The sequence below is a fragment of the Myodes glareolus genome, chromosome 23 (genome assembly GCF_982192425.1).
Source record: "Myodes glareolus chromosome 23, mMyoGla1.1, whole genome shotgun sequence".
Classification (NCBI taxonomy): domain Eukaryota; kingdom Metazoa; phylum Chordata; class Mammalia; order Rodentia; family Cricetidae; genus Myodes; species Myodes glareolus.
This window is the reverse complement of record NC_142048.1, coordinates 62,982,845-63,110,105: the sequence shown is the minus strand read 5'-3', so window position 1 is coordinate 63,110,105 and position 127,261 is coordinate 62,982,845. Positions and strand designations below refer to the sequence as shown.

General features: G+C 40.3%; 3 protein-coding genes across 6 annotated transcripts; 1 reads left to right on the top strand and 2 right to left on the bottom strand.

Moving 5' to 3' along the window:
* Positions 1–12,663: 12,663 nt before the first annotated feature.
* On the bottom strand, positions 12,664–22,237 carry Arsl (arylsulfatase L). Its single transcript, XM_087900754.1, has 11 exons — positions 22,107–22,237; positions 19,614–19,658; positions 19,275–19,424; positions 18,743–18,864; positions 17,750–17,872; positions 17,026–17,449; positions 15,735–15,871; positions 15,363–15,497; positions 14,774–14,936; positions 13,982–14,103; positions 12,664–13,789 (listed from the first exon to the last, which is right to left on the bottom strand). Exons 2-11 carry the CDS (start codon positions 19,634–19,636, stop codon positions 13,443–13,445), a joined length of 1,746 nt encoding a protein of 581 aa, XP_087756880.1. The 5' UTR covers positions 19,637–19,658; positions 22,107–22,237; the 3' UTR covers positions 12,664–13,442.
* A 31-nt stretch (positions 22,238–22,268) lies between these two features.
* Arsh (arylsulfatase family member H) lies at positions 22,269–33,952 on the top strand. Of its 3 annotated transcripts, none has more exons than XM_085680607.2 (11): positions 22,269–22,650; positions 27,647–27,672; positions 27,819–27,968; positions 28,244–28,365; positions 29,351–29,476; positions 30,073–30,496; positions 30,646–30,782; positions 31,304–31,438; positions 31,649–31,811; positions 31,929–32,050; positions 32,580–33,952. In XM_085680607.2, the coding sequence occupies exons 2-11, from the start codon at positions 27,653–27,655 to the stop codon at positions 32,930–32,932; spliced, it is 1,752 nt and encodes a 583-aa protein (XP_085536733.1). In that variant the 5' UTR covers positions 22,269–22,650; positions 27,647–27,652; the 3' UTR covers positions 32,933–33,952. The 3 variants fall into 3 exon arrangements, with proteins under 3 accessions (XP_085536733.1, XP_085536732.1, XP_085536738.1); XM_085680606.2 differs by having other exon boundaries at positions 27,642–27,672; XM_085680612.2 differs by lacking the exons at positions 22,269–22,650; positions 27,647–27,672; positions 28,244–28,365 and having other exon boundaries at positions 27,821–27,968.
* A 2,987-nt stretch (positions 33,953–36,939) lies between these two features.
* Positions 36,940–65,431, bottom strand: Shcbp1 (SHC binding and spindle associated 1). 2 transcript variants are annotated; one of them, XM_048456154.2, is made up of 13 exons: positions 65,279–65,431; positions 60,351–60,518; positions 60,105–60,220; positions 56,821–57,029; positions 53,131–53,223; positions 48,598–48,831; positions 48,324–48,492; positions 47,914–48,034; positions 44,331–44,462; positions 41,295–41,413; positions 39,923–40,009; positions 39,271–39,412; positions 36,940–38,067 (listed from the first exon to the last, which is right to left on the bottom strand). In XM_048456154.2, exons 1-13 carry the CDS (start codon positions 65,382–65,384, stop codon positions 37,754–37,756), a joined length of 2,010 nt encoding a protein of 669 aa, XP_048312111.2. In that variant the 5' UTR covers positions 65,385–65,431; the 3' UTR covers positions 36,940–37,753. The 2 variants fall into 2 exon arrangements, with proteins under 2 accessions (XP_048312111.2, XP_087756931.1); XM_087900805.1 differs by lacking the exon at positions 65,279–65,431 and adding an exon at positions 64,233–64,374.
* Positions 65,432–127,261: the final 61,830 nt, after the last annotated feature.

Below are 127,261 nucleotides of genomic sequence, written 5' to 3'. Positions count from 1 at the left end.
GAATAACTCCCTTAAAGAATTGGATGAGAAATATAACAAAAAGTTTGAAGAAATGAGTATAGAAATAGATGAGAAATATAACAAAAAGTTTGAAGAAATAAGTAAATCCATGAATGAGACCCTGAGAAACCGAGAAAAAACAATCAAAGAGGTAAAGGAAACAGTTCAAGAATTGAAAACTGAAATGGAGGCAATGAAGAAAACACAAACCGAGAACTGGCTAGATATGGAAAACCTAAGTAAACGAACGAAGACTACAGAATCAAGCATAACCAATAGAATACAAGAGATAGAAGAACGAATCTCAGATTCTGAAGATACCATAGAGAAAATAAATGCTCTGGTCAAAGAAAACGGCAAATCCAACAAATTCTCTTCACAAAACATTCAGGAAATCTGGGACACAATAAAAAAACCAAATCTAAGAATAATAGGGATTGAAGAAGGAGAAGAACTGCAGATCAAAGGCCCAGAAAATATATTCAACAAAATTATAGAAGAAAACTTTCCCAACCTAAAGAATGATATTCCTATGAAGGTTCAAGAAGCATACAGAACACCGAATAGACTGGATCAGAAAAAAAAATCCCCTCGCCATATAATAATCAAAACACAAAACATACAGATTAAAGAAAGAATTTTAAGAGCTGCAAAGGAAAAAGGTCAAGTAACTTATAAAGGTAAACCTATCAGGCTTACACCAGACTTCTCTATGGAAACCATGAAAGCCAGAAGATCCTGGATAGAGGTACTGCAGAAACTAAGAGACCATGGATGCAAACCCAGACTACTATACCCAGCCAAGCTATCGTTCACTATCAATGGAGAAAACAAAATATTCCAGGATAAAAACAAATTTAAACAATACGTAGCTACTAATCCAGCCTTACAGAGAATATTAGAAGGAAAATCACAACCGAAGGAATCCAACATTCCCAACACTGCCTACAATAACTCAAACATCTAGCGACCATTCACAAAGCACAAATCAAAGAAGGAAAACACATACACTCTACTACCTAAAAAAAATGACTGGAGTCAACAACCACAGGTCATTAATATCACTTAATATCAACGGACTCAATTCACCTATAAAGAGGCACAGACTTAGAGATTGGATATGAAAACAGGATCCAACATTCTGCTGTTTACAAGAAAAACACCTCAACCACCAAGACAGACACCTACTCAGAGTAAAGGGTTGGGAAAAGGTTTTCCAAGCAAATGGACTGAAGAAACAAGCGGGTGTGGCCATTCTAATATCTAACAAAATCGACTTCAAACTAAAATCAATCAGATGAAATGGAGATGGACATTTCATACTCATAAATGGAACAATTCATCAGGAGGAAGTCTCAATCCTGAATATCTATGCTCCTAATATAAAGGCACCCACATATGTAAAAGAAACTCTTCTAGAACTCAAGGCATTCATCAAACCACACACACTAATAGTAGGAGACTTCAACACTCCTCTCTCACCAATGGACAGGTCAATCAGACAGAAACCTAGCAGAGAATTAAGAGATTTATTGGAGGTATTGAATCAAATGGACTTAACAGACATCTATAGAACACTCAACCCAAATAGGAAAGAATATACCTTCTTCTCTGCAGCTCATGGAACCTTCTCAAAAATTGACCATGTACTCGGTAACAAAGCAAACTTCCACAGATACAAAAAAATATTAGTAACCACCTGTGTCTTGTCAGATCACCATGGATTAAAATTAGAATTCAACAACAATGCTTCCCCCAGGAAGCCAACAAACTCATGGAAGTTGAACAGTCAACTACTAAATCACCCCTGGGTCAAGGAAGAAATAAAGAAAGAAATTAAAGTCTTCCTTGAATTTAATGAAAATAAAGACACAACATACTCAAACCTATGGGACACTTTGAAAGCAGTGCTAAGAGGAAAGTTCATAGCACTAAGTGCCCAATTAAAGAAAGCAGAGAAAGCACACATTGGAGACTTAACAGCACACTTGAAAGATCTAGAAAAAAAAGAAGCTGATTCACCCAGGAGGTCTAGAAGACTGGAAATAATCAAACTGAGGGCTGAAATCAACAAAATAGAAACAGAGAAAACAATCCAAAGAATCAATGAATCAAAAAGCTGGTTCTTGGAGAAAATCAACAAGATTGACAAACCCCTATCCTAGTTAATCAAATGGCAGAGAGAGAACATGCAAATTAATAAGATCAGAAATGAAAAGGGGGACATAACCACAGACACAGAGGAAATTCAGAGAATCATTAGATCTTACTATGAAAGTTTATATGCCACAAAGTTGGAAAATGTAAAAGAAATGGACATTTTTTTAGATAAATACCATATACCAAAGTTGAACCAAGAACAGGTGAACAATCTAAATAGACCTGTTAGTCGCGAAGAGTTAGAAGCTGTTATCAAAAATCTCCCTACCAAAAAAAGCCCAGGACCAGATGGTTTCAATGCAGAATTCTACCAGAACTTCCAGGAAGAGCTAATACCTATACTCCTTAACGTATTCCACAATATAGAAACAGAAGAGTCACTGCCTAACTCCTTTTATGAAGCTACAGTTACCCTAATACCAAAACCACACAAAGACACAACCAAGAAAGAGAATTACAGTCCAATCTCACTCATGAACATCGACACGAAAATTCTCAATAAAATACTGGCAAACCGAATCCAAGAGCACATTAGAAAAATTATCCATTATGATCAAGTCGGCTTCATTCCAGAGATGTAGGGCTGGTTCAACATACACAAATCTATCAATGTAATCCATCATATAAATAAACTGAAAGAAAAAAACCATATGATCATCTCACTAGATGCTGAAAAAGCATTTGACAAAATTCAACACCCATTTATGATAAAGGTGTTGGAGAGACTGGGGATACAAGGATCATACCTAAATATAATAAAAGCAATATACAGCAAGCCGACAGCTAACATCAAACTGAATGGAGAGAAACTCAAAGCCTTTCCACTAAAATCAGGAATGTGACAAGGCTGTCCACTCTCTCCATACCTCTTCAATATAGTGCTTGAAGTTCTAGCAATAGCAATAAGACAACATAAGGGGATCACGGGGATTCGAATTGGAAAGGATGAAGTTAAACTTTCGTTATTTGCTGACGATATGATAGTGTACATAAGCGACCCCAAAAACTCTACCAAAGAACTCCTACATCTGATAAACACCTTTAGTAACGTGGCAGGATACAAGATCAACTCCAAAAAATCAGTGGCCCTCCTATACATAAAGGATAAAGAAGCAGAGAGGGAAATCAGAGAAGCATCACCTTTCATGATAGCCACAAATAGCATAAAATATCTTGGGGTTACTCTAACCAAGGAAGTGAAAGACCTATTTGACAAAAACTTTAAGTCTTTGAAGAAAGAAATTGAAGAGGATACCAGAAAATGGAAAGACCTCCCCTGCTCTTGGATTGGGAGAATCAACATAGTAAAAATGGCAATTCTACCAAAAGCAATCTATAGATTCAATGCAATCCCCATCAAAATCCCATCAAACTTCTTCACAGACCTTGAGAGAACAATAATCAAGTTTATATGGCAAAACAAAAAACCCAGGATAGCCAAAACAATCTTATACAATAAAAGAACTTCTGGAGGCATTACCATCCCTAACTTCAAATTCTATTACAGAGCTACAGTATTGAAAACAGCTTGATATTGGCATAAGAACAGAGAAGTCGACCTATGGAATCGAATAGAAGACCCAGATATTAACCCACAAACCTATGAACACCTAATTTTCGACAAGGGAGCTAAAGGTATACAATGGAAGAAGGAAAGCATCTTTAACAAATGGTGCTGGCATAACTGGATGTCAACCTGTAAAAGAATGAAAGTAGATCCATATCTATCACCATGCACAAAACTCAAGTCCAAATGAATTAAAGGCATCAACATTAATCTGTCCACTTTGAACTTGATAGAAGAGAAAGTGGGAAGTAGTCTACAAGATATAGGCACAGGAGGCCTCTTCCTAAGTAGGACCCCAGTAGCACAGACAATAAGAGAAACAATGAAAAAATGGGACCTGCTGAAACTGAGAAGCTTCTGTAAAGCAAAGGACACTGTCAGTAAGACAAAAAGGCTGCCTTCTGACTGGGAGAAGATCTTCACCAACCCCTCATCAGACAAAGGTCTGATCTCCAAAATATACAAAGAACTCAAGAAACTAGGCACTAAAACTCTAATTAACCCAATTAAAAAATGGGGTACTGAACTGAACGGAGAATTCACAACAGATGAACTTCGAATGGCCAGAAGACACTTAAGGTCATGCTCAACCTCCTTAGTGATCAGGGAAATGCAAATCAAAACCACTTTGAGATACTATCTTACACCTGTCAGAATAGCTAAAGTCAAAAACACCAACGATAGCCTATGCTGGAGAGGATGTGGAATGAGGGGAACACTCATCCATTGGTGGGAATGTAAACTTGTGCAGCCACTGTGGAAATCAGTGTGGCGGTTTCTCAGGAAACTGGGAGTCAACCTCCCTCAGGACCCAGCAATTCCACTCTTGGGAATATACCCTAAAGATTCCATAACATACTACAAAAGCATTTGTTCTACTATGTTCATAGCAGCACTATTTGTAATAGCCAGAACCTGGAAGCAGTGTAGGTGCCCCTCAATAGAAGAATGGTTAAAAAAGGTGTGGAACATATACACATTAGAGTTTTACTCAGCCGTAAAAAACAATGACATCTTGAATTTTGCATGCAAATGGATGGAAATAGAAAACGCTTTACTGAGTGAGGTAAGCCAGACCCAAAAAGAGGAACACGGTATGTATTCACTCATAAGTGGATTCTAACCATAATTAAAGGTCTTTGAGCCTATTATTCGTGATCTTAGAGAAGCTAAATAAGAAGATGAACCTGATGAAGATTATTTAGCTATCTACCAGGAGGTAGGAAATAGACAAGAGTCCCAGGTAACCTCGGGTGCATGGGGGTGTATGGGATGGTTGTTGGAAGGGGAGAGGGTTAGAGAGAAGGGAGTAGGGGAGGAATGGGGAAAGTTCGTTGGACTGGGATGGGGGGAGGGAGGAAGGATGAATATGGGATCAGGGAAGAATATATTTCAGCTAAGGGAGTCATTTTAGGGTTTACAGGAGACTTGATTATATATGGGATCCCAGGTCCAAGGAGAGATCCCCAGATTGTTCTCTGGACAGAGGAGAGGGTGCCTGAACCAGCCTTGGCCAATAATCATACTGATGAATATTTTCCTTGTCACCATAGATCCTTCATCTGGTGAAGGATGGCGATACAGACAGAGACCCACATTGGAGCACCGGACTGAGCCCCCCATGGTCCAAATGAGGAGCAGAAGGAGGAAGAAAATGAAAAAGGAAATAAGGACTGCGACGGATGCTATCACCCACTGATACAAGGGGACGGATCTAATGAGAGTTTACCAAGGCCAGTTGGACTGGGACTGAATGAGGACGTGATCTAACCAGATTCTCGGAATTTGGCCAGATTCTCTGAATGTGGCTGGCCCGAAGTCTTTCTGAAAAGCCATTGACTATGACACTGAGACTTGTTTCCTCTGCATATACTGGATTTTGGGGATCCAGTCTGTTTGAATACTCACCTTCCTGGACCTGGAGGGACGGGGGAGGAACTTGAACTTCCCACAGGGCAGGAAACCCTGACTGCCCTAAGGGACGAAGAGGGAGGAGGAGGGGGGGTGGGGGGAGTGGGAGGGTGTTGGGAAGAGGGGCAGAAATGGAAACTTTTATAATTTAATAAAATTACTTTCAAAAAAAACCACATACATTCTATCATTTAAAAATTAACTCAGCTCATATCAGTTGCTGGTCATGAGTGGCCAGGGGCTTATCTAAAAGCTCACCCTCAGTTTGCAGAGGAACCCAGTTTGCAGAGGGCCACTTCAACCTTTCAGACAGAATTATGGGTTACAAAGCAAAGTAACCCACATAAGGATTAATATTTAATCCTTAGCTTACTGAAAAATCTGCTGACAGTCTGCTCTCATTCTCCTAGGCTTATGACTTTATTTTTTTAATTTAAATACTTGGTGTAGGAGGGTCTTCTTTCTATGTGTGGCTTTCATTGGTTCAATAAAGAAAACTGCCTTGGTCTTTTGATAGGGCAGCCCTTAGGTGAGCAGAGTAGACAGAACAGAATGTGGGAAAGAAGGGAAGTGTGTCAGATGCCATGATTTTCCTGCCTGAGACAGACACTGGTTAGAATCTTTCCCAGTAAGCCACGACCTCGTGGTAATATACAGATTATTAGAAATGGGTTAAACTAATATAGGAGAGTTAGCCAATAAGAGGCTAGAACTATTGGCCAGGCAGTGATTTAATTAATACAATTTCTGTGTGGTTATTTTAGGGACTAAACTAGCAGGCAGAGGGACAACAAGAAGCCTGCTCCTCTGGCAGTGGGATGCAGCCCACTGCTCCTCTTACTACAGATTGGTGCCTCAACATGATGGACTAAATCCACTTAAAAACCTGAGGGGGCTTAAAAATGAGAGAGAGAGAGAGAGAGAGAGAGAGAGAGAGAGAGAGAGAGAGAGAGAATATGTTTAACACAGCTTTTTGCTGTTTGGGGCATGCCACAGAAAAATTTCCTAACTTGGCAATAGTAGCAGGAAAAAGGCCACACCATTTTAAAACAAGGCTTCCTGGGCCCTGCCATGGGTGCAAACTTTGACTATGGAGCATTGTGGACCTGGATGTTTATGTGCCTACTCAGGATCAAGAAGAAAGTACCTGAGACCATGCCTGTGACTCAGTGCTCCCTGCCTGGGCAGATGGCGGGATCAGGTCTATTAGGCGCACACAATCAGGAGAGCATGGAGGATTCCTGCCACCATACAGAGAGATGTTTTCAGGCTCTGCTCTGCGTAACAGATTTGGCTGTAACTAGGATAAAAAGAGTTAATGTGCCACTCATTAACTCAGTCTCAGAGTTAAAGTGCTGAGTGTGGCTCCTACAAGGCAACCTCAGAGCTAGCAGAAATGGTACATTCACCATTTTGAAATTGGAGAGAGGTGGAGCCAACATCCAGAGCAGCTCTGCCATGCTAGCTGTGCAGTGTGCATGCCTCAGAACCACAAGTGGCTCCACCATGTTGGACTGAGCAGGTCAAGCAAGCAATACCTGTATTTGACCTGGGATTGTCGCAGCTTAGATTCTTAAAAGCTTAGCATTTTAAAAGCTCTTCAAGGCATTAACAAATTAAAGACAATGTAATAGGACAGATTTAGACATAAAAGAACTCTAAATGAGTCATAGTGCTAGATAGACATAAGTAGACTTGAGAGAGAGAAGAAAAAGAGTATTAAAATAAAGTTAATGCATTAAAAAGGGTAAAGTCTTTAAAGAGACAGAGTACAAATAATTAAAGGAAATAAAAATATAATAAGCCACGTAAAGATGGAGAATACACAGAGAGTCTGGATGATGCTTATTATTGTATTTTCTTTAAATTTTTTGACTGTAAATGAGCTAAGTACAGAGGTACATCTCATTGTGTGGGCTGCTAAGATAAACCAGGATGTATATTATAAAAATATAATGACTTCAGAATTTGGGTCTAAGGATATGATGCTATGGAAAAGAGGTTCTTTTGTTTTCACTGAGGATGAGATCCTGTGGATTGTTTTTAGACCAATATGGTATGATAGACCATGCCTTGCTGAAAGGTTGCTGTAAACACCCTCAAAAATTTCTTCACCCAACTGCTGACTGAGATAAACCTAGCATGCAGGATATACCATGAAAGATCTGATTAACAGTGCCCCCATATAGCATGAAGCAGTTTGGAGAAAGAAAACTACGTCCATATTCCCAAATATTGTTTATAATTGTTCTTTTACATTTAAAGGGGATATGATATAGCTATGAATAATTTACATTGATATAAATTTTGTTTTTTGTTATAAATTTAAGGTAAATTTTGTTATATGTTTATGTATTTCTGATCTTGATTAAGGTTTTGTGATTGTGTAGTTCATTTAAAAATGTAATGTATACTGGACCTAGCTCCCTAGGTCCAAATGAGAGGCAGAAAGAAAGAGAACATGAGCAAAGAAGGCAAGGGCAGAGGAAACCTTCATCTGACGTTGGATGGCGATACAAACGGAGACCCATATTGGAGCACCGGACTGAGCACTCCACGGTCCATTCTTCTGAGGAGCAGAAGGATGAAGAAAATAAAAAAAGTAATCAGGACTGCGAGGGATGCGAGCACCCACTGATACAAGGGAACTGATATAATGAGAGTTCACCAAGGCCTGTTGGACTGGGACTGAACGAGGACGTGATCCAACCAGATTCTCTGAATGTGGCTGGCCCAGAGCCTTTCTGAAAAGCCATTGACAATGACACTGGGACTTGCTTCCTCTGCATATACTGGATTTTGGCGATCCAGTCTGTTTGGACTCTCACCTTCCCTGGACCTGGAGAGAGGGGGGAGGAACTTGAACTTCCCACAGGGCAGGAAACCCTGACTGCTCTAGGGGATGGAGAGGGAGGAGGAGAGGGAGTGGGGGGAGTGGGAGGGTGTTGGGAGGAGGGGTTGAAATGGAAACTTTTATAATTTAACAAAAAAAATGTAATGTATAATTGGGAAATATAGGTTGTTAATGATAATCATTGATAATAGTCAAGTTTGTAGTCATGTTAAATTTTCTAGATAGGCTTAGATATATTTCATATAGGTTTTCTTCATATCTTTCAAAGACTAGAGAATATGGCATTAAATGTTTTAATAACTTAGGACTTTTCATGACAATGAGACATGTCTGCTCCTGGCAGCACCAATCTACTTTAAGAGGAAGATGGACATCGAAGAGTCTCCTTATGGAGTTTGCTAGCCATTTGGGCAAGAAACTGCTCTTGCCTGGACTGTTGCATAAACTGGACACAAAGAACCTACAGAGAGAGGACTGCTGAACTTGCCTAAAGGTGAGATGATCCCTCAGGGTTCCTGATTCATGAAAGAGTCTGTGAGACATTCTGCAGGACACAAAAGAAAGTGACTGAACTGTCTTTGAAATTTTCTGCTTCATGGAAAAGTCTGCTGGATACTATGGGCCTGAAGGCTGAAGATGGATGCCTCAACGGTGTAGAAGAACTTGGGTGACTGCACAGGCAGTGAGATGTATCTGTCTTTTCTAGAGTTTTGAAAGTTGCTTACAATGCACTTCCTGTTTACTTAGGTAATATTATATCCTTCTGGAGTCTTTGATGGATTTGAAGAATGGTTAGTTATAGTTATTGTTTTCCTTTGTTATGATAAAAGATAAAATAGATATAAATATTGTAACTGTAATTCTTGCTTGATAACTTTTGTTATATGTAATTTTACTATGTTAAAGTTAAAGCCTTCCTTTTTGTTTAAACAGAAAAATGGGAAATGGTGTAAGAGGGTCTCCTTTCTATGTGTTGCTTTAATTGGTTCAATAAAGAAAACTGCCTTGGCCTTTTGATAGGACAGCCCTTAGGTGAGCAGAGTAGACAGAACAGAATGTGGGAAAGAAGGGAAGTGTGGCAGATGCCATGATTTTCCTGCCTGAGACAGACATTGGTTAGAATTTTTCCCAGTAAGCCATGACCTCGTGGTGATATACAGATTATTAGAAATGGGTAAAACTAATATAGGAGAGTTAGCCAATAAGAGGCTAGAACTAAGAGGCCAGGCAGTGATTTAATTAATTCAATTTCTATATGGTTATTTCGGGGGCTAAACTAGCCTGGTGGCAGGACAACAAGCAGCCCATTTCTCTGGCAGTGGGACATAGCCAGCCGCTCCTCTTACTACAAATACTCCTTGTTATCATTTATAGACCTGAGTGACCTGAGGTTGGTCCCATGAGGGGTGGTGGTGGCAGGGTAGTGGTGGGTGATGCAAGGCCTCAGAGTCCACTGGTAGGTGGCCTGAGGCCAGACAGATATGCTGTGCAGAGAGAGTTTGGATATAGAGTTTATTTAGTTGATTATGGAGAAGAAAGGGAAGGGGTAAGAGGGAAGGGGTGAAGTGGGGAAAAAGAGAGAGAGGCAGTGGTTACCTTTTCATAAGAGGGATGGGCAGAGAGAGATGGAGGGAGGGAAAGAAAGAGAGGCAGTAGTTACCTCTTTAGAAGAGGGACTTTAAAAAGTAGAGCAGATTGTAGAGGAGGCAGGAGATCCACTTGCCTCAGTAGGAGGAGGAGTTGGGAGTGGGCGGGCATTGCCTCTAAAAGAGACAGGGTACCCAGGTGACATACCTGGCCAGCAAATTATAACAGTCTCATTTTTTTTCTAATAATAAAAAGGTGGGGAGTTAGGCACAGCAGGTTAAAGGGTTTGGGAGAGTGGATTCTCAAGACTACTTACTGCTTATTTGTGGACATCAAAGTCTTTCTTGAGGGGGCCTGAGAAAGCTGGGTTCTGGTCACATCCTAGGTAGCTGGTTACTTTACCCTTATTCATGATTTGGGATATGAAACTGTCCAGTGTTTCATGGACATGGAAAAGTGTTGGCAGAGAAGAGGGCAAAGTTAAGTTTAGGAAGAAATTATTTTTTTTCATGACCAGGAAATTGAGAGGATTGTATCTGACTTCTTTAAGGTGGATCCTTCAATTCAGCTCCTTGGAACTCACAAGAATTCTTTGAGTTTGTAAAAACATAAGTTTTAGATACATATATGGAATAAACAGCAGCATATTTATGTTAGAATGACTATGACAGATGTTTTTGCACAATGAAAAGTATCTTTAAGACTATGAAAGGCAGCGTGAGAGAAATTTGATGACTTGTATTTGTCCTCACACCTTTATAACTTGCAGGCCCATATATTAACAACTGGCATAAGTATATCTTAAAATACCCTTTATTTAGAACATGTTAAGATGTTGTACTAAAATTTGTTTGGTGAGTTTGTCTTTTTAGACAGAAATACCTCTCAGCTGTCAAGCTGCATCAGAGATCTTTGAGAAAGATAAAATTTTACTTGAGGAATTATTGATTAAAAATGACAGAGAACTTACTTGGTTGTCTACCTAGAGCCTCTCCTCAAGGTCCTCCATGGTTGTTGAGGGTTGTTATTGCTTTTTGCTATTTAGCTCATGGTCTCCCAGGTTTTAGATCCAGTGGGTTAGGAAATCTGTAGAAAGCCAAGCCTCCCTTAATCTGAGCTGCTAGGCAAATTGGTGCCAAAATGGTGGACTAAATCCACTTAAAAAACTGAGAGACACAAAAATACAGAGTTTAACACAGCTTCTTGATGCTTGCTGTCAGTGTGCCACAGCTCCTTTAAGAGAGGTTTTCCTGACTCAGCCATTGCAAAAAAAGTTTTAAAAAAGTCGCACCATTTTAAAATGCTAGCATTCTGGGCCCTACCAGCACAAACTCTGACTCTTTCAGGCAAGAAGTTTGGCTACAGAGCATTTGGATGGGGTTAGTGAGCAGTGTGCTGCAGCATGCTTAATGGCAATGTAGACTGGCTGTGTGTGTGGAAGTGAGGCAGTGTGCATGGCTCAGAAGCACAAGCAGCTCTGCCATGCTGGACTGGGTGGGACAATCATGCAGTACTGTATTTAACCTAGTAATGGCACAGCTTAAGTTTTAAGAAGTGCTTAGCATTTTAAAAAGCACTTCTGGACAGTAAAGAATTATAGATATGCAGTAAAGACAAATCCAGATGGAAAACATCTCTAAATGAGACACAGTATGTTTTTTTTTTAAAAAAAATAATGTATATAGGCTTGGGAGAGAAAAGAAAAGGAGTATAGTTATAAAAAGAAGTAAATGGTTTTAAAAAGGGGGGAGTCTTCAAAGAGATAGAATGCATATAGTCATAGATTAAATGGAGTAAAGAAAAATAAGCCAGGTAAAAATGGAAAATTCACAGAGTCTGAATTATGTATTGAAAGTTGCTTGCAATAAAGTTATTGTTTACTTAGGCAATATTATATCCTTCTGGAGTCTTTGATGGAATTGAAGAATATGTAGCTATAGTTATAATTTTTCTTAGTTGCCATAAAAGAAAAAGTAGATAAAAGTTTTATAACTGTAACTTTTGCTTGATAACTGTTTTGTGGTATATAATTTTACTATATTAAAGACAAAACATTCCTTCTTATTTAAACAGAAAAGGGGATGTGATGTGGGATTTCCATCTGTATGCAATGATTACAATCAATGAATAAGAAACTGGTTTGGACCTATATCAGGGCAGAACTTAGGTAGGCAGGGAAGATGAAACTGAATCTGGGAGAAAGGAGGCAGAGTCTGGAGAAGCCATGTAGCCCCACTGAAGCAGGACAGAACTTTACCCGGTTAGCCTCAGACATGTGGTGATACACATATTAATAGAAATGGGTTAAATTTATATGTAAAAGTTAGCCAATTAGAAGCTAGAGCTAAGGGGCCAAGCAGTGATTTAAATAATACAGTTTCTATGTGATTATTTTGGGGCTAAGTGGCTGGTAACTAACTAGTGGCCTCCTCACTGCAAGGAATCTTCTGTTTTTATTCAAGCTCCGTGTTGGGTACTAAATATTGAAGATTGGGTATGGGTTCATGGAAAAAAGACACAGAGGCACCTTAAGAATGATTTTAACCTTTCCAACTGCAAGGGGAATCAGGCATGGACTGAGACCTTTCCCATAGCCAAGGGCATTTTTATTATTATCCAATTTACACCTTTAAAAAGTTGATTTCCATATCCCAAAACATCTTATCTAAGCTTCTCAAAAGGACAATGACAAATGCAAATGCTCCATCAAGGAATTTCATGGTTTGCTAGATTTTTTTCTCAATCCAAATTTTGCATAGATTTTGCACCCTTAGGAAACTTTCAGATAAGACTTCAGAAGGTACTAGAGACAAGGCAGATCAAAACTAACTGTTAACACTCCTGAGTCAAACCACCTACATAAATCTGCAGAAACACCCAACAACAATGCATTACTATGGACATAATGTTTGGTTCTGACACTGATGAACAGGTGAAGTCCCATCCCTCAACCTCTCATGTCATCATGTGAACACCACTCCTAGCAGTCATAACCTCAACCTCGCCCCTATGTCTCCAGTGGGTGTCACATGGGTGTCATTCTTCATGGTCACACCTACACAAGTGGATAAGCCTACACCAGCACTCACAATGTATTGTGATGGCCTTAACATCCAATCATAAAGGTGATGGACATGTGAACCCTACCCCATAGACTCAGAAGGATGTTTTGTGTGGAGTGTCAATCCTCAAGGTCATATCCACACTAGTGGAACACCCTGTACTAGCACCCACATTGCACCTCACCAAAAGAACTCCTTGCACCCACACCTATAATGCATTAGGATGAACATAACTTCTGTTTCTGGAGATGATAGATATGCGGGGCCCTGCGTCTCAGTCCCAGCCAGGGTAATGTGGGTGTCACTCCTCGAGGTCACACCCATAGTTTGGGAACTCCCCACAGTATGACTGCAGCCATGGACGCCAGATGTTGTAGATGGAGCCCAGCTGCTGGTGGATCTGGCTTAGCGAGTGCCACTGCTGAGCTGCCTCCTGCTTCAGTTTCCCTACCACAGTGTGGAACTCGGGTTCTGTGTCAGGCTTCAGTGGGCGGGTCTCACCCGGGTCCGTGGAGAGGTCAAAGAGCAGAGGCGGGTCATGCTCTGTCACATCCCCAATGCATGGGCACACTGCGCTGCCATAGCAGGCACCGGCCCCTTCTGGGTGGAAGTTCGGGGTCATGAAGTGAACCTTCCACACTCTTCCTCCTGCCAGTCAAATGGATGATTGACAGCTGTCAATACCAGTGATGAAGAGACACAACTCTACTTGGGGGAGGGGAATAGTATACATCCCTAAGAGTGATTTTATTGACCCACGGATGCCAAAAGGAAAGCCTAACCCATGGCCACTCTGATCTGAAAGTAGTCCCCAGAGGGAGGGGTTATTTGTGAACTCACGGTCGCGCTGCACCCAGCGCGCAGCATGCAGGAACACTTCACAGTAGTGCAGCAGGAACTCGTGGTCAGAGTGTGGGGTCTCCCCGCGCAGCAGGGGCAGCAGGTTCCGCCCATCAATCACCCTGAGGGGTCAGCGACACATCGGCTGTCAATCAAACAGGTGTTCCACAATGCCAATATGGTGGCCCTACAGCCTCTCCTGTCACTTAAACTCTCTGCTATCCCATCCCTGTATTGTATGACACTGCACCTGTCACTCAAGTCCTCTACAGCCTTGTCCCCCACTATACCATGTAACAGCCCCACCTGTAACTCAAGTATATTTCTGGAGTGGCATCATTGTTCATGCACCCTTCTGCCCCACACCCACCCTGCATCCACTGTCACTGACTTCCGTTGTGATATCATTGTTCATTTGTTTCATGGCTTTCGTCTCCCATTGCCCATGCATAGTCACTGTCACTCAGAATCACTTCCTGTGTGATGTCTGTGCTAATCTGTCCCTTGATCCTCCTCTCTATAATATCTGCTCATATATAACAGCAGCTGTTACCCAGGCCCACTTCTGGTGTGAAATCATTGCTCACCAGTCCTGGTGCTTGGCCTGCTAGACACCTCCCAGGCCCTGAATTCATGTGACAACATCTGTCACTCAAACACCTGTCACCCACGCTCACTTCCGGTATGATGTTAATGCTAACCTGTCCACCCACCTCAGCCCAGCCCCTGCCCCACAGACTTATGACAGCAACTGTCACTGAGGCTCATTTCTGGTGTGATGGCATTGCTCACCTGTCCCTTGGCTCAGTCCCGCCCCCCAGGAGGACCACGGTGGGGAACACATCCATCATGCTCGTGGGCTCATCCACAACCCGCCCTGCAGGCAGCACCCCAGGCCAGCGGAAGATACCAGGAACGCGGATGCCACCCTCCCAGCCGCCCATGCCTTTGCCACCTGTGAGGGAAGGACTGGAGTAAGGCTAGGAACCAGAAGTCAGGTTAGAGGCTGAAGTTGGTGGGAATAGGAAGTGGCAAAGAATGGAAAGGGAGAGAATGAGGGTGTGTGAGACAAGTACACAATTCCAGGACACCCAGGAACAGGAAGTGGAGGAAGAAAGTGAAGGCCCCTGGGAGGGAGGGATCAGGCCAGCAGCCCAGGACACCTGTCACCCCAGGGAACCAGAAGTGGGGAGAAGAGTGAAGGACCATGGGAGGTAGTAAGTAAGGGATGGGGATACCATACAAGGATAAATTTCACCTGAGTAATCAGAAGTGCGGGGGTGGGGGGGTTGGGTGAAAGATCATGGGAGAGAGAGACAGGGCCACCAGCCAAGGGATGTATGGGAACACAGCTCAAGACTGGGGAGAGTACTGAGCTCACCTCTATATATCCCATTCCAGCCCCCAAGCTGCATGTGACCCACACGAGACTCCAGTGAGCCTCCATGGTCAGAGGCAAAGTATACGAGCGTATTGTCTGTCAGCCCTTCCCGGTCCAAGGCGTCCAGGATCTGTCCTGCAACGATGAACATGTGTGACTGGGGACATGTGGGACCATGGGAGAGGGGGCATGTCGAGAGGTCCACGGGGTCACCCCATCAGCCCCTTGCGACCCAGAGACAATGGTGATGCACAGCATTCCTATCAGGCCCTGGGATCCACACATGGGGTGGTGGTGGGGGGGGGATCAGGGAAACATGTGAAACGGGACATTCCCATCAGACCCAGCGACCATGCTATGCCCGATACTCACCTACCATCCAGTCCATCTCCTCCACATTGTCCCCATACAGCCCATGCTTACTCCGTCCCCGGAAACCTGCAGTGGTCACGAGGGGGACGTGCACGTGCAGGAAGGATATGAACAGCATGAAGGGGTGGTGCTTGTTCCTGGGGGGGGGGGTGACATCAGAAGCCATGGGGGGAGTGAAGGGCTGATGTCACAGGCCATGGGAAAATGATAACTATGACAGTTCCTCCTCTTTTCAGTGACATCACACATCACTGCCTCTGACCAACTTCCCTGCCGATTTCCTGTAGTCCTGCCTCTAGGTCTCAGTCATTTCCACCTGGAGCCTGCTGACATCAGCAGTGGTTTTTCTGTCCTATCTTTCTGTCTGTCCATCAATCATCTGTCATCTACTAGTCATCTGTCATACACGTTTCTTTCAATCAATCTTTACCTATTATCTATCAATCAATCATTTATCTGTCAATCTTTGCCTATCATGTGTCACTCAATCATGTGTCTGTCAGTCTATATCTATTATTTGTCAATCATATATCTCTCAATCAATCTATACCTATATCCATTTGCCAATCATATACCTGTAAATCAATCCTGTATCTGTCAGTCAATCTGTATCATCTATCAATCATCCTTTACAGACCTGTCAATCACATATCTGTCTTATGTGTGTATTGATCTATCATCTATCTATTAGTAACTGTATTTCTGTATCAGCTGTCAGCTAGTCCCTCAATATCCATCATTGGTTACCCATCCATGACTCTCCTGTCAGTCACCCACTTGCTTATCTCTGCTCCCTCTAGTTTCCACCAAACAATAAACCAAGAAACCAATACCGATCACCTACTTCTTTATCTATAAATCACGTGTCCCTGGCTCTACATCAAAGCTGTTGTCACACCCACCATCCCCCTACCTCTGCTTACGTTTCAGAAGCCAACGGTTGGAGACACCCCACCAAGCAGGTTATTGATTTTTTTCCTCACCCAGTTCCCGTAACCCTAACTTGAGTGTATAGGGCAGCTTGCCCATTCCATGTGAATAATGTCACCTTTGGGCACCCACTCTCCTGCCACATGATGTCAACAGCTGACTCCTCACAGGGCACCACAGGGGAGAGAGAGGGAGGAGGGAGGAAGGAAGGGGTAGGGAAAAAGGTGGAGGGAGAGGTCAGGGATTTCCCACCATGCACTGCCTTTTGATGGATACCTTTTGATGTCTCTCATGGGAGGGCAAGTGTAGGGGCCTGGCCGGGATTTGGCCACTCACCAAATGCATGCCCTGGGCCACTCACCTCTGCAGGAATGTCTTTGCCTCCCGGAGCATGAGGCCAGTGACCTGCTCGAGGTGCAGGGGCTGCTGGGTCACAGTGTGGTTCCTCATGAGGAAACAATCAGCATATATGATGAGGTCACCAACATGACGCGACGCAGTGAACATGGTGGCTGCAGCAGCCAAGATGAGGACTAGCAGCCACCGTGGTGCATGGAGGAGCCCCATGAGCCTCCCTGCAACCAGGGTGAGTGCTGCTAATGCAGATGCCTGGCTGCACAGGTACAGGCGGCGTTGTAGTGTCACACGCTTCTCTGAAGGCTCTGTCCCGGAGCAGTCCCCCATCATGCCCAGTGGCATCCCCAGGAAGTGCTGAAACCCATGACTCAGTGGGTGGTGGCAGTGGTCAGAGGAAGAGTGACAGTTCAGACCCAGGTGCCATTTCCCTGGTGGTGGGGTGGAGGAGAGGAAACCACAAGCATGATGAATGGGACAGATGCTGTTGGTCCAGTGCCGTCACCACTCACTTCACATCACATGACGTTGCCGCTCAGTCTACGCCAGATAACCTCACCCCCACTCAGAGTCTGGTAGCATCACCACTCACTCATGTCAGATAATGTCACCATCATCAGCTCCAGGTATGATGACATCACCACCTGCCCAGGACAGATGTCACCACCACCTACATCCCAATCCAGGCCACATCAAATTACATCACTAGCCTACAATGTCAGAGAACACACCAATGAGGCCTGTGACGTAGCCTTGCTCCGTCAGGATTTTCGCGAATGTGATCTCCTCAGCAGGAAGGCCACCAGCACCCGCTGCCCACTGGAGGACACGGTGGCCATTACCAGAAGTCATGCCTGCACCAGAAGGAAGATGAGTTAGGAGGGCGTGCACACAGTAGGACTTGGGCACACAGTAGGATTTGGCCCTGCTCCCACAGTTCCCAGCAAGCCCCTGGCCCTGCCTCCTATAGCTCCCAGGATGTACCTGGCTCTGCTTCTCATAGAGAAACTTAAGAGTCCTGTCTAGAACGAACCAATGTCATTAGTGGGGCAGAGTGAGAGGAAGTGAAATCAGCAGTGGGTTCATACATAGATGGAGACAGAGTGGGAGGAACTCAGGAATGGGGCCTAATGAGAAGTGATATCATTGGACATTGGACAAAGACATCATCAATGGGGCATGACAGAGGAAGTGATGTCAACAATGGGGTTTAGTGGGAGGAAGTGACCTCACCAACAGGATCATTCATGGAAGAAGTCAGAGGTCAATAGGAGGATTTAGGATTCAGGCCTAGGAGTCACCAGTGGGGGCAGAACAAGGGAAGTGACATCAATAGCCTAATGGGAGCAGCGGGACCAGGTGGGGGAAGTGATGCCAGCAGTGGGGCCTAATGGGAGGAAGTGACAGCAACAGTGTGGCCAGTGGGAGGAAGTGACATCAGTAGTGGGATCATCCATGGCTGGAGTCACAGGTCAGTGGAAGGGACTTAGGTATGGAGCCTAGTGGAAGGAGGTGGTATCATCCCATGTGCCTAATTAGAGGAAGTTACATTATCAGTGAGGTCTGGAATGAGGATGTGATATCATCAATGGGATGGTACATGGAATCATTGCTCAATGGACTATTGAGGGTACTTAAGGGTGTGGCCTAGTGGAGGAAGTGACATCACCAGTGAATCCCTAGGGGGCAGTGACTTCAGGGGTCAGACATGAAGGTTTGCCCACCTGTGCGGATGGGGTACCTTCCAGTGAGGAAGGCGGCCCTGCTTGGCGTGCACACAGCCTCGGCTGCCAGATGCTGTGTGAGCCTCACGCCACCTTCTGCAAGTCGGTCGATGTTCGGGGTCCTGTGGGGGAGGGGCGTGTGTCATGGCATGAGGGTGGGCCCCACACACCCATGCAATCCTGATGTCAGTCTTGCTGGGCATAGTCAGCCTGCTGTCGCTGTCACTACCTGGTGCTAGGCATCATGGGAAATTCAGAGCTACTGCCCCCCCAGAGTGAATCAGTGCCTGGAGTTAGGTATCATGGGAAGGGCATATATCCTGATGTATTATGGGTAACAGAAGGTTAAGATTATTATGGGTACCATGCTGTGAGAAGTATTATGGGTACCAAAATAAAGAGCACTATAAGTATCCTGGTGAGAAATATTATGGATATCATGGTAAGGAGTATTATGGGTATCCTGGTGAGGAGCATTATGGGTACCATCATATGGAGTATTATGGGTAACACAGCCCTTCCCTCTCCTTACCTGATGGTGCTGTTGCCATAGCAGCCGAGGTCCCCGATGCCCAGGTCATCTGCCAGGAGCAGGAGGAAGTTGGGTCGAGACTGTGACACGTCCAGGCCTGTGACTGGCTTCAGGCCCAAGAAGACACCCAGTAGAGTGGCAAGGTAATTCCTGAAACACAAGTGTCATATCACCGAGGCAGGGAGCATTGACGCCATCGCATGCTGAGTAGCTACATGGTCCGGGAATCATGGTGCCAACTTCTGGCCATGATGGGTTATACAGGATTAATTTACGAATAATTATAAATTGTCAATCAATTACGTTTCCACAACAAGGACTGCTGGGAGATTCTCTTACCAGGTATGTAGGAAATGTGGCATGACACTTTCAGTCTAAGGATTCCTGCAAGAAGTAAATACATGACAAGTGAGCATGTGACAGGAAGGACACCTACACAGTCCCTGCCCTTCTACCTGCCTGAGTGATGGTACTCCCCACAATAGGCCCTCCCCTGTCAATCATCCCTCAGGACATGCCCACAGTCGTCCTGTGCCAATCATACTTCAGGACATGTCCACAGTCGTCCTGTCAGTCATCCTTCAGGACATGTCCACAGTCCTCCTGTCAGTCATCCCTCAGGACATGCCCACAGTCGTCCTGTGCCAATCATATTTCAGGACATGCCCACAGCCCTCCTGTCAGTCATCCCTCAGGACATGCCCACAGCCCTCCTGTCAGTCATCATTCAGGACATACCCACAACCCTCCTGTCAATCATCCCTCAGGACATACCCACAATCCTCCTGTCAGTCATTCTTCAGGACATGCCCACAGTCCTCCTGTCAATCATCCCTCAGGACATGCCCACAGCCCTCCTGTCAATCATCTCTCAGGACATGCCTTCAGTTCTCCTGTCAATCATCCCTCAGGACAGGCCCACAACCCTCCTGTGTCAACCAACCTTGAGGACATGTGGCCCCTGTGAGGTGGCAAGTCCCTCACTGAGACACTTTCCAGGGAATTATGGGTAGTGACAATCGACAGAACTGTCAATCACCCTATGTGCTGTTCCCTTGCCCATGCCTAAGAAAGCAACTGTGACATCATTACTGTGACCCTTTCTAGAGTGGGTATTTCAGCCACACTGGTCAGGAAACTGTTGGGAGAGAGGACACTGATGGAGACCTGATAGCACAGGAAACTGGAAATAGAGGGAAGGGCCTGGAGCATGCTGGGAAGGGTCCTGGTGCCTGCTGGGGGAGACCTGTGTATTATGGATGGGGCCTGCTTCATGCTGGGAAGGGCCTGTGTATTTTACAAGGGACCTGATGCATGCTGGGAGGGGCCTGTGTATTATAGGAGGGGCACGGCACATGCTGGGAGGGGCCTGTTATTATGGAATAGGACTGTTGCATGCTGGGTATAGTGTGTGGTCCCAGGGTCCTGATGAATTCTGGCAGGGGCCTAGTGCATGCTGGGAGGAGACTTTCTTATGGGAGGGGTCTGGTGAATGCAGGAAGAGGTCTGCATATTATTGGAGGGGCATGGTACATTCTGGGAAAGGGCCTGATGCATTCTAGGAGAAGCCTGTGCATTATGGGAATGGGCTGTGCATTGTGGGAGAGGCCTGTGCATTATGGGAATGGCCTGTGTGTTATGGGAGGGACCTATGCATTATGGGAATAGCCTGGTGCATTCTAGGAGAACTGTGCATTATGGGAGGGGCCTGCACATTATGGGAATGACCCGTGTATTATGGGAATGGCCTGTGTATTATGGGAGGGACCTGTTTGTTGTGGGAGGAGCCAGTGTATTATGGGAGAGATTCACCATTCATCCATTTTTAGCTTCGGTTGAAACTGAATTTAAAGATAAATTTCATCATTCAGTTACTGCCCTCTAAATCGCCCTGTGCAAATATTTTGATTCCCGAGGATTTTCCTGTCCTTCTGCGAGGTTGGGATTGTGCCAGGGCCCACAGGTTTGGACGGCAGTTTGATGGAGTCATGAAAAATATTCACTTTTAAAAACCATTTTTAAAATCTTTAACATTCTAAAACTTTAAAAAAATCTTTTCAGTTTTGAGTATCTTGTGTTTGGTTGAAAGTATCACCTCACATTTTGCTCTGTCAAAAATTCATAGAAATCATGATTCTGACGCATGTTCCCTCCTCATCTGTTTATGTACCTATTTTTTTTTTCATACATGCCATGCTGGGATGGGTGCCACACACCGGCCCAACAAGCAGTGTTCTTTTTTTTTTTTTAATTTTAACTTTGCATTTAATTTTATTTCTAGTTTAAGTTTCACTTCGGTGTGCTTTCAAATTTTACTTCTGTCGGTATTTCTTCTTTAATTTAATTTTTAATTTAAAAATTTTATTTTCCATTTTCATTCTTAATAAGCTTCATTTCCTAATTCAGTTTTTGATTCTCATCCGTCTTAATTCAGTTTATTTTGCTAACTCGTCATCTCTCCTGTCTCCCTCCAAACTTTTTTTGCAAAACTCTTTTTTTTCTTTTTCTTTTCTTTTTTTTGTTTTGTTTTGTTTTGTTTTGTCAACCATCATTTTCACCCGAAGGTTTCCCATACAGACCTGCAGGAACTGGCTGTGATGGCCCTCCCATATGACCAAAAAGGACCCTTTGATTTATTTTTGTTTTTTCTCCCGAGGGTGGGGGAGGGACGAACTTTCTCCTCTGTCCTCCCTCTCCCCACCCTGCTTTTTGCGCCGAATCCTCACGATCCTGGATATCCCCCCCCCCCCCCCCCCCACGACGATGCCATCTGTCCTCGCGGGGTAAAGTCCCCTCCCTCTCCCCCCTCCTCCGCCTCCCACCCAGACTCACCGTAAATGCGGAGCACCAGGAGCCAGCCGGTTTCAGCCGGTTCTAACCTCTCTTCGGTATCCGTCAGTTTTCCCGCCCCCCCCCCCCCCAACACCCACCCGGGAGGAACCCGTCTGTCTGGTTGTGCAGGGTCGACACGAATCCGGCTGGAACCGGTCTTCCTCCCAGACAGGCCTGGGCAGTAGAGATTCTTGCGTAATTTAACTTTATTTTTGGAAATTCCCGCCCCACTCAGCCGCTCCAACCTTGGATGCTCCAACTTTCTGTAGAAATTGCTACCCGGGAGGAGGTTAGAACAGCAGGAGCTGTAGGGCCACATGAGTTCCTTAAGGTGATCTGTTAGCTTGGTGGTGAAGGAGCAGAACAAACTGCTTTTGACAAAGAACTCTATTTTAGACAGGAACTAACTAGACGGCGGGGGAAGGTGAATGCAGCCCAGCAAAGTAATAAACATTCCAAAAACTGCCAGCTCTGGTCAAAGTGACCCCACCAGGGTATCCAAACAACATCTGTTTACGTCTGCTTGATTCAAACGTCCTTGTCGGTACGTACTTGATTAACTGCTATTTTGTCTGTTTTGAAATTCCCTTATACCCGAAACAACTAATTCAAAAGTTGTATACTTCTACCCAATCACCAAACGCTAAGACTTGTGTCCCCCTGCCTTGTGGCTTTTCCCTTTAAAACCCCGTTACCCTGAAGCCTCTGGGGAGTGTCGGATTTAGCTAACTTGTAATCAGTAAACCCCAGTGTGTTTGCATCGGAGACCGACTCTGTGGTGGTCTTGTCTGTGTCCCATGACACAGGCGTAACAGTGACACTGGAACAGTAGCTGAACAGGTAGGAACCCAAGTGTGCACAGCAACTGTGGGGACGGCCCAGCATGCCCCAGGCCCCTCCCAAAATACACAGGCCCTTAAGACATTTTGCCAGGTGCTCTTCAAAATCAGATTTGCCCCTAGAGAAGAGGGAAATAGGGCATTTAGGAATGTCAGACTTTCTGGTAGATAGATGTTTACAAATGCAACTAAATATGAAAGAAACATGAAATCAGTAGTTTGGGTGTGATTTACAACTGTATTTGAACAGTGAAGGTATCTATATTTTGAAATAATAGTGATGCACAGATGCTGGTGATGCTGAAATGGGAATTGTGGGAGGAAGATGTTCTGTTCACTGCCAAAGGTGTAAATTCGCCTATGCTTTTACATTGAAAAATTCAATGTTAAAACTTGTAAGCTTGGAATTTATGTATGAAAGTCACCAGGCCGACTTTCTCAGCAAAACCTACTTAAAGGGGAATTCCTTTTACATAAACTTTCAATAAAATGTGTAAAGGGGCAGGTCAGACTCTAACTGACACCTTCATGTTCTTTACAGAAAGTTCTCCTGGACCGAGGACTCTCTCTACCCCCTGTCTTCTTTCCTTGTTGTCTTTCAACTCTCCCAGACATTGTTACTCTATTCCTTATTGCCTACTGCTTTTTGTATTGGTGTCAGTTCTAATAAATCTTTTCATGTTCAAGTTAGAAAGTACCAAAATGATAACTATAATACACAAGCCTAGTGGCATTTTAACAAGAGACTGAAGCATAAAAATAACCCTGAAAATAGCAGTGGTTTCTCATATTTCAGTCTGCTGTAGCCAGTAGGTTAGCCTTGTGCACACCCACCATTTCCTACAAGTGTGCCCCACCTCTTACAAGTTGATTATGTGAGAAAATGAAGGTCTTTTAGGAATTGTAAATATGACATTTTAATGCATCACACTTTGATGATCTCAAGAAAAACCATATGCAGGCCCATTCCATCATGCATAGACCACTCCTAGCATGCACCAGGCCTCTTCCATAATACACAGGGCCCTTCCAGTAATGCTCCAGCCCTGCCCAAAAAAACATAGACCTTCCCATAATGTACAGGCCTCTCCCATAATACCCAGGCCCATCCCACTTTGCACCAGGCCCCTACTGTAAAGCAAGGCCCCTCCCATAATACATAGGCACATCCCAAAATACCTAAGTCCCTCCCATCATGCTTCAGGCCCCTCCCAACCTGTATCAGGCCCCTCCTATAATACACAAATTACTCCCAGCATGCATCAGGCCCCTCCTATCATACTCATCTCATCATGTTCCAGGCCCCTTCTAGCATGTATCAGGCCCTCCCCATTTATTCTTTATTATTTCAGCTGAAAGTCCTCTGTGATGTTGATTGACATGTGGGTAGCTGAGTTCCTGTGAGGCCAGTGGTTTGAACTCTGTGTAACCCCAGCTTCATTCTTCCCAAGTTATCATTAAAACTCTCTATTAAAGAGTCTGGAAGGGGGGGGGGTTGCTGAGGCCAGACACCCTAATTAGTATGTAATTATGGTAATGAGATCAGAGGAATACTTAATTATGCTAATGTGATGGTAGGATACTTAATTATTCTAATGAGGGCAGGCATATCCAGATAGGCTAATGAGGCTCAGTCAGTGTCCCTGTCTGATGGGAGAGGACTGTGTCCTCATGTAGGAGCTGCAGCAGGAGCTCAGGGTGAGTGCAGTCTGTTGGTTATTCAGTTTATTATCACACTGCTGGAGTGCGGGGAGAGTATCAATGATTCTCTGTGGCTCCTGAGCAAGGGGGACCCCAGGATTGGGGGGAGCATGTGATAGCTGTTGAGGGTGTTTCAGGAGTGTTGTATGCTCAGGAGCAGGAGCTATCTGTCCCTCCATCTGTCTATCATGATAAGAAATGGTGTGTTTGATTGACAACTGTGACTGGGTCTAGTCATGATGGGAAATGACTTACCTTTAATTGACAACTGTGACAGCTTTTGGGTCATGATGGGAAATGAGGTACATTTGATTAACAGCTGTAACTGGGGTCCAGGTCATGGTGGGGAAAGATGTGTGTTTGTTTCACAGCTGTGACTGGGCTAGGGTCATGATGGGAAATGTGGTTTGACTGACAGGAGTGACTTGAGTCTGGGTCATGATGGAAGGTGAGTGTTTGATTGAAAGGGGTGAACGTGGTCTGGGTCATGATGGGAAATCACCTGTGTTTGATTGACAGGGATGACTGGGGTCTGGGTCATGATGGGATTTTGATTGACAGGAGTGACTGGTGTCCAGGTTATGATGAGAAATTATGTATATTTTATTGACAGCAGTATGTAAATTTCTGTTTCTCTGTCTGTACATTCTCCTACGATAATGTGAGGGAATCACAGAAGGTCAAGTAGTTTTCATGTGATGTCAGGCAGGCCCAACAAACCCCATGTTTTCTTATTGACCCTGCCCAACCCTGCCTGGTTGGCTATGTAATTAAGGCTGCAGGGAGCGATGAAAAATTTAACAACTGCCCAAGTTCCCTTTGAACTTCATCCTTGATCACTAGCAACTCAGACTCCCGACACATCACACAATCACTACAAAACAGCCATGTCTAAGTAATTGGGGTGACTGAGGTAACCCTGTGATATCAAAGTACAAATACTGCTCACGATTCTGCCCCTACCACCCCCGGAATTGTTTTTAATGAAGCCATGGGCCTCTTTATGAAATTTTAGGAACTGATAAGAGGGTATATGTATTCACCTGGGCCTCTGGGCCCCTAGTATTCTAGAAGTTAATAAGGAATCAGCAGTTATAATGGTTTTAGCCCAGGATATCCCACATCCTTTATTGTGTGTGCACAGGGTCTTCTTCCTTTGTCTCTATGGGCTCATGCTTAAGTGAGGGTCTGTGACCTGGGCTGGGGTAAGGGATGTTGGACTCTAGAGTTCAATCACCGAGGAGGAGTCACCACCCCAGAGACCATCTCTCACACCACAGCTGATATAAAAGCATGAGGATTTTATTAATTCTGTCATGACAGGGTCTTTCAGCATTCGGAAGGTTAGAAAGACTCAAAATGATTGGTGTAGACAAATTCTAAAGGGAAAAACCCCAGAAGGAAGGGGTGTCTAGGAGTTGTTCTTTAACTATTATGATTAGCTTATTTAAAAGGGCTATTACCAATAATTGGCTGGAGAGCAATTGCCAGATCAGATGAGGTAAGGGGAAACATCTGAGGGTCATTTTGCCCCTTTCCCAGGGACTGAGTCAAAACATCAAGTAGAACGTGCATGTGTAGTTGTTAACTGAGTCAACACCTAAGGGTTATCTTGCCCCTATTTAATAACTGAGTTTTATTTGGAGAACATTCACAAAGACTCAGGGAGATGATGGAACGTTCCCAACATTTCAGTATGTGTGTGGGCAATTGTTAGGTCCTTGGTTCCCAGGGGAGGGGGGAGCATTACTGCTGAGACTGAGGGCTGTCAGAAATGGCTTCAGAGTTCCACAAGTATATGGCATAGGAGTCTGTGAAAGCGTCGCAGTGGACAACCTTAGGGACGTGTTCTCCTTTTTTTCTCCACTGTGTAATTCCCTGCTATCCCAGCGTGTCTTGCAATGGGTGGGGCAGTGCCACTTCCCTTCTGCTTGAATTTTTGTTATAAATGTGAACTATTTCTTTCTAAATGACAGGAGGGAGGTATACATTAAGATTGCCTTCTAGAGCTCTGTGGTAGACTGTGAGACAGCAGGACATCATTGGAGCACAGGATGGAGAAGAGCAACATGGGAGGATGGAGTGGAGCAGGGTTTCATGGGAGCAGGGTGTGGATGGAGTGGGACATTATGGGAGCACATGGCTGACACCCAGCTGCTGACATCACAGTGCACAGGAAGTAAAGAGACCACTTCCTGTGTCCCTTTGAAGGAAATGCACATAATTACTGTTAGGAATTTTTTCTAACCTGAGCTCTCTGCTGATGCAAAAATCCCAATCAAGCCAAATCACAACAAGCCAAATTAGAAATATCCAGGTTTAATGGGATTCCTGCGCTCTCAGGTGGACCCGTGGTGGGAAAGAGACCACCAGGAAACTTTCCAGGAAAGCAGTTTAAATAGACTGAGGGCGTTGTCAAGATTTTGGCAGGCTTGTCTTGACTATCCTACAGGGAGGGACAAGACTCGGTGGGCACAAGGATGGGGCCTCCAAAGATGGAGACCAGAGACTGGGTCTTACAATTACCATCTAGGCTCCACCCTTTCTAAGTGGCTCTGTCTCCAACTATTGCCACTTGCTGGGAAACAGGTCAAATAATGAGCTGCAATAAAAAGTCATGTCTGGAAAGATGGCTCAGTGGTTAAGAGCATTGCCTGCTCTTCCAAAGGTCCTGAGTTCAATTCCTGGCAACCACATGGTGGCTCACACTCATCTGTAATGAGGTCTGGTGCCCTCTTCTGGCCTGCAGGCATACACACAGACAGGATATTGTATACATAATAAATAAATAAACATTTTTTTTAAAAAGTCATGTCTTTTCCTGTAAACCTGAGAAATATCTCCCACTTGGTGTGAAATAAGCCCCACCCTGGCGGTCATGTTGATCTAAAAGTCTGTCAGAATGATGTCAGCATGATGACATAGCCAGGTCACATGCAGGTGACAAGTGATCACACTTATATTTTTAAATTTATTTTTGTGCTTTTCTTCCTAGTACAGAAGAAGATGCAACCGCAAAGCACACGGTGAGAGGATACACAATTTCCTGTGTGTGGGCATATATGAGGGATGATTGAATGGGTGAGCTATGGGTGTCACTGAAACTTGGAGGATATGGAATAATATGAATGTTCCATGAAGTGACACTGAAGCTGCTCCCACCTTTCTCCAGGACCCTCTGGCTGTGCCTGTTCCTCTGCTTTGCTTTTGCAGACACACGTGGTGAGTTTGTGACTCGGAACTCCCGTCCCAACATTGTGCTGCTCATGGCCGATGACCTTGGCGTGGGGGACCTAGGCTGCTATGGGAACACCTCTGTCAGGTAAACTGAGTCACAATCTCAGCCCCGCCTCTTTCCAGTGACATATCCCCCACAGTGGCGGCAGCCATCTTGCAGAAGCCCAAGTTTGCCCACAGAAGAGCGTGGTCACAGAAGTCACGTGCAGCCCATGTGACTCTGATGTGGGCAGTGATACAGGAATACCACCACTCTCCCCAGCTGTCAGTCTTGATTCATAGCTTTGGGAGTAACACGTTGATACATGACCTCTCCTGACCCCACCCCCACCACATGACCTCCCTCTGAACCCCCCTCAGCACCCCAAACATTGACCGTCTGGCGAGCGAGGGCGTGATGCTCACGCAGCACCTGGCAGCTGCATCTGTTTGTTCACCGAGCCGTGCAGCTTTCCTCACAGGGCGTTACCCTGTGCGCTCAGGTGAGTGTCATGTGACCTGACGTCATCAAGGACAATCCACTAACCAGCATGCACTGCTTTGTGCACTCAGGTGGACAGTCCGCTACCCAGTATGCACTGCCACATGTGCCTGATGTCATTGCAGGCAGCCCCATACCCAACATGCATCACCTCATGCATTCTGGTGGGTGTGTGCAAGACATCACGGCAGGCAGCCTGCTACCCATCATGTACCACCCCATGGGCTCAGGTGGATGCCACATATGCCTGACGTCATCACGGCTGCCCGCTACCCAGCATGCACCACCTGGAGTGCTCAGATGTTATCACTGGCAGCTTCTTACCTAATATGCACTGCGTCTACAAAGACAGTGTTCCTTGGCTGATTTCTCAGTAATATATGCTAAAATTGGCACTCAAATAAATTTACATATAAGTAAATATACTTCCATGTCATAATGGTGACCCCTCTGTTTCCTGTAGTGGGAAATCAAAGGGGTGTCGACGTCATGATGTTGCCCATTGTCTATGGGATGCTGACATCATGACAGCATAAGAGTACTGGCATCGAGATACTATGATGATGTCATTGTTAGGAATTTTCCTAAAACGAGCTTTCTGCCGAAGCAAAAATCCCAATCAAGCCAAATCACAACAAGTTGAAGTAAAGGATATCCAGGTTTTAATGCGATTCGGGTTGTGGGGGGCGGAGGCGGGACACGACAGCACACCAGGACTTTCTAGGGAGCAGTTTAAAGAGACGGGGGTGTGGGAGAAGGGGTCAAGGTTTGGTAGGCACAGGGACGGGGTCTCCAAAGATGGAGGCCAGATACCGAGGACTTACAGTCCTGATGGGATGTGGGTGTGCTGATGTCATGATATCCTCCTGAGAGTGCTGATATCATTGTCCTCTGGTGCTGATGTCATGATAATGTCCTGAGGGTACTGATTTCAGGCGAACAGTTTCAGATGACAGTTCGGTGACGCCCTGACCTCTGCTCCCCAGGCATGGCGTCCCCCAACAACATGTACCGTGATGTCATGTGGCTGGGCGGGTCCGGCGGACTCCCGAGCAATGAGACGACTTTTGCCAAGATGCTGCAACACAGGGGATATCGCACAGGACTCATAGGTCAGGGCTCTGAGAGGAGAGGGGAGGGTTTTAAGTGGAAGGGGTCATGGGTGAGAGGTAAGCGGTCAGTGGTGGGAGGGGAAGGGGGTCACTGATCAGAGGGGGAAAGGAGGGATCAAGAGTCACATGTCACAGATGGAAGAGGGGTGAGGAAAGGGAGGGTCATAGGTGAGAGGTCACAGGTCATGGGGAAGGAGTCATTGGTCAGAAAGGAGAGAGGTGAAGGAGGGGAGTGGGTCATAATTGAGGAGCAAGGGGTCACAGGTCGGAGAGGGAAGGAGTGAGGGAGAAGGGGAAGAAGAGATCAGAGGTGAGGAGGTCATAGCTGAGAAGGAGTGAGGGGTCATAGGTGAAGGGGGATCAGCTGGTCACCTGATATGTGCAGTCTTCTGCAGAGTGATGGATTCATGCTGGAGTCCTGGCATGGAGGGAGGTGCCGCCCAGAGTAGAGGGGACTTCCAGCGTTCATCAGGCTGTATTTTTTACTGAAAATGGTTCAGGCCTAGAATATGTGAAAAGTGGACAGACACAAGGGTGTGATGTCAACATAATGACATGCCAATGACATCACCCTGTCACCTGTCTCGCCCACGCAGGGAAGTGGCACCTGGGTATGAGCTGTGCATCCCGTGGCGACCACTGTGCACACCCGCTCAACCATGGCTTTGACTTCTTTTATGGGATGCCACTGGGACTGCTGGGAGACTGCAGTGCTGGTGCCTGGCCGGAAGTGCACCACAGGCTGCGTATCCAGTTGTGGGTGACGTCAGCAGTGCTGGCCACCCTCCCCTTCCTGTTGTTGGTGCCCCGCCTGGCAGGCTGGTTTCCTGTCCCTTGGATGCTCATGGCCACTTCTGGATTCCTGGCTGCACTCTTCTTCCTGTCCTGGTTCAGCAGCTATGGCTTCGTGCGCAGGTGGAACTGTATAATCATGCGTGATCATGATGTCATCCAGCAGCCAGCTGATGAGGCGCGGGCGGCAGGGTTAATGCTGAGCGAGGCGTTGGCCTTCATCGACAGGTGACTTCATGTCTGGCAGAAGGGCTGGGGGCAGTTCTTGAGGGGTGATTGACGTGGGCTAGTTGAGAGCATATTCTCGGAAATGACTGGCAGAAGGGCTGTGGGTTGTCTGGAGTGGCCATGTGACCCCCCCTGAATTCCTGTCACAGGCACAAGCGCAGCCCATTCCTGCTGTTCCTGTCCTTCTTACACGTGCACACGCCGCTGCCTACACGTGGAAATTTCGTGGGTCGCAGCAAGTTCGGGGCATACGGGGACAATGTGGAGGAGCTAGACTGGATGGTGGGTGAGTGTCACATGACTGAGCGCAGAAATCACATATGTAAAGAGTTCATGAAGTAAATATGATTGTCCAGATGTCTGCAACGTCAGCTGATGATGTCACGGCATGATTTAATGATGAAGCATCCTGTTATCTGAGTGACAGTGCCATATTGTCATTTGACATCATTGGAAATAACTTATTCAATAATCAAATATGATGTCATACCACGTGATCCAAGGACCCGCAGCGCCCACATCCTGGATGACACTGAGGGTGCTCACTGTAGGCCCCACTCCCGCCCCATGTGCTCATTGTAAGTCCCCACTACTGCCTACCTTCTCATTGTAGGGAGGCCCCTTACCTACATGCACAAGCTAGGCCACGCCCCCACCTCATGTGACCACTCCACCACATGTGCTCACCTGAAGCCCTGCCTATGCCCTCATGCTCACCCTTGGTTCTGCCCCCTTGGCTCCACCCCATGCACTCACATTAGGCTCACACACTGTCTGCGTACCCCTGTCCCCCATCTCCTCCCTCAGGGAAAGTCCTTGCTGCCCTGGACCGGGAGCGCCTGACCAATCAGACCCTGGTTTACTTCACATCAGACAATGGCGGCCGCCTGGAGGCCGAGGACGGCGGGGTCCGAGCTGGTGGTTGGAATGGGGTCTACAGGGGTGAGTGAGAGCTCCCAAAATGCACTACTGTCCCCCCAGGCTCTATGTGGAGGTCAAAGGCCACCTGTGCTACTGTATTCCCCTCCTCCGTACCCCCCACAAGGTGGGATAGGATGAAGGATTTGAACCCTGGACCCAGGAATGGGCAGTAGTCACCTCGCTCTCACTCAACCCTCTCACCTACCCATTTTCACGCTGGTCACTTGACAGGAGGCAGTGGCATGGGTGGCTGGGAGGGCGGAGTGCGTGTGCCTGGCATCTTCAGGTGGCCTACAGTGCTGGAGGCAGGACGAGTCATCGAGGAGCCCACAAGCCTTATGGACCTGCTCCCCACACTAAGTCATGTGGGCGGCGGGATACTCCCCCAGGACAGGTGATGAGGGACTGGGCCGTGTGTGGGCAGGGCCTGAGGGATGATTGGCAGGGGAGGATTTGTACTGAAATCCCGCCTCTTTCCCTCCCACTGACTTCCTTTTTTTCCTGCACAAAGAGTGATTGATGGCCAGAACCTGATGCCGTTGCTAGAGGGCCATGTACAGCACTCGGACCATGAGTTCCTGTTCCACTATTGTGGCATTTTCCTGCACAGCATACGGTGGCACCAGAGGGACTGTAAGTGGAGACAGGGCCAGGTGACAGCAAAGAGGAACCGAAGTAGGAAGAGAAGCGGAAATGGAAGAGGAAGAGTTAGGAGAAGAGGACGTGGGGGCAAAGGTGATAAGGAAACAGAAGAGGAAGTAGGAAGTGGAACTGGAAGAGGAAGCAGGTGTGGAAGAGGAAGAGGGAGGGGTACCAGAAGTGATGAGAAGGGGAAAAGGAAGTTGGGAGGAAGTGAAAGGTAAATGGAAGAGGAAGGGGTAAGGAAGCTGAATTGTGGAGAAGGGAGGGGAAATGCAGAGGATGAGGAAATGAGGGAGAGGAAGTGGACCAGGAAGAAGCCTCTGAAAATATTTTGAGATGACTATCCCATGACTTTAGCACAATCCGTTCTGGTCAAAGGTCTCCACACAATGACGTTACCTAGTCTTGCCTCCCCCCACTGTGGAGCATGTTCCCCGGGGTCCTCCTCCATGACAGTCACAGAGTCACATGAAAGGAAGCCCACGGAGTTGCTTTGTCATGTGGTTCTTCCCCTGTGCAGGCAACACTGTATGGAAGGCCCATTATGTCACTCCCAATGTCTCCCCGGAGGGCTCGGACAGCTGCCACGGTGATAGTGTGTGCGCATGCTCTGGTGATGTCACCCACCACGACCCACCCCTGCTCTTTGACATCTCACGCGACCCTGCAGAGTCACGGCCACTGAACCCCGACAACGAAGCGCTGTTCGAGGCTGTGCTTGGCAAGATGTCAGTGGCTATGAGGAAGCACCGAGCCACCATTACCCCTGCACCCCGCCAGCTCTCTGTCTTCAACGCCCTCTGGAAGCCCTGGCTGCAGCCTTGCTGCGGTGCCGCTTTCCCGCTCTGCGGCTGCACGGGGGAGGATGCGTGAGCACCATTCTCACCAAGGGTCCGGTGCTTCCCATGAAGTGCTTCGTGATGGCAATGTGCTTGCCACACAGAGCTCACTGAGGGTGGTATACGTCCCACGTGGTGCTCCCTGATGGAGGAGTGCTTCCCCATGCAGTGCTCCATGATGGCAGGATGATCCCCATGAGGTGTTCATTGATGGCAGGGTACTCCCAGCATGGTGCTCTCCCATTACGGATGTTTCTCACACTGCTCACTGACCTTGAGGTACTCCCTATGTGTGATTATGATGGTGGGGTGCTCACCACATGGTGCTCCTGTGAATCTGTGCTCCCCAACAATGTTCACTGACAACTGGATGTTCCCTACAGTGCTTGCCAAGAGGGATTGTCCTCACACAGTGCTCATGGAGAACACCATGCTCCCCACGTGGTGCTCCCTGATGCAGAGATGCTCACCAGGCAGTTTTCTCTAGATGTTGAGCTGATGATAGCTGTGCTCTTTACACAGTTCTTCCTGATAGCGGTAGTGCTCCTTACAGAGTGATCACTGACTCTTGCACTTACCACATGGGTGCTCCTCCCATTGTGCTCAATGACAGCAGGCTGTTCTTCACACAATCCTTCCTGAAAGTGGGATGCTCATCACATAGTACTCCCTGACTGCTGGGGGGCTCCTTACCTGATGCACCATGACAGCAGGGTACACCTTACTTGGTACTCCCTAAGAGCAGGGTGTTTCTCACTTGGTATTCCCTTAAAGCAGGGTGATCTTCATGCAATGCTCCCTGATAGTGGGTGCTCACACGGTACTTCTTGTCTATCATTTATCCCTCAAAATGTGTGAGTTACCACCCTTTGCATGATGACACAGGAGGCCGATACCTCAGTTTCCTCAGCAGATCCTCCCTGTTTTCCTGAAAACAGAGAAGATTCTGCAGATTGAGAGATCTGTGTGTTGTAATAAATTAGCATAAAATATCGCATAGTATGTTAATACACTGTCATAAATTAGAATAAATGGTCATATGTTATAAATGCCACCTGTGCTTTTCTGACCCATGTAGGGGGACTTATGGGTAGAGATGCAGATGATGATGGTGGACACTCCCACAAACACATCGTGATACCATCAAGTCTCTAATACTGAGCCAAAGAACGGCGTTATAAACTCATCTGCCCTCAGAGACAAACAAAATACTGTTGTGATGTCATCATGTCTCTGTCAGGAAGGCAACAGAAATGTCATGACATCAAATGGTAAATAATAACCAAGCAGCATCATGATGTTATCATATCTGAAATGCTACAAATGTACCTTCAAGTGACCCTAAGAAAGCAACCTGGAAGTGAAAAGAGTGACCCAGGGTCCTGCAGCAAAGCATGATGGGAGGTGCCTGCGTGCCCTCCCAGGAGACTCTAAGCCAGTTTGCTGTCAGCCAGATCCTACTGGACTCTAGAGATCGGTTTTGTCATAGATGATATCACATCCAACTTCCCATGCCCCACTGTGGCCCCAGCTTGTTTGGGAGCAGCCTGAGGAAATTTCCCAATGATTTAGAATTTCTTTTTAGGGTGGGGAGAAGCGTGGATGGAGTAAATGCCTAAACAATCCCCATGCAGTGAAAACCCCATGCAGGGAGCCGTTGTCATGCTGACTGTCCTCCCCATCAGAAAGCTCTAAGCAGATTGTGCATGCTTACATGTGTGGGGGCATCTGGAGTTGAAGCCCAGCATATTGCTGGCCATGTAGGGGTAGAACCTGGAGTTGAGGGGTGTGCCACACAGGAGGGTAAGCAACCCATGCAGGCAATATTTCTCTGTGTAGCTTTGGAGCCTATCCAGGAACTTGCTCTGTAAACTGGGCTGGCCTTGAACTCAGAGATCTGCCTGCCTCTGCCTCCCAAGTCCTGGGGCTAAAGGTGTGCACCAACACCACCCAGCTTAGATATTAGATATCATGTCTTATGAAAGTGAAAAAAGGATGAAAAACACTGTTGAGTACACAATATTGGTAAAAACATTTAAATCTCTAAGTGTGTTAGTAGTCACAAGTTTTGAGAAACCGAGAAAAACATGCCTTTTTCTATGATATTGTTTCTCAGTTCAAGAAATGTCATCTTCACATTTGTTCCAGTTAGAGCATTGTTTCATTTTTTTTTTTTGTGTGTGTGTATGTGTGTAGTATTTTTTACGAATCAAAAACAAAAGTGAAGTTACTAGGCATGTAGTAATGAGGAAACTGTCTGGAAACTACATCTGAAGGATAGAAAAGCTGAGACATTGAACTTGGGGAAGAGAAGACCTGAGTGCACATGAGTCTATGGGACAGGTAGTTAGTACAAAAAGGAAGTCAGAAAGGAAAGGCCTAATACAAATCCTGAGGGACATTCCTAACTCTAAGAACTAAGTGACTGGCAAGAAAAGAGGAAACTAAAAATAGTATAAGCATGCCTGGAAGACCTCTCTGATGTCAGTAGAAAAAGGGCCACTGAAATTCCCATACAAGAAATCAGTTCTCAGAAGAGATAGGATGTTCCCTGTAGGCTGTTGTATTTTAATACAGTTGGTGAGCTCCTTGGGGAGGGTTAGGAGGTGCTGCCTTGCTGAGTTTAATATTTAACTGAAGGTGAGCTTTGAGAGCTTAAAACCTCATCCTATTTTTAGTTTTTTCTCTAATTTGTGCTTGTGGTTGAGTTCTCAGCATCATGTTCCTACCACCATACCTGCAGATTCCTGACATTCCTACCAGTCTTATCTGTCTAGAACAGTAAATCTAAATAAACCTTTCTATAAATTGCATTGGCTGTGTTTCATCATAGCAACCCTAATCCTAAACCCCTGACCCCTACCCTAACAAATAGCTAAAACTACAGAGATAATCTTACCCTAGTCAGGAAGGCTGTAATTAGAAAAAAAAAAATCAAATAACAAAAAATGCTGGATTGAAGGCCCATCTTATAGGGACTAACATATTTGGTAGTAGGTAAAGACTATGGTGAAAAGTAACAGCTATTAATACATGTTATGTATCTATATAATTGTCCTTTAAGTATTTATGATTAAGCATACTTATTACTGCTATTATCAATTTCGATTATGTAGGAAAACTACGTCAACACTCAAGTTAGATGCCAACATGTGATTGTTAAAATGACAAGAGGGCCAAAAGGCATATGTATATTATATTTTCCATAGATCAGCGAAAAACACTGAAAGGAGAAACAGGAAAAATATTGGGTCCAAAAGAAAGGACTGATATGATGATCAGCAGTTAGAGAGCAGAATGCAGAAATGACTTTAGTTCCACAGGTAATGGCAACAATGGTGCTATTAACACTTAATACAAAAGGTAGAGTCAATCGACCCTTATAGGATTTTTTTTTTATATCTTTTCCTCCTATCTCACAGTTCTAAGAGATTGTTGGAAAGGGGGTATTGCTAGAATATACAGGCAGTAGATTAACTGAAGGTGGATCTCCATGAAATAGCTTCCACTTATGATTGGGTGGGATTGTGCAGTGATGTAGCTCTTTTGGGTCGCCTACACAACTATAACTTCTTAACCAGATTTGTGTGGAATCATTACTTCAGTTAATCTGGGGGTAGTAGAGATTTGTTTACATTTCCCCATGAAAAATAAGTAAAGTCTTTTAACTTATATGAAATACAAAAACACATATCTACTGATATTTTGATTAATCACATAAAACAGGGAACAATGCTCCAGGTCAGTGATCTTAGAGCATTGGGAGGGAGAAGTGAGAGATCAGAAGCTCATGGACATTAATGACCACAGTTTTAAACCAGCAGAGGTATAAAAGATACTGACTTAAATAGAAAAGGGGAGGGGGCAGAAAGCATCAAGAGGGGAAATAGATTAGTATACTGTAGTAAAAAGATGCTTTCTTATTAATCATTTATATTCAATATTGACTCTGAAGACATTTGTTTCATATCTATAACCTGTTATTTAGTTGTTTTGATGATAATACATTTCAATATAAAAATTTATTCCATCCAAGCTAGGTATGATGGCATGTGTTTTTAATCCCAGCAGCAGAAGCAGGCAGATCAATGAGTTCGAGGCCAGCATGGCCTATACACAGAGTTTCTGGATCACAATGACTATGTAGGGGCCCTATCTCAAACAAAAGAACACTGCACATGACATCTACTGCATGCTTGTTCTCACATCTTGCATCACTTTTTCCTCCACTTTCAATGCTGAAGTGACTTTACAAGAAAAAAAGTACCACTAGGCTTAATATGGGAGAACTGTGTATTTAAGAAAGCACACTTTTCTAGATAAGAAACCTACAGTTTCGTTTTGTGAGGGAGGTGAAGAGAAATGCTGGGTATTGAACCTGGGCATGGGCATTGGGCACGTTAGACACATGCACTACTACTGAGCTACACCTACAGCCATATTTTATGGTATTTTTTGTGGCTTTCTTACAAAGAAATGCTTTGTATCTAATACATGTAGATAGAAATACATATTTTACACAAGCCCAATGAAGTAATATAATATACAGCCATGAGGAAAACATGCAGATAGAATACACATTTTACACAAGCTCAAACAAGTGCACATTACATAATATACAGCCATGAAGAAAACATGTAGATAGAAGTAAATACACATTTTACACAAGCTCAATCAAGTACATATTATATAATATACAGCCATGAAGAAAACATGTAGAAGTAAATACACATTTTACACAAGCTCAATCAAGTACATATTATATAATATACAGTCATGAAGCAAATGAAATAAACTGCATAAGCGCATGATTCTCAGGATATGTTCAAAATACACTATTTGTTAGCTATTGATATTAGTAAAGAAATGTGCCAAAACTCCCTTTGCCATTCCACTTAAACTGGTTTCCAATAATTTCAATAAACATCTCCTGTGACATTATGTTGTCATCAGCTTGAACAATTCCAAGTTCACTCAATCGTTTCTTCATTCGGCCTTTTTGCATGGAAGCAGCAAGTAGTTCATTTATAATTTCACAGTTTCCCTTAGCTTGTTCAGAAAAGTTAGCTGTGGCAGGAAGCTCCATTTTGCTAGTCACACACTGAAGCATTTCTTCCAGATTTAATTCTTCAGTGGCACCAATCTCTCTATTTCTCTCTGTTGTATTGTCTGAGGAAACAAATTATAATGAAGTTAAATATATAGTCCAAAGCAACAAGGGGATATTTCTAACACAAGCTGTTAGACTCAAATATTTTCTGCCAAGAGTTTATAACAGGATTTTACTAATTCTTTACTATAAGAATCTCAATGAATTTTCTTGCAAAGTTTCATGACACTAATAGGGTCACCAATTTTAAACTTCATTTACCTTCTTCATCCTAGAATCTTAGTCACTGGACAGACATTTTTCTGGACATTTATTATCAGCTAAGCTCTGCACTTGGAGCTATGATGCAAAGAATAATATGATAGTGCTACTTTTCTTAAATGAACTCTCAATACCATCTAATTAACTGACCTCATGATTCCCATCCTCAAGAGGGTACTCTCATGATTATTAAATGACAAAGATTTTGCATTATCACCAAGCAATACAATTAAGGCTTTTAAAGTTTTTTTGTTTTTGGTTTTTCTTATTTGCTTTTTGTGTGTGTGTGTGTTTTCCCCCATGCTAGTTGCTGAAGAGAAACTCAGAAATAGGATTCTTCCACCAGAGCTTTCAAGGTAAGATTCTATTCAACATACATCTCAATTTTACCCTGAGTGGAAAGGATCCTGAACAATGACAAGGCCTATTCTTTAAACTGTTTCAAAATTTCCATTGCCACACCAATACTTTATATTTCTTTATGTCTGATATTTAAAAGTGATTTATATCAATGGCTTGAAATTCACAGATTTCCATTGCATTCACCATCACTACCAGGAACAATGGTGACCAGGAGTTACTTTTACCCATGAAAAGTAAATGTAAACTCCAATACACTCCAGGCAAAAGCAAGCTTCAACCTGGAAAATTCCTTTCCGGCTTTTATCCTTCACAAATACCTACAGAAGCCACCTTGTTTTTACAAGAAGATAAAGATAAGGGACTTCCATTGAACCACACCAAAGCTCTGAATAAACAGATCATCAAGTCAAATTTGAAAATTTCTTTCACGCTTAGATTCTATAATGGCTTCACCAAGCTCCTACATCTCTACGAACAAGCATAGTCAATGGTTTTATGTTTGTTTGTTTTCAAAAGTGATCTCTGACTCTCTGTAGCTAAGTATGACCATGGGCTTTGATCTTCTCTCCCAAGTGTTGGGACCGAACCTACACTAAGTACATTTACATATTTTAATCAAATTACTAAACATAGCATACCATCAATTTCATCTTGGGCATTTTCCTGTAGATCACAGAAAATTGTAGGCTTCACCAAAACAACACCATAGCCTTCATTGTTATGTATAATGTTATTTATCATTGAAATTTTGGGAATATCATAATGCTCATCAAGGAAGTCCTGTGACATTGAAAACAAATAGGTTAAGGAATTGTCATATTAAACATGTTTCATAAATTCTCTACCTTTCCCCCACACTGTTTCTAAAAATAAAAGTACAAAAGCTATGCTTATTAGTAAGTTGTAGCAGTGAGTTCAAAGTAAGTGTTGCTGTCATTTCTGCAGATCTAAAGATAACATAAGATTATTGGAAGACCCTTTTCTTTTTTCCCAGTTTTTCATAGAGTTTCTCTATGTAGTCTTGGCTATCTTGGAACTCACTCTGTAGAACAGGCTGGCAGCAAACTTAGAGATTTATCTGCCTCTGCCTCCCGGGTGCTGGGATTAAGGTGTGCACCACCACCACCCAGGTATCTGAAGACTTTTAATTACTATTAGTTTTCTTAAAATTTATGTACTGTTTATACTTTACAAAACAAAATAACAGAACACAACATGAGAATTAAATACACATAACATTTTAGGTAAAATCATTCTGACTTAGAAAAAAATGCTTCAGTCAATACCCACCTTAATGAGGATCCCTTCCTTGCAGTGATGGATCCCATTGTCAGTCAGGGTACACTTACTCCCAGGATATATTTCTATAGCAGCACCCTATAAAATATGAGGCACCCACTTTAAAAAGTCATGAGTAGGGGCTGGAGAGATGGCTCATCAGTTAGGAGCACTGGCCGATCATCCAAAGGACCCAGAGTTTAATTCCTAGCACCTATATGGTGGCTCACAACCATCTTTAAGTCCAGTTCCAGAGATCTGACACCCTCTTCGGGACTCCCTCCATTAGCACCATGAATACATGTGGCACACAGACATACAAGCAGGCAGAACAGTCACATACATAAAAATAAATATTTAAAAAGACACAACCATAAAGGTTTATTACTATCACTTCTCTTAGCCTTCCAAATGTCATACACGCAACATAAAAAAGCTTTAAAGATAACTTTTATTAGGTCTTTTACATTTATTTATTTTGTGGATGTGTGTGTACACATGCTATGGTGTACCTGTGGAAATCAGAAGATAACTTATAGGAGTTGGTTCTCCCTTCTTCCATTTTGGTTCTTAGGGACCAAACTCAGTTTTTCAAGTTTTTTGCTGGCCTTTACTAAGCAGTTTTATTCCATAATGCTATCAAGCAATATTGGGGCACCAAGTAATACTCCAATGATAAGCAATTATTGATAACTAATCACTTTCAAAAATTACATTTATGGAACTGAAAAAAATATGGTTTGTTTACTGCAACACAAGCATGAAATGTTTGGATCCCAAATAGACACATAAAAAACCAGGCACAACAGTGTGAACCTGCAATCCTATATCTGAGAGGACAGACAGGAGAATCACTGGATTTCACTGTCTGTTCAGACTAACTGAGCTCCAGATTTAGTGAGAGACTCTACCTCAAAAATAATATAAAAGTGATTAAGGAAGACTAGCAATATCAACTTCTGTCATATATATGTAGGCCTGTGCACACGTGAGTACAGATGCCCAGAGTCCACAGAAAGGGTGTCAGATCCTCTCGAGTAGAAGTTATAAATGGGTGTTAGTCTGCTGACATGGGTGTTGAAAACTGAACCTGGGTCCTCTTAGTCACCGAGCCACCTCTCCAGTCCCACCAGAATATAGCCTTAATGGTCTATCCTTCTTAAGGTTATCATAGGGGAACTTAGATAATCATTTTCCCTCCCAGTGCCTTGTTTATAAAATGCTATAGAGGCCTTATGTTTAATAACTATCCAAATTTTAGATGACTAGATTATTAATATCTGAATTTCCTTGAAGAAATAGATTTACATCTTGGCATCTTATTTGTCTGATTTATTTTGAACTTAAACACCATAACTAATTCTTCCCAAAGACAAAGCAATACCTTGGCACCATATACATCTGAGTTCTTCATGAAAAGTTCTGCTGATGTGCGTACTGTGACTCCTGTGGTTTCACATTGCAGTACGCAGTTTTCCAGTGTGGTCTTGCCATGATGAATGACTATAACAAAAACATCAATTCAACTACTTTAAGTGATATACCAATAATACAAACAGTTTACAGCTAACATTAGATGCTGTGATTTATAAAGATATCTCTTGACTTCCCAAACACTTTTGATGCACTTTGCAGTCAAGTTAATAATATGTGTTGTTATCATTTAAGTCTATGTACTTAACCTATCCTGTTGTGTAGTCAGTCTATTTAAAATTAATCTGCTGCCTTGGTTACTGTTCCAGTGCTTTATCATGAGCAAGGTAACTCTTATAAGAGAAAGCATTTAATCAGGGGTTTGCTTAACAGCTTTGGAGGTTTAGTATATTATTACAATGGGAAGCATGGTGGCAGATAGGGAGGCACGGTGCTAGAGAAGTAGATGAGATTTTTACATCCTGATCAGCAGGCAGAAAGCAGGCCTGATGTGGGCTTTTGAAACTTTAAGGCCCACTGCCAATAACACATCTTCAAGACCATACCTTCTAGCCCTTCCCAATAGTCCACCAACTGGGAAGCACGCATTCAAATAGCCAATGGGGACCATTCTCATTCAAACTATCGTACTGACCTTTAAGAGAACAGTGTAACAAACTTTACTTGCCATGAACTTCCCATGTAATCAGCTTTTACAATTTAAGCTAATGTATAGCTTTAAGTTATGTATTATTTCAGGTCTCTGACCATATAACGTATGTGTATATGCCATGGTAATACTGGCTGAAAGCAGCCAACAGGTTGACATCAACCTTAAAGCAAAATTCACCATAATTTCTCAAGCAAAATGTGAATAAAAATATGTTAAACTATAGGCAATAAAAAAATAAAAAAATAAAGTTTAAATTCTAACAACACTATGGTCTCTTAGGAGTTCTAAATGTACACAATTAGTCCACACCCTTTCGTCAACCTGACAGGCTTCCTGCTAGGAATAAACTCAAAATCATCATGTTATTGCTATGGATAGATTACTTTTTCCTTTTCCTTTTTTTTTTAGTTTTGCTTTTCAGTGCCTACGCTCAATAATCAAGCAATGTGCCATGAGACTAAGGAAAAAAAAAACAGTAAGTAAAAGAGGTAAACAGCTATAAAGATGGAATAATTTTTATTCAATAAGGATTTCTATATAACTAGATGCTCCCTGAAGGAAAAACTAGAAAGTTTATCAGAGTTATGATGAAGGTTAAGATGGCTGATGCTTCCAAAATGGAATGCAAAAGCAGGAAGATTGTACGAACTGTGAGGGTTTAGACCATAATCATACAATAAGTTATTTTTCAGAGTAACATTTAAATTTTGTTACACATGTTACAAACTCATAAAATATGAAGCAGTACCTGTTTTGAGTTATTTTCTAAAAACTAAAGGCAATATTTTTAAGAATAAATGACTGGCTCAGTGACTAAAGTACTCGCTAAGTATGAGGACCTAAGTTTATATGCCCAGAATTCAGGTAAAGTCAGGCGCAGTAATGCACACAGGTAATGTCAGTGATCCTATAGTGGGACGAGAGGTAGACACAAGAGAATCCCCAAAAGATCCCAGGCCAGCTATCCTAGTATAAACATCAGTTAACAATAAAGAGATTCTGCCTCTAACAAGGTGGAAGATGATGACTTGGTGTGGGAAGTCCTGCATATGTGTTGCTTTTACTGGTTAATGAATAAAGCTGTTTCGGCCAGTGGATTATTAGAATAGAGAGGGATGAAAATTCCAAGCAGATAAGAGGAGAAAAGAAGGCAAAGTTAGTGAGAAGCCAATGTAGCTGCCAAACACCCAGAAACTTTACTGGTAAATAATGAGCCTTGTGGTAAAATATAAAATAGAAATGGGTTAATTTAAGATGTAAGAACTAGCTAGAAATATGCACAAGCTAATGGGCTAAGCAATTTTAATTCATACAGTTTATGTGTGGTTATGTGTCTGGGTGGCTGGAAAACGAATGAGCAGCCTCCGTTTACAATGACTGACACATAAGGTTGGTTTCTGACTGCCCTGCCCCAGTCACAGAATGGTAGGTAGGTACCCACATTCACACACACACACACACACACACACACACACACACACACACACACACACACAAACACGCACACACACGAACAACTTGATCTAAGAAAAGCAAAAGCGCATATTCATTATAGAAATGTATATAATATTCTTTTATTATTACTGATACATATATATCAATGAACAGCTTTGTTGGGTTCCTTTGAAAGAGAAAAGGACCTTGAAAACAGGTGAATGCATACCCCATAAAACAAATACTAGAGCAATGTCTTGGTCTTTTTGGTGTGTCTATAACAAAATTCCTCACACACAAGTCTAGTTATCTGTAAACTCAGAACACAACGGTATCTGATAAGAGCTCCCCAGATATGTTACAATGTAGAGAGGCACAAAGGAAAAGGAACTGCATGTAGAAGGGGCACATGTACCAGCAACAAAGAGTACAGAGGTAGCATGTTCATTCTTATAAGAACATACTCCAGGGAAACTAATCTGATCCTATAAGGATCGAATCTAAAAATCTAATTATCTACTACTAGGAAACATGTAAAGGGTTCTATCACTTTAACACTGTTATCCTAGTATTAGATGTAGTGAGACATATTTAAAAAACTCAGGGTTCAGGAGGCTGAGGCAGGATTGCCATTTGCCATGATGGCTAGGTTCAGAGTGATAGCCTGTCTCAAAAACCAAACCAAACCACCACAACAAAACTTTTTTTCATAGAAAAGAAATGAATAAGTTTTCAAGAATAAACTGAATTATTTTTCACCATGAGGATCCCTAAATTGTCATGACTATGAACATGAAGTATTAACCAGCCAATATGCAAGTGGTATTAAATTTTATTTTCCATGAAAACTGTTCTCTCAAAGCTCTAAACAAATAATGCACCAAACATCCAGATACTTACTTAAGATTCCTTCTACAGAATCATGCTGAATAAATTTTATGCTTGAAATTTTAACATTCATACCCGTGCAATCCACAAAAGTATCTCCTTTGCCCCTCTTTTCTATGACAATGTCATCTGGTAGACCATATCCTAAGGAAGGAGAGTAAAACACTTAAGGAAAGTTAAGAGAACTGTCTACATACAAAAAAATTAAGATGATCTGAATGTCTAACAACCAAATGGACAATGAAAATAAAGTACATATACACAATGAAATTCCACATGGCCATAAAAAATATGAAATTTGCAGGAAAATGAATGGAACTGGAAAGTATTACACTGAGTAACCTAGGCCCAGAAATGGAAACCCTTTTCTTTCTTGTATACATAGTTTCTAAGTTTAGATTTTATTTTTAAAAATTAAAACTCCCTATAGCAAGATGCCATGGACAGGGGAAGCACTAAGGGAGGAGGTACTAAAAGCAGGGACATGAAAGTGGGGGGTTAGGTTTGGGTAGGGATATGGGGATACTGGTAAGATAGGAAAAATGGAAACAAAACTAAGGAAGCAATAAAAGCTATACAGAAACAGTACTTTATAAAGTAAAAAAAAATACCTTGAAGAATTTAAATTAAAAGCAAATTTGAAAAAGAATTTAAATTAAAAGTAAGTTTGAAAGGAAAGTACCCTCATGTATGTATAATGTTGCTCACAGAAGTTATAAGCTTTTAAACAGAGCCTAGTACCAGAAGTTGACCTGAAACGTCTCAGAAGTCCCCAAAAGAACATAGGCCATTGTCACTACTCTTAGTCACTTAACCAGAACTTGAGTGTAACACACTTTTGTTAAAGGACACAGAAAATAATATGGACTGTGCAGAGAACATCCTCTCTGCTGGCTAGGGCTCACAGTATCAGGGGGCGTTATCCAGATTGTTAAGGGAAAAATCTTATCAACAGCCTCTCCATCTGTAGAAAATGCATGCAATAACACACACCTGCCAGACAGAATATGCTCAATAATACAACGGCAGCATGACTAACTTGATAATAGCTAACTGCTTTGTGAACAGATGCAGGGTCTGCTCCTCAAGATAGATTACATACCTGGTACTATAAACCTAGCTAAATTCCTATGGTTGAGAAGCTCATGGGCCCAAAGGAAGAGCGTACTACCCCTGTCTCCATATATGAACATGCTGTCAAACTGCTTTCTAAACGTGATGTTATTCTTTGCAAAGAGGAAGACACATATCTGGTCAGAGTGTTAAGAATACACAACTGCTAAGTGACATTTATATCAACCTCTGCTGCAACAACTGCCATCCAAGGATCAGCAAACAGGGCACTAAATAATTTAAGAATCAGAAGATTGGAAAAAGTATCATGAACTGCTGCCATTCACATAGGGCATGGCCACTGTAACCATGAACAAACAGCATTTTTGTATATTTATACAAGACTGAACGGTTCAGTTTTCTATCATGGATAGATGAAACCTCATTCCTTCCTGAGGAGCTAATGACTGGCAATGATTGCTGGAGAGGAAGGGCTTATCATTGTCTGTAATGTTGTAGCCATTAGGGTACTACATAGGAAGCAGAAGTAGCTCAGATGGAAGAGATAATAAAAGGCATGAGAGGGTGAATAAAATAATAACAGAATATATGTATATGAAACTATCAAACAAGGAAAATAAATAAGTACTTTTTTATATATAAAAAAGTTTTTAAGAGTCCTAATAAAGCCAAGGGACTAATGAGCTTTAAAAAAAAAAAAATCACCATTTACCGAAAACAACATGGTACTCGTGAGTGAGATCCAGATACAAACTCATGGAGCTACGGTCACTTGATTTTTTGGCAAAGGTGCCAAAACTATTCATTGTAAAAAAGACAGTTTCTTTAACTAGTGTGCCTGGAAAAAGTACACACATGTAGAAGAATGAAAGTGGATGTTTATTGCTCACCCTGGACAGAAAAGTTATAAATGGATTAAAGGTCTAAACATAACACCTAACACTCTGAAAGTGTTAGAGGAATAAACAGGGAAAACTCCAAGAACTATGCATAGGTAAGGATTCCATGTATTTAAGGAAATAAGATCAATAAACAATAACTTTGCCTTCATGAAATTAAAAAGCTTCCATACAGCAAAGAGTCCCATTAATTGAGGGAAAATGTACCCTTCAAAATGGGAGAAAATATTTTTCAGCTATACATTAAAAAGATAATATATATACACTCAAAAGCTATTTTTATATAATATATACATACATACACTCAAAATACTAAAACAAAACAAGCAACTCAATAAAAAAGCAGACCATGAAACTAAAAAGAGAATGTTCAAAGAAGAGTCGCAAATGTACAATAAATACCTTTAAAAGTATTTAATATTCTTAGCCATTAGGGAAATGCAAATTAAAAACAACCCTGAGATTTCATCTCACCATAGTTAGAAAGACCATTATTAAGAAAATGAATGACAACAAATGTGGGTGAAGATGTGGAAGGAGAAATTCTTATTCACTATTAATGGGAATGTAATATGGATTATGGAAATTAGTATGAAAGTTTCTCAAGATGCTAAAAACACCCAACATATGATCCTGTTATATCCACCCCCAGACACACACTCAAAGAACTCTTCAAACCTTCTAAAGAGATACTTCTTCATTCATATTTATTGCTGTTCCATTTATAATGGAAAAAAGTAGAGACTAGATATCTATCAACTGATAATGGATAATGAAATTGTGATACATATATACAATACACATATTGTGGCACATATATATAATTCAGTCCTAAAAAGATGAAATTATAAAGTTCACAGGTAAATGGAAGCAGAAAATATTAAGTGAGGTAATTCAGACTCAGAAAGACAAACACCTCATTTTGTCTCTTAAATGTGTACCTTAGCTTTTAATTTTTACATATTTGTATTTAGATGGAAGGTATGTATGTATATGTCACAAAAGGAGGGGTGCGAGAAATAATAGAATGCATGTGATATTAAAACAGAAGGAGGAGTACTAGGGATTCCAAGGATTAAAACACGGACAGGGAAGCAGGAGATAGTGACAGGCAGAGATTGTGGCAAGAGTAAGTGAAAACCAAATGTGTATGAACCTCATAAGGAAACTCACTACATTGTAAGATATTTAATAAATTTACACACATACACACACACTTTTTTGTTCTAGAAATATATTTCCATTCTATAAACTATCAATCTTCTGGAACCTAGACTTTATAAACACCCATGATTCAAACTGTTTAAACATTGGGTTAATTTCTTACACGATTTATTTATTTTCCCGATTATTAATCAATAGCGATTCCTTATTGATCGCTGATCAATTGCTAGCAGCGCCAAAGGGACTTGAACCCGGGTGCTCTGGCACTAGAGCAAAACGTTAGGCGCTCCTAGCCGCCGAGCCACAGCTCAAGCTACTTCTTACACGATTTAAGTATCCTCAATGTGTCAAAGCACCTCACTTGAAATCAGATGGGTTGAATCATGGATTTAATCAAGATCATCAATTTACAGTTACTTACTATGAGTGAAAGTTTGGTTATGATCTTCCATACTCACCTTCCAACTCAATGGAGTCAGCTATGGAGCAAGTGCCATGAACCACATAATGACCAGGACAAATAATGACGGTGTCACCCTCGTGGCAGGCATTTATAGCAGATAACAGATCACTATGAAACTAAAAAACAACACATTATAAATATACATTCCCCAAAGTCACTTGGGTCACTTCAAGCACCTTCATGTCTCATTTGAAAATGAATCCGAACTTTGTTTTTATTTATCTTTTCAATAGTGCATTTAGCTCAGTGTGCACCTCTGCATCACCATCAATGAAAGAGAACAGTGCTTTACTATTTGGATCTCACAGAAAGCCAACTCCAGAAACTTCCTGCAAACACTTTGTAGAATTGATGAACACTTGGAATTAATCAAAAGCAGTTACTTAGAGCAATCATTTCTTTTACCTGAATTTCTGTTTCTTCTCTGCAAGACTCCTCACAAAACCTGTCCCTGAATAGAGACCGCAGCAGACCTGTCTTCATGGTGGAGGAAACCACATGGGTGACTTTCTGGCCATTTTGACGAGCACCCTTGGCTTGGATATTAGAATTCTTCTGATAACCAAAAACATATCTTAAAAAACAAACAAACAAAAACAAAAACACAAGAGCCATCAGTTTTCACTAAGATAGCTAGTAAGATGATATGCTAAATAATTAAAAACAATAAGACACATACCTCAATAAAGGGTTCTCAATGAGTTTTAGCTTCTGTTTCAACTGTTCAATCTCTGAATACAAATTTAACCCTTCCACCATGGAGATATTTTCCTGCTCAGAATCAGAATTGCAATTTGACAAACTGCTTCTCAGATTTAAAAATTTCCTGTAACTCTCTTCACATTGAGACAACAGATTATGGTAGTCAACAATCAGTCCTGAGGGAACTCGATCTTCAAGTATATCATAATACCTGAAAGATTAAAAGCAAATTGAAATCCATTCCCTTTTCTAATACATTTTCCTAGCATTAGGATTTGATTTACTCCTCTAAAACTCAGCTTATTTTTTTTTAGATTCAGCTTATTTTACCATTATTTTTAGCATTCTCTTTGTCTGCAAGTCACCATTCTTAGGTCACTTCTTACTTTTTTATTCTTCCTCCTACCCGTCAGTCTTCTGCAACTTACAAGCTTTGTTCTTGATCTGTTGGCCTGAGAGTGAGCAACCTTTCCTTAGTAAGTCTCTTATTTCCTTTCCCTGGCCTTAAATTAGCCTTAACCCCACCCCACCTGCCATCTGCAAATCCATAGTCATAATTATAGACATATGCCACCTGCAAATCCATAGTCATAATTATAGACATATGCTCATGATCTTCAACATTTGTAAATCTCCTTTCTTGGACTAGCTATAGACCTTAGTTTAGGAGCTATCTTTCCCTGATCTAATTAAACAGATCACCTACCCGTTACACCTGGCTTTGCTCTAGGGACACATGTCCTACAGTGGCGTAATCTAAAGAAGGCCAGATTTGCACATGAGTCACACAACCAAAGAAAGAAGTCCACGTGCCCAGGTTAAATTGTAAAAACAAAAACAACATGAAAGGCCAAAACAGCATGCCTCCCATCAAACCACTAGTCCTATAGAAGCGATCTCTAATGAGAATGCCATAGATGAACCTCAGGTCGGACTTTAAAAAGAACCATCATAAATTTTATCAAAAAATTGAAATATACAAACACTTCATTGATCTCTGAGAGGATAATAATAAATCCTTGAGTGATGTACAAGAAAATTCAAATGCATAGCTGAGTGAAGATAATTTGCAATTTGAAAATAATTTAATAAAGAGATAGAAATACTTAAAAGAAGTCAAAATGAATCGAAAAACCTCAGCATTCCAATTAAAGAACTGAGAGGAAAGCCTTACAAGTAAAACAAAAGTAGAAGGTAGAATAGCAAGTCTCTAGATACAGCAGAGCGTCTAGAAAAAAACAAGCTAAGAAGTTATGATTTTATTCAAAAGCTAGAACCCCCCCAGCAATGTGTGATACCATTAAATATTGAAATTACAGGCACTGAAGAGGGAAAAGAATTTGAAGGCAATATCATGGACTAGACCTTTTAAAATCACAGAAGAAAACTTCCTCAAGCTAAGGAAAGACACACTACTCAACACTGAAAAATTAAATACTCCACATCATATATAGTAAAAACACTATACAGGACAAAGAAAAAATATTAAAAGCTAGAAGAAGACAAAAGTTACATATAAAGGAAAGTCGACCAGAATAACACCTGATTTCTCAATGGAATCTCTGAAAGCCAGAAGAGCCTAGAACAAAACACTCTAAGTTATAAAAGACTACAACTGCAAACTCAGACTACTGTATCCAGAAATAAAATACCTGACATAATAAATAACTAAAAAAGCAAAAATAAGCCATGATTTAAAATGGCCTAAAAGAATTCGTATAAAACAAAAACAAACATTAACAAATACAGAAAAATTAAAATAATCCTCTGTAGCCTATCTGAATATTTAAATATATATAAAATTAACACAAATAAAACTCTAGTAAATATATAAACTTATAGAAGTCAAACAACTCATTACTGAATAGCAAATGGGTCAAATAAATTAAAATATTCCTGAAACTAAATAAGAAGAGAAACAACAAAACCAGAGATACATTAAGAGCAGTTCTACAAGTAAAGTTTATAGCCCCAAGGATCTATATTAAAAAAACCAGAAAGAGCACAAATAAATGATCTAACAATGCAGTTCAAGAATTAAAAAAAAAGAAACAAAAAAATTAAAGTAACAATTAATGAAATAGAAAAAAAACACCACAAAGAATAAATGAATCAGGAATTGGTCCTTTGAGAAGATAAGATAGACAGATTTCTTGCTCAACTAACCAAAGAAAAGTGTGAGATGAAAAAGGCATGCAGGGACTGGAGAGATGGCTCAGAGAAGTTGTTCTTCCAGAGTTCCTGAGTTCAATTTCCAGCAACCACATGGCATCTCACAATCATCTATAATGAGATCTGATGTCCTCTTATGGAGGGCAGGCATACATGCAGACAGAACACTGTATATATAATAATCTTAAAAAAATGCACGCAGTAAAACGACATAGTCAAGCTAACAGGTAAAAATTAATGAAAAAAAAAGAGAATAGATATGAAACTAAATACAATATTACTCTCAAATATAATTTTTAAACAACCATTTTATTTCTCAGTAAGTGTATTAACTAGTTATGCTTCAGACCAGAGGTTTTTCTTTTTTTTAACATTATATTCACCTGGGGAGCATCTAAAAATGTAAACGTCCAGACTCCCAATCAGACCAATTGAATAGGTCTCTTAAACACAGATGTATTTTTTAAAGTTCTCTACAGAAATGAATACATAGTGAATGTTGAGAACTAATGCCCCTCCTTTTTTTTTGGCAAAAAAGTTTTGCTGTTTTAATTAGTAATGTTCTGAATAAGATAGAAAAAAAACATACCCTAAACAGACATATCAAACTATAGTGAATATTCAATATTTTAAAGAAAATAAATTTTCAGGCTTTTCAAATATTAGGAGACACTAGAAAGTGTGGATTTGGTGTTCTTTAGTTAACCTATATGCACTAAAAACTAACCAAGTTCAAGTTTTAAAGAAAGTCTCTTAGCATTTCCGCAATCATGTTAATTAGCACACTTCTTATATGGATACTTCGAAGTCTGGAAATAATACACCAACAGCTGTATATCAGCTCCCTACATTTTTGCACAGACAAATTTTTGATATTTCAATTAGAAAGGTAAAACACACATAATATAAAATCAAAACAATATGGTTTGATAACTTTTAAAAGTTGTCTATTGGACAGCTCTTCTATCAGCACAGGGAACTTTCCCATGCATCTGCCAACATTTCTATCATACCATTTTCTCCATCAAGTGTCATAGTTTCTTCTCCATAACAACAACAACAAATTATCCCTTAGGTTTTCAATACCATATTAAATAATCATTGCTAGCACATGCAAGAGTGTCAAATCAGAACATTTTTTTTCTTCAGGCAAAGATCAAATATGTCAGATATATATGATATTTACCTATAATTAAATTTCACATCTATTAAAATTAACCATTGCTGCTTAAGAATAACCAGAACAAACTTATAAAATATTCAGTCTCTTAACAATATCTAGGATTCATAATGTACTAGCTCAGTTCAATCTTATTCAGTGAAATGAACACACAGCATTAAGGGTCCCAAACGGCTAGGTGTCGAGATGCAGGGGAAGAAATGAGAAATACAGGAGACAGATTGTTGGAACCAGGAGATCTTTCATAAGCTGATAACTTATTGCAAGCAAGTTTATTAAAAAGTAGAGCATCTTATACACTGTTTGCAAGGGGCCAAATGGCCAAGGACAACAGAGAACTAAATTAGATAATGTTGACAAAGAAAACAAAGAATTCCTCAGATACAGCAACCTTTACAGATACTGATAACCATAGCCCTTCAGAGGGGAAAGCCAGGTTTCCAGGAGCCAAAATCGTGACTCCTTCAAGGCCCTGGCATCAGTCCTATCCTGGAATCTTGCCAAGTTTACCCCTGGGTAAGGACACAGAACTAGAGTTCCCTGTTCCCTTTTTCTTTTCATTGGGGCCTCTGAGGAAGTCTTGGAGCGGCCTACATCCCAACAATTCAGATTTACAAGCTTTTAATATGGAATTCTTAAAACTATTTTTAAGTTAAATTTAGTTCATAAACAGCCAGGCATGGTGGCATAGGCTATTATCACAATACTAGTGGGACTGAGGTAGGACAATCACAAGTTCAAAGCCAAGTTGGGTTATAGAGTTTCTATCTTAAAACGAACGAACAAATAAATCCAAAGAAAATCAGACTACAAGTGTTCCTGTAAGCCTGGAGGTGGTGGTGCACGCCTTTAATCCCAGCACTCCAGGAGGCAGAGACAGGCGGATCTCTGTGAGTTCGAGGCCAGCCTGGTCTACAAGAGCAAGTTCCAGGACAGGCTCCAAAGCTACAGAGAAACCCTGTCTCGAAAGACCAAAAACCAAACAAAACAAAAAAGTGTGCATGTATTCACATACACACACACACACACACACACAAAATGCAGGTGTCTGTTTTCCCACAATGTTTTTTTAATAACTTGTCATTTGATTACACTATTGGTGCAACAGAAGCTCCTGCGTGTGTGTATGTGTCTATCACATCAGTAATAAATACTTACAATCTCAATCGAGGTTCAACACATCTGATAAAATAATCATACTCATCCTCCTCTTCTTCATCCCAACTCCTCCAAATGTTTTTGTAGAAAAACCTGAAAAGAAGCTTAATATCAATCAAATTCTACTGCTGGTTCAAAAGGTAGGTGCTGTGATTTGAATATGAGATGTCTACTATAGGCTCAAGTGGGTTAACACTTGGTTCTTAGCAGGTGGCAATGTTTTGGAAGTTTCGAACATGTTTACGAGATGGAGTCCTGTTGAAAGAAATATGGGGCACAAGGCTTTAAGGTTTAAGCATGGTTATACTTTCAGTTATTTTTCTGCTTCCATCATGCCTATACAAGGTTTGGGGATAGCATCATACTGCTGCTACCTTCCTTACTATGATGGGCTATGTCTATGAGCAGCAAGCTAAAAGAAACCCTTTTCCAACTAAGTTGCTTTTGTTGGGGTACTGTGTCATAACAAAAAGGTATAAAACCTTAGTTTTATATGTCTTAAAGATTTTTATGTCTTAACAGCTGGGATTATGAAAAGGTGAGAGATAAACAGGAAATCAAAGCAATACTACCTGCCAACAAATCAAGTAAACATTATTTTCTAAGATATGTCAATTTTGGGTATTTGCTACAGTTGACATTCATGAGTCACATAAAATAAAGACCCTCAAATGAGTTTCTCTACAAGACTGTAATATTGTTGTTAAGGTGATTTGTTTCTGTGTCTTTTTTTTTTTTAAAGTGGGGCTAGGTTTTGTCTGTTTAGCTTTTTGAGACACAATTGTGTACTATACTCCAAGCTGGCTTTGAACCCTTAATCCTCCTGTCTCATGAGTGCTGATACTATAGGTGTGTGTCATCAGATGCTCTGGCAAGACTTACATTGTAACACAACTATCTACTGACCATCAGTAATGTGATAGATGGCAATGTCATTTGTTTAGGTAGTAAAGAAAGAAATTGGGGTTTAAGTAAAAGTTGTTTTAAATGTATTTCAGGTGAAATGTTGATTTGGCCTCTAAATGAGTGACGTCCCGTGGGTAAATCAATATATTTCCTTCTTTCAGAGACAAGGGATAAAATATAACAATAGATATAAATCTAGGACTTACTGGTAAGATCTATTGCTTTTATTAAAGCAGTGAATGTGATGATCTAGGGATATAATATAAAGCATTAGATCCCAACCACGACTACACATTAGAGTCCCCTGGTATACTTTCAAGACTTTTATTTCCTAGTTGGGTGGTGGTGTATATCTTTAGTCTCAGTACCTGGGAGGCAGAAGCAAGTAGATCTCTGTGAATTTGAGGCCAACCTGGTCTACATACTAAGTTCCAAGTTAGCAAGGCTTACATAGTGAGCCTATCTCAAAAACAAAACAAAACAACAACAAAAACTTAATCTAAATCAATAAATCAGAATCTCAGAGGGGAAAGAAACATCTATATTTTCTTTAAAACTCCCCAGATGTGTTAACATATTATAGAAAAATTTCAAACATATATGATAAAAGAAAACACAAACAATATGAACAGCAAGTTCAAAAATGATCAATTCAGGTAATCCCCCCTCCCTTCTACCCAACTCACTTATCCCTCTTCTCTCCTATATCATGTTCACACTGGATTTCTAAATTTTAGACATACTATTCATTCATTCTGAGCACGTATCTTTAAAGCACTTCTGCTTTTAAAGCATGTAAGCTTTAAATCCCTTACATGCAAACTTCCAATTTCACATATTCTTTCATATTCCCTTGTAGTATGTTGGTCAAATGCCTTCCATTTTCTCTACTTGGTAAATATATTTAAATTTTTTATCTAGCTCAAATACTATCCATACTAACACAGTACTAGATACATATGCATCAGTCACTGCATCTCTTTCAGAGTTTACTCTTTCAAAGCAGAAAACTAGAATGGGCCTCACACAGGACTCACACATCAGCCTCCTTAGATGCTCGAGTCCCAGTTGCTCTTTCTCAGTTTCTGTCCTGTCCTATGAATGCCCTGCTCTAGTGCAAGCACTTAAGTTTGCTTCTCCTGACCATGCCTCTTAACTGACCTCCCTATTCTATATCCCTGCTTTTGTTTTACAGAAACAACGAATACTCTTCAGTGTTCTCCCACTAATCTCTTATAGAAATAACTGACTGACAAACTCTGTACTTTCTGATCTACAAAAACATGCACTCTGGTATCTCCTAGGACTGTGTTCTGAACATCTTAATCTCACTGACATCCTGCACCTGTCCTGCTTTCCTAGCTAACCTTTCAGACTCAAGTTCATATGTCTTTCTCTAAGAAACAACCATGAACAGTCATCTCAACACAGTAATTCTTTTAGTACTCACTGTCATTCCAGTCATGTATATAAAAGTCTAGGTGCTAATCACTTTTTGGGGGTCTTGCTTTGATAAGGTAAATCTGAGCATTACCCTATGCTCAGTCTGGGTGTTAGGGAGGACTCAGTAAAATCAGTTTAAACCACTAAAGGAATCAAAAGTACAAAGTACCTTTTTAGACTACGAAACATAAAACAATATGACTGATATCACATTACCTAATCTTTCAGTTACTAGCTAATTTTATCATTCTTAATATCCTTTCAAATGTATGTTTCTTTGGAATTTTATTTGTGAAAGATAATTTGTTTAGACAACTAAGACTTACAACTAAAGAATAAGCATATATACCAATGCCTATTATATTGACACGAGAGTGGTATTTTAATTCCTCACCTTAAAGAGGTAAATACAAAAGAACCAACGCACTAGCAAGTTTGACTGCATAGATTATATATAACTTGAAAACAAATGTTTCTATCACTAATACATTTTTTTCTTTTACTCGGCAATTCAGATTTTAGTGTTCAATTCAAGATATTCATGATATATATCCACTTTAAGCAGCTAAAAGCAAAATTTCTTTAGCAAATATATACATACCAAAATATACCATATCTATTTTCTCACCTTTCATTTTTTTTTCTGTCCGATTACATTCAAAATTTACCAACCACAAGCCTTAGCATTCATGACTTAAAAGCCTGTTGTGGAATATTCCTTTACACTGTGTAAAAATATGGTACTGTGATTGGTTTATGGAAAGTTAAAGGGCCAACAGCTACGCAGAATTTTCGGGGCAGAGAGAAGACTGGAAATAAAAACAAGTGGGGACGCCAGCCAGACTCAGAAAAAGCAGACATGTAGGGTATAAAGTAACAGCTACGAGCCATGTGGCAGCACATAAATGATAGAAATGAGTAAATTTAAGTTATAAGAGCAGGTTACAAACAAGCTTAAGCAATTAGTGGAGCTTTCATAATTAATTGTTTATTTAGGAGCTGGCTGGCAGGACAGAGAAATACTCCCTACAAAAGGGAGTTTCTAAATCCATAAAATTAAGAATCTTTTATATTGTCAATATTTGAAGAATTTGAATGATAACCAAGAATTCCATGCACATTTTTCAACTTTTCAATGAGTTAGAAGTGATAAGGTATATTAAAATTTCTGTTTTTAATTTTTAAAAGACTTTCCTAGGGCATGGATGTGTGGCTCAGGGGTGAAAACATTTCCTAGGAGTCATAAGGACTCGGGTTTAAGTATCATGACAGAAAAGGGCCAGAATTATTTCACTTAATTAATAGTTCTGACCACAGGGTCACTTCAACATCCTTTTCTACCTGACATGCTCAATCGCAAGTGCCATCTGGTGCAATTCACGTGAGTCATCCGACACCACCCACAACTCCTGCAGAGGCAGCTGAAACTCCTTCAGGTCCAAAAGCTCCTTCACATTCGCCAAGGTAAAAGTGCTCAGTTTAGATTCATAGACGCATGGCTCTGCGAGTCTCACTACTGCCTTCAAAGCTGAAAAGTCCACATTTGTAACCTGAAATTCAAAATAATGTTATTCATTTTAATACCCAGAAGTCAAAATTGAAACACTTATTTGAAACTGAGCTAAAATCAGGGACCTCAGTATGAGGAACAATAAAGGAAGCTTGAATTTAACATGCCACAAGCCCAGATGGTAGACAATTCTGGGTGCTATATAAAATACTATTTATAACCTAGTTTTTTTGATTTTTGGTTTTTGAGACAAGGTTTTCTCTGTAGCTTTGGAGCCTGTCTTGGAACTAACTCTTGTAGACCAGGCTGGTCTCGAACTCAGAGATTCACCTGCTTCTGCCTCCTGAGTGCTGGGATTACAGGCGTGCACCACCACTGCCCAGCTTAATCTAGTTTTTTATAGTATGAAATGGGTTAGAATGCCTTTTAAGAATAAAGAAAACAGAATTGGTTCTTAGCCTCAGCCTAAAATCAAGGTGAAAAATAAACAAGAAGACTTCTGGGTAAGATGGCAGAAAAGAAACTGCTTCTGTGAGACACAGTGAAAAAAAGTCTCAGAATATTAAAAACCAGACTATCCCACAGAGAAAGACGAAGAGCACTACAGACTAAAACAGTGATAGAAAAGCAGAAAAGTACTGAGAAAAAGGTGAACTGAGTTCTTGGCAGCTGGAGGGGAAACAGAAGCCTCCTCCTCCAAAAGGTAAGTAAGGTGGTAAAAGTAGAAGAGAATGAGAATTATACCTCAGAACAAGCCAACAGTTTTCACAAGCCTTAAAGCCAGCTGTGAGTTTTGGCGAAGCAGTGATTCCTCTGGAATTCTACTCTTACTCTGTATGACTTGGAGAGCAGAGGCCAGGCACCATGTTACTTATTTGAAACTGAGCTAAAATCAGGGACCTCAGCATGAGGAACAATAAAGGAAGCTTGAATTTAACATGCCACAAGCCCAGATGGTAGACAATTCTGGGTGCTAGCTGCAGAGTGACAGGTCAGATGCTAAAAAGTAGAAAAGTGCTGAGTAAAGGGCAGAGAAAAGTAGCCCTAGTCTCAGCTGTCAAAAGCAGAAGTTATCAGCTGAGAATAACCCACTACCCTAAGTCTGAACTCAACAGGGCAATCAACTTCCAGAGTCACACATCTGTTATTCACTGCTATAAACTGCAGCTTCATCCCTTCATCAGTGTGATTCACAATGTCTGTCTGTCTGTCTGTCTGTCTGTCTGTCTATCTATGGTTTTTAAGACAGGGTTTCTCTGTGCAACTGCCCTGGCTGTCCTGGAATTCTCTCTGTAGACCAGGCTGGTGCTGATCTCAAAGATCCACCTACCTTTGCCTCCCAAGTGATGGGATTAAAGTGTGTACCACTTAAAGTGTAGCCTGGCTATGATTAATATTTAAAACTTCTAATGTACAGACAGGCTAAACCTATTCAAGATTTCAGTGCAGCAGCTGTTTCTTACATTCTTAATGCATTGGAGAGATAACTACCAAGTATCCACCTCATGGGTATAAACTGGGAAACACCAGGAGGCTGACAGACTCTGCACAGCCCACTGGTGACACAAAGACAAACTTCTAAATTAAAGATCACTGTGGTGAACATCAGAACCTTGTCAAATACAGGCCCAACACCAGCATAAGCCACAGGAAAGATAAAAGTCCACAAGACCAGCGACTTTCTACCTCTCTCACCCTGTGCATATTACAGTTTCCAGTTTTACTATTATTATTTGTCCCTTATATTTTGCTGTGCCTCAGCCTTTTGTCTTTAGTACAATATCAGCTGTATTTTTAAAAATGGTTTTATTACTCCCCTTCAGACATTCAGCTGTTTGTGAACCTTTTTCATTAGTGGGTAATCTATTCCTCCCCTTTCTGGGGTCTTATACCCCCTTCCTTCCCTTTTCCTTGGCAATACAGTTTTAGTAGTATTTGCTTTAAAAATAAATTTTAATTTTTATTCCTCTTTATGTATTTAGATAATTTTGAACAGTCTCATCCCTGGAAGTAAACAAACAAACAAACAAACTTTCTTTTTTCCTCCTTTTCATGTTTTCTAATTTCTTGCTCGTTCTTCTCCTCTCTTAACACTTCTCACCTCCCTTCTTCTTTTCATTTACTTAACCTTGCTTCTCTTCTATTTTTTTCCTTTTCCTAGTCTCTCTCTTTTACCTTATTAACTTACTATATACACATTTATCATAAATAATTTTTAACTTCAAAGCACATTCTACATGAGTTTTCCCATTTTTCTCCTTATGGTCAGCAGTGATGTATTAGTGGGCTTTTATCAATTTTAAATGTATTTCTATATCTTCTACAGCTCAGTGTTGAGACATCATAATTGTGTTCTCCTCACTGAGTGGCACTGGAAACTAAAACTTCAAGAGGAAGCTGTCCATGTAATATCTCCAAATAAAATAAGGATATTTACTAAACCAACAGATGTGAAAGTTCATCATAAAATACACAAATAATTGGTAAAGAGTAACAGGATACTTCCAATAACACAACTTTTCAACTGTTAAGTTCAAACACTGAAATATTTAAAATGTCAGATGAAGAAGTCAAAAATTCACTGGTATAGGTATGTATTTTATACAACTGTGGTCAAGAATCTATAGAGAGATTGGCAAGGCTCAGCAGATAATGGTGTTTGCTGCCAAGCCTGACTACCTGATTTTGATGCCCTGAATCTACAAGGTGTAAGAAGTGATTTTCAAAGCTATGCTCTGACTTCCATACACACAACACACAATGAATGAATTTAAAAATATATGAATAAGAAAAGAGATCATGAAAAATCTTAACAGTATAAAACAAAGAGGGTAAAGGAATACATGTGATAAGAAAGCAGAAGCTGGAACTAACTTGGGGGAAGGAGGGAACCATGTGGAAGGGGTGGATGGGGAGGACTACAAATGAGAACAAAGTATGCCACACATGTATGAGGATGCCATGTATTATGAAAACACATATAACCTTAAAAATGATCAATGATTCCAAGGAAGATTAAAAACAAACAGATTAATTCAATTCAGGACCTGGAGAAAAAAAACAGACACACAGAGGAAAGCGTAGCAAAATGTCTTCATAAGAGAATTCAACTTACCTCAACAAGCACTTCAAACACATTAGTGTGCCAGACCGCCCACCATCCAGAGGGTTCAAGGACTTTTTCCAAAAAGCTGACTGTGAATTCCTTTACCTCAGAGGCCTTACAGTCAGCTACAAATTAAGAATTAGAAATGTATAAACAAGAAGTTAATAAATTTACTTGAATCCATTTTCTTAGGACAACTGACAATCTGAGGACAATCTACTTATAAAATAAAGCTATAAAAAGACAAATACTAACCTAAAATGTAATCTTGATAGGCTCTGAATCTCTCATAAAACAAAAGTTCATTTGTTGGGATAACCTGTGGAAAAATGATTTGTCCTTCTGGCATAAGAGTTTTTACAACAGCACCTGGCTTCACATGACAGCTCTGATTACTGCATGGATCTGCGTCCTGGAGTAAACCTAAAACAACATAACAAACAAACTCAACTATTTAGTTATTAGATAGTGTTCCTAATTGCAAATCTATTTAGATAATCCAAACAAAATAAAAATAAGGATTTTTGAGGATGAATATTCTACTCAACCTTTCATGATCAGTAATATCACTAGTTATTGAAGCTAAAACATCTTGAAATGTAAATTATACTTCAAACAACCAGAAAATTTCAGATATTTTTGTGACTATCTATCTGTGATGATTTTGGAAACCACACAAGTTCTTTTTCAAAGGTAATGGTTTTGATTTTCAAGATATATTTTTTTCTTTGTATGTGTGTAAGCCTGTCTGTTGGGGTGAGTGTATAAGGCCAGAGGTATTAGAACTCCCTGTATCTGGAGTTACAAGCAATTGTAAGTCACTTAATGTGGGTGCTGGGAATCAAACTTATGTTACCCACTGCAAAAATAGTACTCTAAGATCAGCAGTTAAAAACATGTACTCTTGCAGAGGACCAGAGTTCTATTCCCAGCACCCATGTGGCAGCACACAGGAAATTCAATGCCCTCTTCTGGTCTATGCAAGCTGTTGTATATATGTGGTACACATAAACCCACACAAGCACACATACATTCACAAGAAAATCTTATATTAATTTCTAAAAAACTAGTAATAAAAAAGGAACTACATTCCTATACTCCTTCTCAAAAGGTATGCTGAGACCTCTATTTTCTATGAGTCTGTCAGTGGTCCCTCAAAATCAGAATGAGATTCTTAAGGTTGCATAAGGTTTACTTGATTTACAACTAGATAAATTTCTAATTCCAGTGACTCTGTGTATGGCAAGAAGCAGAAAATGCAAACTACCTTAGACATGAGCTGGTGTGACTATTCTATGTAATAAAGATTTTTTTGTAGGCAAAGTGATTACTAAATAAATAATGCCAATGGTAGCTCTTAAGGCTAGCAGAGAGCTTTCCTGAGGTATCAGAGAAGGTATGTGAAACTTTTACTAGGCGTTCTTTCCTTGCCTTCCTTTAGTTCCTACATCTGTTTTCTCCTTTCCATTTCCTTGTCTGTGAGGCCATCAGAATTATTGATTAAAGTATACCCAAAGGTCATTTCTTAATGTGGTTTGAATGAGAAAGGTCCCCCTAGACTCATATATCTGAACATTTGGTTCACAGTCGGAGGTCCATTTAGGAAGGATTAGGAGGTACGGCACTGTTGGATGAAGTGTGTCACTGGAGGCAGGTTTTGAGGTCTGTTCTCGTTCTCTCTCTCTCTCTCTCTCTCTCTCTCTCTCTCTCTCATTCTCTCTCTCTCTCTCTCGTGCATGCGCACACACACACTATATTTAAAAGATGTGGAGAGAGAGTAGGCAGCCATGTCTTGTTCCTGATTTTCCACTTTAGATGGTTCTCCATTCACAGCTTTTATGTTCTATAAAGAACATAATTCCATAGCTGAACAAGACAAATTTCTAAATCATGTGATTATTGAGACTGTAAAGTCAACATTGTTGGTTGTAGATTTACAAAGAAACATTTTATACTGAATAAAAGAAAACCCTACTCATCACAAACTTTTGTAATCTGTTAAGAATCAATGCCATAGCTCCATTTGATGAACAAGATAACTATTTTGTGTTATGTGCTGTTTTCACACATGAAATTGTTAGAGAAAAGTTTTAGAAACAGATACTGAAATATTTGCATATTTTAAGCAGTGAAGAACTGTCCAGAAACATTTTTATCTTTTGAAACAGGGCCATGCTTTCCACATTTGATTTCCAGAAATTGTAAACAACAGTGAATTACTACATATATTACAGAAAAAAACTTGGTAATTTATAGTGCTGTACTGTCAGAAGACAAAAAAGACACTTAAAAACCACCTGAGATAAAAACACAGCATCACTAAATCAACCCAAACACAGAGAATTTGACTAATTCTGTGTGATTAACTATTCAGAATTTGGAAAGTCATGGGGATAAGTTAAAGTTCAAAGACTATCAAGGCCTGCTAGACCATCACTATGATGACTGACCTTAATAGGAAGAACATCTTATCTCTGCTATGCACTTTATGAAAAACAAATGGAATACATGAATTATTGGGAAAGCTTATGTGCACATGATGTATGTGTACACACATGATCTAGCACTCCTCAAAATAAAGTCAGAACTTTAGATTTCTATTAGCAAGTGAAATTGGTCAATTTCATTCAAAGACAAGTTTTCCAATGAAGATATTATGGCTGTCATGTTGAGTTCAACTTCAAAAACAGATTTAAAAGCTTACACAGAAGAAGCTAAATACTGTTTCCTAAAAGAAAGAGATGAGATCAAACAAAGTATCATTTTCCTATGAAAATAAACAATATTATATTCCTATGAAAATGACAATCCTGTGTACAGGATAAAACAGTCAGGATGACCCGACAGCTGAAGGGGGAAAAAAAATGAAAACCGTCCTATCAACACAGAAACACAATTACCACTTGGGAAGGGATAAGAGAGTTTATTCTGGAGTGAGATATAAGTACTGTCTCAGTTAAGGTTATTATTGTTGTCATGAAATAGCATGACCAAAAGCAACTTGGAGAAGAAAGAGTTTATTTCATTCACAGTTCCTTATAGCAACTCATCATCAAAAGCAGTGAGGGTAGGATCTCAAGCAAGGTAGAAACTTGGAGGTAGAAGTTGATGCAGAGGCCATAGAGGGATACTGCTTACTGGTTTGATCATCATGGCTTGCTCAGTCTGCTTTCTTAGAAATCCAGGACCACCAGCGCAGGGATGGCACCATCCACAAATGACTGGGCTCTCATTGTCAATCACTAATTAAGAAAATGACCTACAGATGGATCTTATGGAGGCATTTTCTCAATTGAGGTTTAGTCCTTTCGGATAACTCTAGTTTGTATAAAGTTAACATAAAATTAGCCAGCATACCCAGGAACACAGTTTCTATATTCCGTGTGGAAGCAGTTTCATTAAGTTTTTTATAGTAACAGAACAACAACAACAACAAGTCATAAATCAAGACATTTTCAAATACATTGATGGAAACAAGAGGCAAGTTATAGGCAGGCATATAACTCTCAAGTGTAAATGATAAATTCTGATAGCATTCTTAGTCCTTTGATTGGTAGAAACTAGGGTTTGTTAAGTTAATGCATTCAAAATGCTGTAAAGCTGCACCTGCTAGTCAAAGGATAGGTCTGACTTATCTGTTAATGATGGGATATTAGATCTGACATAGAGGTGGGCAAGGAGTGACTATTATTTAAAGTAGCCCAAGATAAACTACAATTAGGGTCCACAACTTCTCCATATCACTAAAATCAATCAGCCTTTGTACACATGCTTTAAATAAATTTTTACACATACAAGTTAAAATGCCTTTGCACACATAGCTTCTTTCCAGGAGTTGTCATTCACATCACTGTACGCACATCTAAATTGCACACTTTAAGAGCAAAGCAGTGATATGGACTGAGTGCTACTACAGGAGTGCCTGAGTAACTACTAAAGAAACTGTTTCAGAAACTATTTCTATGTTTTTCTCATATGGGATAGACACACAAAAAAAACAACTTAAATGTAAATAACAGCCAAGTACTGGTCCTTGATGCAATAATTTCAAATATTTTCAAGAAATGTCTGTTGAAGGCATTTGTGTTTATATTTATATTTTAAGAAACAATTAAAACAAGTAGACTTGTTTATTACCTCACATAGCTTCATTACATGGTGAGAATACTATGATCTACTTTAGTCTTTATGCTGTTCTTTAAGTCTCCTTTGGCAAACATCTCTCAATGATGATCTTTTCCTGTCACTCCTGTTCCTAACATCAATGTGCTGGAATCACAGGTAGGCACCATCACCCTTGGCTTGTATTGTATATTCCATATACAATATAAAAATTTAGTTCTTTACTGTGCTTTAAAGATGACTCTTCATATTATTGCATTTTCACATCAGAACTACTGGTTGTTATCTAAGGGGGCAAACTGCATGTAAACAACTTTAGCTGTTCATAAAGCAGGTTAGTAGCAGAATTAAGTCACACCTATGATTTCTCCCTTTAACAGAATGATTCTAGTACACATTATAACTGAACACGTTAATATAAACTAGCTTTAAGAAATTAACGGGGGGAGGCGAAAAAAAAAGAAATTAACAGGGTCAGATGTAGTGTTGTAGGCCTTTAACCCTAAACAGTACTTGGGAAGCAGAGGCTGGTGGAACTCCGAGTTCGAGGCTGGCCTGTAGGTCACCCAGGGCTATGTAGAGACCCTGCCTCGAAACAAAACAAAACAGGAACTGGGGATGTAGCTCAGTGGTAGAGTGCTTTTCTAGCATATGCAAGGACCTAAATTGGAAAAATAAAAATTAAGTTGGAAATAGGATCTCCAAGGCCAGGAACAAAGAACTTAGGGGCTAGAAAAACTGGGTTATTTCTATTACTGGATTCTACTTCAATTTAGCTCTGAGGACTGCAGGCAAGCCATCTGTCTTCAGTGTTAAGAACAGATACTTCCGTCAGAGTTCAAGCTTGTTTTTCAAAAAGGAGAATGTAGACGTAGATATATTAAATAAAAAAAAAAAGATAGATCTTGGCTCAACAGATAAAGTGAGTCCAAAGTTTCATGTGTCCTTTCCGTTTGTGGATTCCAACTCCCTGTAACTCTCCGGCCACAGTACCTCCCGACTCGGAGGTCGCAAGTGGGCGCTGGCTAGCACAGCCCTCCGACGCGGGCTGAAGTGCTCACCTTCCTGCCGGGACGCCGGATCCTCCTCGGCCGCCAGGTCGGGGCTCGCTGGAACCATGGCTTCAGGATCCAGTAGTGCACCACCCTCCCGCAGTTCTCCAGCCATTTCAAATGTACGCGGGCGGCGGCCGCGCACCGGAACGCGATGACGCAATCGCCGACGCTAGTTCGTCCGACAGAGGAGGCTCTCGGCTTCCAGCAACTTCCCTGAGAGTGCTTCAGCGCCACCTCGGGGATTGGCGGACTGTTCTGGGCCAAGTTCTTTGGTTTATCCAAACCAAAAAGTAAAAAGAAGTTGAATGTTGATATAAATAATGATTTCTCAAAAACAAACGAACAACAACAACAAAAACAACAAGTCGAGCTTGGATATTGAGCATAGTAGAAGAGGATAATGAAAATGAAATGATTAAGATAAAGCCATCTTGTTTTGGTTACTTTTTATGTTTGCTTAGAGAGGTCTCAACTCTGTCAGCCTAGAAAATACACTTAAGATTTCCACGGCATTGTCCAAATGGATTAACGGAAATAACTGGCAAGTTAGGTCTAAAGTAACTACTATTCTTTGTCAAGAATGAATGTTCCAAGGTTACTCTAACCCTTACGTAACTTTGGTGCATCTTAGTGGGTTTTGTCTTGAAAATCTATGTACCCCTGAGCTTGGGCACCAAGGGACTTTTCAGAGATTTCAGTCTGCAGTTGATCTGGTCTTCAATAAAAAGGACTTAAAAGTAGTTTTAACGGACTTAATAAGTGTGGTTGTTAATTACTATCTTCAGTGGATCATTACAAAAATTAAAAACAATAAAAATAGCATACACACATGCTTCAACTATTAGTGCTATTACCATGGGAGAATCCCTTCAGGACTCAGAAGCTGGCTACAGGATGAAACTGTATTAGGATGTTGGCCTAAATTGTTCTGTCACCAGCAAGAACCACTAGACACTGGGAAGTTTCAAGCAGTATGTTAAATTATATTTAGATGAGCTGTGGTAATGTATGTGGTAGAAGCTTGTTTTAATTCATTGAAGAAATATGAAAAATTAATAGTATGTTGTAAAATTTAAAAAAGATTGCTAACAATACAGACAGCTATGATTAACTGTCAAGAAATTATTGAGAGTATTAGGAATATGTGAAGCATGATCAATAAAATCTCAGAGAGGGGTTCAACCTGAAAGTCAGAAAAGCAAAACAGTCAGCCAATGATTCTTACCTCTACCTCAGTCCGAAATAGTGATCCTGCCTCCAACATCTCAGAATGAGACTGTGACTGAGAGCTATCTCCTCCTGTTTTATACTTCTCTCTAGTTCTGGGATTAAAAGTGTGCACTTCCCAGTTTCTATGGCAACTAGTGTGACTACTGGGATTAAATGTGTGTGTTACCACTGCCCTGTATATAAGGCTGACTTGTGGTGCTGTTTTACTCTCTGATGTTCAGGCAAACTTTGTTTATTAAAATATAAACGAAGTGCCACTACATATATGAGCCTGACTTGTTTTGTCCAGGATGCAACACGGATAAGGCAAGCTCTATGGGCAGGTATGCCTGGAATGATGGAATTGTTTCCTGTTGGTGAAGGCTGGGAGAGGCTACTGTCTCTTGGGGACTGTGGATGAAAGGGTGTCTTCTGCTGGGAAAGTCTAGAAGGAGTTGATCTCTCCTGGAGAAAGATGTGAAAGGGGTACTCTCTCCTACTGGAGAAGGCATTCTGCTGTATACTTAGTGTTATGTGCCTCTTTTCTGTTTTATTCAAAGTCTCCATTGACAAGAAGATTCTTCAAAAAAAAAATCATTTCTTGATTATAAAGGGAAAATGCAAATGGGATTTGAATTGCTGCTTCCCAACATCTATAGTATATTTCTTGTAGTAAATTTTAATTAATTATTTTTTTTGAGACAAGGTCTTTTGTTGTTCAAGTTAGTCTTGGACTAATGGCAATGTTCTAGCTTCAGCCTCTTACATGCAGAAATTATTGGCATCAGTCACCATTCCTAGCTCCTCGAATAAAGTTAAAAGGATTTTTTTTTTTTTAAAAAAAACCGAGTTTGCGGCGGGGCAGGGAAGTACATTTTGAAGTATACTGGACTGCCCTGAGAGCTATTACCAAGCAATACAAGAAGGACAGGTATGGTGATACATACCTTCAGTTCTAGCACTTGTGTGCCAGAGCAGGCATAGCAGGCATATCTCTGTGAGTTCCAGGACAACTTGGTCTATATAATGAGTTTCAGTATACCCAGAGCTATGTAGAGAGACCCTGTCTCAAGAGGAAAAGAAACCCACCATGACAGGTAAATAAAAAATACAAGAGGAAAGATTAAACTATTCTCTACAGGTAGGTTACATGGGAAATAATGAATAATTCAATTTATTTAGATTAGGGATTCATGTCAGTAAAGGTAAAGTGAAGGTTCTCTTTGTAAATGAGAATCCTCAGAGACACATGCATTTCTCACTAAGCTCTAGATGTGGAAAACATGTGAGTGTGGGGCTTTCACACCACAGAGTAGATGAGTTAAATATGCGTGAGGACTTTACTCAAATGTTTTCTGACCTTCTTGTATTTACATTCATAATATAAACATTGCTAATACACATTTAATTCTTCTGGGTTAGTGAAAGGAAAGAGAGAGTAAGAATGTAGAATAAAGCCTTTGCTAGAATCAATTAAGAAGTAGTAAAAATTTTGCTGTCTAATTTTAAAACAGTTTCAAACCCAGTTTATTGTGAAAAGTCACATTTGAGCTGCTTATAACTCTTAAAAACTACTTTTTACAAAGAAATGCTTAACATCCTTAGTCATCCAAGAAATGCAAATCAAAACAACTCTGAGATTCCTTCTTACACCTGTAAGAATGGCCAAGATCAAAAACACTGATGACAACTTATGCTGGAGAGGTTGTGGGGAAAATGGAATACTTCTGCTTTGCTGGTGGGAATGTAAGCTGGTACAGCCCCTTTGGATGTCAGTATGGTGATTTCTTAGAAAATTAGGAAACAACCTTCCTCAAGACTGAGCAACACCACCTTTGGGTATATATCCAAAGGATGCTCAACCGTGCCACAAGGGCATGTGCTCAGCTATGTTCATAGCAGCATTGTTTGTCATATAGAACCTAGAAACAACCTAAATGCCTCTCAACTGAAGAATGGATAAGGAAAATGTGATACATTTACAAAATGGAGTACTACACAGTAGAAAAAAATGGCATCTTGAAATTTGCAGGCAAATTGATGGAGCTAGAAAACTTCATTTTGAATGAGGTAACCCAGACTCAGAAAGATAATTATCAAATGTACTCACTCATAAGTGGTTTTAAACCTAAAACAAAGAAAACCAGCCTACAAATCACCATATCAGAGAACCTGAAGACTCAAAGAGAGATTTACATGGATCAAATCTAAATTGGAAGTAGAAAAAGACAAGATCTCCTGAGTAAATTGGGAGCATGGGGACCTTGGGCGAGGGTTGAAGGGGAGGAGAGAGGAAGGAAAGGGAGCAGAGAAAAATGTAAAGCTCAATAAAAATCAATAAAAAATTCCAAAGCTAAACCTTGAAAAAAGCCTACTTTTTACTTTGGAGATTAAATAGAATTCTTGCATAGTACAGTACTTGCTAACTTCAGTACAAAATTGGGAGACAAGAAACTTTAAAACTAAACCTAAAATAAAACAAAACAAAAACAGATTTAAAAAAAACTCTACTTGGTTTTAAGTGTTTAAAGTGCCCAAGGGTAGACCTGGGAAAATTTCAGATTTCAGGTACATTTTGTTAAAGGAAAGTGACTACTAACATAGTAATGTCCATCTGTCTGGCCATGTGTTTAAACCCGTGGGTTCTGGATGCCAATGCAAAATAAATAATGCACAGATATGGATCACAAAGCCTAAGGCACTGAAGTTGAAAGCTGCAAAACTAAGACTGGGGCAGGGAGCAGGTGTCACCTCAACATCACGGAAAGTGGGGTTCACTTTATTGTTGCTGCTCTACAGTTGGATTCCTGTGCAATTGCGTATGGTTTTGAGCTCAAGCTTTCTAAGAGAGCTGCAAGCTTACTCTGCTTAGGTGAGATAAAACTGACTGCACTTAAAATCAGAACACTAAGAGCGGATGAAGCAATGCTTTATTGAAATGCATTTTCAACCACAATACTATTGTTGCCTTTGCTTTCTTACACAGATACAGAAAATGAACAAAGAACACAAGCAGCACCTTTGCAAAATTAAAATATTGTACGCTAATACTTTCTCTGAGCTCGCAGAACCTCCTCTAGATTAAGGTATTTCTTGTTATATTCTGACACAGGAAATGTACCTCTTGCACAGATCTTTAGGCATGAATTCTATCAGTGTTGTGGTGAGAAACTCGAGGCCGTCTTAAGTGTCAAGTGTCTTTTTTATGGTGCGAAATCAGAGAGTATAGATTATAGCCCCTGAATATAATATTTTTTTGTTTGGGGGAAGACAGACTTTAATGTAGCCTAGCTTGCCTTGAACTTTTTGTGTATCCAAGTGACCTGAATGTGTCATTCTCTGTCTTCTTCTCCTGAGGGCTGGAAGTACATACATGTACCACCATGCCCAAATTTATATGGTGTTGTTGACCCAGGACTTTTTAATGCTACGTAAGCACTCTACCAACTGAGTCATACCCCAGCCCCAGCAATAAACCCTTTGAACTTGTCCCTCTTATCTAACCAAAGTTTTGTTTTCCATTGTTTGCATTTCTTCAAACCATAGCATCTCTCTGTAGTGTGCATTTGAAGCTTCCCGAAGGGCCTGTGAAGAAGGAATAGGGAACAAGAAGTGTGTTTTAACACCAGAATGGGTAAATAGTTTTCCCATACAATCTGACCAAGTGACCCTTCTATCTAATTCTCTTTGTGGCAGTTATCTGCTGGTTTGGGTCCAACCTGGTGTTCTAGGTGGAACAGGGGTCATGGTATAACCACCCTATTCAGGTTTTCTCAGCCTCCTTTACTTTTCTCTTCCTGTCCTTCTACTTTTCCTTCCTTCTTTTTTTCCTACTAAACATTGCCTTTCCATTGTTCACCCACTGCCACTCATCATCTCCCTCTTTCTCAGTCTCCCTGACTCCTCCACTCAGTCCACTTTTCATCTTCTGCATCTTCTTTGAACCTAGGGTACCCTTCTCCTTGCCTCTATGATTCCCCAATCATGCTACAAAGACCAAACTTAGATGTACCACCCCCACACGTCCTGTAGTCCTATGATATAGCAAGGACAGCACTTTCACATAACATCCTGCTTTTATTTGCTCTGGTTTCTTCCATTCCAGCTTTTCTCAGTTTTTACTGAGGCAGCTAATGTCTTTTAACCTTGTCCCAGGACAGGGCCTGGGGTCCAACTAGAGTCAATGAATGTGTGTCAGCAGAGTAAATGAAAGTGTGTTGTTTCTCCAGTCAATAGTATACATTTTCTATTTCACTTCAGGTATTTTGTTTTTGGACTTCAGGGAAGAGCATTCATTCCTTTGGCTGAATGGAGTACACTCAATTCTATAAAACTGCATTTCTATTGATTTTGAAGGGACCTTTCATTTACCTGCTCCCTCCCTCCTATGTGTGTTCATGTGTGCAAGTCTAGCCTTGCACTTTGTGTTTTTGAGGCAAGGTCTCTTACAGGCCTGGAATTTGCTAGTTAGGTGAGGTTAGCTTGTTGGACAGTCTCAAAGATCCACCTATTCTAGCCTCCCCTGCACTGGGATTACAAGTGAAGCATTGCCGTGCCCAGTGTTTTATAGGGTTATTGAACAGAGATTCCAGTTTCTTATGCTTGTGAGGCAAACCCTAACTGACTCAACTATCTCCTTAGATCTCTATTCCTTTGTGATAAGGCATGGCTGAGTATTTCCTACTGTTATGTGTTGTACTAGTCGATGAGAATACAAAAGGTGCAACATGACAGTTCATCAACTTGCTATGGACTCTCCTGGGATGTGAAGGGGAAAATAAAGAAAACAGATTCCTTCCTTAGACTGCCAACTGCAATATTCCTTCTTTTGGAAGTTTTGTTTTGGGCAAACATTCCGATTTCAATAAAAACTTGAGTGAGGTGAGGGCAGGACCAGGTGACATATTGATCTAGTTATAAATGGTCCTAAAAGGCCTCTCTTGGTTTTGGCTAAGATCTGAGCTCAGTCAGCTCACAAGGCTAAATTATTTCTAGGTCAACCATTTCTAGCTTCTCTTCTCCCAAAGGAAGGCTTAAAACCTCAGATAAAAGATATTTTCTAAGTTGTGTAAGCCAGAACATAGATGGCTTTTGTTTAGTTTCAAGCTTACTGCTCTTCACAGGCACATACAAGGCACTGTCTGATGCTGTGAAGTCATCACTTACTTTTGTATCTCAGCCTCCAGAAAAGTTTTGGCATCTGACTTGAGTGAAAAGGAAGAGTTTTATAAGAATGTAGAACGTTAGCATTTTGCTTTCTGCTCTTTTCTAAGTGATGCCAAGTTATCTGCTGTCTACTTGTAGCAGAGAAAAGGACTATTAACTATTCCCTGACAATTTCTGTGAGTTTTCCCCCCCAACATCAACTTAAAGCAGACATGACAAAGATATTAGAATTACAAACACAGGTACATAGCAGAATTAATATTATGCATAGATAATAGTTCACACCAGTCTTTTAAAAACATATTTTCATGATACTCTCTCATCTCTTGTGAAGTAGGTGGGATGGATTTTTACAGAGATAGCAAAGACAAATCGCACCCCTTTGTAGCCGCTGGGTGACTGGGTTGCAAATCATTTGAGTATAAACAGTGTGTACTCTGAGGCAAAGGAGATAAAAATGCTGACAGTACACTTGATTTGATTGAATTTATGATATTGTAAGGGATAGCCAAATGTGGGAAAGGGAGATAGGAGGGAGTGAGGTGATGTAGGGGTGAAGAAGAGAGGCCAGCAGTAGCTATAGCTTTCATAATCACTCTGCTTTGCCCATGTGACTAACTGACCTTCCTCAGTGGTCATGTTTGACAGTCTCAAAGAATATTATCACCTTAATCTATCTCCCTTGTCCAGTCCAAGTAGCAGTAACATAGCAGCTCTACACAGAACCAATGAATCCATTTCCAGAGACAAAAGGGTAATTCATTTCGCCTGTTCCCTCCATCACATGGTTCAACAGGTACCCAGGGTATCAATTAGGTCTAATTGCTGCTGTTGGTGGTGAAAGATTCTGAGACAACTCTCAGCAAAGAAGGGGGTTGTGACCCCTCACTCACCTCATGTAGAGTAGGCCCATGAGACTGGACACTTTACGCTAGTACAAAACATGGCAGGGCTAGTGAGATAAAGTCCTTATGAGGCATAGGGACCTGTCTCATTAGGACCCACTACAATACCGAAAACCACATTGCAATTCATTTTCCCAGAAAGAGGAATTTCACCTTTGCATCTCCAGACCTTAGTTTGCTATGGGAGGATACAAAAGTATTCCCAAAGTTAGGGCCACCTTAATTACATCCGGGAGAAAAAATCCCTGCTTATTCCCTGCCTAACAGAAACAGTGGGAGAGAGTTATGCCCAGTGAAATAAGAATTTTAACACCCTTCTCTAAAGTGTCAAAGTTTTCTGAATAAAGTTGGGTGAGCAAGAATTTCCTTTAAGATCTTTTGATCTGATGGACAAGAAGCAATAGATGAAGAGTAGTTCCTTTATAACTTTGCAATTAGCTACTATACTGCGATTGGAAAACCTCAGAAGGATTGGTGCCCTTGGCATCATATATTTAAATAAAAAGAGCTGCTTTGCAGTAGTCATTATATTCAACCAGAATCTTGAAACAGGCATTTCATGACAGGTAGCCAAAGCAAGCGTCGATAATTGCCAACTGAAGTTATAAATAGTGTTCCCTTTGAAGCAAAGTCCCTTCCTTCATATTACTAAAAAAAAGTCTCCCCCAAAGCAGAATTCTTTCAGCATTTACCAACTGTTCCAGATGTTATGATTTCACATGGCAACCAGATTCTGAGCTAAAAATATAATAAACAGAAGCATGGCTTCCAACCTATTCAGTAAAGTGCATCATAAATGATCTTATTCACCCGTCATTTACTTCCTAGAAGAGTTTGTAAGTGGTTTTAAATGACTTGCTCCTCATTTTCCCATAAATCTATTAGCACTGAGAAAGAATTTCAACCTAGCTCACCCAGCCTGCTCCAGACTTTAAATTTTAAGAAAGAACAATCTTATTGTTTTATCATTTATAAAACAAATGACTAAATATAGTTTTAAAAACTGGGTTTGAAATCATTTGATTAGGATTGAGATTGCGGGTTGGGTGGGGGCACAAGTCTTTGCAGAGTATCTGAATCAAGCAGTTCTTATTAAGGCCACCAGATGGCACCATGAGACCAGGCCTTCATGTGTAGATGAGGCAGTTGTACAGTTGGCAGTGGTAGTGGGGATGGGGGAACTGTAACAGCAGTAGTTTATAGGATTGCTCAGCTTTCATTTTCTTTTTGCTGTATTTCTCAAATATTTACTAGTTAGTGCGATATTCCCCTCCCCTTAAGTCGTGTGTGTGTGTGTGTGTGTGTGTGTGTGTGTGTGTGTGTAGTGTGCTTGCATGTGTGGAGGCCAGAGATTGACTCTGGGAGTTTTCTTGAATGCCTTCCAGATTATATTTTGGAAATGTTTCTCACTAAACCTAGACGTACGCATTGCCTCTACTTTCCCACCACTGGTATAACAGGTATGTATCACCATTCCCGGATTTTCTTGGGTGCTGGAAAACCAAACTCAGGTCCTCATACTTTTCCATCAGGGACTTTATACAATGAGCCATTACCCTGCCCCCATAATGAATTTTAAAATTTAAATTAATATCTTAAACTGTTACGTCAAATCACAAACATTATATATCATGCTAGTTTTGATATGTGTGTGCAGTGAACCATGCTCAAAACAGGCTAGACATATTTATACCTTCAAACATCTTTGACTGTTCTGTGGTGAACATATTCCAAACCCTTTACTCAATGACTTTCTGAAATGTTCAGTGAATTCATTATTGCCATTTATAGTCATTACTGTGGCAGAGTACTGTGATTTTTTACCTTTATCTAACTTAATAGTACCTGATTGTCAACCACCTCTGTCCTTTCTACCTCCTTGCTACTCTCCCCAGCCTGTGGCAATCTCCATCCTACTGGATTAAAGTGACAGAGTTCAATATGTGAGAGAGATCATGGAACATATGTATTTCTGGATTTAGTTTATTCCTCTTAACATATTGGTCTTTATTTTCGTTCGTGTTGTTGTAAACAACAGGATCCTGTTCATTGTAATAGCTAAATAGTATTTCATGCCTTTGTAGAGACACTATAATGTCTTTAGGATTTCTTTAGCTGATGGCTACTCCAGTCATTTTCATCTCTGGGATATTATGATTTGTTCTTCAGTTAGCATAGGAATGTAAATGATATCTCTGACAGGTTGATCTCATTCCTGTTGGATGTATACTGAACAGTGACAGATCATATTGCAGCTACCTTAATTTATTTTTTTGAGGAGCCTCAGGACCTTTACATTTAGATATATTGAATCATATTCCTTCTGCTGGTATATGAGAGGTTTTTATTCAGTGTGATATTAAAAAAAATTTACCTGCATTTCTCTCTCTCTCTCTCTCTCTCTCTCTCTCTCTCTCTCTCTCTCTCTCTCTGTGTGTGTGTGTTTGTGTGTGTGTGTGTGTGTTTGTGTATGTATTGAATCCAGATCCTCATGCATGCTAGACCACTGTTATATCACTGAGCTATAACCCCAGCCAAAGTGTGGTATTTTAAAAATAGAACTTACATGATAGACTTATTTTTTTACATTAGTTTTAAACTTATTGGCCTAGTAACTCAGACTTATTAACTCTAATAACTTATATTAGCCCATTATTCTTGTCCATGTTAGCCACATGGCTCGGTACCTCATTTGGTGAGGCAGTCACATCTTACTTCTTCTGCAGCTGGGTTACAACTGCAAACCACTCTTCCCTCAGACCAGCAGTCTCGTTGTCCTGCCTCTATTTCCTATCTGGTTGCCTCCCTGCCTATACTTCCTGCCTGGCTACTCTCCAATCAGCATTTTATTAAAAATAATACAAGTGACAGGATAAAAGACCATTGTCCCATGGCACTACCCTCCCCACTTTTCAAAACAGGAACTCTGAATCGAATCTCCCTTGTTTAGCTTTTCTACTGACCATTATCCATAACAACTTGTAACCAATATTCTAAACAAAGGCAATCATCCATAATCCATATTTTTGGGAATGTGGGCATAGATGGATTTATTTTTAAACTAAAATCTCTGAAGACACATAGAATGAACTTCAGACACCTTACTCTATTGTGTGAAGTCTTACAAGGTCTGGTATAATCCACTTTTCTTTCTTTCTTTAATTGGTGTGTGAGTGTGTGTGTGAGTGTGTGTGTGTGTGTGCTGCCATCTCCTCCTCTTCCCCCTCTTCCTCCACTTTCTCTTCCTTTTCTTTCTGGTGATAGGGATGACCCTCAACCTGATAAATGTGTTCTAACATCGAGCTATAATCAGAGCTATTGCCCTATATTTTTGTAATCAAATATGGGTATAGCTTGTCAAAAGCTGAAAAACATTAATCCATACAAGGATAGAAATAGGATTTATGTCTTCCAAGTATGTCAAATAAAACAGTAAATAAAGCTATATGGGACCATCAGGAAGCAGGAAGGTCAAATAAAGACATGCAGAAAAAAAAGAGATTATGGCAAAAAAAAAAGATTGGAGAAGTATTCAAAGTAAGTTTGTGATTTCTTAGCCAATAATTCTTAGAAAAGTTTAAAAATTCTTTATAATTGAAAGGAGAAACAAAGAGCAAGACAGCTAAATGAAATTTATGAGTACAGGCCAAAGCCAGAGACTGCTGAAGGTTCGGACATGAATTTGGGACCTTCAAGGGCGTAGACCTAAGCCAGGACCCCTTGTGGGTCTGGGCATAGTCTAGAACTTCCAAGGAACTAGTCCTGAACCAGGACATCTGCCAGCCTGGGCGTGAATCTGTGACTTCCTAGGGAATAGGCAGGAACCAGAGATCTCTGTGGGGCCAGGCATGAGTCTGGGACCTGAGAGGGAAAAGGCCTGATTCAGGACCTCTGTGCATCTGGGCGTTGGTCTTGGACATCAAAGGGAATAGGCAGGAACCTGAAACCTCTGTGGGTCTGAGCATGAGTCTGGGACCCCTGAGGAAGTAAGCCTGAGCCAGGTCCTCTGCAGTTCTGGGTGCACACAAGCCTGGGAACTCTAAGGGAGTAGACTGGAGCCAGAGACATTTGCAAGACCAACTTCAAGCCAGGGACTTCTGTAGGAGGGAATCCAGACCAGGATTTGCAGAAACAGGTCAAAGCCTGTAACCTAGGCCAAAGTAGGCCCGAGACAGCAAACTCCAAGGGAGTGGAGCAAAGCCCAGGAGCACTGAGCTATCTCCAGGAACATGGAGTAACCAACAGGGTAACTAGAACTGTGACACTGACTGTACTATGAGGAACAATCATCTGAGCTTTGGATTCACTGGTACCTAGAATATTAATCAACAGAATCGGAGACAGGTCCAACCATATCTATTAGAGGAAAAATAGAGTAGAAAAGGTAAGAACACATGCAACACTAGAAAGAGTACAACAACACCAGTAAAACCTAAAGATCCTAGTACAGCAAGACTTGAACAACCAAATATAGGTGAAGTGGAAGAAAATGACCTAAAATATAACTTCAGGTGAATGTTCAAAACTCTTACAGAGGAAATGAGAAATTCTCTCAAAGGAATGAAGGAAAAGACAAACAAAAAATTGGAAGACATCAACAAATCCCTTAAAGAAAACCAAGAAAAACCAATCAAATACATGAAAGAAACTATTCAAGACTTGAAAACTGAAATAGAGACAATTAAGAAAACACAAGCCATGGGAATTATAGAAACAGAAATCTTGAGAAAACAATCAGGAACCACAAACACAAGCATGAACAGCCGAATACAAAAGATGGAAGAGAGAATCTCAAGCACTGAAGATATAGCAAAGGAAATAGACTCACAAATTAAAGAGAACATTAAGTCTAACAAAAGCTTAAACCAAAATATCCAGGAAATATGGGACACCATGAAAAGGCAAAATCTAAGAATAATAGGTATAGAAGCAGGAGAAATTCAACTCAAAAATCACAGAAAATATATTTAACAAAATTATAGAAGAAAACTTTCCCAACTTAAAGAAAGATATGCCTATGAAGATACAAGAAGCTTAAAGAACACCAAATAAACTGGATCTAAAAAAGTCCCCTTATCACATAATAATCAAAACACTAAGTATCCAGAGTAAAGACAGAATATTAAGAGCCACAAAGGAAAAAGGCCAAGTAACATATAAATGTAAACCTATCAGAATTACACCTGACTTCTCATTGGAGACAATGAAAGTCAGAAGGTTATGGTCCAGTGTTATGCAGACATTAAGAGACCACATATGTCAGCCCAGACTACTATACCCAGCAAAACTTTCAATTACCATAGAAGGACAAAATAAGATATTCCATGACAAAGCCAGATTTCACCAATAACTAGCCGCAAACCCAGCCCTACACAAAGTACTAGAAGGAAAACTCCAACCCAAGGAAGTTGGCTACACCAACAATTGATGGTCTCAAAGGAGTAAATCACAAAGAAGGGAAAAACACACAAATTAACACTAAAATTAACAGGAGATAACAATCACCGGTCATTAATATCCCTTAATATAAAAAGACTCAACTCACCTATAAAAAGGCATAGGCTAACAAATTGGATATGAAGAAAGAATTCATCCTTTTTCTTCATACAAGAAACACATCTCAACCACAAAGACAGACATTGTCTCCAAGCAAAAGGTTGGGAAAACATATTCCAATCAAATGGACATAAGAAACAAGCAGGTGTAGCTATCCTAATATCTAACAAAATATACCTCAAGCTAAAATAAATCAAAAGAGACAAGGACGGTCATTTCATATTAGTCACAGGAAAAATCCATCAAGAGGAAATCTCAATACTGAATATCTATACCCAAAATACAAGGGCACCCTCATATGTAAAAGGAACACTTCTAAAGCTTAAACCATTCATTAAACCCTACACACTAATAGTGAAAAACTTCAACACTTCCCTCCCACCACTGGACAGGTCAGTTAGACAAAAAATAAACAGAGAAATAAGAGAAGTAACAGATGTCATGACTAAAATGGACTTAACAGACATCTATAGAATATTCTGTCCAAACAGAAAAGAATCTGTCTTCTTCTCAGCACCTCATGGAACCTTCTCAATAATTGATCACATACTTGGTAACAAAACAAACCTCAACAAATACAAAAAAATTGGAATAACCCAATGTATCTTATCAGATCACCATGGTTTAAAAGTAGAAGTCAACAGCAATACTAATTCCAGAAAGCCCACAAACAAAGGAAATTAAACAGTGCTCACTTGAATCATCAATGGGTCAAGGAAGAAGTAAAGGGAACAATTAAAGACTTCCTAAAATTCAATGGAAATGACCATACAACATACCCAAATTTATGGGACACAATGAAAGCAGTGTTAAGAGGAAAGCTCATAGCAATGAATACCTACATAAAGAAGCTGGAAAAATCCCACACTAGTGAATTAACAAAACATTTGAAAACTTTAGAACAAAAAGAAGCAAATTCACCAAAAAGAAATAGACAGTAGGAAATAATCAAATTGAGAGCTGAAATCAGCAAAATGGAAACAAAGAAAACAATACAAAGAATCAAGGAGACAAAGAGTTGGTTCTTCAAGAAAATCAACAAAATAGACAAACCTTTATCCAAACTAAGGCAGAGAGAGAATATCTAAATTAATAGAATTAGAAATGAAAATGGGGACATAACAACAGACACAGAGGAAATCCAGAGAATAATTAGGTTATATTTTGAAAACTTTACTTCACAAAATTGGAAAACTTAAAGGAAATGGACAACTTTCTGGATAAATATCACTTACCAAAATTAAATCAAGACCAGAAAAACAAATTAAACAGACCTATAACTGTTGAAGAAACAGAAAGTCATCAAAAGTCTCCCAACCAAAAAAGCCCAGGACCAGGTGGTTTTGGCTCAGAGTTCTACAAGACTTTCAAAGAAGAACTAATACCAGTTCTCATCAAATTATTCCACAGAACAGAAACAGAAGGAACATTGCCAAACTCTTTTTATGAGGCTACAATTACCCTGATACCCAAATCACACAGAAAGACATTACTAAGAAAGTGAATTATCTGTAGAAGGAGGACCACTTGTTGGTCCCTGCCACCTGGCTAGCTTAGTCCTGAAATAACAACACAGAAATTGTATTAATTAAATCACTGCTTGGCCCATTAGCTCTAATTTCTTATTGAATAACTCTTACATATTAATTTAACCTTTTTCTAATAATCTGTATATCACCATGAGGTCATAGTCTACCAGCAAGGTCTCAGAATGTCTGTCTCTGGCGACGGGTCCATGGCGTCTCCTGACTCTGTTTTCTTACTCCCAGAATTCAATACTATCTTCTCTGCCCACCAAAGTTCTTCCCTATTAGGCCAAGGCATTTTTTTTTATTTATTAACCAATGAAAGCAACACAAAGACAGAAGGAGCTCCTATACCAATTACAGACCAATCTCACTCATGAACGTTGATGGAAAAATATTGAATAAAATATTAGCAAATCGAATCCAAGAACACATCAGAATCATCACGCACCATGATCAAGTTGGTTTCATCCCAGAGATGCAGGGATGGTTCAACATATGAAAATCTGTCAAAGTAATCCACCATATATACAAACTGAAAAATAGAAACCACATGATCATCTTATTAGATCCCTAAATAGCTTTTGACAAAGTATAACATCCCTTCATGATAAAGGTCTTGGAGAAAGCAGGGATACAAGAAACATACCTAAACATAATAAAAGCAATACAGCAAGCAAACATCAAACATCAAGCTAAATGGAGAAAAACTCCCAGCAATCCCATAGAAATCAGGAACAAGACAAGGTTGTCCACTCTCTCCATATCTATTCAATAAAGTTCTTGAGGCCTAGATAGAGTCATAAGACACAAAAAGGAGATTAAGGGATACAAATCAGAGAAGAGGAAGTCAAACTCTCACTGTTTGCTGATGATATGATAGTTTACATAAGCAATCCCAAAAATTCTACCAAGGAACTTCTACAACTCACAAACACTTTTAGTAATGTAGCACAATACAACATTAACTCAAGAAAATCAGTAGTCCTCCTGTACACAGATGATAAAAGGGCTGGGGAAGAAATAAGAGAATCAACACCCTTCGCAATAGCCACAAATGGCATAAAATATCTCAGAGTAACTTTTACCAAACAAGTGAATGACTTGTATGTCAAGAACTTTAAATCTTTGAAGAAATAAATTGAAAAAGATACCAGAAAGTGGGAAGATCCTTCATGCTCTTTGGTAGGTAGAATTAACACAGTAAAAATGGCAATCTTACCAAAAGCAATCTACAGATTCACTGCAATGCCCATCTAAATTCCAGCAAAACTCTTCACAGACCTTGAAAGAACAGTATGCAACTCCATATTGAAAAGCAAAAATCCCAGGATATCCCAAACAATCTAGTACAATAAAAGAACTTCTGGGGGCACCACAACCCCTGACTTGAAACTCTACTACAGAGCTACAGTACTGAAAACAGCCTGGTATTGGCATAAGAAAAGACAGGAGGACCAAAGGAATCAAATCAAAGACCTGGATATTATCCACACACCTTCAAACACCTGATTTTTGACAAAGAAGCAAAAAATATCAAATGGAAAAATAAAGCATATTTAACAAGTGGTGTTGCCAGAACTGGATATCAACATGTAGAAGAATGAAAATAGATCCATAGTTACCACCATGCACAAAACTCAAGTCCAAATGGATCAAAGACCTCAACATAAAGCCAGCCACACTGAACCTTATAGAAGAGAAAGTGGGAAGTACACTTGAATGCATTGGCACAGGAGACCTTTTCCTAAATATAACCCCAGCAGCACAGACATGAGAGAAACAATTAATAAATGGAACCTCCTGAAACTGAAAAGCTTATGTAAAGCAAAGGACACAGTAAACAAGAAAAAACAACAGCCTACAGAATGGGAAAAGATCTTTACTAATGCTACATTGGACAGAGGTCTGATCTACAAAATATTCAAAGCACTCAAGAAATTGGTCATCAAAAGAACAAATAATCCAATAAAAATTGGAGTACAGATATAAACAGAGAACTCTCAACAGAGGACTCTAAAATGGCTAAAAGACACTTAAAGAAATCTTCAACATCCTTAGTCATCCAAGAAATGCAAATCAAAACAACTCTGAGATTCCATCTTACACCTGTAAGAATAGCCAAGATCAAAAACACTGATGACAACTTATGCTGGAGAGGATTAGGGTAAAGGGGACACTCCTGCATTGCTGGTGGAAATATAAACTTGTACAGCCTCTTTGGATGTTAGTGTGGCAATTTCTCAGAATATTAGGAAACAACCTTCATAAAGACCTAGTAATGCCACTTTTGGGTATATATCAAAAGGATGCTCAGTCGTGCCGCATGTGCTCAACTGTGTTCATAGCAGCATTGTTTGTCATAGCCAGAACCTGGAAATAACCTAAATGCCCCTTGACCAAAGAATGGATAAGCAAATGTGGTACATTTACACAATGAAGTACTACACAGCAGAAAAAATATTGACAGCTTGAATTTTGCAGGAAAATGGATGGAGCTAGAAAACATCATTTTGAGTGAGGTAACCCAGACACAGAAAGACAATTATCACATGTACTCACTCAAAAGTGGTATCTAAACATAAAGCAAATAAAATCACCCTACAAATCACAATCTCAGAGAACTTAGACAACAAGCAGCACTTTAATAGAGACATACATAGATCTAATCTACATGGGAAGTAGAAAAAGGCAAGATACCTTGAGTAAATTGGGAGCATAGGGACCTTGGGGGAGGGTTGAAGGGGAGGGGACAGTCAGGGAGGGGAGCAGAGAAAAGTGTAGAACTTAATAAAAATCAATTAAAAAGAAATTTATGTACATAGAAAAGATATGATTGAAATCTGAAGACTAAAGAAAATCATTAGATACATACTAATCATAAGAAATACATCTACCTTTCTACGTAGCAGCAGTGAGGGTCTTATACAACACACACACACACACACACACACACACACACAGAGCTCTGTTAAAATTGAGGTGGATTTCTACATTTTGATGAAAAGAATAATCTGAAGAAAATAAGAATATAACAATTGTGACCTTATAATTATCGAACAGTAACAATTAAGTCTGACTTAGGACATAGTGAAGATAACACATTCATTATCCTAGTGGGAGTTTTTTTTTAAACAACAGACTTCTGTTTGAATTGTCTGATTGTACAAAATTAAAACTAGCAGGACAACAGTGGGCTGAGGAGCACAACTAAGTCTTGATCTAATTCACTCACAGAGACTGCTCCTGTTTAAACAACACACAGGCTGAGAAGGAGTCTACCTCCCTTTCTTCAAAGAGCCTAGACAGAACCAGTCTCAATGGTTTCAAAAGGAGAGATGGAAAAAATGTAAGGTTTCCTAAATATTGTTTGTATATATTGTGGAGGACAAACAGCATGGTGGACTAGAAGTAAAACTGGCTGTGTGTATAATGATATCACAAATTGAAGGAACAGAAAGGATCAAGAATGGCTTTGGGTGGGATGGTGAGGAACATAACTCAAGTGGGAAATTTTGAGTTTCAAAGTCATTCCAGAGAGGAGGATAACCTTCACCTCCCTGGTCTTGGCTCATGTTAGTAGATTTGCTGTACATCTGATCTTCCACACACAGCCCTTAAAGAGTAATCATGCTGATGAATCATGATTAATAGATAGCTATTACTGGAAATGCTATCTGGAAATCTTAGGGGTGAATGTCAAAGCAGTTACTTTTACTGTTTTCTACTTACTATTGGTTAGAGCTCTTCATCAGGGAAGAGTTTTTCTATTACAGTGGCTCCTAGAAGTAACTACCTATTGCTTAAAGGTGATTTCTATGATGAATCAGGGAGTAATAATAGCCACCATTTGTGAGGACTTAAGAACTTACTCTTGTGATTTTCACAGGAATTCCAGGAGGAAGACATGATCAGATTTATATTACACCCATTTTTCAGATAATGAGAATGAGCATGTGAGCTGGAAAAGACATGTGACCCTTAAGATGTGGCTGTGTAGAAACTGAGTGGGGCATCCCAGAATGATCTTTCAGTGAGCATCTTGAGAAATAGCTCTAACTAGCTATCTTGAGGTTCCTCCTTTGACTTTAATTTTTTCTCTCTGGATACAACTGAATACAGGAAACTCTTTTTCACTCTAACAAAATCTGCTTACTATGCAATTACAATCATTCAATAAACATTTATTGAAAGCTTATTCAGTACCAGGCATGTGAACCAAAAAGCAAAACAGAGCAGAATCATAGCTCTGTTCACTGAGCTTGTGTTTTCAGGGTATAATTAGTAGGTAGTCAGCAGCTTTTGAAGGCTCTGGGCAAGAGTGTTGTGTTTCAATTTTAAATAGAGTGGACAGGTGATGTACTGCTAAGAAAGTGTTGGTGGAGGGAGAATATAAGATGAATCAGTGCTAAAGATCCTTGGTGAAGGAAATCTCAGCAGATATCACAGTCATGACCGAGTCACTCATGGCAGCCAGTGACACTGTGGCCCAATGAGGGCAGTGACAGAGGGAGGAGAGAGGATTAGGATATGGCTGTGTCTATGGGAGGAAATAGGTTTATTGTACTCACAGGTTCATATAACTGTTCAACATCAAAAGCAGTGAGGGGAAGAACTCAGGGCAGGAACCTGGAGGCAGGAGTTAACGCAGAGTCCATGGAGGGGAGTTTACCAGCCTCCTTTTTTATATAACCCAGGACAACCAGCCCCAAAATGGGTTTGGCCCTCCCCCATCAATTACTATAAAAATTTTCTATGGGTTCACCTAGAGTCCATTGCAGAGGTATTTTCTCTGTTGATGTTACCTCCTTCCAGATGACTCTAGGCTGTGTCAAGTTGACATAAAAATCATCCAAAGCAGGGTTTATCTTGGATGTCTTGCAAGCCATTTTGCAAACATTGGCTTGATTTCTAAATGGGAGAGAAAGCCATTGGAGAATACTCAGGAAATGAAGGAAATAAATTGGTATGGTGATATCACAGGATTCTCTGTTGTGGGATATTCTAAAGTTGCATTTGCATTAATTAAACCTTGAGGCAGAGTGCTGTGGGAAAGGGTCTTTCATATTGTCACTTGTATTATTTTTAATAAAATGCTTATTGGACAGTAGCCAGGCAGTAAGTATAGGCAGGACAATGAGAACAGGAAAATTCTGGTAAGAGGACATAGTCCAGAATCGTGACCCAACTACAAAAGAAACAAGATGTGACTGCCTTGCCAAATAAGGTACCAAGCCATGTGGCTAACATGGACAAAAATAATGGACTAATATAAGTTATAAGAGTTGATAAGTAGAGGAGTTCTATCAAGAGAGGTGAGTGGGTGCTGGCCGGGGTGGTCTGTCCCGGAAGAGAGCACAGCTCCCCCCCTCAGCTTCTGCTGCAGGGTCTTCGGTGTTCCATAGGACGCTTCCCTGCCTCCACTGTTGTCCTTTGGTCTCCTGTGTCCTTGGAGTACAAGCTGTTTCTGTTTCAGTGCTGAGAAGTTTCATCCAGAGAGGAGGAGATAGGCAGGCGCCAATGCAAGAGTTCATCCAACAACCTGAAAGGCAACATGATATCACCAGAATCCAGGGATCATGAAACTAGAAGAATTGAACACCCTACTCCAGAAGAAATAGAAGAAATCAACTCTAAGTGGAACTTTATGAAAATAATAGAGGAACTTAAACAGGAGGTGAAAATCTGCCATAAAGAAATGGAAGAGAACTATAACAAAAAGATTGAAGAAATGAGTAAAGAAATGGAAGAGAATTATAACAAAAAGTTTGAAGAAATGAGTAAATACGTAAATGAAATTCTGGGAAATCAAGAAAAAACAATCAAACAGGTAATGGAAACAGTTCAAGATTTGAAAACTGAAATGGAGGCAATGAAGAAAACACAAACCGAGTGCCTGCTGGCTATAGAAAACCTAGGTAAATGAACAGAGACTTCAGAAACAAGCATAACCAACAGAATATAAGAGAAAGAATGACTCTCAGACTCTTAAGACACCAGAGAGAAAATAAACACTTTGACTAAAGTAAACAGCAAATCCAACAAATTCTCATCACAAAACATTAAGGAAATGTGGGACACAATAAAAAAAACCAAATCTAAGAATAATAGGAGTAGAAAAAGGAGAAGAATTGCAGATCAAAGGCCCAGAAAATATATTCAAGATTATATTAAAGAAGAATAATATTATAGACGAAAACTTCCCCAACCTAAAGAAAGAATGGTAACCCTATGAAGGTTCAAGAAGCATACAGAACGCCGAATAGACTGGATCAAAAAAAAATTCCCTCGCCATATAATAATCAAAACACAAAACATTCAGATTAAAGAAAGAATATTAGAGCAGGGGCCCTGACTTCTAGCAGAGGACCATCAGTGGGGTGAGTTTGCTTCGGGCCATGGCAGGGTCCCGGTGAGGAGGAGCTTGGGTGTTCCCCAACCCCATAGAACCCCAGGTCGCCCTGCAGTGCTGGCTACCCCCTCCCGCCTGCCATCCTAGCTCCCATCCAGGTACAATTTCCTATATTTCTCCCTCCCCCCTGGGGCCATAAAAGTTCCCCAGCTCAGCTGCCTTGCAAGCTGGGCCTTGGCTGTAGGCACAGCTCAGCTCGAGGCAGTTCCTGGGTCTTAAAGGCCTCCCTGAGGACAGGTGGACCAGGTGCCAGCTCAGCCACATTCCTGACCAGCAGGGGCCCTGACTTCTAGCAGAGGGCCTTCTGTGGGGTGAGCTTGCTTCGGGCTGTGGCAGGGTCCCAGCGAGGAGGAGCTTGGGTGTTCCCCGACCCCATAGACGCCCAGGTCGCCCTGCAGTGCTGGCTACCCCCTCCCGCCTGCCATCCCGACTCCCATCCAGCAGGGGCCCTGACTTCTAGCAGAGGACCATCGGTGGGGTGAGTTTGCTTTGGGCCGTGGCAGGGTCCCAGTGAGGAGGAGCTTGGGTGTTCCCCGACCCCATAGACGCCCAGGTCGCCCTGCAGTGCTGGCTACCCCCTCCCACCTGCCATCCTAGCTCCCATCCAGGTACGAATTCCTATATTTCTCCCTCCCCCCTGGGGCCATAAAAGTTCCCCAGCTCAGCTGCCTTGCAAGCTGGGCCTTGGCTGTAGGCAGTTCCTGGGTCTTAAAGGCCTCCCTGAGGACAGGTGGACCAGGTGTCAGCTCAGCCACATTCCTGACCAGCAGGGGCCCTGACTTCTAGCAGAGGGCCATCGGAGGGGTGAGTTTGCTTGGGGCCTTGACAGGGTCCTGGTGAGGAAGAGGTTTGGCGTTCCCCGACCCCACAGTCGCCCAGGTCGCCCTGAAGTGCTGGCTACCCCCTCCCGCCTGCCATCCCAGCTCCCATCCAGGTACGAATTCCTATATTTCTCCCTTCCCCCTGGGGCCATAAAATTTTACCCAGCTCAGCTGCCTTGCAAGCTGAGCCTGCATTGTAAGCGCATCCAGGAAAGAGGGAGTGCCTGTGCTTCAATAGCCTGCCTGAGGAAAGGTGGACATTCTGTCAGTGAAGTCCCTGCCCAAGAAGGGAACCTGACCCAGTAACAGAAGTTCCAATAGAGAACATTTGAAGTAAGAGATGGGCAGACGCCAAGGCAAGACTTCATCCAACAATCTGAAAAACAACATGAAAACACCAGATCCCAAGGACCCTACAACAGAAGGGCTTGAACACCTTAACCCAGAAGAAGTGGAAAAAAGTGCCATTATGAAAGCAATAGAGTCTCTTAAACAGGATATGAATAACTCCCTTAAAGAATTGGATGAGAAATATAACAAAACGTTTGAAGAAATGAGTATAGAAATAGATGAGAAATATAACAAAAAGTTTGAAGAAATAAGTAAATCCGTGAATGAGACCCTGAGAAACCAAGAAAAAACAATCAAACAAGTAAAGGAAACAGTGCAAGAAATGAAAACTGAAATGGAGGCAATGAAGAAAACACAAACCGAGAACCGGCTGGATATGGAAAACCTAGGTAAACGAACGGAGACTACAGAATCAAGCATAACCAATAGAATACAAGAGATAGAAGAACGAATCTCAGAATCTGAAGATACCATAGAGAAAATAAATGCTCTGATCAAAGAAAACGGCAAATCCAACAAATTCTCTTCACAAAACATTCAGGAAATCTGGGACACAATAAAAAAACCAAATCTAAGAATAATAGGGATTGAAGAAGGAGAAGAACTGCAGATCAAAGGCCCAGAAAATATATTCAACAAAATTATAGAAGAAAACTTTCCCAACCTAAAGAACGATATTCCTATGAAGGTTCAAGAAGCATACAGAACACCGAATAGACTGGATCAGAAAAAAACATCTCCGCGCCATATAATAATCAAAACACAAAACATACATATTAAAGAAAAAATTTTAAGAGCTGCAAAGGAAAAAGGTCAAGTAACTTATAAAGGTAAACCTATCAGGCTTACACCGGATTTCTCTATGGAAAGCATGAAAGCCAGAAGATCCTGGATAGAGGTACTGCAGAAACTAAGAGACCATGGATGCAAACCCAGGCTACTATACCCAGCCAAGCTATTGTTCACTATCAATGGAGAAAACAAAATATTCCAGGATAAAAACAAATTTAAACAATAAGTAGCTACTAATCCAGCCTTACAGAGAATATTAGAAGGAAAATCACTACCGAAGGAATCCAACATTCCCAACACGGCCTACAATAACTCGAACATCTAGCGACCATTCACAAGCACAAATCAAAGAAGAAAAACACATACACTCTACCACCTAAAAAAAAAAATGACTGGAGTCAACAACCACTGGTCATTAATATCACTTAATATCAATGGAATCAATTCACCTATAAAGAGGCACAGACTTAGAGATTGGATACGAAAACAGGATCCAACATTCTGCTGTTTACAAGAAACACACCTCAACCACAAAGACAGACACCTACTCAGAGTAAAGGGTTGGGAAAAGGTTTTCCAAGCAAATGGACCTAAGAAACAAGCGGGCGAGGCCATTCTAATATCTAACAAAATCGACTTCAAACTAAAATCAATCAGAAGAAATGAAGATGGACATTTCATACTCATAACTGGAACAATTCATCAGGAGGAAGTCTCAATCCTAAATATCTATGCTCCTAATATAAAGGCACCCACATATGTAAAAGAAACTCTTCTAGAACTCAAGGCATTCATCAAACCACACACACTAATAGTAGGAGACTTCAACACTCCTCTCTCACCAATGGACAGGTCAATCAGACAGAAACCAAACAGAGAATTGAGAGATTTATTGGAGGTATTGAATCAAATGGACATAAAAGACATCTATAGAACACTCCACCCAAATAGGAAAGAATATACTTTTTTCTCTGCAGCTCATGGAACCTTCTCGAAAATTGACCACATACTGGGTAACAAAGCAAACTTCCACAGATACAAAAAAATATTAGTAACTACCTGTGTCTTGTCAGATCACCATGGACTAAAATTAGAATTCAACAACAATGCTTCCCCCAGGAAGCCAACAAACTCATGGAAGTTGAACAGTCAACTACTAAATCACCCCTGGGTCAAGGAAGAAATAAAGAAAGAAATTAAACTCTTCCTTGAATTTAATGAAAATAAAGACACAACATACTCAAACCTATGGGACACTATGAAAGCAGTGCTAAGAGGAAAGTTCATAGCACTAAGTGCCCAATTAAAGAAAGCAGAGAAAGCACACATTGGAGACTTAACAGCACACTTGAAAGATCTAGAAAAAAAAGAAGCTGATTCACCCAGGAGGTCTAGAAGACTGGAAATAATCAAACTGAGGGCTGAAATCAACAAAATAGAAACAGAGAAAACAATCCAAAGAATCAATGAATCAAAAAGCTGGTTCTTGGAGAAAATCAACAAGATTGACAAACCCCTATCCAAATTAATCAAACGGCAGAGAGAGAACATGCAAATTAATAAGATCAGAAATGGAAAGGGGGACATAACCACAGACACAGAGGAAATTCAGAGAATCATTAGATCTTGCTATGAAAGTTTATATGCCACAAAATTGGAAAATGTAAAAGAAATGGACATTTTTTTAGATAAGTACCATATACCAAAGTTGAACCAAGAACAGGTGAACAATCTAAATAGACCTGTTAGTCACAAAGAATTAGAAGCTGTTATCAAAAATCTCCCTACCAAAAAAATCCCAGGACCAGATGGTTTCAATGCAGAATTCTACTAGAACTTCCAGGAAGAGCTAATACCTATACTCCTTAACGTATTCCACAATAAAGAAACAGAAGAGTCATTGCCTAACTCCTTTTATGAAGCTACAGTTACCCTAATACCAAAACCACACAAAGACACAACCAAGAAAGAGAATTACAGGCCAATCTCACTCATGAACATCGACGCGAAAATTCTCAATAAAATACTGGCAAACCGAATCCAAGAGTACATTAGAAAAATTATCCATTATGATCAAGTAGGCTTCATTCCAGAGATGCAGGGCTGGTTCAACATACGCAAATCTATCAATGTAATCCATCATATAAATAAACTGAAAGAAAAAAACCATATGATCATTTCATTGGATGCTGAAAAAGCATTTGACAAAATTCAACACCCATTTATGATAAAGGTGTTGGAGAGACTGGGGATACAAGGATCATACCTAAATATAATAAAAGCAATATACAGCAAGCCGACAGCTAACATCAAACTGAATGGAGAGAAACTCAAAGCCTTTCCACTAAAATCAGGAACGCGACAAGGCTGTCCACTCTCTCCATACCTCTTCAATATAGTGCTTGAAGTTCTAGCAATAGCAATAAGACAACATAAGGAGATCAAGGGGATTCGTATTGGAAAGGATGAAGTTAAACTTTCGTTATTTGCTGACGATATGATAGTTTACATAAGTGACCCCAAAAACTCTACCAAAGAACTCCTACAGCTGATAAACACCTTTAGTAACGTGGCAGGATACAAGATCAACTCCAAAAAATCAGTGGCCCTCCTATACACAAAGGATAAAGAAACAGAGAGGGAAATCAGAGAAACAACACCTTTCATGATAGCCACAAGTAGCATAAAATATCTTGGGGTTACTCTAACCAAGGAAGTGAAAGACCTATTTGACAAAAACTTTAAGTCTTTGAAGAAAGAAATTGAGGAGGATACCAGAAAATGGAAAGACCTCCCCTGCTCTTGGATTGGGAGAATCAACATAGTAAAAATGGCAATTCTACCAAAAGCAATCTATAGATTCAATGCAATCCCCAAGTTTATATGGCAAAACAAAAAACCCAGGATAGCCAAAACAATCTTATACAATATAAGAACTTCTGGAGGCATTACCATCCCTGACTTCAAACTCTATCACAGAGCTACAGTATTGAAAACAGCTTGGTATTGGCATAAGAACAGAGAAGTCGACCTATGGAATCGAATAGAAGACCCAGATATTAACCCACAAACTTATGAACACCTAATTTTCGATAAGGGAGCTAAAGGTATACAATGGAAGAAGGAAAGCATCTTTAACAAATGGTGCTGGCATAACTGGATGTCAACCTGTAAAAAAATGAAAGTAGAACCATGCACAAAACTCAAGTCCAAATGGATTAAAGACATCAACATTAATCCGTCCACTTTGAACCTGATAGAAGAGAAAGTGGGAAGTAGTCTACAAGATATAGGCACAGGAGGCCTCTTCCTAAGTAGGAACCCAGCAGCACAGACAATAAGAGAAACAATGAATAAATGGGATCTACTGAAACTGAGAAGCTTCTGTGAAGCAATGGACACTGTCAGTAGGACAAAAAGGCTGCCTTCTGACTGGGAGAAGATCTTCACCAACCCCTCATCAGACAAAGGTCTGATCTCCAAAATATGCAAAGAACTCAAGAAGCTAGGCACTATAACTCTAATTAACCCAATTAAAAAATGGGGTACTGAACTTAACAGAGAATTCACAACAGATGAACTTCAAATGGCCAGAAGACACTTAAGGTCATGCTCAACCTCCTTAGCGATCAGGGAAATGCAAATCAAAACCACTTTGAGATACCATCTTACACCTGTCAGAATAGCTAAAGTCAAAAACACCAACGATAGCCTATGCTGGAGAGGATGTGGGGTGAGGGGAACACTCATCCATTGTTGGTGGGAATGCAAACTTGTACAGCCACTGTGGAAATCAGTGTGGCGGTTTCTCAGGAAACTGGGAGTCAACCTCCCTCAGGACCCAGCAATTCCACTCTTGGGAATATACCCTAAAGATTCCCTAACATACTACAAAAGCATTTGTTCTACTATGTTCATAGCAGCACTATTTGTAATAGCCAGAACCTGGAAACAGTGTAGGTGCCCCTCAATAGAAGAATGGTTAAAAAAGGTGTGGAACATATACACATTAGAGTTTTACTCAGCGGTAAAAAACAATGACATCTTGAATTTTGCATGCAAATGGATGGAAATAGAAAATGCTTTACTGAGTGAGGTAAGCCAGACCCAAAAAGAGGAACACGGTATGTCTTCACTCATAAGTGGATTCTAACCATAATTAAAGGTCTTTGAGCCTATTATTCGTGATCCTAGAGAAGCTAAGTAAGAAGATGAACCTGATGAAGATTATTTAGCTATCCACCAGGAGGTAGGAAATAGACAAGAGTCCCAGGTAACCTCGGGTGCATGGGGGGGTGGGAGGGTTGATGGAAGGGGAGAGGGTTAGAGAGAAGGGAGTAGGGGAGGAATGGGGAAAGCTCGGTGGCCTGGGATGGAGGGGAGGGAGGAAGGATGAATATGGGATCATGGAAGAATATATTTCAACTAAGGGAGTCATTTTAGGGTTTACAGGAGACTTGATTATATATGGGATCCCACGTCCAAGGAGAGATCCCCCAGATTGTTCTCTGGACAGAGGAGAGGGTGCCTGAATCGGCCGTGGCCCATAACCATACTGATGTATATTTTGCTTATCACCATAGATCCTTCATCTGGCGAAGGACGGCGATAAAGTCGGAGACCCACATTGGAGCACCGGACTGAGCCCCCCGAGGTCCAGATGAGGAGCAGAAGGAGGAAGAACATGAAAAACGAAATCAGTACTGCGAGGGATGCTATCACCCACTGATACAAGGGGACGGATCTAAAGAGAGTTTACCAAGGCCAGTTGGACTGGGACTGAACGAGGACGTGATCTAACCAGATTCTCGGAATTTGGCCAGATTCTCTGAATGTGGCTGGCCCGAAGTCTTTCTGAAAAGCCATCAACTATGATACTGGGACCTGTTTCCTCTGCATATTCTGGATTTTGGGGATCCAGTCTGTTTGGTTACTCACCTTCCTGGACCTGGATTGAGGGGGGAGGAACTTGAACTTCCCACAGGGCAGGAAACCCTGACTGCCCTAAGGGACGAAGAGGGAGGAGGAGAGGGAGTGGGGGGAGTGGGAGGTTGTTGGGAAGAGGGGCAGAAATGAAAACTTTTATAATTTAATAAAATTTACTTTCAAAAAAAAAAGAAAGAATATTAAGAGCTGCAAAGGAAAAACGTCAAGTAACTTATAAAGGTAAACCTATCAGACTTACACCAGACATCTCTATGGAAACCATGAAAGCCAGAAGGTCCTGGATAGAGGTACTGCAGAAACTAAGAGACCATGGATGCAAACCCAGACTAATATACCCAGCCAAGCTATCATTCACTATCAATGGAGAAAACAAAATATTCCAGGATAAAAACAAATTTAAACAATACATAACCACAAATCCAGCCTTACAGAAAGTATTAGAAGGAAAATCACAATCCAAGGAATCCAACATTGCCAATACTGTCTATAATAACTCAGACATCTAGCGACCCTTCACAAGCACATCTCAAAGAAGGGAAACACACACTTTACTCCCCCCCCCGAAGAAAAGGAAAATATCCAGAGTCAACAACCACTGGTCATTAATATCACTTAATATCAATGGACTCAATACACCCATAAAAAGGCACAGACTTAGAGACTGGATACGAAAAAAGGATCCAACACTCTGCTGTTTACAAGAAACACACCTCAACCACAAAGACAGACAACTACTCAGAGTAAAGGGTTGGGAAAAGGTTTCCAAGCAAACGAACCTAAGAAACAAGCGGGTGTGGCCATTCTAATATCTAACAAATTTGACTTCAAACTAAAATCAATCAGAAGAGATGGAGATGGACATTTCATACTCATAACAGGAACAATTCATCAAGAGGAAGTCTCAATCTTGAATATCTATTCCCCTAATATAAAGGCACCCACTTATGTAACAGAAACTCTTCTAGAACACAAGGCATTCATCAAACCACACACACTAATAGTAGGAGACTTCAACACACCTCTCGCACCAATGGACAGGTCAATCAGACAGAAATCTAACAGAGAAATAAGAGAATTATTGGAGGTATTGAATCAAATGGACTTAACAGACATCTATAGAACATTCTACCCAAATAGGAAAGAATATACCTTCTTCTCTGCAGCTCATGGAACCTTCTTGAAAATTTACCACATACCCAGTAACAAAGCAAACTTCCAGAGATACAAAAAAAATATTAGTAACCACCTGTGTCTTGTCAGATCACCATGGATTAAAGTTAGAATTCAATAACAATGCTACCCCCAGGAAGCCAACAAACTCATGGAAGCTGAGCAGTCAACTACTGAATCACCCCTGGGTCAAGGAAGAAATAAAGAAAGAAACTAAACTCTTCCTTGAATTTAATGAAAATAAAGACACAACATACTCAAACCTATGGGACACAATGAAAGCAGTGTTAAAAGTTCATAGCACTAAGTGCCCAATTAAAGAAAATGGAGAAAGCACACATTGAAGACTTAACAGCACACCTGAAAGCTCTAGAAAAAAAACAGAAGCAGATTCACCCAGGAGGAGTAGAAGACTGGAAATAATCAGACTGAGGGCTGAAATCAACAAAATAGAAACACAGAAAACAATCCAAAGAATCAATGAATCAAAAAGCTGGTTCTTGGAGAAAATCAACAAGATTGACAAACCCCTATCCAAATTAATCAAACGGCAGAGAGAGAACATGCAAATTAATAAGATCAGAAATGAAAAGGGGGACATAACCACAGACACAGAGGAAATTCAGAGAATCATTAGATCTTACTACAAAAGCCTGTATGCCACAAAATTGGAAAATGTAAAAGAAATGGACATTTTTTTAGATAAGTACCATATACCAAAGTTGAACCAAGACCAGGTGAACAATCTAAATAGACCTGTTAGTCGCGAAGAATTAAAAGCTGTTATTAAAAATCTCCCTACCAAAAAAAGCCCAGGACCAGATGGTTTCAATGCAGAATTCTACCAGAACTTCCAGGAAGAGCTAATACTATACTCCTTAATGTATTTCACAATATAGAAACAGAAGAGTCATTGCCTAACTCCTTTTATGAAGCTACAGTTACTCTGATACCAAAACCATGCAAAGATACAACCAAAAAAGAGAATTGCAGGCCAATCTCACTCATGAACTTTGATGCGAAAATTCTCAATAAAATACTGGCAAACCGAATCCTGGCAAACACATTAGAAAAATTATCCATTATGATCAAGTAGGCTTCATCCCAGAGATGCAGGGCTGGTTCAACATACGCAAATCTATCAATGTAATCCATTATATAAATAAACTGAAAGAAAAAAACCATATGATCATTTCATTGGATGCTGAAAAAGCATTTGACAAAACTCAACACCCCTTTATGATAAAGGTGTTGGAGCGATTGGGGATACAAGGATCATACCTAAATATAATAAAAGCAATATACAACAAGACGACAGCTAACATCAAATTGAATGGAGAGAAACTCAAAGCCATTCCACTAAACTCAGAAACACGACAAGGCTGTCCACTTTCTCCATACCTCTTCAATATAGTGCTTGAAGTTCTAGCAATAGCAATAAAACACCATAAGGGGATCAAGGGGATTCGAATTGGAAAGGATGAAGCTAAACTTTCGTTATTTGCAGATTATAGGATAGTGTACATAAGTGACCCCAAAAACTATACCAAAGAACTCCTACAACTGATAAACACCTTTAATAATGTGGCAGGATACAAAATCAACTCCAAAAAATTGGTTGCCCTCCTATACACAAAGGATAAAGAAACAAGAGAGGGAAATCAGAGAAACATCACCTTTCATGATAGCCACAAATAGCATAAAATATCTTGGGGTAACTCTAACCAAGGAAGTGAAAGACCTATTTGACAAGAACTTTAAGTCTTTGAAGAAAGAAATTGAGGAGGATACCAGAAAATGGAAAGATCTCCCTTGCTCTTGGATTGGGAAGATCAACATAATAAAAATGGCAGTTCACCAAAAGCAATCTATAGATTCAATGCAATCCCCATCAAAATCCCATCAAACTTCTTCACAGACACTGAGAGGACAATAATCAAGTTTATATGGCAAAACAAAAAACCCAAGATAGCCAAAACAATCTTATACAATAAAGGAACCTCTGGAGGCATTACCATCCCTGACTTCAAACTCTATTACAGAGCTACAGTATTGAAAACAGCTTGGTATTGACATAAGAACAGAGAAGTCGATCTATGGAATCGAATAGAAGACCTGGATATTAACCCACAAACCTATGACCACCCGATTTTTTGACAAGGGAGCTAAAGGTATGCAATGGAAGAAGGAAAGCATCTTTAACAAATGGTGCTGGCATAACTGGATGTCAACCTGTAGAAGAATGAAAGTAGATCCATATCTATCACCATGCACAAATACAAGTCCAAATGGATTAAAGACATCAACATTAATCCGTCCACTTTGAACCTGATAGAAGAGAAAGTGGGAAGTAGTCTACAAGACATAGGCACAGGAGACCACTTCCTAAGTAGAACCCCAGTAGCACAGACAATAAGAGAAACAATGAATAAATGGGACCTCCTGAAACTGAGAAGCTTCTGTAAAGCAATGGACACTGTTAGTAAGAAAAAAAGGCTACCTTCTGACTGGGAGAAGATCTTTACCAGAAAGCCTGAGAAAGCTTGGGAAAGAATAGTGTAAAGCATGTTTTGTTGGTAGTAGCAATTTCTCGGGTCTACTTTGCTTGCTAGAGGCAAGCAAGGCTCTGATCTAAGAGAGGCTTCCTGACTCAGCTTTAGCTGCAAAACCTTGCAGCTCATTAAGAGGTCCTGCCACGAAACACTTAAATGGTGTTGATGAAAAGCTGAACACATGCTTTTCAGTTTTAAGCTGTAGCAGGAAAAAAGCTGTGCTGTTTTAAAATGTCAGCTTTCTGGGCTGTCCTGCCAAGGCAATCTCTGACTCTTTCAGGCAGACAGTCCGACTGAGTGTGGTCTGTGAGCAGAATACTGCAGCTTGCTGGCAAGGACCTTGAAACACCATAGAGCGCTGGCTGGTACCTCAGCCACGAGGATCTAGCCGTCAAAGCCACAGCTTTCATCCTCTTCTTAAAGACTCAAGTGATCAGAAAAAGAGAGATATACAGTAAAGAGAGATTCAAAGAGGAAGAAAACCTCTAAATAGTTTACAGTATGTTAAAAATATATGCAGGATAAAAGTTAAAGTTCTTAAAGTAAAAAGAAAGAGAGTAGTTGGGTGTGGTAGAACACACCTTTAATCCCAATGCCTGGGAGGCAGAGGTACGTTGACCTCTGAGACTTTTAGGGACAGAGGTAGTTGACCTCTGTGACTTCAAGCTGTGGTAACACACACCTTTAATCCCAATGCCTGGGAGGCAGACACAGATAGATCTCTGAGTTCAAGGTGTGGTAGCACACACCTTTAATCCTAGCACTGGGGAAGCAGACACAGAAGGATCTCTGTGAGTTCAAAGACAGCCTGGTCTACAGTGTTATTCCAGGACAAAAGTATACAGAGATTCTGTCTCAAAAAGTAAAAGTAAAAATAGAAGAAATAGAGGTTAAAATAAACATGGAAAATAAACAGAGAATCTTGATACTGTATGTTATTATGCTCTCTTTGAATTGTTTGAATGCTGAGGAAGGAGCAACAGCTGCTAAAAGATATTTGCTTATAAATGCTGCTGAATTGATCCAAGATAGATATTTTGAAAATACCTTTGCTTCAAAACTGAAGTCAAAAGGTATGTTTCTTTGGAGAAGAGATTCTGATTTTGTTTCCACAGAAAATGAGAGGCTCTGGATTTATTCAGAGTTAAGAAAAATCACCTTTGACCAAGGGAGGCCACCTGATAAATCTCCGATAGGAACAGATGGCCCAGATGACAGAATTCTACATCCAGAACAGATTCAATACTGCTGCCTGAGATGATCAAGACTCACAGGATACTTCAGTCAGGACTTGATTATAACTCTAAATTTTCTTTAGGTCCCCATAAGATCATCAGCGCCCCCAACCAGCAGGAAGTAGCCTGAAATACTACACCCACATTCCCAACAAATGGATTATGGGTATTTTCCTTTGTTTAAAAAAAAAAGAGGGAAATGATGCGGGAGAATTGTCTGTATTCTGTCAATCGTATTTTAATAAAATGCTGATTGGCCAGGCAGGCAGTATAGGCGGGTCAACTAGGCAGGAAGTAGAGGCGGGGCAATGAGAATAGAATAAGGCTACAGAGGAAGAAGGTCCCTCTGCCATTCCTGTGCAGACCACCGAAGAGGCAACATGTAAGCTGTCACACTGAGAAAGGTACTGAGCCCATGTGGGTAACGTAGATAAGGATAATGGGGTAACATAAGTTATAAGAGCTAATAAGTAGCCTGACCAAATGGACCAATCAGTTTATAATCTTATGGAGTCTTGTGTGTGATTTTCCTTGGGAGTTGCCAGTTGTGGGGTACCGGGCGGGACAGAAACCCCAACAAGCTGGCCCTGTCATGTTATACAAATCAAAACAACTTTGAGATACTATCTTACACCTGTCAGAATAGCTAAACTCAAAAACACCAATGATAGCCTATGCTGGAGAGGATGTGGAGTGAGGAGAACACTCATCCATTGTTGGTGGGAATGCAAACTTGTGCAGCCACTGTGGAAATCAGTGTGGCGGTTCCTCAGAAAACTGGGAGTCAACCTCCCTCAGGACCCAGCATTTCCACTCTTGGGAATATACTCAAGAGATGCCCTATCATACTACAAAAACATTTGTTCAACTATGTTCATAGCAGCACTATTTGTAATAGCCAGAACCTGGAAACAACCTAGGTGCCCCTCAATAGAAGAATGGTTAAAGAAGGTGTGGAACATATACACATTAGAGTTTTACTCAGCGGTAAAAAACAATGACATCTTGAATTTTGCATGCAAATGGATGGAAATAGAAAATGCTTTACTGAGTGAGGTAAGCCAGACCCAAAAAGAGGAATATGGTGTGTATTCACTCATAAGTGGATTCTAGCCTTAATTAAAGGTCTTTGAGCCTATAATTCGTGATCCTAGAGAAGCTAAATAAGAAGGTGAACCTGAAGAAAATCATATAGTTTTCCTCCTGGATATTGGAATTAGACAAGGTTGCCAGGCAAACTTGGGTGCACGGGGTGTGGGGGGGTGGAAGTAAGGGGAGATGGTTGGAGAGAAGGGAGAAGGGGAGGATTGGGGATGGCTTGGGGGAATGGGATGGGGGGGAGGGAGGTAGGATGGATGTGGGAGTGGGGAGGTGTGTATCTCAACTAAGGGAGCCATTTTGGGGTTTGCAAGAGACTTGATTCTAGAGGGGTTCCCAGGCCCAAGGAGAGGTTCCCAGATTATTCCCTGGGCAGTGGAGGAGAGGGTGCCTGAACAGGCCTTAGCCCATAATCATACTGATGAATATTTTGCATATCACCATAGAACCTTCATCTGGCGATGGATGGAGATGGAGACAGAGACACACATTGGAACACTGGACTTAACTCCCTAGGTACAAATGAGAAGCAGATGAAGGGAGAGCGTGAGCAAGGAAGGCAGGGTTGGAGGAAACCTTCATCCGACGATGGATGGAGATAGAGACGGAGACCCACATTGGAGCACTGGACTGAGCCCCCAAGGTCTAAATGAGGAGCAGAAGGAGGGAGAACATGAAAAAGTAAGTCAGGACCGCGAGGGGTGCGTTTACCCACTGATACAAGGGGACTGGTCTGGTGGGAGCTCACTAGGGCCAGCTGGACTGGGACTGAATGAGCATGTGATCGGGCTGGATTCTCTGAATGTGGCTGACGTGGGGGCTGACTGGGAGGCCATTGACAATGGCGCTGGGTCTTGTTTTGTCTGCATGTGCTGGCTTTCTGGGATCCTGGTCTGTTTGGATGCTCATCTTCCTGGACCTGGGGAGGGGGGGAGGAACTTGGACTTCCAGCAGGGCAGGAGGCCCTGACTGCTCTTGGGACTGGAGAGGGAGGAGGAGAGGGATTGGGGGGAGTGGGAGGGTATTGGGAGGAGGGGAGGAACTTGGACTTCCCATGGGGCAGGAAGCCCTGACTGCTCTTGGAACTGGAGAGAGAGGAGAAGAGGGAGCGGGGAGGGGGGGAATGGGAGGGTATAGGGAGGAGAGGAGGAAGTGGAAATTTTTATTAATAAATGAATAAATAATAAAATAAATAAATAAATAAAAATCACAATCCCATAGAACCTAGACAATAATGAGGGTCCTAAGAGAGACATATATAGATCTAATCTACATGGGACGTAGAAAAAGACAAGATCTCCTGAGTAAATTGGGAGCATGGGGACCATGGGAGACGGACGAAGGGGAAAGTAGAGGAAGGGAGGGGAGCGGAAAAAATATATAGCTCTATAAAAACTAATATCTAAAACAAAAAAAGAGTTGATAAGTAGTCTGAGCTACTAGGCCAATCAGTTTATAACTAATGTAGACCTCTGTGTGATTTCTTTGGGACTTAACAACTGTGGGAACTGGGAAGGACAAAAACCGCAGACAACAGCATAGCCAGCAACCAGTTGACATAAAGTAATCAGAGAGTCCGAGGGAGTCTGGAAGATGGATAGAGAGACACAGAGATGAATAGGAAACAGTAGGGAGAGCCTGAGTGTGGAGGTCTTTTTGGTTTTGGTGGAGCAGAAGGACATTCTCTTTCTGAGACATTGAGGAAGAAGGATGTTCTTGAGTTAGCTGCTTCTCAACCTCCCTGAAATAACAAGTTTTTATCCAGTCTCTGACTTCTGAATCTTATTGATAAATAGAATGATACAGATTTAGTTAAAAACTACATTTGGTGGCAGTAGCAGGAGGCAGATCTGGCAGAATATAAAAGTTCCACCAAGCCACCGCCTGAGAAGTGGGCCAATATCTGTGGAGCCTGCAAGTACTGGCTTAAAAAGCAGTAGATTCAGGTGTATCCACTGTACTGATGGAAAAACAATTTCTCTAGCTGCCATTCATATGAAGGGGGCACAATGATGGAAAGAACATGGTAGATACTTTTTTCATGGCTGTGACCAAATACCCAGAGAAACAAATTAAGTGTTGCTCAGTTTCAGAGGTTCAGTCTATCATGGCTGGATGGTTGCTGGAGCAGGTAGGTGAGAGCAGGGAACTTGGCTGTAGGCACAAACCAGGATGTGGAGAGTTTGGGTTGGAACTAGAAGGAGATATTAAAGTTCAGGGTCTGCCAGAGCAAGCAAACCTTGCCAGCCATATTTTCTACAGAAGGTTCTACAACCTTTCCCAAATAGCATCACCAGTTCAAACATATGTGGTAGTTGGGGAACATTTCACATGCCAACCATAACAGAGGGAAAAATTTACAGCAAACCAGTAAACTGTGAAGGGACTTTACTGGTGGATTTTGTGTCAACTTGACACCAGCTAGAGTCATCAGAGAGGAAGGACCTTGAGTTGAGGAAAAGTCACTATGAGATTTAGCTGAAAGGCATTTTCTCAATTTGTGATCAATGGGGGAGGACCCAGCCTATGGTGGGTGGTGCCATCACTGAGATGGTGGTCTTGGGTTCCATAAGAAAGCCTGCTGAGCAAGCCAGGAGAAGCAAGCCAGTAAGCAGCACCCTCCATGGCCTCTGCATCAGGATTCTGCTTTGTTTTGAGTTTCTGTCCTGATTTCCTTCAGTGGTGAACAGCAATGTGGAAGTATAAACCAAATAAGCCCTTTCCTCCCCAATGTGCTTCTTGGTCATGGAATTCCAGAGCAGCAATTAAAGCTGTAACTAAGACAGGGACAGTATCAGGGACCAGGAGACTTTACATAGACATAATCCTAAGCTTTCTGATTAGAGATTGCTGGGAATGGTGGCTTTTGACTCATTCTGGTTGAATGTGACCTTAAATTTTGAACTTGGAGATATTTTTAAAATATTAGAGATACAATAATCTTTAAGGTTTTTGCACAAGTATAGTATATATGCTACACCGAGATTGTAGTTTCTTCTTGTAAAGTTTGATTATTTTCCCTTTGAGATAATTGCTAGAACTTCACCAGCCACTTTATTAGATTAAAATTATCTTGATTATATTCTACAAGATCCTTGAAAGAATGCTTCCTGGGTCTGTTTGGGAACCATAATATGTGAGGATTTAAAGAACTTTTGAAGAAAAATAAGAGCTGAAAGGTGATATTAATGCTTTGTGTTATAGGCAAGTCAATGAAAAATTTATTTTTTTAAATTTATTCTTTGAGTATTTCACACCATGCATCTGATTCCCCTTTATTTCTCTATTCTTTCATATTCACCCTCTGCCCTTGTAACCCCCTTCCCACCAAAATGAAATTTAAGAGAAAAAAGGAAAATCTTTTGAACAAGAAATTAAGAACAGTAGCATCATGAAAAAAATTTATTAAGTAATCACAGACACTCAGATTTTTAATAAATTCCAGAGGTATACAGCAAGGTAAGATTTTCTGAAAAAACATGAAGTACTTACCTGTAAGCCATATGATTACAGAACACATTAATACAAAAGTTGTGTCTGTGGGAAATATTACCAGAGGCTAGGGTAAAACTCAGACAGGAAAGTCCTTCTTTTGTACGGACAAAGATTTTAGTTCAATCCCCAAGAACCCATATCAAAAACGCTAGGTGTACTGGTGTGTACTTGTTGTCACAGTGTTAGGAGGGCAGGTACAGGAGAATGTCAGGGGCTTTCTGGACATCCATTAGTCCATCTATAGGCTCTAGGTTCAGTGAAATCTGGTCTATAAAAATAACATGGATGATAACTGAGGAACTACAGATGAGGTTGCCTGCTGCTCTCAACACATATACAAATGCACTAGCAGACATAGGAACTTACATGAGGTCACATGTTCTCTCTCTTTCACACACACACACACACACACACGCAGAGATGATAAATAAACAGAAAGACAGACAGACAGACAGACAGATAGAGATCTTTAAGTCTGATACTGATCATTTTTGTGAATGAGGACTTCATAGTTTAACACAGTATAAGTCTTTGAGATGAAGATTAAAGAACTTTCTACTTGGGGGAGTTATACTGCAACCTTCAGATATATATTCATATGTTCCCGCCTACACATCACTTGTCTCAGAGAATTATCACCATCTAGCCATTCTACAATCAATAGTTTTAGAAGTCTGGTTTTGCCTCACTTGACAGTGTCCATCTCTATGAAGTTGATCCATTTCCTATCTTTCCTCTTTCTTTACGTTGCATTTTAACTCTCTATTCTTTCTCTTTAGAAAACTTCCCAGCCTCTCACCTACACCTGCCCCAGCTCAGGTTGTCCTTAACTTTGATACCAAAATGAAGATTACTGCTACAGACCTGACACCAGAAGTTATGTCTTCAACTTCTATTTCTTTCCAAAAGCCAGGACTTTACCACAGTGCACAGTGCTTTGTGTTCTATTACCACCCTGTTCTGCCTTCCTCTTACTACCATCCTTGCACTTCAGTCCCACCTCAGGGTAATGATTAGTAGTCTCTGGTGTGACCCATGAACTGTTACATCAGTGTGCTTTTGTGCCCATGGTAGTTGTCTCCATGGTTCACATTTCAATGCCTGGGTTTTTTCTACCCCTGTCAGCACCAAATTCCAAAACCATTTTCTCTAGGTAGTCTTTCTTTCAAAACTCCATTTTCTGAGTCAAGTACCATTCCCATGTAATTCCATAATGTTTTTATTATCTAGTTATAAGTTTAAATGGAATTGTTGGAGCAAATAAAGCTCTCAATTGGTCAAACTCTAGTCAGTCTCTAATATAAAAAACATGCTTAATAAATGTGAAGTAACAGAGCCATAGCAAAGTCATTATTCTATAACACCCTAGTGGATTATGATCACACACATCTGTAATTTTAGAACTTTGGGTTGGATCTGCTTGTTGAAACTTCTTTTTATGTGACAGGGTTTTATATAGGTGGTTATTGAATTAAACAATGTCTTTCAAATCCATGTTATCCTCTATTGATACCTATTAGCATTTCCATTTTTTATGGTCATTGCCTTCTCTCATCTTCATTTAAAATGCAAATAGATTATAAAATAGATTATGATACACAAATTCTTCATTATTATACAGTGACCCAGATTTGATCATGAAGAATCCTTGAGGATCAGCAATCTGTTTCTCCAGCAACCCAATCTGAATCAGTTTAGAAGAACAGGGCAATGGAGAAGCCTTGTTTTCTCTCTATGGTTTCTTTGCCTGTATAAATAGCATGATTTTCAGTCTTAGGACCCAGCAGTTTGATAAAGGCTTTTAAGGATATAACTCTGTGGGCAAAGGATCTATTACTAGATTCTGTGGACATGCTCTGTAAGTTGTCTTCTCTTCTGGAGGTACATAATCATAAGCCCTTCCTATGATATGTCAGCCAAAAATGACTCTTTGCTATAATTTGATACCTGCATCTTTCGCATATTGCTCACAGTGACTTTTTAATTCTGCATAACTTTACATCCTCTCCAACTTCCTTGATTGACAACAATTCTATCAAGAAAGTGCTTCAGAACCTCTGTGACCACTGGAAACCAGCTAGAGACAAGTTGAAATTAGCATTGGTAGAGAGGGGCTAGTGTAGTTCTCAACCTGTGTGTTATGACTCCTCTGGGGATTAAATGACCCTTTCACGGGGGTCAAATATCCTTCCTATGATATATTTACATATTGATTACTAACAGTAGCAAAAATATAATTATGAAGTAAGAACAAAAATAACTTTATGATTGAATCTCCAGAACATGAAAACTGTATTAAAGGGTCACAGCATTAGGAAGGTTGAAAAATCTAGCTGGTAGAGCGAAGAAGGTGTCTGTGAGCTGCTCTTGCAATGAAGCCGGAAAGTCTGATGTGGCTTTAGGCAGGGTTTGGGATATAAACCTTGAAAGACACGTGGGAGGGACTTCAGTGAGGCTGGGTGTGGCAAAAAGAAGATTGCATTTGGACAGATTAGTAACTTTGATAAGAAGCTTCTATGAGATCTGTTATCCAGGGCAATTTAGATATTGCTTAACTGACTACATTCCAGATAAAAGCTTACTGATTTTAAAGGGTTCTTACTAGCTGAGGAAATCCAGTTCTCTTAGAGGAACAGGCTTCTCACCAAGTTATTCTTCAGTGAGTGAACAGGAGAAAGGATCATACAGCTTTTTTCCCTCTTCCATCTTTCTGTTTTATTTGGGGTTTTGATCTTTAGGGTGAGGTTGACTTTTAGTTCTGGGACAAGGAAAGAGGGTGGACTTAGTTGAGAAAAATTTCATATTATTTTTTCTCTGAGAACAAACATCAAGGGAGAGGTTCAGCCAGGGCGTTTGCATTATTATCATTTTTTAGCTTTCCACATTTTGTCTCATTCATTTGTATTGTACTTTCAGATAAGTGAATGTGGTTTTGTGATGTGGAATTCCCCTCTGTACGCTGGGATTGCCATTACTGAATAAAGAAAGCTGGTTTGAGCCTATAGCAGGGCAGAACAGAGGTAGGTGGGGAAAACTAAACTGAATACTGGGAGAAAGAAGGCAGAGGCAAGAGAAACCATGTAGCCTCTCTGGAGACAGACACTGGAACTTTACCTGGTAAGCCACAGCCTCGTGGCAATACACAAATTAATAGAAATGGGTTAAATTAAGGTGTAAGAGTTAATCAATAAGAAGCTAAAGCTAATGGGCCAAGCAGTGATTTAATTAATGCAGTTTCTGTGTGGTTATTTTGAGGCTGAGCAGCTGGGAGCAAACAAGTTACCCCCCTTCAACAGTTTTCATTTTTCCAAGAGCATTTGATGGCTTCCTATTGTCTGTATGCTACATTCCAAATTTCCCAGGTTCATGAACCCTTACTGAGCCTACCTAATTGCCCACAAGATGCAGCTTTCACCATGGGATGCTGAATGTGCCGCAGCAATTCCAGTCCTGGTGATTTTGTCCATTTCCCACTTAGAATGTGCCTTCAATCCTCCTCACTTATACAGAGAGTGCAAACATGCTCAAATCCTTGCTGTCCTATGCCTGACCTTGCTGAAACTACTTGGGTTCTTGCTGTTTTTTTCATCATATCAAAGTCTGGAGATTTTTTCAGAGAGTGACTGAGTAGAAAGAAAGCAAAACATAAAAGGATTGATGTGTGGATGTCAGTTTTCAGGAGCAATTTGTCTGAACTTCTTCCAAGAAATAAATGTCTTCAGGATATGCATCTTTTAGTTTGTCCTCCATAATATCACACGTCTCCCTCTCTCAACGTGACGCTCATTCAAGATCCACAGATATTGTCGCGCCATTAACTCTATATAGCCTTTGGGTCTCATGTGATGTCGTGAGTCCAGAACACTCTCAGTGACACATAGTCATTAATATTTTTTTTGCAAAAATTCAGACAGGATTTATGTAAGTCTAGTAGTAGGGGTGTTTCTGGGACACTTGTTTGTAATGAAAAGTGTGACAATTAACACTTTCCTGATCAGCACAGTTAAAATAAAAATGTGTGCATATCCCTGAAGTGCTCTTTTGGGAAAGACCTTAAACAAATTGCTGGAGGTGTGGACCAAGAAAGATGGCTTGGCATGATGGTACAAAGTCCTCCTGAAAGTACAAAAACATACCTTAGATCTCTAGTTGTTGATGCAAAACACCTTTACTCTCAAATCACATTTGTGAGAGGTAGCAACTGACCAGCTTTCCACAGTCAGTGCAGATGGACTTTAGTCTCAGGGGAGCAGGACATCCACACGCCCTGTAAAGTTCTGTGGTATCATATCAATGTGTGCTTTAATGCAGCAAATGTTCTGTGGATAATATCTTCTCTCAGAGCTGTATCAGATGGAAAAGTGAGCTGCATATTTGCTCAGCATCTTAGGCTGCAGACGCCTGTATGTTTAACTCCGAGTTCTTCAAGCTGCAACGGAAAACCTTTAATGGATCATGTGGCATATGTGGCAATACTTAACATGAAACAAGCTTCTAAAAAATTTAAACTAAACCTTTTAGAACTTCCCAGGAGGAAGCAGGGTAGTGTTGAAAGACGATATAACTCATGACACCAAAAGCCTTTTGTTAGTCTCTGTGAAAAGCACATTAGGTTTTTTTCATTTTCTTGACTTCATTTTTTTTAAAAAAGATATCATTTCATCAAATGAAACATTTTAGGAGGTGTTTATTTTTTAGAAATTGCATATGAAGGTAATAGACACAGATTGCTATCCAGAAATAGCTATATTTTATATGGGCTTCCTCATTCATTATTTCTATAGGTAAATTTGCAAGGATGTAGGGGTGATGGTTTCATGTGTGAAGCAAATGCTGAGACATTAATGTTAATTTCTGTTTAAAAGAAATATATAGTATCTAAATTGCCAATATTTAAAAGAGGTTTTAAAATAGTGGGCTGTAGTAATTATTGTTTAATAAATTTGAATCCATACTTTGGTTGAGATGACTGAATTTAACAGTCAGCATTTTTTGTTGCACACACATTCCATATGTTTAATCAGTTGATGGAATTGATAGTTTTCTTTTTGTCATTTTATTTTTTGTCAGAGAAGTCAGTAGTCTATAGTATAAAACCTAAAAAATTATCCAGTCAATTGTCCAGCATGAATTTGTCCAGTCAATTGTACAACATGAAGTTGGATGACCCTTGGGCCACATAGGTTTAAGCTGGAGACACAGTTTAATTCAATGTAGTCCTGTAAAATTTTTGACAATCTATTTAATTGATTGTAGTGGCAATTATAAGGAATATTGTAGTTTATTTTTCATCTCTTCATATATACACAGAAATTTATTTTATATACAGTCTGAATGCATAACTCAGTAATTATGACATAGTTACCCAAAGATATCTGAGCTATGTGAATTAAAAATGGTCTTAATAACCTTGTATTTCTTTCTGAAGTACCTATAAAAAGGAAAGATTGCTTTTCAGAGAGGCAAAGGATAATCAGAGAGCCCTGGGGGGGAGAAATCTCTTCTTTTGACTATGCCCTGTACACATCTATCTGCTGCGTTTTGCTATGAAATGTCTACTAAAGCAAACAAACAGATTCCCACATAATTTCTTCAGGGGAGTACAGTACCTATATGTTGAACTCCATGCCTTCGTATACAAGGTTCAGTTCAGTAGTTAGTACTGAAGCCAAGACTAGAATTCTTTCTCAGAATGTTACTAGGTTAAGATCTCCAGTTATAGACTTCAGTTATCCTTTGTGTGTACTTCAGTTAAAAGGAATGGCTCCTTTAAATCTGGAAGCCAGAGCAGGTGTTCCTGGTAGGCACATGATGCTTAACTGCCACAACCACCGTTTTGTTTACTAGGTATTTACGTACTGTTTACCCATTTTCAGATTCGAGCACAGCCCTTTACAAATAATTAACTCCTTTAATTCTCATAATGACCCTAAGGTAGTACTATGACTCTATCTACTTCATGGATGAGTGTACCCCATGTCAAGGTTATAGAGCCAGAGAAGGAAGAACAACAATAAACACAAGCAATGGGCTCCAAAGCCTTTGTCCTTAGTCACAGCGTCTGTTGCCATTAACCTGGCATATGGGTCTTCCTTTTGTAATTAATACTTTTCACTAGTATTTCTGGGTCACTTTTAAGAGGACATTTATTATAAAACACTCTTTCAGGCAAAGTCACGCAGATCTATATTATGCCAATAGCTCCCTCCTCCTCTCACCTTCACACCAGTCACAGTGGATTCCCAATGGACCTGCCAGATATTTAAACTTTCAGCACTATATTCACAACTAGTCTGGTACTTCTGTTTTTTCTTGCCATTGTGACAGAACGCCCAAGTATACTGGTTAGTTTTTATTAATTGGATACAGAGTAACTTTGGAAGAGAGTACCTCAACTGAGTACTTGCCTCTATAAGAATGTCCTGTAGGCATGTCTGTAGGGGGATTTTCTTGATTAATACTTGATGTATGAGGGCTCAGCTCAATGTGGATGGCACCATTGCTGTGAAAGTGGCGCAAGCCAAGGAAAGGAAGCCAGTAAGTAGCACCACGGTTTCTACTTCAGCTCTGTTTTTACCTTTTCCAAGTTCCTCAAACAGTTCAACCAGCTGGGGACCAGATATACAAGTCTGAAACCATACCACTCCTTGTTATGAGATGCCTATTTCCCACTTGTCCATTAGGTATTCTTCAAATCACTTTTCAAGATGCCACTTTTCTGTCTGTTGTCTCCTGGTGGACTCATGTACAGGGATTTCAAGGTACCCACTTAAATAGTTCCCAGGGATTTCAAGGTACACACTTAAATAGTTCCCATTTGACCCTGGCCCTCTGGTGTCAGCTTTTGATTTGATTCGGTTTCTCTTGGCCTGAGTCTAGGGTTTGGAGTGTAGTTCAGGAGGTTCCCAAGCTTGATGATTCCTGACATAAAGGGGTGGGAGGTGCAGGTTCTACCTGCTCTCCCAATGAGATCTTATCAAATTTTTCAAAAGATGGATTTTTAGAACAAGTTGCTGCTGTTATATTTGAGAATTAGTGGCTCATCTGTTGAAGTATTTATCATAGCTATGATAAGTTATCCTGGAACTCAGCCCTCGAAATACAGATGTATCAACAGGAAGGCTTAACAGTGCTTAATTTTGAAAGCTATTCAAATTATGGGACTCTGGCACAGATGTTATAAAACAAAAGTACAAACAAAATCTCAAGATAGAACATTGAGAGAATGTTAATTTTGTGCTAAATGTATGTATTATAGACACTAGTATTTCCATATGGTCTTAAAAATACTTAAGAAGCTCATACTTTCCTTAGCAATTTGTTTTTTATTATGACTTCTATAATAATCTGCAGTAGTTTTGTCAAAGTGAAATAACCATGCATTCTTATAATCATAAAAGTCTACAGTAGCATTTATTCAGCATAGTTTTGATACTAGAAAAAAATAGATGTATTGATTTCACATGTAAACTAAGGATAAGAAAATGGCAAAGGAGAAGCTTGTAAGTCAAGTGGGTGTTATAAGACAGTTTGTAATGTTGAAAAGAGGTTGTAGTCAATAAGTTTAACTACATTTGGTGTCTAATTACTGCATCTTTAATATGATGTAGTCACTTTTCACTGGGAAGTCTATTTTGAGTTAGATAAGTTCCCAGCATAGAAACTCTTGCTGTAAATTGAGCCAGCTCTCTGAATTCTTCATCTCTACCAAAGACACTTTAGGTCAAGCAGGCACAGATGCTGCTCAGAGCTAGGAAGGAACTTGTATGTCAATGAAAAAGTCCCTCTCAGGTGGTTTCCTGTAAGGTATGTGAGGATTTTTTGTGTGTGTCTAAGGATAGTTTCAGAAGCACTAGAAATAATACATAATTTCTTTTTTTCCCCTTCAAGCAGAGTGGGGTATATAGCATAAGTAAATAATCAACTGCAAAAGCTTTAAGGAATGTTCAGGTACTGTGTGTCAGAAATGGTCTCCGTGGCCAGTTCAAGGAGAATCAGGTTTTACTTGTCACTATGTGCTGTTAATCGAAGCTGCTCTCTATCTTTGTTTAAATATTTACTTAAGGATTCTGTTGCTTTTTGATGGGCTACATTTTCACAGTGATTTGAAAGTGGAAGAAACATTCTTGTAAGATGAAGTGGCCAAAAATGGTTGTTTTAACCCGCTCTTTATTTCTATGTTACCATCCATTTAGCCCTTTGCCTGTTAGAGAAAAACCACCATTGAGTTAGCAACCCCACAGTTGCAGGCCAGCTTTTAACTTTTCACTACTGAATCCAGCAGGAACTTACGTCACCCGTCACCAGACAAAATGAAACAGGCACCTATGTTGTGGGCTGCAGACCTCTGGCCCCTTGACTTTCTTTGCCTGCTTCTGACCCTTTGCCTTCTGGAGTGAACTGAGCAAAACAACATGTTTACCTGTGCCTGCAGCTGCTCTGAGCATGAGAACTTGATGCAGGGGAGTGAATTCTGGTGGGTTTTACAGCTGAAAATCCCAAGAGCTGGGGTGTGGCTATCAGTTAAAGATCCCTATATAAGCTTCCCTGGAGTACAATAAAGTTGGCATTCTTGTATTAAGGATGAGCTGTGTCCCCATGTCTCTGTCTGTGTGCTTGCATTTTTAAGTCTCCAGCTTAGTTCCCAGCTTATGTACTGTCCCATACTGCAGGCACTACACACCTACATACCACATGCTTCCTCCCATGGAGAAGCCTTTCATTGACAGGTAGAATAGTCACAAAGAGCTTCTTGTCTTATATTTCATTTACTAAAGTTCTTGAAAATGACATTTGCTTAAACAAATATTTGTAAATATTCTTGGTTTAGATATACTTACTGGCACTTATAAATTTTGTACATTTTATAAGTGCAGCAGTGACAAAACCATCCATCTCAACCTGAATTTATTCTGTCCATTTATGAGCTGGAAGACTCTTTACCCTCAGTACAATTAATTAACAAAACAGAACCTGTGTTGGTAATTTTGATAGATTGCAAAAACAAAGGCCCTTGCATTGGGGTTATCATAGGTCTTGTAAGCAGATAGGTCTCATATGTCCTCTATGTCAGGTTTTTTGATTCTCCCTTAAAAGCTTCATCATATTCCAATTGGTACTCAGCACTGCAGGGGACTTGCTACTTGTAGTTTTCTCTATTGCTGTTTTCATTTCCTTTTCAGAGTCAGAGCTAATCAGTTTCTTCATATCCAGATGATTCACCCTTGGGATTTTAATTTTAGCTAGAATTTTTATAATTTCTGTTATCAGCTGTTAACTCTGCTGCAAATATCAGTTTGGTGAACAACAGAAAACACATGAGAAAAGACTTCATCTGGGCACAGAGATTCCAAGCTTGTAATCTCAGTCTTCAGGAGGCTGAAGATGGAGAATTGCTGTAAGATCAAGGACAGTTTGGGGTACAGTATGAGTTCTAGGGAAGTCAGAGTTATCACTGTCTCAAAAAAAGGGGGGGATGAGGGGACTTTTTATACAATATAAGTGAATCTGCTCAAACATATATGTGATCTTTAAAATGTTGATTTCTAATAATTTTTAGCAACTCTTTACATTGACATACCTATTTATAACATTTAATGAGATTTTATGAAAAGAATTATGGTAATAGAGTAAGAGTACAAAAATGTGGGAGGTACATATAGCATGCATGTGTCAGCAAGTCGCCTGTGTGTACTCTGAGGTTAGAACATCAGAGCTAGACTGGCAGCCTGTAAGAGTCAGCAGTCCTCTTATCTCCACCCCCTACCCCCAATTCTGAGCTGATAGGTTTATGAGATGACACCCAACTTTTTACATAGGTGCGGGGACACAGGTACTCAAAATTTGCATAACAGTAACTCTTAGCCATTGAGCCATCTCTCTACTCCTTAACACTTTTGAAGATTAATTTGTGAGAAATTTTAAATTAGTGAGTGATTTATTAGAAGAGGTTTGTTTGATGATTTTATTTTATTAACTTGGATTTTTACCTGGGTTGTGTGTGTGTGTGTTTGGTTTGCGTTCTGATGGTGTATCTGATGGTGTATCTTAGCAAAATCAGTCACTAGGCTCCAAGGGCTATGAAGGGACTGACACAAGCTGGCATGTGAGGACTAAACAGAACTCTTTGTCATCTCCGGCACCTGTAAGATGGATTAGTCTGCAAAGAAGCAATTGGTCACTATGGTTACTAGGAAATGCAAACTGTTGGCCTTTGCCTCTTGATGATCACAGCTATTTGATCCTTGAGTCAGAGGAATATACTAGCAATACAAGGAAATATATTTTACACAAACAACCCATAGTTAGGTTATCTTCTGTCCTGTCTATGGTTACAGCACAAAGTTCCAAGTGTGTTCTAATTCTGTTGTTTATTGTTCAAGCTTATTCTGGTTGACCCTCATTTGAGCCACCAGGGACTTAGTCATTTGGGAAAGAAGGCTCTGATGTATCCAGAGGAAGAGGTCAGTGCAAACAGTCCTCAGGATTTTTATTCAGGTCATGTGAGTTACAGAATGAACACCAATAGGCATTGCATAGAGGATCGAGGAGATGGTTCGTGGTCTTTATACTAGAGACTCTTCTCAGGGAAATCAGAGCCATGTCTCAATCAGACCATTTTGACTCAAAGCAGTCAGAGAAGGCTTTTTTCCCTTTATTGAAATAGATATTGCTTTCATAAGTTACATTCTGCTCAGTTTTCCCTCCCCCTACTTCCCCTAGTTCCTTTTCCCCTCCCCTAGAGATCCATACCCTTCCTGTTTCTCATTAGAAAACAAATAGGCATCTAAGGAATAAAGATAAAATAAAAAAAGATGAATAAAAAGCAAATTGGAATATGACAAAAAAGAGTCAAAGAAAAAGCACAAATACAAACAATATACATAAACACAGAGTTACACATGTTGACACACAGGATCCCATAAAAACCTAAAACCAAAAGCCATAATGTATATGCAGAGAATTTGTAAGGTTAAAAAAAACTGACAACATTATAAGACAACAAACCTCCAAAGATGCCATTGAGCTCATCATTCTTGTTTTGTGTTAGCCAGTTACTGCTGGGCATGGGACCTACGTTTAAGAGTGGTTTGTTTTGCAAGGGAAACTCCTTTGGAGAAAACGACATTTTCATTTTCATTTTCATTTTCAAGTTCTATTAATTGGCTATAGCTTCTGGGTTAATATGGGGGCCTGTGTCTACTTTTCTTTTTATCTCTAGGATCCCATCTGATCAATGTAGGCCCTGTGAATATTCCCATAGTCACTGAGTTCATCTGTGTGCCAGCCCTGTTGTGTCTAGAAGGCCTTGATTCCTTGATGTCCTGTATCCCCTTCCACTCTTTATGCTTCCTTTTCTGCAGAGTTTTCTGAGCCATAATGAGAGGGACTGGATGAAGAGATCCCATTTAAGACTGAATGTTCCAAGGTCTATCACTCACTGCACATTCTATAGTTGTGGATCTCTGTATTTGTCCCCATATGCAGCAGGAAGAAGCTCAGAGGCTTTTTGAATACGAAACTGAGGTGAGGGTGCAAAGAAAGGGGCTCCCCATGTGAGAGGAAGAGAGGGCCTACCTAAACTCTCCTGTCAGAACTTCATTCAAAAAGAGTCATGAGTACTGGCCATGTATGATTTGTCTGTGTATGTGTTCAGGTGAATTTGTATGACTGGCTGCAGCAAAAGTGATTCAAGGATAGGGGAAAGAGAACTGAAGTTTGGTTTGAAGTCAGAGTGGCTTCTACTAGTTTAAGTAGATCTACATTCCCTCTAGAAGGAGAGAATAGGTTTTAAGCATGGTCAGGACATGTGTGTGTGGTAAAGGAGACTCTGGTGAACTCAGAATGAGGGCTAAAGCCGAAGAGGGTTCATCAGTGGAAACAATATAAAGGCATGTAGACAAAGATGTCAAGGACCTGAACAAAGGCAGCAGTACTGAAGTTGGATAAAGGATTTGAAGCAAAATTCTGAATTAGAAGCAACTGGGTTTAGAAAATGGGGCCAAAAGGAGCTGATTTAAGACCTTGAACTTAAGGATTTGAGAGAAAACTTTGTCAAGAACAAAAGGGTTTAGGTGGAGGGCAGACTGGGTTAGTGGAGAGACATAGTTTCAAGTTGTGAAATCCATACTCCATCTGTTCATGTAGAAAAAATACTTCTGTCTCCAAGACCGATCCTGCTATACCTGGCTATTGAAATGAACAGCTGCAGAAAATTGAAATACGGGAAGGGGTGTGGTTAGCATAACATGATCTTTTACACCAATAGGACATATATTTTAGGTTTCAGAAAACTGCAAATTTATACAGACTTGTCACAGAAGTTGACTATATTCTGTGCACCCGACTTTTCCTATTATTAAATTAAAACGGTACTCCTACTAATAGTTAACATATTAGACTTATACTTGTCTATTATTTTTACTAAAGCACATAGTATATTCAGATTTTCTTAGGTTTTACTCAGTACCTTGTCTTGTACCTAGCTCTCATCCAGCATCTGGCATGAGATTTAGTTGTCATGACTTCTTAACTTTTTCCTTGTTGTGGCAGTTTTTCAATTTCCTTCTTTTTGATGATCTTGATGGTTTTGAGTAGGGCAGGTCAGAGGCTTCTTCATCACTTCCAATCTGTCAGATATTTCTATTAGATTAAGGGGAATGTAGGTTTCAGGAGATGACATAGATGTGAAACCTGGTTTTCATAATGTATATTAAGAGAGATTTTGTTAATGTGGCAATTGGTGTTGATTGACTGCAAGCAGAGGTAGTGTCTGTCAGGTTTTTCCAATGAAGGGTAGCTATTTTCTTGTTTCCCATTGCTGTTACAAAATATTCCAACAAAAGTCACTTAAGAAACAAAGGCTTATGTAGCCCACAATTTCAAGTTACAGTATATCACAAGAAGGGAAATCACAGCAGCAGGAGCTTGAGATATCTTGTTATACGACATCCACAGTCAGAAGAGAGCAATAAATGTATGCTTGTCCTCATCTCACGTTCTCTATTCTTATATAGTTCATAATTCCCTATCTAAGGAATGGTGTTACCCACAGTGGTTGGGTCCTCCCACTTCAATCAACATAATAAAAATGATTCAAATATGCTTACAGGTCACCTGATCTGACAGTGATTCTAGACTATGCCAAGTTGAGATTTAAAACTAACCATTAATTGGTTTTCTTTAATTCGTTTTTAACTGATTCATTTTTTTTATTCATTTTACATACCAACCACAGTTCCCTCTCCTTCCCCTCCTCCCATCACCCCTCAATGTCCCTTACCTTCCATCCACTCCTCATAGAGGGTAAGGCCTCCCATGGGGAGTCAAACAAAGCCTGGCATATCAAGTTGAAGCAGGACCAAGACCCTCCTCCCTGCATCAAGACTGAGCAACGTATCCCTTCATAGGGAATGGGGTCCATAAAGCCAGTTCTTAAATAAAGCCATTATGTTAACAGGAGTTTTCACTTTATAGATAAGAAGTTTGAGCTTATTTGTTCTGGAAACAGACAGAACTTGGTCATGTACAAAGTCCATCCTCTGTGAGGCTGTCATGTTGTGAGCTATTTCCAGCATGTGGAGATATCTGACCACTTCCCTATAATCCAGTCATCTTGTAGTTCAGACATCAGAAGTATAAATGATAAAACCATTTGAAAATTTATATCCTTGTGAGCTTCTGAGTGCAGCAGTATGAAATCTCAAGTAAGAGTCCCTCAGTTGACAGCCAAGAGAGGCTATAATTATTATTTCTATTCACAGGGTTTTAGGTGTCTTCCCAATATCATACAATGGGAACATCACAAAACAAATTCTACACTGCTTTCCTCCAGGTACGATTTACTAGTATAATGAGAATCCTAGATTGAAGCATAAAGCAGAGGCAGTCATTATATTCCCCCTTGAGCTTTGTTTGGGGGGTGACTTCGGCTGGGTGCTCCTAGACATGAGGAAGAAGCACCAGAACTAAGATGCTGTCACAAAATAACTGACATTCCAGTAGAATTTATTTGCCTTAGAGGGGCAAATATTCAGAGGGGCAAGAAATGTCCTTAGTGGATGGTCTAGAGTTGGTAATTTGTTTTCTTATTTCCTGATAGTCTAACTTTGGGTAAATTCTTTGACTCTGATTTCCAAGATCCTTATCTTTAAGACTGAGATGATCCAGTTATAATCATAGATTCAAGATTACAGTAGCTACTCCACATATCTGTTTATAGAATCAGTTGCATGGCCCTCTTGTTTTGTTACTCCGTCTCCCAAGCAGACTCTGAACTCCTCTTTGAAAGAGAGCTTATATACTTTTCATTCTTGCTGATTAGTACAGTCCATAAAATATATATTCAAATAGCTGCTGAGTGGAAAGAAAAAATGATACATCAATGAGTAAACATAATTGTGGTAGGAGAATGAAAGAGAGGTGCAGTGTAATTCAAAACTAATTATCCTATTTGACTAAGGGTTTGGAAGTAACATTGCTTAAACAATAGAAACCAAGGCTAAAAGAATTCACAATAAGATGTGACTGGCACTGATAAATGCAGTAGTATCTATGGAAAGATATCTAGCTAAGAAAGTAAACTCAGTTGAGTTTAATAAGCCCCAGATGAGAGTTTAAAGGAGGATATAGATGGCAAAGAGTGGAAACAGCATTAGAATAGTCAAGATTAAAGGGGGGCTACATATATCTAGGCTCATGGAGTGTGTGGGGAGAAGGATGTGGTGTAGGAGGTCCTTCTGTTTGTATGTTGCTTTCATTGATTAATCAATAAAGAAACTACTTGGTCTGATAGGGCAGAACTTAGGTAGGTGGAGAAGACAGACCTGAATTCTGGGAGGAAGAAAGCAGAGACAGAGAGCCACCATGGAGACGCCAGGTCAGACATGCTAAATCTTTCCTGATAAGCCATGACCTCGTGGCGAACACAGATTAATAGAAATGGGTTAAATCAAGATGTGAGAGTTAGCCAATAGGAGGCTAGAGCTAATGACCAAACAGTGTTTTAATTAATACAGTTTCTGTGTGATTATTTCTGGGGTAAGCTAGATGGACACCTGGAACAAGGGGCCCTGCTCCATACAAGAAGGGTGCATGTGGCAGATTGTATAATACTGAAAGAGCTGATACGATTGCTAATTTAATCATAAAACTATTGAGGAGTCTCCTACTATACTCTAAGAGCTTTGCTTGTCATGGTGAACTCTATCTAAACATGGTTTTCCTCCCTTATCACACAAGATGTTGTCAAAAGGGACAACAGATATTAATATTATCAAACAAATAAATATGTTTTTACTGAATAAAATCCATAATGTGAAGGAAAAATGCATAAGCTTCTCAATTTTCACCAGGGATCATCCTGGCCTTAGTGATGCCAGACCCAGATTTCAGCTGTGAACACCCATTATCTCTTAGATGTGTCAACGTGGCTAAATTCTAGACAATGATATAGGGAAAAAACAATTTTTTTTCACTTCTTCTGGAATGTTCCATTGAAAAGAAGCACACGCATTCCCCTGAGGCTTTATTCATGTCTACTTTCTAGAAGATTATGAGAAAGGAACAGATGACCTTGCATGTAACATGGAAACTGTGGATAAAGATGGTCCAACCTGCCATAAAGTGTTGTGCTAATAGCTTGTACTTTGTTATAAAATGAGCTTTTGTCTTAGTTAATTTATTGTCTCTTTGGGTATCTCTGTTCCTACTGCTGTTTTGAATGTATTTGTAATATAGTAAGTGAAGAAGATGTACTTCCTGACTAAGATATACATGAGGATCAGTACAGAGTGGTTTAAACAACACAGTGGGCAACAGAGGTAACAACTGTTGGCTTGGCTGTGGTGCATTCTCTCTTAATGCCTGGGAAAGGGGGAAAGAAGAGACAGGGATGATATCTTTTTAAAGGGTACTAGTACCATCAGGAATGCTTTTGATCACTATCTAACTTAACTTTAATTACTTTCCAATGGTTTTATTTCCAAATACCATCACCAAATTGAGGGTCAAAATGCCAACATGTAGGTTTGGAAGAGATGCTGTTCATTTCATAGCAGAAGGCAAAAAGAAGACCTGGTTTAAACAGAGTGGAAGGCCTGGAAAATCTTACACATGAGGAAGTATTTTTGAAGAGAATGATGAAATATTGGGAAGGAAAGTGCTCTGGAAAGATCACTGTGGGTGGTCCTTGATTGTATGAAAAAGCAAATCGAGCAAGCCAATGACAGTAATCTAATAAGCACAATTTTTTTTTCATTCCTCTGTGGCTTCTAATACAGTTCCTACCTGTTTCTACCTTAAGCTACTTCCTCATTTCCCTTCATGATAGATTGTAATCTGTAAGTCAAATAAATATTTTTTCCACAATTGCCATTGATCATGGTGTTTATCAGACTAACAGAAATTAAACTCAAAAATCCATTGTGGTTCCCTTTTACTTCCATCATTTGGTAAGCCTGCCTTGCTCTGTCTTGCGTAAGGATCCAAGCCTTCCAAGTTGGTTGGGAAGGAAATATGAAAGAAAAGGAATTACATGAACTGAGAACTGAGACAGATGGAAGAATAGTCATAATAATAATAATTATTATAAAATGCTTTTTGTAAGAGGGCGTAGATATAAATAAATACAGAGCTCTCTGCTATAACATACTTTATGCATGTGTGAATTCTGGAAGAGACATACTAAGCAGTAGCAGCTTTGAAAGGTAAAATCTGGAATAAATGCAAATAATTTCATGGCTCCAAAGAAAAGTTACTTTCCATATCATCAAAATGGACTATAATGTTTGATTATGAAGGAAAAGTAACTTGTAGTTTATTACCCACATGTCATTCCACGAGGATTTGCCACAGGGTTAACTGCCCAGTGTGTGGTTATTTTGTTTTATCCTAGTGACCTCTCAGGGTCGCCTTTGATCTGGACTATGCAATTTTCCTACTATCTCTAATGAGCATTAATTAAAAAGAACACTGGCATGTCAATAATGGGTTGAAAGTGAGGCTATTTTGCTAGGTGACTTTAGAAAATAGGCACTTTAAACTTCAGGAAACAGTGATTTCTTTCCTTTGCAAATGCTTCTTGAAGCATTTTCAGTAAATAGAGGTGGAATATTCTAATTATTATTTAAAATTATTCATTTTGAGCACTTTTTATTTTATTTTTTATTGCTTTATAAATAATACTAATAAAAATTTCCACTTCCTCCCCTCCTCCCATTTTCCTCCCTCTCCACCCCTCCCCCTCCCCCTCCTCCTTCAGTCTTAAGGGAGGGCAGGGTACCCTGCCCTGTGGAAAGTCCAAGGCCCTCCCTGCTTCATCCAGGCTTAGAAAGGTGTGCATCCAAATAGACTAGGATTCCAAAAAGCCAGTACATGCAGTAGTGACAAATCCCAGTGCCATTATCATTGTCTTCTCCATCTGCCCCAATTGTCAGCCACATTCAGAGGGTCCAGTTTGATCCCATGCTCTTTCAGTCCCAGTTCAGCTGGCTTTGGTGAGCTCTCATTAGATTAGGTACACTGTCTTAGTGGGTGGACCAACCCCTCGCGGTCCTGACTTCCTTGCTCATGCTCTCCCTTCTTCTGCTCTTCCACTGGACCTTGGGATCTCAGTCCAGTACTCCAATGTGGGTCTCTGACTCTATCTCCATCTGTTGCCAGATGAAGGAAGGATGTCTTATCCAAGGTACTCCAATCACTAATTAATTTTCACCCTGTCTTTATAAATTGTCAAGCACTCCCATTGGTCAGTTCATAGATATACTTAACCCATTTTTGTGTTATAATGAAGAATGAGGATGGCTGAATTGCAGCCACTTAGAGGAGAGGGCAGAATATCTTTACAGATAAGCACAGCTTTGTAGATTTCTCTCTTCTTTTTTTTGTCAAGAAAAATAAAAGACTTATCTAGACAAAGGTAACGAAATGATTTTTTTCTGATAGTTTTGAGTATGAACAAAGAAAACACTTAATGTCTTCTATATGTTTGAATTACTGTAGAGATGTTTCTCAGATGTGAACGTACAAACAAGTTGCTTGGAGAGCTTGCTAAGATGAATCATTTCTCCCTAGCACTATGCTGCAGCAAGTATCTTCATTTTAGTCTAAGAAGCTTCTAGGTGAAGCAAATACCCTGCTCCATCCTGAAGCTAGAGCATGTAGTCTCAAATTGTGGTCTTTGAACTATCCACATCAAAATCACCCATGAAGCTCAAGCCCCAGTGCTGTCTCAGATCAGTCTGGCTATAGCAGGAAGGACGGTCCTCCAAAGATGTGCAAACTCTAATTCACAGATCCTGTGACTATATATGCCAAACAACTAGGCAGATAGTTAATGTTTATGAACTATTAAGATAGTAAAATCATTCCCGATTATCTGACAGGTCCAGTCTAGCCACAAGAAATCCTTAAAGGTTTAAACATTCCTCATCTGGATTCTGAACGACGCAGCAGAAGGAAAAGTGGGAGGTTTTATAAATGTGAGAGCGACCCATCTTTCCTTGGGAGTCACATGGGACATAAAAGAAAGAATGTGGTCACCCTCTAGAAACCTTGTCTAATCATAAAGTCTAGTCAGCTAGCAAGTAGGCACCCCAGTGTTGCAACCACAGGGAACTGAATTTGAACAACAGCCTATTTGAGCTCATTCTTTTCCAGATCCTTTAGAATGAACACAACCCTACCATGCCTCAGTTTCAAATATATGAGACTCTAAAGTGGGATTTCAGTTGGGCTGAGGATTTCTGGCCAGCAGACCATTCAGATCACAAATATGCATCAGTTCAAGCTACTAAATTTATGGTAATTACTCTTAGCATCAGTTAGAAATAAATGTGATGGCTGAATCAGAAACACCTTGTGTAGGATGAAATGACCAGTTTGAACAAGTTCTTTATGTCATCCTATGTAGGTAACAGGAAAATTATACTTTGTTCTTCATTTTTGTGGAGTTCTGACATTTTGAAGCTATTGTTGAATGGTTAATCTTAACGTCCTCAATCTCAGTGAATAAATTGAGTTAATGAAAAGTGGAGGAGGATGTTGGAAAGTAGCTCAGTTGATAAAGTGCTAGTCTTCCAAGCATGAGGACCCCGGTTCAGTCCCTTAAATTGTATCAAAAAAGATGGAAGCATGCATTTGTGACTCCTGGGGTGGAAGATGGAGCCAGGCAGATAGATGCCTGGAGTTAAAGTTAAGATGGATAGAACCAGAGAATGACACCTGAAATTGACTCCTGTTTTCCACATGCACACTATAGGGGTTTAAATAAGAATGACCCCCATAAACATTTGAATGTTTGGCCTCTGGGAGGTAGCATTAGTTGAGACAGATTAGAAGGTATGGCCTTGTTGGTGTAGGTGTGACTTTGTTGGAGGAAGTGTGTCATTGTGGGTGAGCTTTGTGGTTTCAAAAGCCCAAGGTAATACCAGTATCTTTCTTTTCTTGCTACCTGCAGGTTCGGATATAGAACATTCAGTTACTTCTCCAGCATCATGTCTACCTGCATCCTGTCATGCTCCACACATGATGAAAATGAACCAAACCTCTGGAAATATAAGTGTGCCACAGTTTAATTCTTTATTTTATGAGTTGTTGAGGTAATGGTGTCTCTTCACAGCAACAGAACACTAAGATACACATGCATATATTTGTACCCTGAAATGTGTGTACTCCAAACAAATACACACGTACATAAACATAAAAAAATAGTGAAATAGTACTCATAAAGCAGGTCCTCAAATGGTGCCACACTTCCCTTCCATAGACGTAGCACATGCAAAATTGACTCCTGTCTTAGGGTAACTATTGCTGTGACAAAATACCACGATGAAAAGCAACTTGAGAGGAAAGTTATCTTTGGCTTCACTTCCACATCTATAGTTCAACAGTGAAGGAAGTTAGGACAGGATGTCAAACAGGGCAGGAACCTGGATGCAGGAGATAATGCAGAAGCCATGGAGGAGTAGTTCTTTTTGGGTCATTTCTCATGGCTTTCCCCGCCTGCTTTCTTCTAGAATCCAAAAACACCAGTTCAAGGAATATGCTACCCACAGTGGACTGGGTTCTCTCACACTAATCATTAAGAAAACCTCCTAAAGGCTTGCCCAGTTATGGAGGCATTTTCTCAATTGGAGTTCTCTCCTCTCAGATGACCAGCCTGCCTCAAGTTAACATAGAATTAGTACAATTCCCATGCAAGCTTTGTGAAGCTGACAGCATAGAACTTGACCTCTATTGTCCTAGTGTATCTATGATCTGGAAAGGAGAAGCATACTCATGGGAAGGAGATGTGGATCTAATTCAACCAAAATTGCCTCATTCAGTTTGTTACTCTTCAAAAAGATAATAGCAAGTATGTATGTGCCTTGTTTTTACACACACACACACACACACACACACACACACACACACACACACACACGGAAAAAACAAAAACAAATGAACAACCATCTAAGTCTGGATATAGAACATTAGAACATTTGGCTGCAAAAGTGACCTATTAATCATATCAGGAGTCTTAGCTGGTTTTTATTTTTTCCAGCTTACAGTATGTGGGTCAACAGCTAAGTCACACTTACGGTCTCACATTCTTAATAATGCAATGCACTGGTTCTAATTTGCTAGTCTGCTGGAGTGCTGGAATGTCATTAATTTCTAAGATTTCAATTTTATTTTCTTTCATTTGTGTCCACCTCTAAGCTGAAAATATTTACCAATTCTTTTTGTTCTATTCATCCTGCATGGTAAGTGGCTTCCTCTGATGATTATATATTCTTATCCTTCATGATTCCTGTAGCTCTTTGTTTTTGTCCATCAATCATTCTATGATGAAATTTCTTGATCAGGTATATTTTGCAAATGATGCAGTTTGCAAAGTCCCAGGATCATGGTCATTTTCCATGCTGTCTAGACGTGACTAAAACCCTCAATCAATCAACACTTCTAGATTGATTTTTTTCTGTGAAATAAAAAAGTAAATTAAGGGCTAAATTAGGTTTCCTGGCTTATGCATTTATTAATCAATCAGTCTTTCATAAAATATTACATTAATGTTTGTGGTATAATATTTGCATACCAATGTCAGTGTCTGCCAGTTTGGAAACAATGCAATGCTGAAGTAAGATTCTATCTGCCATGAACATTTTTATACTGAGCAGCTGCCTTAGAAACACCAAAACCCATTTCAGTGGGTATGCCCATCATGGTTTTGATCTCTTTGCTCGTATTTTTACTCCTCCCATTCTTTGACTGGACTTTGGAACCTCAGCCCAGTCCTCTGCTGTGGCTCTCTGCCTTTGCTTCCATCATTTACTGGATGAAGGTTCCGATGATAACATTTAAGATAGTCATTAATCTGACTACAGGGCAAGGCCGGTTTGTGCACCCTCTCCACTATTGCTTAGGGTGTTAGCTGGAGCAAACCTTGTGGATTCCTGAGAATTTCTCTAGTGTCAGGTTTCTTGCTAGACTCATAATGACTCCCTCAATCAAAATATCTCTTTCCTTGTTCTCTGTCTCTATCCTTTCCTCATCTTAACTATTCCGTTCCCTCAAGTTCTCCTCTCTTCTCCCCTTTTCTCCTCCTCCTCTTCTACCACCTCTCCTTCTCCTCCCACCCCCATGCTCCCAATTTTCTCAGGAGATCTTGTCTATTTTTCTTTCCCAGGGGGATCTATATATGTTTCTTTTAGGGTTCTACTTGTTACTTAGCTTCTCTGGGGTTGTGGACTATAGGCTTATTATCCTTTGCTTTACAGCTAATACCCACTTATGAGTGAACACATGCCATGCTCATCTTTCTGGGTCTGGGTTATCTCACTCACGATTTTATTTTTTCTATTTCTATCTATTTGCATGCAAATTTCAAGATGTCGTTTTTTTTTCTTTTGAGTAGCACTTCGTTGTGTTAATGTACCACATTTTCTTCATTCATTCTTTGGTTGATGGACATCTAGGTTATTTCCAGGTTCTGGCTATTACAATAATGCTGCTATGAACATAGTTGAAAAAATGTTCGTATAGTTGATTGAGCATCCTTTGGATATATGCCAAAGAGTGGTATTTCTGGGTCCTAAATTAGGTTGATTCCCACTCAGTTTTCTGAGAAACTGCCATAATGATTTCCAAAGTGGTTTTACAAGTTTGCATTCCTACCATCAATGAAGAAGTGTTCCCCTTACTCTGCATCCTCTCCAGCATAAGCTACCATTGGTGTTTTTGATCTTAGGTGTAAGATGGTGTCTCAGAATCATTTTGATTTGCGTTTCCCTGATTGCTAAGAATGTTAAACCTTTTATTAAGTGTCTTTTGTCCATTTGAGATTCTTCTGTTGAGAATTTTCTGTTTAGATCTGTACCCCATTTTTAAATTTGATTATTTGGTATTTTGATGTCTAATTTCTTGAGTTCTTTATATATTTTTGAGACCAGTCCTCTTATGTAAGGTTGGTGAAAATCTTTTCTCATTCAATACACTGCCCCCCTTTTTTTTAAATCTTATTGGCTGTGTCTTTTGCTTTACAGAAGCTTCTCAGTTTCAGGAGTTCCTGTTCATTTATTGTTGCTCTCAGTGTCTGTGCTACTGGTGTTATATTTAGGAAATGGTCTCCATGCCCATGTACTCTGACCAGACAGGGAAGGACCAAATTAGGCCCTCAGAATACGGGAGACAGTTATATGACTGGGGTAGTTGTGGGACTACTGTCAATGGGACCAGGATGTATTCCTACTGCTTGGATTGGCTTTTTGGAACCCATTCTCTTTGGAATTCTCTTGCTCAATCTAAATATAGTAGGGAGGGCCTTGGTTCTTCCTCAAAGCAATGTCCTTACCCTCTCTGAGAAGTGGATGGTGTTTGGGGTGAGAAGAAAGGTGGAGGGAATGGGAGGTGTGGAGGGAGTAGGAACTGGGATTGGTATGTAAAGTGAAAAAAGATAGTAGTTTTCTTTTTTTAATAAAATATAAAAAGAAAAAAGTTAGTTGATACTATAGTTATTTATAAAATTTAATATAAGATTCATACAATATTTTATATTAATGAAAATAGTCACTTTTATACATAAAAAAGAAACACAAAACTCATTTAAAATGTGACCTAAATAATCTCCCAGAGAAAATTAAATAGATAAAAAATCATGAAGAAATAAATATATTTTTAAATTTCATCAAGATGATGTGGATTCTTTACTAGGCTGCTCTTGTTTTTAGTAACATAAAGCTCCATCTTGGTAATTCGAAGAGGGATGAAGGAGGGTGTTTTACTGCGTACAGAAACCCCATCCTTAGAAACATACACATAGCCCAAACCTCCTGAATCCAGGTCATATTTATTTTTATTGTTTATATGAAATGTTTTCTTTAATTTTTTAAAAATTTTATGTGTACTGCTGTTTTGTCCACAAGCAAGCCTGTGTAACACATGCATGCCTGCTGCGTTTAGAACTGGAGTTATAGATGGTTGTGAGCCACCATGTGGGTGCTAGTAATTGAACCTAGAGCCTCTGGAAAAGCCACAAGTGTTCTTAACTGCCAAAACAACTTCTAGCCTCTCTAAAATGTTCTTAATGGGAGCTGGAGAGATGGCTCAGCGATTAAGAGTGCTGCCTGCCCTTCCAAAGGTTCTAAGTTCAATTCCCAGCAGCCACATGGTGGCTCACAACCATCTGTAATGAGATCTGGGGCCCACTTCTGACATGTAGGCATACATACATGCATGCAGGCAGAACATTGTATGTATAATAAATAAATAAATCTTTAAAAAAGAAAAGAAACATTAAAAACTGTTCTTAATGTCCAGAAAACAGTTTTAAATGTCCTCTTCGGTCTAACAGAGTTAATGTGTTCTAAAAGTGAAGAAAATTATGGAGTTTTTTGATAGCTGAGTGTGGTCTTCAGGAAGTATCAACAGCATTCAAGATATTGAACCACTAAATTTCAGATTCTGAACATCTCAACCAGAGTCTTCAATTTTGACTTATCATAGACAATATCTGTGTAATTGCTATGAAACAAAATATCAAAAAGATGGAGGATGGAAAACATGGAGAATGAAGAGTTGAGGTAGCAGGAAATATTGCACTTAAGTGTGCCTCTCTTGTTGGTAGAGAAGGATTTGGGGGACAATTGTTTGTTTTCTTTCTACTGTTTTCCCTTTGTATACTTTAAAACAATTTTCATGTAGTATATTTCAATCATGTTTTTCCCTACACTACAACAGCTCCCAGATTCTCACCATTTCAGTACCTACTCAATTACATGTTTCCCCCTATTATCTACCTCACTATATCTATTTGCCTTTCTAGGTATTATCTATTATCTCTCATATATCTATCTATTTATCTATCTGTCTGTCTGTTTTCCTATTATCTATCTATCTATCCATCTATCTTCGTATATATCATCTATCTTCATCATCATCTGTCATCTATTACCTATCTTCATTACCTTTCATACATCTTTCTATCATATATCTATCATTTATCATCTGTCATCTGTTTGTTATCTATCTATCTATCTATCTATCTATCTATCTATCTATCATCTATCATCATCATCATCATATCTCCATATCTTCTAATCACTTATTCATTGTTTCTTTATTATATCTTATAATTTTCTTTATGTCCATTTTTTTCTTTGTGATCTTTATTACCAATAATCATTTTCTGCTTTTCCGTTAGGCTCGTCACTATCACAGCCTCCACTGCCTTTTCTACCCAGTGAAGTGTAAGCACTCAAGTCAAGGCCCTTGGGAA

Excerpts from the sequence above, each read along its gene's own strand:
- Arsl (XM_087900754.1), bottom strand. The coding sequence starts at position 19,636 with ATGCCACATTTCCTACATACCTG. Across the intron at positions 17,450-17,749 it reads CTACGTCACAGGCCTCATTG|GGAAATGGCACCTGGGTCTG; the intron begins GTGTGTTCTCTG and ends CCCCACCACCAG. Across the intron at positions 13,790-13,981 it reads GCGCTGGGTGCAGCGCGACC|GAGGAAGAGTGTGGAAGGTT; the intron begins GTGAGTTCACAA and ends TTTGACTGGCAG.
- Arsh (XM_085680607.2), top strand. The coding sequence starts at position 27,653 with ATGCAACCGCAAAGCACACG. Across the intron at positions 29,477-30,072 it reads ATATCGCACAGGACTCATAG|GGAAGTGGCACCTGGGTATG; the intron begins GTCAGGGCTCTG and ends TCGCCCACGCAG. Across the intron at positions 30,783-31,303 it reads GGAGCTAGACTGGATGGTGG|GGAAAGTCCTTGCTGCCCTG; the intron begins GTGAGTGTCACA and ends CTCCTCCCTCAG.
- Shcbp1 (XM_048456154.2), bottom strand. The coding sequence starts at position 65,384 with ATGGCTGGAGAACTGCGGGAGGGTGGTGCACTACTGGATCCTGAAGCC. Across the intron at positions 60,519-65,278 it reads TCCGGCGTCCCGGCAGGAAG|GTTTACTCCAGGACGCAGAT; the intron begins GTGAGCACTTCA and ends ATGTTGTTTTAG. Across the intron at positions 48,493-48,597 it reads ATTGAGAACCCTTTATTGAG|ATATGTTTTTGGTTATCAGA; the intron begins GTATGTGTCTTA and ends TTGTTTTTTAAG.